The sequence below is a fragment of the Ochotona curzoniae genome, unplaced genomic scaffold (assembly GCF_017591425.1).
Source record: "Ochotona curzoniae isolate NIBS_2020 unplaced genomic scaffold, NIBS_Ocur_1.0 contig_1014, whole genome shotgun sequence".
Lineage (NCBI taxonomy): Eukaryota > Metazoa > Chordata > Mammalia > Lagomorpha > Ochotonidae > Ochotona > Ochotona curzoniae.
In genome coordinates, this window is record NW_024464920.1 from 12,011,554 (window position 1) to 12,134,608 (window position 123,055).

The 123,055-nt window shown below is 37.1% G+C and overlaps 1 protein-coding gene across 1 annotated transcript; it reads left to right on the forward strand.

The window, feature by feature from the left end:
* The first annotated feature begins 9,869 nt into the window (after nt 1-9,869).
* On the forward strand, nt 9,870-120,908 carry EEA1 (early endosome antigen 1). The gene is made up of 29 exons (XM_040980883.1): nt 9,870-10,032; nt 35,913-36,005; nt 48,330-48,457; nt 54,362-54,416; nt 54,526-54,591; nt 58,487-58,526; nt 59,408-59,521; nt 60,145-60,266; nt 61,832-61,987; nt 68,161-68,277; nt 71,255-71,593; nt 73,962-74,111; nt 75,085-75,204; nt 79,988-80,191; nt 82,941-83,141; nt 88,528-88,641; nt 91,983-92,138; nt 94,965-95,104; nt 96,682-97,012; nt 98,115-98,216; nt 100,608-100,817; nt 105,295-105,477; nt 108,173-108,358; nt 110,165-110,296; nt 113,928-114,113; nt 115,324-115,562; nt 116,055-116,175; nt 116,773-116,871; nt 117,433-120,908. The coding sequence occupies exons 1-29, from the start codon at nt 10,009-10,011 to the stop codon at nt 117,553-117,555; spliced, it is 4,251 nt and encodes a 1,416-aa protein (XP_040836817.1). The 5' UTR covers nt 9,870-10,008; the 3' UTR covers nt 117,556-120,908.
* The last annotated feature ends 2,147 nt before the right edge of the window (nt 120,909-123,055 follow it).

The window sequence follows — 123,055 nt, forward strand, 5'->3', positions numbered from 1 at the left end:
TCTTGTTTTATTCTCTTTGTCAGTCTTAATTGCATGATTTCAGACAATAAAAAGTAACGGAAAAAATTTATTTGTCCTCTACTCACTCCACTGCTTTCCCAGTCTCATAAGCAGAGAGCTAGATCAGAAATGGAGCAAGCAGCTGGGATTAGAACCAGTGCCCTTAAGCTATGCAGGTAACATAAGTGTTAGGTTTTGTCTGTAATAGTTTTTTTTAAAGATCTATTATTATTTTATGGGCCCGGCGCGGTGGTGCAAGTGGTTAAGGTCCTTGCCTTGCACGCCCGGGATCCCATATGGGCGCCGGTTCTAATCCCGGCAGCCCCGCTTCCCTTCCAGCTCCCTGCCTGTGGCCTGGGAAAGCAGCAGAGGACGGCCCAAAGCTTTGGGACCCTGCACCCGCGTGGGAGACCCGGAAGAGGCTCCTGGCTTCGGATCGGCATAGTATCGGCCCGTTGCGCTCACTTGGGGAGTGAATCATTGGATGGAAGATCTTCGTCTCTGTCTCTCCTCTCTGTATATCTGCCTTTCCAATGAAAAAATAATAAAAATAAATCTTTAAAATATCTATTATTATTTTAAAGGCAAAATTACAGAGGGAGGGAGAGAGGGAGAGTGAGAGAGACAGAGAGGTCTCTTCCTAAGTTGCAGCAGCCATGCATGGCTAGGGCATACAAAGGCCAGCAGCCAGGACCTCCCTCTGGATCTCTAATGTGGGTGATAGGAACCCAAATCCTGGGTCATATTCCACTGCTTTCCCGGGCACATTAACAGAGAGCTGGAATGAAAGTGGAGTAACTGGGACAGGAATTAGTGCTTTGATATGTGATGCTAGTGTTGCAGCCAGTGGTTTAAGCCACTGCAGCACAATGCTGGCCCATCAGTTTACTTTGTCCTGGCCTTTCTGATCCTTTATTTATCTGTTTTGAGAGTCATGGTTGTTAACTTCTTAAACATTTACACATCCAAGTAATAAGTTTTTGGTATAGAGATTATTATACCATCCGGAATGCCCACATCCCATACTGGAAGGGCTAGTTTGAATCCCAGCTCTGCTTCTGACTACAGCTTCCTGCTAACTTATACCCTGAAAGGCAACAGATGATGACCCAAGTACTTGGGTCCCCACCCAAGTGAGAAAATGGGCATAGAGTTCTCTAAGAACCTGGAATCAAGCTGGCCCAGTCCTGGATGTTGTGAACTGATGGGGAGTGAACTGATGAGGAGCTCTCCCTCTGTGTGTGTGTGTGTCTGTCTCTGTGGCTTTCACCTAAGTGAATATTGATATAGAATATTCTTTAGAAAAATCACACATTGGGGCCAGTGTTGTGGCACAATGGATTAAGCTGTCACCTATAAAGTTAGCATCGCATATAGGAGTACTAGTTTGAATCCTAGACACTCGACTTCTGATCAGCTCTCTGCCAGTGTACCTGAGAAAGCAGTGAAAGATGGTGCATTTTATTCCTAGAATAGTACCATCTCCTTACTAATGTAATCCGTGTACTTGGAATGCAAACACTTGAAATCATTAGCAGTAAAGCTCTGGAATCAAACTCTGGTTTACTCTTAGTTCAGTGACTTCTTACTTGGACAAGTTATTTCATATCTCTAAACCTCAGTAGTTTCTATCTGACAGGATTGTTGTGAGAAATAAATGCACTAATACTACTATAAGAATATTAGAATAGTGCTACAAAGTGCATAATAACTTTTGGCTACAGATTTTCCATTTAGTTATTTTTAAAATGGAAAGTTATGATCTAAAATGTAATTTAAAGCAAATAACCATAGAAGCTTCTCATCATTATGTAAGTTACTTTAAGAATTATACAGTGTTGAAGCGTTCAATAGAATAATGTTTCTCAATAATGTTTCATCTTACCAAGGCTTCTTTTGAAATACAATGAATTACTCTCTATCCACCAAGATATCACTAGAACTTACCTTTAGGACTGAACAAGTTACAGTACAAAGAAAAGCTGTGACAAGCATTTCTTTAAAGGATTTTCACTTATCCAAACCTTTAGTAGTTACTAATTTTCTAGACAATACAAAGAAGATAGAACTGTTCAAAAATACACTACAATAAAATAGAACTAACACACATATGGTTCCTTTTAAGCTGTTGGGTCCAAATGCTTGGGCTGTCTTCTGCAGCATTGCCCAGGCCATTAGCAGGGAGCTGGATTGGAAGTGGAGCAGCTAGGACGTGAATCAGCACCCACATGGTATGCCTCTATAACAGGAAGTGGCTTTACCCACTCACTGTGCTACAATGCTGGCTCCATATTTTTGGATCTCACTTTCAGCTAATGTGCCTGTGATATGTCTTGAAAAGTTTAAAATGACATATAAAATATTAATTTTATGCTCTCTTCTAAATGTTAATGCACATTTCTTGAAATGTTATTTACAAATGATGATATAAATGAAGGAAGATTGACCTGAGTTATCAAGTGAGTTTTTCCTATTGTACCAAAAACCAAAAATGAACCAAATAACCCCACTCAGTGCAAATAGATATAAGTAAAAGTAAAAGGGAGGAGAGGAGATATGAAGGGGAGGAAAGATAGATTGATTCACCTAGAATGTTTTGTAGTGAAATGATACTTTACCTATCAATGATAATTACATGAAGTGAAATAACTTTATCATATAGATTTGTCACTCATGCAACTATCTGTGTATCCTATACTGAAAAAATATTGTCAATTTAATGTTTCACAAAGGACCACTTATTTGACTCCTGACTTCAGCACATTGCTTTACAATTCCGTACTATTCTAAGTACCTCATGGGCTTAAGCAATGTACCATTTGAATTAGATGACCTTTGGAATATTCTACTCCTGATTTTCCAGCATATCATAAAGAAGAAACGCAGAGCTATATGTCTGATTTCTGTATAGTTTATTTTAATTATGTCACTTATGGAGATCAGCTGGCTAGCTGTCGAGCCCTCAGGGAGCTCATTTACATTGATGAATTCACTGTGGAATAGTTTATGAATCTTTCCTTTGCAGTCTCCAAAGCTTGAATTTTTGTTAGCACCTTGAAGCAAGGTTCTCTTTGGGTAGATTCATATTATCCAAGCCTACAGAGACTGGAATGTCATTTTATTAATTTGCAGAGGACAATGAAATTTTCATGTGAGTTTTATATTTGCATCAATGGGATGTACTCTCTAATGACAATATTTCATGGGAAGCCAATTATAATAGAAAACTGGGAATGTACAAACCAAACAGGAGGAGGCAACTGAACAATGCACATTAGGGAGAAACTTACGTGGTCTGGGGGTGTTTTGGATCTGTGACCCCATGTCTCTTCCTTTCTAATGGGCTTGAGTGCAATCTATAGGTACGCATAGTAGCTTAGTTTGAGGATGGGAAGAGATCTGCATCTGAGCAGGGATTGTGCATGTAGAGGGAAGATGGTTGTATAAAATATTCCACGTGTATGTAAAAGCATATATGAAGGTACATGAAATGAGTTTTTGGAAAACATGAAATTAAAATCCAACAACAAAATGTTGAAATCCATAAATATTATAGGATTTTGACAGTTTTTTGAAAAAAAAATCAGTATTACAAAAAAACAGTGTGTTGATCTCAGAATTTTCTTGGCACCAAAATTAACTTTTAGTTCCATTTTCCAAGGGCCTTTAAGAAGTATTCTTGTTCAGTGAATCAGAAGTAAATGAGAGACAGTGGTGAGTCCAAAAACTGCAGTAGTTCATTATGTGTAATGTATCCAGAGTGAGGAAAATAATGTCAGTTGTTTGGGTGGGAGCTGGCATTGTGGCATAGTAGGTATGGCTGCCTTTGGTAATACTGGCATCTCATGGGTGCTGGATTGTGACCCAGCTGCTGTCGTTCTGATCAATTTCTTTACCAATGCTCTAAGAGGGCCTGGCACGATAGCGTAATGGTTAAGGTCCTCACCTTGAACACACCACGATCCCAAATGGGTGCCGGTTCTAATCCTGGCAATTCCACTTCCCATCCCGGCAGCATCCACCTCCCTGCCTGTGGCCTGGGAAAGCAGTGGAGGACGGCCCAAAGGTTTGGGACCCTGCACCCACGTGTGAGACCCGGAAAGAAGTTCCTGGCTCCTGGCTTTGGATCAGTGCAGCACCGGCCATTGTGGTCACTTGGGGAGTGAGTCATGGGACGGACAGAATATCTTCCTCTCTTTCTCTCCTCCTCTCTGTACATCTGCCTTTCCAATAAAATAAATAAATCTTAAATAAAGAAAGAAAATAATGGTCAAAGAAAAGCAGAAGATGTTTCAGATTTTTGGGTCTCTGCCAGTTATATGTGAGACTGATGAAGGCCCTGGATCCTTGTTTCATGCTGGTTTCACGTTAGTGTTATGGCCATTTTTGGAGGGAACCAGCAGACTGAACTCTTTTTCTGGCTCTCCCTCACTCTCTGTAACTCTAAATAAATAAATAAATAAATAAATAAATAAATAAATAAATGGTGAAGGTAGCATGATAGCTAAAGCAAGGACACACAATGGCCTTGAAAGACCGAAAAAAAAAAAAAAAGAGTTTACTGTTTATCCTTAAAACAGTTTGGAACTAGTGAGGAATTTTAAGCAGGGTAGAACCAATGGTCATATTTGTGCTTTAGAAAGATCGTTCTGGCTGTAATGAAGATAATAAATTGTGGGACAGCAAGATTCACAGCATAGAGATGAGTTAGCATCATTGATTAGAATGAAGTGGCTGAGACTATGGAGTGAAAGAGATACATTATACAGGACTGGGTCATTAACTGGATATTGGTGGAAATGAAAAGGGAACAAGCAAAGCTGGCATGTGGACTTGTAGCTGGAGGGAGGTAGTGCCAAGTCCTGATGGAGGAACCCAGGATCATGGAGAATTGAGGAAAAGGTGGGCAGAAGGAGATAGTCAATTCAATTTAGAGTTTGAACATTTCAAATTGACCTTAAGGAATCTGTGAGATACTTAAATGGATTTGTTTGATAAGCTGTTGGATATTTGTGTTTCATAGTTAGCTGAGTCTGGACAAGAAATTTTCGGGGCTCAACACCAGTTAAACAGTAATGTAATAGAAACCACAAAATGGTTTTAGGCCATTGAAAATGTATGGAATGGGTGATAATGATCTTGTTGTCGTAGTTGTCAGCCTGGATGTAGCTCGCTTTGCTTAACTAAAATGATAACATTTACATGACAAATAATAATACCCCTCTTGTTTCTGCGTGCATTCTGGCAAAATGTATAGAAAGCTGATCAGTCCTCATATAACTGGCAGCTCCACAAGGGAAATAGTGTATATTTTAGTTCTCACTGTTGTACTGTTGTAATTGTCATTGCTGGACTTATGCCAACTAGCCTTCCTGTTGTTTTGATAGATTGATTACAGTTGAGTAAATTATTGAATATATCATGGATATAAATTGCTGTCATGGATTCAACACTAGGGAAATTGTCCATGTAACACGTGACATAATCTGGGGTTGGACCCCGTGATTATGGATGTGTTTTGCTATATTGTGTTGAAAACAAGACAGGAGTGAAATACTTAGATGTTTGGGAAAAGTAGTGCTGTTTGTCTCCTTAATAACTATTCAAGAAGAGGATGAAGGGACTTTTATATATTTAAAAATTGGGCGTCTCTATTTATATTCACAGCAAAGAGCTAATTAAATTTATTTATTATATGTTATTTTCCAAATGGCAACTTCTTGGAAGACACATTGAGTTAACAATCACATATTTAAATAAGCTTTTCATCTTAGTTAAAAAGATCAAAAAGTTACATTTAGTTTCATTAGGCTTAAATTTAGATCTTCCTTTGGAGACTCCAGGGAAGAATCTGTTTGCCTTTTCGAGCTTCTGGAAGATGCCTGCATGACTTGGCTCATGAGCCCTTTGCATCATTCTAATCCCTTGCTTCCATTGTTGAGTTTATCACTTCTTGCTCTGTGTCAAAGCTCTCTTTGTTTCGTTAGTTTGTAAAAACTGTGACAAAATATACCATTTTACATAATTGTGCAACCACCATCATCCCCATCGTTTTTAACTGAAAACAATTTTGACATGTAATCATGTCAGAATGGATTTAAAAATCCATTTCACCTTTTCCTTTCTGTATGACATATCAAAGGAATCACAGCTTTGTAGTTATGGAGAAGTTTTAATTTTCTATGATCTTCACTTATATATGATATTTAGCATCCATATTTCACATATCATATATGAAGGTTAGCATATGGTCAGGTTTTTTTGCATATAACAGCTTAGTAGCTTACATATATATGAACATAAAAAATTCTCTTATGTTTCTCTAGGAGGTGGCTCTCTAATTCCAGTTAGCTGTATCTCTTAACTGCTACCTATATTGCTGAACTTGACCTACATTTTGTTTTCATATGCTAACTTGTCCTTTGACTTTTCACTAGTTCTGGCAAGAAATAAAGAAGGAAGGGTGATAGACAAAGATATATATATTTAATCAATACTTATCCTACTATTGATGACAATTAAAAGAATTAGTTAAGAGGCAAAGTGAGAAGCAGAGTGTGAGAGTGAGGAGAGACAGAGAGAGGGACACACAGAGAGAGACATGTAAATGGAGAGACAAAGAAAGGTCATGTTTGCTGATTCATTCCCCCAAATAGCCCACAAAAGCTTTAGCCAAAACTCAAAACTGGTTGGGTGGCAGTCAATTTCCTGAGCCATCACTGTTGCTTGCCAGAGTTTGCATCAGCAGGAAGCTGGAATCAGGTGTTAAAGTGGAAATCAAGCCCAAGCATTCTGATATGGGAGACTAGTGTCTTAACCAAACCTTGAGGCTAAACACCCACTTCTTGTGAAGTGATTTTTAAATGCTCCTCTGCTGAAGATAACACCTCGCGTCCTGCAGGTCTGTCATAGTCCTGGCAACTCTTCCCTCTCCCCTGCCTTTCAGGTGATAGTCCAGCTAGATGTATTGTGGCAGCTCCTACTGTTGCTAAACAGAGTGTACTTTACCATTTCTTACTGCTTTTCATAACCAACTGACTGTATTCATTTCCAAAGTCCTCTCCTTTAAAAGATCTTCCATTATGTCTTTTATTTCCCTTTATGTTCCAACTGAGATGTTCTTTTTGTTTTGAAATGAATCTCAGTCAGAACTCACTATGTAAAAGGTTTCTCCTACCCCAACCCTAAATCCCCTCCCACCCACTGAGTTCCCCAGTAATATGACTATAGTATAGTTCTTCATAAACAGTTATATATCCATCATTGCAGGCATGGACAATGGCTGAGTCCCATTGTCAAGATATAGTTAACTTTTATTGATAGTCCATCTTTGCTCTGGAGGTAGAGATGCCCACTGCAATGTATTCTTACATCTGGACATGATAGTCTCTATTAAACAGTTACTATACATCCCCTGAAATGAAAAACCACAATACAAAATCAACAACAGGAAGAAAAAATATGTCATGAAATTCTCAAGAGGTTTTAATAGTCCAATAGTCTTGACTTGCTGTCCATCCCGTCACTCCAATTGCGATGAAATCTCTCCAGAATCCACTGGCTGACAGTCCACCTTAGAGCTCTGTTTGTCCAGATATTCACTGTCAACCCTTGATTGGAGTAGTTGATAAATTTGTTCTGTTCTCCGTCCTCTGCCATGGTACAGATGTCCTCTGAAGGCTGAGGTTTTTAAGACTTGGAGGAACTCACTTTTTAAAATACTAGACCAGCCAAATCCAACAAAATGCAAGCCTTGAACACTGTTGAGATGTCATCTCTAACCACACTTACTCAATAATATCACTTGACTATGCAAACAGATTTCACAGGCAAGTGAAAACATAGCTTCAGAAGGCAGCTCCATTTCTAGAATTCATTCACGCCGCCTATTGTAGTAAACCATATGTTGCATTGTGTTTGCTTGATTGCTTTGAGGATCCACAGGCTGGGCTCACTCAGAATATCGGCAAGATTGAGGACTTCAGATTTGATCTGAGATCATTTCAGTCTGGTTTACTACTGAACCAGTCAATAGGCAGTGCAAAGAATACGATAAAAAAAAAAATTGTGTTGTCCTAGCTCTATGTTGTTCCCTAGTTCCCAAAATGTGTGGTTGAAGAAAATCCACACTTCAGAATGAGACATCTACCAAGTCAGGGAATTCCAACCATGAATTTTCTTGGTGTGACTGGAGGAATCTCTTGGCACGCCAAAGTCCCAACTTGTTATTATAAATGGGAATGTTGTTTGCATCATTTGTATATTGTTTTGGAATCTACCAGATGGAGGTTTAAGTGTAATCGACTTGGCCATGCTCTATCACATTTACTAATGTCATTATTTTTAGATCTGAAAACAGCAATTATTTAAAATTCTCTATTACACAGAAATTCAGAGCAGATACGACATATTTCTAGTGCTTAGGATAAAAGTTAGCTAGAATCTAGAGAAAACCAGCTGGAAATATCAGAGAATTCATGGGTCTCTTATACCCTTTTGAAGTTCTCACCCTCACAGTTCTGTTAATATTGCCCTCAAGGGCTAAAAGAAGATTGTATTTATTCATAAACAGTCAGTGGCAGAGAGTCCAGCATCCTACTGTCAAGATATATTTAACAGTTTTATTGGGAGTCCATCTTTGATCTTGAAGTAGATATGAATGCTGCACTATATCCTCATATGTGGATATGATAGTCTCCATTACAATAACTATACATTACATAGTTACTATATACATTCCTGTAAACAAAGAGCCATAAAACAAAATCAACAAGAAGAAAAAAAGAAATTGAAAATGTCATGAAGTTAAATAATGTTACTGAATGACTAATGTGTTGCTGAAGAAATAAAAAAGAATGAAGAATCTTCTTGAAGAAAGTTTTATCTATGAGTCAGTGAATAATGGGAAAGTGTTTGAAGAGATGAAACTAAAAAAAAAAAATCCATGAGGTATACTTTCCAATGATCTTTGTTAGTGAGATTTGTCTCCTGTAGGCAATAAGTGGATGGGTTTTGTTTTCTTAATCTAGTCTACTTATCTGTGACACTTCATTGATGAGTTTAAGCCATTTACATTCATTCAGGGTTAATATGAATGGGTTGTAATTTGGTCCTGTCATTTTAGCAACGGGTTGTTCATTGATTTAGTCTTCTGTTGTTATTTTACTGGGATGTTCTTCCCATTTGCCTTTGGTTTTGGTAGGTGCTATTCCTCTTCTCTGACAAGAGAACATCTTTACGTATCCTTTGTAGGGCAGGTTTGGAAGGGACATATTCTTTTAAATTTTCTTTACTGTGGAGCAACTTAATTTCATTTTCAAAGACAAAAGTAAGTTTTGCTGGATATGTTATCCTAGGCCAATAATTTTTTTCTTTTAGAATCTGGAATTTGTCACCCCATCCAGGGCCAGATCCGGGAGCCTTCACATTTTTTACAAAGCAGCCTAGGCACTAACGCTGGTAGCCAGCCGGGGCCAGGGACTCTCCGCGCCAAGCCTCTTGGGGTCCCCATCCTGGCAGGCATGCGGGTATGGCCTCCTGAGGCAGCTGGCGGGGCGCGCAGTGGACCACCGCATCCTCAGGCCTGTTTGAGGGAGTGGGGTGCCAGCGTCCTGCCGGCTGTCCATCACGCAGCCGCCCATGCTGCTGCCAACTGCGATTGGTCCGAGGCTCAGGCCGGCCCCTCCCACCTCACCCCGCCCCGCGGATGGACAGGCCGGAGGGCGGGGCCTGACGTTGGAGGGAGGCCCGGGCAGCTGTCAGTTACGGGGCTGGCCCGGGGGCGGGCGCTCTCTGGCTGCCTGGTTGCTGGCTCGCTGGCTCTCTTGCTCACTAGCTCACTCTTTCGCGCTGCCTCTCGCCGCCAGTGGGGAAGTCGGGGCCTGCCACCACCACCTCATTTGGATCTCCTCCCCCAGGACCTCCTGGCCCGTGCGCCCCCGAAGTGAGCCACCGGTCCCGGATAGGCTCCTGAGAGTCACCGTGGCAGCACCGGGACCTGTTTAAACCATGTTTAGGAGGATTTTGCAGAGGGTAAGAGAGGGAAACTGTCCTTCCGGGAGCACGTGAACGGGAGAGCCGGGGGGCTGTGGGGTCGTGGGCGCGGCGTGGCGCGGTGGCACGGGACCTCTCCTCGGCGCGGGCCCGTTCCTTCTCTAGGCCCCGCCGTAGGCAGACGTTGGGGCCTGCTCGTCCGGCCCGGGAGTGGGCCGCGGGAGCCGGGAGGACGGCTGGGGCGCATTGGGGCAGCAGGCCGGAGCCCACGGGGATGTCAGGCGAGCTCGCTACGAGCTGGAGGGTGTGGCGCTGCTGCGGAGTCCCACCAGGGATTCCAGCATGGGGATGGAAAGGGGAAGAGTTGGTGCTTACTGGACGCCTGGCCAGCTGGCCGGCTGCCTACTTGCAGGGCTTGGAGTCCGGCCCCTGGGAGATCGCGGGCGGCCATCTAGCTCTGCTCTAGGCTCCCAGCACCCCGGGCTGGACCTGACAGGACACGCACCTGCCCCACATGGCGTCTCCTTCCCCTTGTGGACAGCGCTGGAAGGCGGTGTGACGAGACCCGGCCTAGTGTGGGCCCAGTCGTGGGACTGGCAGTTAAAAGCAAAATCAGCTCTGAGGGAAGATATTACTCACTGTCGGAAACTTTTTTTTTTGTTGTTATTTAAAAATGCGTTTTCCCTCCCAAGCTTGAATACTTTATTTTTTCTGTCTGAGAAGATATCTTGTTAAGCGTCATCAGATGATGCATATTTCTTCCATGTCTGTCAGTGCGTCTCTGTGTGAAATATGGAAAGCCTTGAAGATTTCAAGACTAGGACATCCTAGGTGTATTGGGTAGCAGTCACTTCCTAAAATCACATAATTAAACTCTGCCTTGTGGAGTGACTAAACTCAAGTTTTTGTTTTGTGCAGCTTGCTTTCTTTACTTGTCTTGAGACAAGCAGGGGGATAACAAAATGTAAATGATGGAAAAATAGGTACCAAATCAATGAGTTCATTTCCTAGGGAGTAAGATAACTAACTATTTCAAAACAAAAAAGAGTGAACTTGGAGATTTCAGTCACAGGATGAGGCAGAGTTGAGTCATCCAGCTGTATGGGAAGGAGGTGTTCTTGCTTTGCACAGCTTTCCTGAAATGTTGGAGTCATGTAAAGTTTGCATGCATGTGAAGGGGAGTGGCGGTTGACTTCGGTATTTGGCACTGTGGATTGACATATTGATTTTATTTTATTATTTTTTTTTTGCAGTGATTTTGTTTGAGGTTTTTGGACTCTCGATTATTAGTGAATTTGGCAGTAGTGAGGGCATGCCCTTTACTCTCTTCTGTCAGTTCCTGTGGGCAACTGCCAGGACATCTGTCCATGGCTTACTTGCAGGACTTAAGAGATTTTCCTTTTATCAGACCTAGAGAAGCTGATGACCTCATGCTTCAGATTGCGTTTCTGTCATAAGTTCCACAAGGGAAAATCAGTTTACCCGAGGTTTGCTGTGAGGTAGATGAAGTGTTTCCTGATTTCAGACTAGCTTGTGATAGGTTGGCGTTAGTTTTCTGAAAGATGAGGGGCTTAACAGTGTTTTTGGTCTAATGCTGCTAAGCATTGAGATTATATAAAGATCATTTTTTTTTTAGTGTTGGCATGTGCGCTTAGACTGTTCTGGAAGTTTCCCTCAGAAATACAAGACTGGAATTTATTGAGCATACTGCTGGGATGTGTTAGTGAACCATCATATTTGATGAAGTCGAGTGACACCTGAGTTTCGTATTCTCATCACCACTAACGACACTGACCAGGATAATTCTTTGTGATGGAGGGCTGTCATGTGCATTGTAGGATGCTTAGCAGTGTCTCTTCCATCTCTTACCCTCTAAGTGCCAGTAACATTCCCCCAATGAGTATCTCCAGACTTTTACAAATGTTCCCTAGGGGCAACATTAGCTTTGACTGATGTTAAATGTGTTACCTCTGTGTTAAAGTGGATGCACTTTTCTTTTTTTAAAGTTTTATTTATTTCAAAGGCAAAAGTACATAAAGAGAGTTACAGAAAGAAATCTTCATCTGCTGGTTCACTCCTCAGAAAGCCACAATTGCCAGAGCTGGATCTTTCTGAAACCAGCAGCCAAGAGCTTCCTCCAGATCTTCCACATGGGTGTGGGGCCCTAAGCGTTTGGGTCATCCCCTGGTGCTTTCCCAGGTCCTTTAGCAGGGAGCGGGATCGGAAATGCAGCAGTCTCCATGGGATGCCAGGTGCCTATGGCCTTATCTGCAGGTGTGCTACAGTGCTGACCCCAAATGTATGCATTTTAAAAACAGTTTGTTTTTTTTTTTTTTTTAATTTATTTGAGAAGCAGAAAGAGAGCAACCTATCTACTGGCTCACATCTGAAATGCCTGCAATCCTTTATCCAGAGCCAGGAATTCAATCCAGGGTTCTCACGTGCATGGCAAGGACCTGGCTAGTGGAACGAGCACCTCCACCTCCCTGAGTCTACACTGGTAGGAAGCTGGCTCAGGAGCTGGAACCAGAGCCAGAGCTAGGAGTAGAACTCTGTGTGGGATGTGTGTCTCCTAACTGCCAGCTTACCTACCAAACCAAACATCTGTCCTCATGGAAGCACCCTTTAATATGAAGACTCATTATTTAATCTGCTTTTATTCAGTGTACTTAAGTTGCAGTAAAGGCCAGGCATTACAGCAGTGGTTGGGAACGAGTTTATCAAGATACAGACCATCCTTTAGTCATGGAGTTGGACTAGTCATGGAGTTGGACACTTAAATGTCATTTGCACTGCTACGTAATAGTACACCTAATAGTACACCGGGAGCCATTTTGTGAGATGGAATTAGAGACTATCAGAAAATGCTTTAGGGCAGAGGCATGTTTACAAGTCACAAGACAGAAGGGTGGGTCAGGCTCAGAGAACGGCAAATGCAAAGGCATGGGGTCATAGAAGGAGCAACTAACTCTGGAGAGATGGAGTGAACAGTTCTATTTAGGGAGTGACAGGTTAGGGCATGAGGCAACCCAGGTAGATGGCCACAAATTGAGAAAATCTAGAGTTCCTTTGAAGAAATTAGCTTTCATGTTGGAGATGGGTCAGAATTTAATAATAGTAGCATTTTGATAAAGGTCTTAGTTACATGTCGAACTTTGTGTTGCTAATTTAGAACCTGGAATATGTGTTTTGTGAACTCCACAGATGATATTGAATCTTTTAAAAAATATTTCAGTTTTTAAAGGTCATGTGAAATGAGTAGATTTCACATTTTTCATGATACATATTTGGAAGCATGGGGGTTTCTCTCTCTCCCCTTACTCTCATCCCTCCCTATTCCCCTACCCCCCCCCACTAATTTTTAAAAAATTTTGTAATGTGGCAGCCATTTTATTATACTCCATCCTAATAATGTTATTTCACAGCATAGCTATTAGGATAATAAGATTAAAACTGTAGTTGCTGGCTGAAAGAGTTCTTCAAAAATATCTCCATGCTATGAAATTATTTTGTATTTCTGTAACTTTCTGTATTTAGATGATCTTTTCATTTTAACTATTATGATTTTCTTCTGAATAATGCAATTTAAGTAACACTTTTTAAAAAAGAAAGGAAGAATTCAGTTATGGTCAGTTGATGGTCTTTGAGCATTACAAATGAAGTCCCAAGTTACTTTAAGAAAGTTGCTGATCCTTCTTTGCTTTTTCCTCCTTTTTCATTCACTTATTGTTTAAAAAAGATTTGTTTTTTGAGAGACAGATTTACAGAGAGGAGACAGATTCTATGGTGCGCTCCCCAAATAACCTTTCTGCTCACTGACTGTTCTAGTTCAAAGCCAGGAGCCTCGGAGCTTCCTCTGGGTCTCCCAAATGGGCAGAAGGGCCCAAGGCTTTAATGTGCTTTCTCAGACACATTAGCAGAGCTGGATTGGAGGTAGAGCAGTCTGGATTTGAATCAGATGTTGACACTGCTGGTGGAGGCCTAACTTACTATGTCACACCCCCCCACCCACACCTTCATTTACTTATTTAAAAAACAAAAACATTCCTGGATGTTTGAAAGTGCTTGGAGGGGGAAAAAGAAACCCCAGTAGCTCCAATATGTGTGTCATTTTGCCTAATAGTCCTGTGAAGAAAACATGTATTCTAAGGGCTTGATGGCCATAAGGTTGAACATTTTAGTAGCTTTAGTAGTTTGTAAACTTTGCTGCTGTTTCTTCATTAGGAACTCACTGTGATGTTCACTGTGATGTAACAGTAGTAGGTTAGATTTCAGTTCACTGATAAAGTTAAATAGTACTGCCAAAGAAAAAAATGAATTTATTTCAGAATTGAAGGAATGGAAGGACTTCCTTTATGTCATCAGGCTGCGTACTTTTAAGACTGAGGAAGTAGAAACAGAGTAAGAAGTGATTTTTCTAAATTTTCTAAGGCAATAGCTAGCTAAAAGCAGAGATTGCTGGAGGCTCCAGCTGCATTTTTACAATTCCCCATCCATTTCATAGCTTGTAGTGCCATGTCCCATTTCCTTACATCCTGTCACTCTTGTTCCTCATTGATCAGCTGATATGGTTGTCCCTATGCCGTCCCTGTGCTGTCCCTGTGCTGTCCCTGTGGAGGAAGTTCTGCTTTGGTTTCATGATTAAATGTCAAAGTAAATGACAGAACAGTCCGTGGTAGTGCATAGGAGGAAGGATCAAAACAGGTAGTCAACTTGGAGAAAATGGGTCTGAGATGGGATTTTGGGAAATTTGTATGATTAAGAGAAGAGAGAGGCTGGTGCCATGGCATTGTGGGCTGGGTTTCTGCCAGTAGCACTGGCATCCTGTTTGGGTACCAGTTCATTGTCTTGGCTATTCCACCTTTAATTAGCTCCACCTTCCAGAGAAGAAACACAGAGAAAAAAGTTATCTTCTACTTGTTGGTTCACTCCCCAAATGGCCAGGTGCTGAGGTTGAGCTGGTCCATAGCCAGGAGCCAGGATCTTCTGGGTCACTCACGTAGACTTGGGCCATCATTTGCTCAGGCCAGAAGCAGAAAGCTCATCATTTCCCCAGGCCAGAAGCAGGAATTTGGACTGAAAGTGGAGTAGCTGACATTAGAACCAGCACTTGCTGCACCACAGCATTGGCCCCCAAGCTAAATGACTTTTAGAGATCTATTTAGAGAAGAAAGAAATGAGAAATTTGCCCTCCGAATGTGCTTGCTTAGATTTTGCTAAATGCTTGATTGTCAAGTTCAGCTGTATCCAAAACAAATGTGAGTTACACATGTCAGCTTCTCTCCCAACCCTGCTTCTCCCAGAGCACCCTATTCTAATCGAGGATAGGCTTCAATTAGATCATTGTTTAACCCCTGAGTTTCTCTACTCATGAGGGTAAAATCTTGTTCGTAGTCTCAAGTTTTCTGAGTCCCATTTTATCCATGATATAAATGACATGCTCACTTCATAGTGTTAATGAAAGATTCAGTGAAATAATATTCACAAAGCACTCACCACAGTGGTCAGCATTGAATAAAGACTTACTCTGGGTTAGCCATATACTATCTTTGGCAAATTTATTGCATTGCTTTTGTCATTTTGTCAACATTTCCCTCCCTATTTTGTGAGCTCCCTGAGAGTGGAGATATTGTTTTCTGTTTTAGTATGACTATAGTCTAACATAGTGCTTGATGGTTAATAGCTTTCAAAAATGTGTGTTGATTACTTGGTGGCTGTGTAGAGAAGATGGAAACATTTCAGTTAATGGAAACATTAATGGAAACACTATCAAGAAAGTTATAGTTCCTGAAAATATTATGTGTTACAATAGTTTGAAATCCTTAAAAATTCTGGGTCCATCCCTTGGCACAAGATTTATACACTTGTGTCTGAGGACCTAGGGAATGATGAAAACTTGTGTTAATAATGGCTTTGGAGATAGATTAGATTGATTTCTAAACACTGGAAGAAAATTCATAGGGCTCCTTGACTTGTGAATAATTTGGATGGCTAATGAAATGGACTAAGGGTAATGATAGAAAAGAAGAAACAGTTTTTGGGAGGAGCATGAGTGTGACCTGGAAATCTAGACCAATAGTGGAGATGTTCAGTGGATAGGTAGAAATACAGGTCCAGCATTCATGAGACAAGTAGAGGCAAGTATTAGGTATGTGGCTGTGTTGAAGAGAAGTCAAGTTAAATAAGAACTGAGACGTGTCCACTGAATAGACAATTAGGACATACCCAGTTCTGTTTTAAGAGTCATATGGAAAATTGAATAATTGAGAATATGGGAAACAGAAGCTGGGAGCACAGACTACTCATCTAGAACTGTGGAGGAAAGATGAAATGCACGAATATAATATTATTCTTGGAACCGTTCTGACAACTTCTTATTTTCATGATTACAAGCTGCTTCAAATCAGTTTAACTTGGAATGGGGAGTTATTGGAAAATTTCACAATGACCTAAGAACACAAGTGGCTGTGTAGTTAGACAGGTCTCCCAATAATAGGACCTAGAATGGTGTCAGGGCCACAGACAGTTCTGCTGTCTCATGCCCTGCTGATGTTTTGCCTTTTTTGTCCCTTCCCCATATTGCTGCTTCCTCAGGGCCCCAGATACCCATCTCACATGTGATTCTACTTGCCTTTCATCTGATCTTTCGTAGCCAACCTTCCCATTGTCCCAAATTCCAAGACAAGAATCGAAATCCAAATAAATGTCCTCATCTTTCTTGTTGGAGCATGCAGAGATCTCTGGCATGCCAGTAAGGTTGTCTCCCTGGATCAGGTGTCCATACCTAGTGTGGTCAAGTGAAGTCTGGGGTGCAATGGGGAGTTGTGACAGCATGGAATACATTTCTAATAGATCATTCCTCTACAAGTCAAGTTTTCTGTGGCTCTAACTCAGAGATATGGTTCTTTAGGTTTATTTGATTCTAGAATTCATTGGGTTAACTGAAATAAAAGGATAGTGGTAGAAACAAGAGTGAAAAAAAAATCAATTTCTTAGATATCAAAACCAACATTGTAATATTGGTCTGAGTGTCAGAGACAATTTTACAAGAAAACTGTAGGATCCAGGACAGTGCTATTTGGGATCTCTATGATATGCTCTTACAGATTTTCACTATCTGGTTCATCTGTTCAGAGACTCAGTGGCTTTTATAATTTTTTGTCATTGTATCTGTGTACTTTCATTTCTATTGAGAACCAAATTTCCGACTATAACTCTTCTATATATTCGGAGTCCATTATCCTTTGAAATGTTGGCTGAATTGTAACCGTAACCATGTCCCTTGTATACTCTTACTTTTAAACATTTTTATTTATGTATTTATGTATTTACTTACTTATTTTTGGGAGAGGCAGATTTATAGAGAGAAGGACAGACAGAGAGAAAGATCTTCCATCTGCTGGTTCACTTCCCAAGTGGCCACAATGGCCTGAGCTCGGCTGAACTGAAGCCAGGAGCCAGGAGCTTCTTCCAGGTCTCACATGTGGGTACAGGATTGCAAGGTTTTGGGCCATTCTCCACTGCTTTCCCAGGTCACAACCCAGGAGCTGGAAGGGAAGTGGAGAGTAGCTGGGACACGAACCAGTGCCCATAAGGGATCCTGGCACATGCAAGGTGAGGATTTAGCCACTAGGCTATTGTGCTGTATTCTCTTACTTTATCTCATGACTTCACTCTATCAATTTAGTTTCAGTTTGTGCAGTTAATAGTTTGTAATCTAAAGGCCTATGCATTGGCCTCAGCTATTATTTATTCTTGTGTTGGAACAAATTTAAATTTTTCTGTGTGGCCTTGGGGGCATTTTGCTGGCTGCTGGCTGGTTTGTGAATGACTGCTGTTGAGCCCAGGGATCATGTTTGATTACTGAACAATAGTCATATTAGCCTGGTTGTTTTAGGCTATGTTCTCAGATTGGAGCATAGTAAGACCACTTGATTTAGGATGGATCATCCTGTACAATTGACTGAACTGTTAACACAATAGCAAGAATAGTCACACAGACATGTATTTGTTATGGCAGCCAAAGCTGTACATCAGTTTATTAAAAATCACATTGTTTTCATAACCTCAATTTTTACTATCAGGCTATAGTTAAGTTTTATATAGAGCATCAATAAAAATTTCCCAGTGCTTGGGAAATGTTTTAAAGGTTGCTCTGAGATGAATCAATAGGTAGATCAGGTTAAGCTAGACTTTTGTTAAGAAAGTATTTATTTGATTTGTTCTGTAAACTTTTAGTTTTCAGATATAACCTCAGGTCTCGCTTATAACTACCTAAGTAAATAGTGATTTGGGCTTAAACAATAGAAAAACTTAAAGTAACAAAAGTGTATTTCTGATCATGAATATAAATTGTGTATGTTGTGTAAATTTGGAATGTCAGAAAATTAAAATTGAGAAGGAACGTAGGGCTGAACTCAGTAGATAGTTTAATATTAAAAACATAAGCCTAGAAACCAGTTAGAATTCCAGCTCTTTCCATTATTACATTTTTTATCTTAGTTAACAACTGCTAGTGTCTTTATTCTTGTTATTACTTTGTATTAGGGGAGAGAGAGAAAAGAAAAGTGGGGTGTGTGTTGGGGAGAAGCCAGGCCGAGCACACTCCCATCTAATTGTTCATCCATCTGATTGTTCCTAAATGCCCACAGTGGCTAGGGCTGGGTCTTAGCTGGAGCCAAGAGCTGGGGACATAATCCAGGACTCTAGCTGAAACTGAACCAGGCGTTTTGGTATGAGATGTGGACAGCAGCGTGGTGAAATTCCTGTTCTCTCAGTGTCTTTCACATCTTTTTTCTTTTTGCTAAATGGGAACAATCTTGTTTTTACTCTCAAGTCTGTTGTGGAGATTGAATAATTCAAAGCAAATAAAGTTCTCAGAGTCCCGGCGTAGAGTTTACGTATTAGCTATTATTGTTAATAAAAATACAAAATATTTCACCCAGTAGACATTGACATTTCTTTAATTGACATAAAATTTCTCAGGGGGATGCAGAAATTGATCAAGGGGGAAATTGTTATTGTGAGAATTAGAGTGAGGTTTATACCTCAGAGTTGTTTTGGTTTTGTTAAGCTTTGATTACAGAACCCAGCACAAGTGAAGAAGTCACTAAATTTGAAATTAAAAAGCCTGAGTTCAGGTTCTCCCTCTTTTACCTTTGCGGTTTAAGGCAAATCATTGCACTTCTCTGGATTTAATTATTCTTGCCTGTCCAGTGAGGGTGCCGCCTACGTGTTCTTTATGGTGCTTTTCAGAATGGAATTTTTAGTTGAAGATCAAGGAAGATTCAGGATTTTAAGTGTGCAGTTCATTTATATATTCAAAGTAGAATTTTAGGTGTACTGTGTAATTGATACTTTCTACCTTTTTCTCTAGCAACTTTGTTGAGGAAAATAAAAAAAAAAAAGAAAGCAAGGATTCCATGATGAAATTTGATAACCCACAAAAGATAAATGTTACAACATTTGCCATTCTGTAGGTTCCAGAAGATTTTAGGTTTTACTTACTGAGATATCTTCTTCCTTACTCCTACTAAGCAATGGTTCTTTATGATATCCTAAGTTTAAGTAATGTCTATTATTGTGGTAACCATCTAGGGGGGAAACAAATTTCCCTAGATGTGGAACTGTGCCTGCTCATGGTTCATGGTTGTATGTTTTTTCTTTTCTGGAAATTGCCCTTTCAAAAGGATGCTGTCTCATACGTAAGAACCCTTTTCCTTGGCTAGGAACTTTTTCCTAGGACCCCTCCTGCTTCAGGAGTAATTTAGGCTGCTCCTGCAGCGGTGTTACCATTCAGCACTGCCTAACTTCTCCCTCTAACCAATCATGCTTTCCCTGTGCCCACACAGGTGTTGTTTTATAAACCTGCTGTTTGTAGATTTCAGATTGAATGTCTGTTTCCTTGGGAACCTGAGTTATGACAGTAATCTGTTTAGATGTCTTTGGAACTTTTGTACCATGAAAAATTATTCAGAATGGATTTTACGTTTATAACTTTTGTGTTTTACTTCTTTGAGACGGATATTCAACATAGTTTTATAACAGGCTTCACAACTAGTAGATTAGAATTTTTGTTAGATTATGAAGTGCTGTGTAGTAAGTTTTCAGTTCCATTTTCTGGGAATGTTAGCATGAGCAATAAATGCTCTGCTTAGGAGATTTTATTGTTAGTGTCTTTCCTTGTTCTCTTAACTAATGAGAGTTTTTCAAAACTGGACAGTTAGCCCTTATTTTGATAGGTTTTCATATCTGTCCGTATTTGATAAATCGAGCATTCTATATTGTAAACTTGCCTAAAATATGTAGATCAATTTGGATTATATGTTAGATATTTTAGACACTTTTATTCTTAATTGTGTAATGTCTATATGCCCAATTTAATTCCTAGTAACTCACCTCCCTGAATTAGATGTAATGTTCTCTTTTGTTACTGACTGAGCTGATTTTTTACTCTTTATTAGACTTGGCTGCTATTGAGAGGTAAATCACTTTCATGTAATTATTAATAACTGGTGAGTCATGTTTTAGAGTTTTGGAAATAACCGTAAGAGAACTAAGAATATGTAGAAATTGGATATATACTTTTTAGTTATCCGATTTAAGGCCCAACTGAATCATGGAATGAGAATTAAGTTGAAAGGACTGATGATGCCCTGTTCTTACAGTTTATCAATGAAGAAGACAAAGTTAGAAAATTAAATGTATTGGACGAAATCAGAGAGGTGAATGACAAACGTTTTGAGAACATAGAAAGATTATTGCAGTGCTTGGGTTTAGTTTCTTCATCTGGGATGTGATGTAGTTGGAGCAGATGCTCAGTTTCTCAGTGCATTCTGGCCTTTAATTTTTCCCTGGGAGAGGTGTATACTTAATACTATTACAACAGCTACTACTGCTATTAATGTGTTTAGTATTTACATTATGTCTTCTATAATGCCAGGACCTGAAATACATATTCTGCATTTCTTATAGTTTAATCTTCACCACACATTATTAGTTCAACTTTACAAGTGTCAATTTCAGGCTTAGAAAAGTTAAGTCAATTTGCAAAACGTCTAAATGGTGAAAATGATAGTTGAAAATAGATCTGTGTGACCCCGTCTCTTTTCTCAGAATCATTAGACTAATGTTTAGGTAGGCTTTTAGTTTTGGAGTATTTGATGAAAATAATATACAATTGCTTTTTGATACGTATATGCTTCTCTTTTTTTCTTGTTATATAATGTAAACTGTTGGACTGGCTGAGCTAGCAGTTTTTAAAATTTTTAAAAAAGATTTATTTTTATTACAAAGTCAGATACACAGAGAGGAGGACAGACAGAGAGGAAGATCTTCCATGCAATGATTCACTCCCCAAGAGACCACAATGGCCAGTGCTGTACTGATCCAAAGCCAGGAGCCAGGAACCTCTTCCGGGTCTCCCACGTGGGTGAAGCATCCTAAGGTCTTGAGCTGTCCTCAACTGCTTTCCCAGGCCACAAGCAGGGAGCTGGATGGGAAGCGGGGCTGCCGGGATTAGAACCGGCGCCCATATGGGATCCTAGTGCGTTCAAGGCGAGGACTTTAGCCGCTAGACCATGCAGCCAGGGCCTAAACATTTTTTTTAATTTGAAATACTGAGTGAAAGATTTTATTGTCTAATTTGGTGGAATAATTGATTCAGTCAGTGTTTGGAAAACAGTGATTTTTAACTGAAATGTTTATGTAAAGAATTTTCAACATCAATCAGGACTGTTTGATTACCAGATAGTTCTTTTTGTTTTTTAAAGGCTTATTTTTTATTTATTTGACAAGCAGGGTTAGAAAGAGAGGAAGAGGGGAAGGAGAGAGTGAGAGGGAATGGATCTTCTGCTCACCCCCCAAATGGCCACAACAGCCCTGGCCAAAGCCAGCAGTCAGGAGCTTCTCTCAGGTCTTCCATGTGGGTGCAGGGCCCAAGACCTGGACCATTCCCTTCGTGTTTCTCAGGCATATTCGCAGGGAGCTGTATCAGAATTGGAGCCACCATGTCATCAATAGACACTCCTATGCATGCCTGCACTGTATATAAGCAGTGGCTTCACTTGCTACACCTCAGTGTCAGCCCCTTACCTAAGGTTTTCAATGTGTGAGGATGTTATGAATTAAGCTGGAGATCATATTGGAGAGGGCAAACTCTTTCCTTTGTGTGGTAAATGGTTGAGATGGATAAGTGATTCTGTTTTGGTGTAGTGCTATGGGAAGTCCATCTCTTGATGTTTTAGCAAGCTTGAAGTGTGAGTGGAGGGCTACTTAGTACTGAATTAGACTTGTTTCTTTGATAATCCAGGTAAGGAAAAATGGTATATTGAAAAAAGATAGTGGCCAAAAATATGGAGAAAGGAGTATAAATTGTAAATTTATGTAGATAATTGGTGATTGAATGTGAAGGTTCAGGAAAGGAGAGAAATTGAAGGGTGATGTTTTGGATAAGTGTATGAAGCTTTTGTAATCTGAAGTAGGAGATACAGATGGGTGGACAAGTTTATGAAAAAAGGATAATTTTGTTTTGAATAAACTCACTTTGTAATGCTGTTAAGTCATTAAGGTAAAAACATGTGGTTGAACATGGAAATATGAATTTCAGGATCAGTGGAGGTCTAGATTAGTTTTCAAATCAACAGTGATAATTAAAATTAAGATAGTAAATGCAATTACTTGGAGAACATATGGAAAGATAAAAGGTCAAATGTCTAGTATTTTCTGTGAAATAGTTACTATTTAATTTGGATATAATAGTATACTTAGATGATTATTGCACAGATTATGTTCAACAAATAAATAATATGAAATAGATTATTTGCATATTTCAATGAAATTTTAGATTGTTACAACATCTGTGACAGTTATTTCCTTTTTAAGTGATTACATGCAATAAGCCGCAGGGATGTATGGGATTTTTTTTTTTTGCCCACATAGTTCTATTCTTTCTCAAACTTGGGTTCGAATTCTTTGAGAATAGTTTTTTTTTTTTGCAGAGATTAGTGCAACTCTGTATTGCTTTTGTAACTGTTGGTAGTATCGATCACTTTTGTATTATCAAGACAGAATAATATATATATGATAGGCATTGGTTTTTTGGTGACATATATACTTTTAATATCATCCTTTTTTCATAATTTCACATAATGTGATATAGTTAAAATAAGAAATATGTGTGATATTTTTAAAAGATTTATTTTTATTACAAAGTCAGATATACAGAGAGGAGGAGAAACAGAGAGAAATACCCAATGATTCACTCCCCAAGTGACCGCAGTGTCCAGGGATGAGCCGATCCTAAGCCAAGATCCCATATCCTCTTCCAAGTCTGCCACGCAGGTGCAAGGTCTCAAGGCTTTGGGCCATCCTTGACTGCTTTCTCAGGTCACAAGCAGGGAGTAGGATGGGAAGTGGGGCTACTGGCATTAGAACCGGTGCCCATATAGGATCCCAGCACTTGTTTCAAGGTGAGGACTTTAGCAAGTAGGCCACGGCACTGGGCCCGTGTTTAGTATTCTTAATATTGGGTATAGAACTTCAAAAACTCTGGAATTTCCTGAGTTTTAGGGGAGATAGGAGCTTCTTTTGTTAATAATATTTCAATTATACCTCAATTAATGATTTTTTAAAAGTAATTTAGAGGTTTTTAGCTGATTCATAAAATCGTTCCTGCTATGGGGTGTCATATTTTCTTGTTTATGTGGGTACATAGTATAATGACCAAAGTAATGTCTCTGTCTCCTCTAACATTTATCATTTCTTTATGGTAAACATGTCAATATCTTCTCTTTTTAAAAGGCATATGCTCAGTACACTCTCAACATTCATTTTGCCATCCTTTCCTGTTCTCTGCTTTCCCAAGCTGCTTCTTCTGGAAGTTAGAATTATATATTCAACTTCTGTGAGATCAGAGACTTTTTTTTTTTTGCTTTGAATTCACATGAATGAAGCCATTTGCTATTTGTCTTTGCTTGGCTTAGCAAGTTCTGTCCATGTTGCAAACAACAAGATTTCATCTCTTTTTATGACATAGTAATTATTCCATTGCTTGTAACTAATTTTTAAATTATTTTTCATTGATGTTCACTTAGGTTGTATCCATTCCTTACTATTATAAATAGAGCTACAATAAAATACACATGGAAGGATAGATGTCTCTTCAACAGGCTGATTTCATTTCCCTTGGCATATATTTAGTAGTGAAATGGCTACCTCTGATGGTACTTTCTTATTTGTTTTTTTTGTGGAGCCTTTATACTGTTTTCTATTGATGATCATTTTTGAAGATTGATTTTTGTTTTTATTGGAAAGGCAGATTTACAGACAGAAAGAGAAACAGTGAGAAAGATCTTCCTTCCTGTGGTTCACTCCCCAGATAGCTGCAACAGCCAGAGCTGAGCTGACCCAAAGTTAGGAGCCAGGAGCTTCTTCTGAATCTCCCACATGGATGCACTTTCTTAAGGGTTTGGGCCATTTTCCATTGGTTTCCCAAACCACAAGGAAGCTAGGAAATGAAGTGGCACCCATATAGGATCCTGGCACCTGGAGTTGGAGGACTTGCCAATCAAGCCATTGCACCAGGCTCCATTGATGATTCACTTTTTATAAGATTTGTTTATTATTATTATTTTGGAAAGGTAGATTTACAGAGAGAAGGAGAGACAGAGATAAAGATCTTGCATCTGCCAGTTTGGTCCCCAAGTGGCCACAATAATTGGAGCTGAGCCAACCTGAAGCCAGGAGCTTCTTTGCAGGTCTTCCACATGGATGCAGGGTCCCAAGGCATTGGACCATCCTCTACTGCTTTCCCAGATCACAAGCAGTGAGCTGGATATGAGATAGAGCAGCAAGAACACAAACAGGCACCAATATGGGATCCTGGAGCATGCAAGGCAAGGGTTTAGCCAGCAGGCCACCCCACTGGACCTCCATTGATGATTCTTGATGGACTCCTACATGAGTTCATACTGAGGATTGCTTTCCAGAGGAACTAACTAATGATTCCATATTTGGACCTGTATGACCTACTGTGCAACCTCTACAAAAGAAATGGGACTGGAGGCTGAACCAATCACCACAGGTCTAAGTTTTAATCAATTGTGCCTCCAAATGGAACTTTCATCCAATGCTTGAGCCATGGCATTTGGAGAGCTTCTGGGTTGCTGAATTTATCCTTGTGCTTGGAGGGTGTTGCACTCTGAACTCTATAAGAACAGAAATCCCTGCACTCCAGACTCAGACCTCAGCCTGTACATCTCTTTTCATTTGCATCATTTGGTATCCTTTGTGTAAACCTCTCTGAATTGTTTTTCTGAGTTCCTTGAGTCATTATCAAATTATTGAACCTCAGAAGAGGGTTGTGGGAACCCTTAATTTGTAGTCAGGTTGGAAAGAAATGTGGGTAATCTGAGGAAGCATTACTTGCTATGGGCATCTGAAGTGGAGAGGATAGTCTGTGGGAATGAACCTTTAACCTGTGGGGTTTGCACTACATTCATTGTGGTCAGAATTGAATTAAATTACAGGACATGAAGTTGATGTCTGCAGAGAACTGAATTGCTTGGTGTGGGGAACTCTTTCATTAGAGTCAAAAGTGCAGTGAACAAAAAAACAAAAAACAAAGCAAAACAGAACAAAAGTTTATTTTATTCGGCTTTCGTTTACCTGGTTTCTTAATTGTAACCATATGTATTAAATGATAGGGTTTGATAATTGCAGTCCTCTGAATCTTTGTTGAGCCCAAATATGTTTTCAAATTTTAATTTTTCAAGATTTAAAAGTTTAAAAAATATGGCAACAGTAATAGAAACACTTTATTTTATGGGGGAAGTAGGTTGATGGTTAATATATTTTTATGTAATTGAAGTAAAAATGTAAATAAGCTTTATACCTCCCCCTCTTTTAGATTTGAGATTGTGTCATATGCATTCTCATTTTTCTATGTAACTTTCACACTTACCATTTTTAGTTGTCGCATGTTGATTGATTATACAATTCAGTTATTTCTTCATTTTGAACATGTAAGCTTGTTTGTACGTTTTCACTTGTAATACTTTGTTTGGAATGCTCTTTTCATCTGGGTCTGGAAAGTTTTTGGTCAAAATTCAAATACAAATGGTGCTGGTGGGATTTATAGTTTTTAGAAAGGTGTTTTTGTAAAAGCCTTACCCACTTTCTGAGTTCCTATAGTATGGCTTGTTTACACATTAGTTCTTTTATTCTCTGTTAGCGAACTTGTTGAGTATATTCTTGCTTATTTGTTTTAGCATTGATCTGGGGGTATTTGCTTTTGAGCTGGGTTTTACCTCTTTAGTATCTCCGCATGCTTTTTCTCTTGTTGATATATGATTGAAGCAGAGGCAGCTGGTTTCTGTGTGACTCCTGAGTGCTATCTGGACTAGTTTTGGAATGTTATTTTTTCCGTGGCATATTTGTTTTGTATCTCCTATTCCATTACATGATCATCTTTTTAAAAAGTTATTTATTTATTTATTTTGAAAGGTAGAATTACAGAGGGGGAGAGAGAGAATGAGAGAAGGAAGGAGAGAGAATCTTCCATCCACTGGTTCACTCTTCAGGTGGCTATAATCGCCAGAGTTAGGCCAGGCAAGAGGTAGGAGCCAGTGCAGTAGCTTGGAGCTTCTTTTGTGTCTCTCACGTGGGATGCAGGGGTCCAAACACTTAGCCCGTCTCTGCTACTTTTCCAGTCATTAGCGAGGAGCTGAATTGGAAGCAGAGCCACTGGGACATGAACTGTCATTACTCACATGGGATCCTGGAAGTGTTAACCTGTAATACTGTAATGCTAACCTCCATTTGATCGGTTTAGCCTGTATGTGTGTGTATGTATATATTTCTCTGATAATTTTCTGTCAAACATACTTGCTTACCTTTAAATATGGTGTTATTTATGCATATCTGCCTTTGCATTTTTATCTTGTTGAAATTATTGCTATTATATTTATTATTTATAAATACTACTTATATTTATAAATTATTATTATACTTCATTAAATTTATTATTTACTTCAAGGAATAATATTCAACATTTACTTCAACATTTAATATTTATTTCAAGGAATATTATTTACTTCAAGGAGTATTCAAGGAATAATTTTTGTTCCAGTCTGCTGATCTCTGTTTAATTGATAATTTAAACCATTTACATTCATGGTTAATTTAGATAGGTGCTAATTTGGTCCTGTCATTTTAGCAATGGATTGCTTATTGATTTATGTCTTCTGTCGTTATTTTACTGGGATGTTCTTCACATTTAACCTTTGGTTTTGGTGGGTGCTATTCATTTTCTCTGTCAAGAGGATGTTTTTAAGTATCATTTATAGGACAGTTTTGGAAAAGGCATGTTCTTTGAGCTTTTCATTACTGTGGAAGAATTTTATTTCATTTTCAAAGACAAAGGAAAACTTTGCTGGGTACATTATTCTGCGCTAACAATTTTTCCCTTTTAGAATCTGGAATGTATTGCTCCATTCTCTTCTGACTGGTAGAGTTTCCTCAGAGAAGTTGGCTATGAGTCTGATTGGGGTTCCTCTATGTCAGTTGATTATCTTCCCTCTGTGCACATTTAAGAAACTTTTCCTTATGTTTGACCGAAGAGAGCTAGATTATCATGTGTCATGGTGAAGATCGCTTTTGGTCAATCCTAGTGGGAATTCTGTGCCCCTCCTGTGTTTATGTTGTTTCCCAATTCTTTCTCCATATCAGGGTAGTTTTCTTTTGAGTTGTCATTGAGTACATCTTTACACCCAGCTTGTTTTTCTGTCACTTCTGGAACTCCCATAACTCTTATATTTTACTAGTTATCTTAATTCTTAAATAATTTTTATGGCTTGACCCAACTCCACTTCTAACATTCTGATTGTTTCCTCATTGTGGCAAGAAATATCTTCCAATTCTATTGTTCTGCCTCATTCATTCTATTGTTGAGGCTTTCTGCTGAATTTTCAATTTGCTCCATTGCTCATTTCTAATAATTATGCTTGATTTTGTTTTGGTGTTGCTATTTCCTTTGTGACATCACTTAAATCCTTGAATGTGTTTCTTCTTGTTTATAAGAAGCTTTAAAACAAATGTTTTAAAAGTTCTTTATCCCCCATTTCCTCAATGTATTTCTCAGTTAACTCTGAGACTGGCAAAGACATTTGCTCTTTTGGAGGGGAGTCTTCAGCAATATTCACTGTGCTTCTGTCTCTTGTTTTTCTTTTGGCCATTGTACTTCTACTTAGCAGATTCTTCTCCTTGGGGCAGGTCTCTAGGCTGTATCACTCGCAGGTCTACAGTTTGATTTCATTGATTGTGTTTGGTATCCAGTTCTTCATTTGTAGTCACTTGTGCCACTCCCTGCAGTGAGTTTCAGACCTGGATTCTTTTGTTAGGCTTCCATCAAGTTGTCATAACCCCAACACCTCGGTCACCATTCTCTACCTTCTGTGATCCCATGCTGAGGCTGTACTGTTGCCTGGGCAACCTTTCTCCCTCTTCTGGTATGAGCAGTTATCAGGATTAGGAAAATACCAGATGTCCTAAATAACTAGGTTGTTGGTGATACTGATCTTGCCAGAACCTACTGGCTATTAGGTCTGAGTGTCACGTGGTTGGGTGTGACACATAGGATGCCAAAGTTGGTACTATTTTGCCTGTGGGACCAGTGCAGCATGCTGAGCTGGAATTCAGTTTACTCCTAGTTTTGCATCTGTACCACTCATTGTTGTCCCTCCAGTCTTAAAGCCTTTGTCATAGTGGACAAAATGGTGCCTAACATAGCCCTGGTGGAGTTCTGGACCTCCTGGTCATATGAAGTTTGGGGGCTTCCCCAGAAATGAGTTCATTCTTGCGTTAGTACTTGTACAACTTGCTGTTGTCCTTCCAGTCCCGTAGCCTTTGCTCACTTCACAAAATGGTGCCAAATGTGGCACTGCTGGGTTTCTGGGCTGTGAAATTCACCCTGTTCCTGCATTGCCTGCTTGGAGTCTGCTGCTCTGTTTCTGCTTCTGGTTGGATCAAACAAGTCAGCAGGACAGGCAGTTTTTTTTGCCTGTGTTTACCTCCTTAGCTTCTAGTGAACTTCCCTTCCTACCCGGCTGCTGGTGGAGCCCACCATTAGAGCTCAGTTAATTGCTTGCTAACTGCTATTGGGGTATCTGGTCACTTCAACACTACTTTGTTGTCTTAACTGTTTCCCTGTGTCTGTCAGTCCCCAGGTTCCCCTCTGCTATTGGCCTGTCCTTTCCTATTTCCTGGAATCTGCTCTCTCTGCTTCACCCTGGCTAATGATTCTCTGTCTGTTTAAATGTGTCCTTGCCCTATTCCACCTACTTGATTCCATTGGCCACACATTCTTATCTCATTGCTTTTGTTAAGTAAAATTTAAAGATTTATTTGAAAAATCAGAAAGAAGGAGGGAAGCAGAGGAAAAGAAAGTGAAAGACATATAGCCACTCTTTTTGCATCCACTGGTTCACTCCCCAAATGGCCACAGTGAACCAGGCTAAACTGGGATCCTGAAACTCAGGGTTTCCTGCACTGATGGGGATGGGGTTGGCCGAAGCACTAGGGCTGTCATCTTCTGCCCTTCAAGGTGTGTAGGTGGGAAGGTGAATTGAAAAGTTCAGTGGCCAGGACTTGAGCCAGTGTACCAATATGGAATGCTGATATAGCAAGCAGCAGCTTAACATGTTACATCACAATTGCCAGATCTCAGAATAAACTTTTATAAATGGGAAAATAAATGTATTTGAGTGTTGTTCCTTCAGTGTTATTGTATTTGGACTTCTTATTGAAATATTGGGATTTTTTTAGTAGCTAGAATACAGAGTCAAGAAGCTCTTTTGACAGTTTAGCAACAATCAAGAGTAAGTTAAAAAAATGTACCTCAAAACCACCATTTCATGACTATTTTCCTTTTTCCTCTTGTTACTCCTCATGTTTCCTGGGCTTGTTTAAATCAAGTAGGATTATTACTAATTTTTTTCTTAAAGATTTACTTATTTTACTTGGAATTCAGAGTTACAGAAAGAATGGAAAAGACAAAGATAGAGATCTTCCATCTGCTGATTTATTCTTCAGATAATCAGAACAGCCAGAGCTGAGCTAGTCTGAAACTGGGAGCTTCTTCTGAGTCTCCCACTACAATTCAGAGGCATGAGGCCTTGGCCAATTCTCTGCAGCTTTCTGAGGTCATTAGCAGGCAGATGGATTGAAAGTGGATCAGCCTGGACTTGAATTAACATCCATGTGGCTGGCAGGCGAAGGATTAGCTAGCTATGCACCATGCCAGCCCTGAATTATGACCTAGTTTTAAAAAATATTTATTTTATTTATATTTGAAGTTAGTTTATTTATTTGAAAGGCAGAACTACAGAGAAAAAGGAGATATACCTACATATTAATGAACACATGCACACATGCAAACACACACACACACAAACACACATGTACACAGACGACTTCCATCTACTGATTCACTCCTCAAATGGTTGCAATAGCCAGGACTGGATCAAGCTTGGAGCACCATCCAGGTCTCCTATTTGGTAGGTACAGAGGCCCACATATTTGGACCATTTAATGCTGCTTTCCTAGGTGTGTTAGTAGGGAGCTACATCAGAAGTGAAACAGCCATGTCTTGAACTGTTGCACTCATATGGGAAGCTTAATCTACTGTTTCTTGATACAGCCCCAACTAAGATTTTGTTAAGCAAATGTAAGAATGGGTATTTTTGGTATTGGCAATATGGTTATGTAGAAAGTACAATGTTTCTTTGAATTGCTTATTTCCTCTGAGGCAAGGTAAATTTCAATGAAAAGTCACATAGAACATGTTGAATAGAGTACAGATACAGTACAAATGGGGTTCTTTGGAGGGGCGGCTTTCAAGTCCACTCCCCTTAGGGGTGGTGTTACTCATTTTAAGATCCATCATAGCATAAAGCTATCAAAAGATTAAAGAATCAAAAATGAATTTTTAGTTTATACAGTAACTCTTTGTACTAACTATATCATTTAAATGTTTTTGTTTAACTTTTTAAAATTGTTCACTCTTTTCCAAGTCCATGAATGTACGTTCAAATTCAGAATTAACTTTTATTTGTACATTTTTGTCTCAGATGAAAATAACTTCACAGTGGTTTCTGGAGGAGTATTGCTGTTATAATAGCTGGAGTGTGAACATTTTGTGAACAGCAAATGAACACAACAAAGACTTAACTCTGGATGTGTTTACAGAGTTTTGACAAAGTTGGCTTTTGGGAAATTTTAAAGGGAGTGTTGAAAACAGGAGCTCCTGCTATACCAAGAAATCTGAGATACCCTAGGCCAAGAACAACAACTTGAAGGCTTTCTGAAGGGCAAGGAGAAATCTGAGATCAGTATACTTGCATCCACTTGACAGCTACATAATTTCAGAGTCAGGATATTAACTATTTCCTTTACCATATGATTCCTGGTCCCTATGTTATTTTTCTACAAAACTGTGAATCCAACACACTGTAAAGCTCCAAGTGACAGAAGCCATGACTCTTTTTTTAAAGATTTATTTTATTTTTACTGGAAAGTCAGATATACAGAGAAGAGGAGAGGCAGAGAGGAAGATCTTGTATCCGTTGGTTCACTCACCAAGCGGCCACCAGATCACAAGTTGGGAAAGCAGTCAAGGACAGCCCAATGCCTTGGGACCCTGCAGAACTCCCAGATTACAAATTGGGAGCTGGATGGGAAGCGGGACTGCCAGGATTAGAACCGGCGTCCATATGTGATCACAGCTTGTACAGGTGAGGAGGACTTTAGCTGCTATGGTGCTGTACCAGACCCGAGGCTGGGAATCTTAAATATTTGTCCTCACATGTCATCCAAGTCTTTGATCTTTATCAAAACACTTAAGATAAATTTCGCCTTTGGAAAATGTCCTCTTAAGAAGAGTTTGGACTCATCAGGACCATGGGCATGGACACCTGTGAGTCCTGTGGTTGAGGTTTCACAAGATTTTGCCATACCTTCAGTGCTGAGGAGAAAATTATACCCACTCGGGAAAAAATAAATAAAAGATCAGGCATCCTAAAGACGGTCACAGAACAGATAGAATGACAAAGAGCAAGGGGAACGAGGAAATAGAAACGCATTGCCTCACCGTTTCTAACATCTTTGTGGTGAAAAAGATTGACACTGTTGATAAAAAGCTGACCTTACTTATTGCCAAGGAAGATGATCCTAACTGTCCCAGTAAAGACAGATGGCAGAGTCAGCAGGCTGGGCTGCTGCCGTTGTGATCATCAGGAGTGTCACATCAGTCCCGTGAGCCACTGTGGCCCATGAGCTCAAGTGTCTCTGCAGAAACATCCACCACTCCGCTTTGTCTCCTCTCAGGAGTGGAAAGCACAGCCCTCCCAGCAGAAAGGATATTAGCCGAACTGAGGGTGAAATGTGGTGTTGAGACTCGGGGCCTGTTGAGGGATCTGTGTAAAACCAAAGTGCAACATCACCAAAGCCTAGAGCAAGCTGATGTGCAAACGTAACTGCCCTTGTATTTGCTTCTTATGGTTTTTTTCTAGATGCCATTATTTCCATTAACTGAGTTCTTACATGTCAAAAAGAAACTTACTTTGATGGTGAGTTCTTGAGTCTTAAAGAAGAAGCGAAAGTGTAGTAATTTGTATTCAGTAGCGGGATGGCTTCATACCTCCTTCCCACTGGACTGATGTGGAATCTGTTCCGGATAGGTGATTCCCAACATTTGTGAGTACTTTACTCTTGTGTGAGCGTTAGATTGACTTGATTGTCTGTCTGAGAATGGAAGCCATACACTTTTATTATTTTGAGTTGTGTCTTCCAATACTAACTGAATGGAGACTCCTCTCTTATTGTCTGTTGCTTCTGGCTGGAGATTTACTTTTAAAATTCTTTTTTAAGGATTTATACACTGATACAATTGTGATTCCTTATGAAGGACTACACTATTGTAACAAAATGAGAGAAAATCTGATGGGGTAGGAGTTTGGGGGGGGGATACCAGCCTATACAAAAATGTACCACATAATTCAAAATTCAAAATAAAAATATTTTTTTAAATAAAAAATTAGAAAATAAAGATTTATTTATTGGAAAGGCAGATTTACAGAGAGGAGAAACAGAAAAAGGTTTTCTATCTACTGATTCACTCCCCAAATGACCACGATTTAGTTGAGCTGAGCCAGTCTGAAGCCAAGAGCCCGGAGCTTCCTTCTGGTCTCCCATGTGGGTGCAGGGTCCCAAGGCTTTGGGCCATCCTCCACTGCCTTCCCATGCTGCAAGCAGGGAGCTGAGTGGGAAATGGAGCAGCTGGGACACAAGCCAGAACCCATATAGGAACCCAGATGTGCAAGATGAGGGTTTAGCCTTTAGGCTATTGCACCAGGCTCCAGTTTTTGGATATTTTAGTACTTTGTGGAAATTCTACCAACTCCTATATGGCCACAGTTGCACCAATCTGAAGCTGGGAGCCAGGAGCCTCTTCTGGGTCTCTCATGAGAGTGCAGGGTCTCAAGGCTTTGGGCTATGCTCTCCTGCTTTCCCAGGCTGCAGGCAGGGAGTTGGATGGGAGGTAAGACTGCTGGGATTAAAACCAGTGCCCAAATGTGACCCTGGCTCGTGCAAGCCCCAGACTTTAGCTGTTAGGCAAGTGCGCTGGACCCTTTTTCACTTTTCTAAAAGATCTGTCTGTTCCTTTGAAATCAGTGATGATGATGAAGTGAGCTCTCTGTATTGCAAACATAGTCACACAAAGTGCTGTTCCTTTCTTGTCGTTCTTCAGTCAGGCTCACAGAACCTTGAGTTCTGAGAAGCCTAAATAAGTTAAGTACAAGATAAGTATCCCTTCTCTGAAGTAGTTGAGTCCAAAATGTTTTGGATTTCTGATTATTTTTTACATCTTGGAATGTTTGTTTTTAGGTAGAGATGTCTGGAGATGGGATCCGAGTCTTAGCAACAATTCATTTATGTTTCTTATAAGTCTAATACAAAATTTAAATAACTGTTCATGAAATATTTAATTCCTGCTGTGCAATTTTCCATTAGTGATGTCATGTTCATGCTCAGACATGCTCAGTTTTGGAGCATTTTAGGTTTTTGAATTGGGGCTGCTCAAAGAGTGTTTTAAAAAATGTTCTAGGTCATTTTATTTTCCCTTCACTGTCTTGGCGTGACAGGCCCAACTTCTTGCTAGAGCATAAAATAGGAGATTAAATCAATATTTATACCATCTTTGACGGGAGTATGTTTAAGAAAAATTCTACACTTTCTTTGTAACTTGTCCCAGTTTCCCAATTTATTTAAATGATAATATAAAATATAATTAAACATGAAAAACATCTGCGTAGGAAGAAAAATAGAAGAAATATGGACTATTCAATTTGTTTATCTTTAATATTTTTCAATATATAGCCAACTTATATGTATCACAATTATGAAAAAATTATCAAAAACAAAATGTGAAAAACAGAAAACCTTTTATAGTCCTGGTTTTGCTATATAAATTGTTTGCATTTTAGAATATTTCCTTTTAATTTTTTTTTGTGTAATTTTTAACATGGAGTTACAATCATAGTATGCCTATTTTTTATTTTCTATGCATTTTTTAATATTTTTAATGAATTAATTCATCCATATTTGGCATTTATGTTGAATACTTCGTGGTGTTATACAGGATGTTATTGTGTTGAAGCAAAGTGTAGTGAGTTATCAGTTTGGGTGCAGGAGGTACATTTCAGTGGATGTGTCTAGCAGGGAAGCAGTATGGGTTTTTGATTAAGAACGGCTCAGGGGCCCATGTTTTGGTGTTGCAGGGCTGCCCCTTCCAATGCTAGCTTCCTCTAAAGACATTAGCTTGAGACTTGGCTATGCCACTTGTCCTATAGCTTTCTGCTCACTCACCTGGGAAAGCAATAGAGAATGGCCCAAGTGCTTGGATCCTACACTCACGTGGGAAAATGCGATGAAATTCTCCCTACTTGGACTTGGTCCCCCCTGGCCGTTGCGGGCATTTGGGAAAGTGAACCTGCAGAGGAAAGAGCCCGCTGTCTCTGTCCCTCTGTCTCTGTCTCTCTCTGTATAACTCTGGTTTTGGGTAAATAAATAAATCTTTTTTTTTAAAGGGTTAAAATGCTGTCTTCTATTTATTCAACATGTGCTTTTGAGCAAATTCCTTTTTGTCCTTGCTTTGTTTCTTGTACAAAGTGAACATCATGCTTGCATGTACCACATACGCATCTTTAATGAGAACTGAGCCAGACCTGTGATCTGAATCTGTTTTTAATCCAACAAATTTCAGATTCATTTAATGCAACTCCCACATGTTAATGAATGATAATAGATGATATGTAATCCAAATGTGGTGGGGAAAAAAAACTTGTAATTCTCCAGAATGTACCTTTGGTGGGGTCCTTTTAAGTCCTGGAGATAGCTGATGGTAATGATTGATCTGAAAGTTTGTTCTAGCACCCCTCAAGTTCTTGTAGTTTTAGTTCTTGTATTAAAGAGCACTGCTAGGAGAATTAGATCAACATTTTGTTTTGGCTTCCTTCTGTTAGTTTGGTTGTTAATAGTGTGATCGTAAGCAAGCACTAAGCTGCTCTAAATTTGTTTCTTTTCCATAGCAATAATATTTGCTTTATCTTTCTCAGAGATATTACTATGATTAAGTGTTCTATAAAAATATATTGAAGAATATGATGAATTATATTAAAAATAAGTGTTATTAATTAAAAACAAAGTAAAAATGGGAGAATGCATACTGAGATCTTGATACAATATTAGCCACAGTACTATTTGCCATCATGAAAACGTTAATTTCTTTAAAAAGTTTGTTATTAAATGGGTTATGAATATATTGTTAATATCTGCTTTGATTTTTCCTTCCTTTTGTGTTTCAGACTCCTGGGAGAGTTGGCTCTCAAGGTTCTGATTTAGATTCATCAGCAACTCCCATAAATGCAGTGGATGTCAATAATGAAAGCTCTTCAGAGGTATGGAAATAGCAGCTTGGCAACAAAATTCATTATTATTTTAGGGAAAATTAATATATATTTGGAAGTAATGATCTATAATTTAATTATATCCTCTATAGGAAAAGTTTGTGTAAGTCACAAAAAACCGGAATGCAACGTTTGAGTCCTACTTGTGGATATTTAACTGCTTATTTGTGAGACGAAGAAAATGTATACTAATAGTGACAGATATGTTGCTAATTTGTCTTCACCGCTACTCTTATTATGATTTAAGAATGGCTTTTTTAGTTTGCTTATAAGAATCAGCAATTCATTCTGTGTGAGTGTATATACTGTCATGAAATGTAGGTTAATGGACCAATTATCTATAAGATTTGTATATTTTCTATTTTCTTTCATGATTTTGTAAGACTTTATATTATGTCTTTGGCAGTTTATTATGAAACTTAGTGGAAAAGGTAACTATTTGGGGGAAAATTGGCCTTAACATTTATATTATTTTTGCTTTTAATAAACATTTAATATTTATCCATCATAGAAAAGGAGGTAAGAAGATATATTCACATCCATATTGCCCCTGATAATACATATATTTTTTGTTATTATTTATCTTTATTTGAAAGGTAGATTTACAGAGAGAAGGAGAAATGGAAAAGTCTTCCATCTGGTGGTTCACTCCTCAAGTGAGCACAATGGTCAGAGCTGAGCCGATCTGAACTCAGGAGCATCTTCCCAGTGTTTTATGGGTGCAGGCTTTGGGCCATCCTCCACTGCTTTCTCCAGGCAGGGAGCTTGATGGGAATTGGAGTAACCAGGACAAGAATGGGCGCTCATATGGAATGCTGGCGCTGGCAGGGAGAGGATTAGCTGGTGCCAGCATCTCACAGTGTTTGTCAGTTGAACCTTTCTAGAGTTAGTTATACCCTTTACCCAGTACCCTCCATTCTCTTTCACCTTTTGTTTAATGAGTATGTCTGTCTCACATACATTTTGAAGTCTGCTTCTCTTTCTACCTGGTCATCTGTTAACCATGATAGGATTTTATGATTGTGAGAATGAGAAAAGTATCAACTGAACTTTACCAAGTTTAAAGCACATGTCTTTAAGAAAAAGTTCCAAACTGCAATCATGAGAACACATGCTGAACATACTCAACTGTAACCTAGCAAAAGAATGTGGTACCCTGTGTTGATGTCAGAACAAAAACTAAACACCAAAGAACAGCAGCAACTCCAGTGAACATTAATATTGAGCAGTACTTGTAGGAGTTGCTTCACTTTCTTGTTTTTTACAGTTATCATTATTATCATTTTATTATACAATTCCCTTCCTGGAATGTGTCCTCTCTGTTTCATCCTGATTAAATGTTTCTCCGTCCATTTAAATGTATCCTTACCCTATTCCACCATCTTGATTCTTTATTTTTCTAAGTAGGCCATTTTCCCTTCCTTGGATGGCTATTTGTACTTTGGTTATCCTTTTTGTCACCATGCTTCTTATCCTCTTGTTTCCTCAGTCACCTTCATGGAGGAAATGGGAACCATCAAATAAACGTCCTTTTTTTTTATCATCACAAAAATATACATAAGTTGAATGGAAACTAATATATCCAGATGTGAGGATATAATGTAGTATGCATTTCTACTTCCAGACAAAGATAAACTTATAATGAAACTATTTACTATATCTTGACAATAGGATGCTGGACTCTCTGCCATTGTCCATGCCCGCAGTGATAGACATATGGCCATGTATGAAGAACTGTACTTTAGTAATGATATAGAGGAACTAGATGTGACGGGGGTGGGGGGAATGGGGAGGGGATAGGGGAAATCCTAGAAACCTATGGACCTGTATCATAAAATGATAATAATAATACTTAAAAAAACTGAAAAAAACCCAAGAAAATAAAGCAACACCTACAAGTGGCAGCCCCATTTCCCATCCAGCTACCTGTTTGTGGCCTGGGAAAGCAGTCGAGGACGGCCCAAAGCATTGGGACCCTGCACCAGCATGGGAGACCCAAAAGAGGCTCCTGGCTTCTGGCTTCAATCAGCTCAGCTTTGGCTATTGTGGCCACTTGGGGTGTGAATCAAAGGACAGAAAATTTTTCTCTCTGTCTCTCCTCTTTGTAAATCTGATTATCCAATAAAAAAAAGTAAATAAATCTTTAAAAAGAAGTACTATTTCTTTGGAGACTTATTTTCTTTCACACCTCTGTGATGTTTACCTCAGTGGTCTTACTGGGTCATGTTGTTGCTGTTGAGGAAGCAGTATGCTTTCTGTTTAATTGATGCTGTTTGCAGTAATCTTCATGTGTTCTTTTCGTTGTGTTTATAATTTTAGTCAGTGTAAACTTGCATTTATCTCTCGCTCATTTTATTGCTATGATTTTTTTATCTTGTTTATATCTCACTGAATTCCTTGTACACAAGGATGGTTTCTTGAAATGTTCTGGAAAAGTCTACATTATTGCTTCCATATTTGTTATTGACCTTGAAACCAGGATTAGATACATGTGAAAATTATCACTATCACTTCATTATATTATTTTAGTATTTTATATATTCCTTTTGAACTGTTTTCCATTGTATACAATTTTTAAAAATCTGTTACGCAAATAAATTAAATCTTTGCTTTGCTGTAGAGAGCATCTGTTGTTTAGTAAACTCATAAATTTGAAATGCCCTATTTTTCATTTCTAGAAGCTCTGCTTTTTCAAATCTGATCTTTTTGTTTCCACTAATTTCTTGTTATTTGCTCATATTCTCAAGTTTTCATCTAAATATAACAGAAGTGGGTATAATTTCTGTCTGGTAATGTTTTATAGTTATTTTTATGGTGTTGAACCCTTGTAGGATTCACTATTGATTCACTTTTCCTGCCTTATATTCTTGTGTGTTTCAAGCTTTTTTGTTTGTTTGTTTTGACTGTGAACTGTGTCTCTTGGGATTTTTCTCATGGGAGTTCTTTCTAGATGTGTTGACATATTTTCAGAGCAAATTTTTACTTTCTTTTGTTGGCTGCTGGATATACCACTAACTGAGACTGCCTTCAATGGAGTTCTTTGCTTGAAATGTTTCATGCTACACAGTAGCATGATCTAGTTGTGGGTTGATGGTGGTTATAACTGCTTCACTTTCCAAGGTCTCATTCAGTCCCGCTTTCTCTCTCTGCCTCTCCAAGGTTTGGTCCCTTTTACTTTTATTGTACCTTTTCTTCTCTGCTTAGAGTAGTTCTAGATTTTTCACATTGTGAATTTAGCAGCTATTTAAGTGGATTTTTTTGTATATTATGACCTCCAAGACACTCAGGAAATATTAAAGATGGAAGCTTCCTTTATGTTTATATGACAATTCATACTTTATCTTGTGTAATTTAGGACGTATATAATAAATAACATAAGAGGTGATATATCATTTAAATGTTAACAGGAAGTTCTCGGACTGTTAGTATATTGTCAAATGTATTATCTTTGTTCATCATTTAAAGATTATTTATTTGTCTTGGTTTGTAATACTATAATGAAATGTCATAATCTGGAGGTGGCCATTTGTCATATTAGTCTTTGGGTGCTGCCATACATATGGGACTTAAAAATTAAGTTCCTTGCTCCTAACTTCCCCAGTCCTGGCTATGGCTGGCATTGGAGGAGTGAATGAGTGGATGGTAGATCTCTGTCTATCTTTCACATAAAATAAATATTAAATTATAAACCTCACATAAGATTTTCAACAGATCTGGGCAATCTCATGCCTTTTGGTAATTATTTTCATCCAGGGATTCATTTACTTATTGATTTGGTTGCTGGAGATATAGAAGTGGATTAAATAATTGAGAAAAATCTATATCCTGGCAGAGCTTATGTTCAAGAAAGAGAGTTAAAAAGTAAACACACTAAAAGGTGTACTGAAAGGAGTTGTGAAAAAAGTTGCAATTTTAAGTGATTATGGGAAAATTTCTGGAAAGGGGTTAGCTCAGAAAGAACTGAATGAAGTGAGGAAGTGAGGAAATGAATCATGTGAATTTCTGGGGCAAAAATTTTGTAGGCATGTGAAGAAAGTGTCAAGTCACTGGGGTGGAATGCTTGGCATGTTGAAAAAAAGCAGCCAGCAGACCAGGAAGGCTGTAGCACAGTGAGAAAGAAGAGACTAAGGCAGTGATAATCAGACATCCCTGTTACTAGGGCCTTAAAAAGATTTTCTTTAAAGATTTGTTTTTTTTGCTTATTTAGTTTATAGGCAGAGCAAGAGTGAGAGCAAGAAAGAGGCCCTCTTCCATGCACTGGTTTACTTCTCAGCTGTCCACAGCAACCAATTCTGGGCCAGTCTAAAAAGCCAAGAACTGCGTCCTGCTCTCTTGCATGGTCAGCAGCGGCTTGTGTGTTTGGACCACAGACCATATTCTCATGACTAAACTTTTTTTTTTTCTTGACTTAATGAGCTATTCCAGATTTTTAATTGTTATCTTTCTTCTAGTCTAAATGTTTTTTTTTTTTTGGCTTTCTTTCTTTGTATCTTTAAGCATATATTTAATGACAGTATTTGTTGAGTATTTACACTATATCAGGCACTTTAATAAGCATTTTGTATATACAGAATTTAGTGCTACTATTGACCCTAATTTATAGATGAGGAAACTGACAGCTAAATAAAGTGGTTTCCTTAAGGTCTTATAGTCCGCATTGATAGATACTCGATCCACATCTATTTTAGCAAAACTTGTGAAATTATAACCTCTATCTTTTTTTTCACAACTGTCTTCACTTTACTTTGTTCTTACCGTCAGCCCCCTTATTTCTCATATTCCTCTGCTATTTAAAAACAATAGATTATTTGAAAGGTAGAAAATGAAAGAGAGATTCTTACCTTCTGATTAGTTCCCCAAATACCTGCAACCTGATACTGGAGCAAGTTGAAACCATGAGATGGGTATTCTATCTGGGTATTCCACCTGACTGACAGGGACCCAAGTGCTTGATCTGTCATCACTACTGCTATCCAAGGTGCACCTTAGCAGGAAGCGAGACTCAGAACCAGAGCAGTGCTTAAATCCAGCCTAAGCACTCTGACATGGGATGTGGACATTCCAAGAAGCATTTTAATGCTATGCTAAACACCTCATCCATTGCTAGTTTTATCTTACAAAATCTCAACTCATGAGTTAGTTTAACAATAACTTTTCAAAGCATACTGTTACAAATGGAGAATTGGAGAGATGCTTTGAAAATAGTTTTTATTCAGTTCAGAAAATTCAAAGGAAATTTCCTCTAGGAATGGATGTGGGTTAGAGTGAAAACTTAAGCTGGTGCAACATGGTAAAAACTAAAAATTGCTTTAATTCACAAAACCTCTTTATTGACAACTTTAGTTAACTTTCCACTAGTAGGTCTAAAATAAGTAGGAGCAAAGTGTTATAAGTAGAAATATTTTTACAATAGTATTTTGGACAAAAGAATATTCCAACAAAAGTACTAGGCACCTTAAAAAAAACAGTGCTAATTTATAGCATAAGATGGGAACTACTTTTAGAAGCCATATTTTGACAAAATTTTCTTGCATAGTTACTGTTTAAAAATTTCTCCTATCTACTAGAACAAGATGTGCTAATTATTTTTCTGTTAACATCTATTGGTGTTGTCTGTATTTTGTTTTATAGAAGTCTTTGTGTGTACCTCTAAAAGTTGTCATTTTACAGGGTTTCATCTGTCCATTATGTATGAAAAGATGTATAACTGCTATTGATTTGTCGGAGCATTACCAGGAAGTACACGGTGAAAATGAAAGAAGACAGGAACTTCTTAATGACTCCAGTGTTACTGTGGGTCCTGTATAATTTGTTCTAGCAGCTTGGTTATGGGTTGCTCAAAATAGCTTTGTTTTTCCTTGCTTTGGTGTTGCTTCACTTTTTATGGCATAAGGGAATATGGATTGTTTTAATTATGCATGCTTAATGGAAGGTTCAATAAGGACAAGGGGCTCTTGGGAAGTCTGCTTGGTGTCTCCTGTTTTTCTTTCTGTGGATTTGTAAATAAATTGTAAAAATTTAAGTTAAAATTTTTGCCTTATAAAATTTGCCATGGAATTTTTGAAATACAACGTGAATGACATTACTTCAACATGTATACATTAATATTTTGTTAATGCTGCATCGATAAATGTATTAAAAGTTTATGTTTGGGTGCTCTGATCTTCCATGGAGAGAGGACTGTATATGAACAGTTACTGTCCTTACTTGGGAAAATCTACAGCATTAGAACACGAAACTATGATTTTTTTTGAACCTGTGATTTTTTTTTAAAGTCCTTTAGACTTGAGGGTGATGACAGAATGACATACTCTAATCAGGAACAGTGAGCTCATCCCCCAAGTCTTTCCTGGCATTGTGAGACTGTTGCATATGTAAGGCTGTGAGTGAGTGTGTGTCACGGGAAGTCTTGCTGACTTTCAGCTGGAAACAATTTCTCAGATGATCCTGTTAAACATGTTGCTTCCTTGGAAAAGTACTATGACAGTCTTAAAATGACAAGAAATGTGTATTTTACTCAAGTCTTGTAGCAGAATGAAGCATTTTGTATCATGAAGACTAAAAAATAAGGCCCCTTTTTTTTTTTCCTGTGAGGTTATCATAACAGTCTTGTAAATCCCCACTTATTTAACACATTAGTGGGTACCTGTTATGAGGCAAGTGAAGGTAAGTGAAGGTGATAACAGAATCTCTATCCTCAGAAGTTTCTATGGTAGTTATTTGCAAAAAGAGTGCAAGGATTAATTCAATTTGATGGGTACATCAGGAAAAGCTTCACAGAGGAACAGTTAAAGCAGACATCCTCTAGGGTACAGGGGGAAATGGATGCATATAGGACTGTATCAGTTAAACTAGCTGGAGCAGTAAAACCAAAGATAGAGATATAGAAGATAATTGGAAATCTGCTTGACATTCTACCATTTCCAGAACTTGAGGACAAACAATCTCTGTTCTTCAAAGACTGTTCTTCTGAAAGGAACAGTCTACCTACTTGACACTTAAATTAGTTTCCATTTACCTAAAGAACACTTGGTGCAACATGAATACTCTGTCAAGTTGAGTTTGGGGATTCACTGGAAGAGGTGAATAATTACAGATATGCGAACCTTAAGAATAAGAAATGGATTGTTTTTTAATTTTAAGTAAACTATGTTTTGGAAGTTGATGACACAGTTAGGATGCTTAAGGGAAATGAGAATAGCTGGCTACTTCTGTTATTTTACTGTGATTTTATTATCTCTACTGGCAACCTCCATCTTCTTGGAGATGGTTTAGAAAATGTAGAGAAATCATCTGATATATCCACAGTGATATCACAAAGGTCATGAATTAAAGATCATGCACTCTGTTCATGGGTTCTCTCAAGCATTCATTCAAAGTTTATTTTACTTTTATTTTAAATCAGTGGTGTGACTTTAATGACTTATTTTTAAAATCTGTCATTTCCATCCCAAGCAGGATAGCAGTTCTTAGAAATATAATGCTATAGCTTCTTAGAAATAGCTAAAATATAAATTAAAATATAAAACAGGATATAGAAAAACTGTAACATATGATTATAAGAGTTAAAGAAACCTGCCAGAAGACACATATTCAGTGATTTATATCTATGGCCATGAGAAAACAAGCAAAGGTTTAATATCTATTTAAGAGGGTGAAGAAATATATGAATTTTAAAAGGATTTGCTTTTATCAAAATGTGATTATGGGAGATAATTTTTATAGCAAGATATGTATTATTGGCCTCTAAATTTCTCTTTAACAGATGGGCATTTGGCCAGGCTGTTAAGATGCCTGCATCCCATATCAGAGTGCTCTATGTTTGAGTCCCATCTCTGCTTCCAGTCACAGTTTCCTGTTGATGTACTCCTAAGTCTCAGTAGCACTTGCTGCTTCTGTGAGAGACCAGCATAATTCCAGGCTCCTGTTTTGGACATTTGGGGGCAGATGATCTCTGTCTCTATCTGCTTCTCTCTCTCTCTTAAATAACCATACAATGTAGAAAGTACTTGTTATGTCCAAAGTAATATATATTTTTTTAAAGATTTATTTTTATTATTTTTTCATTGGAAAGGCGGATATACAGAGAGGAGAGACAGAGAGGAAGATCTTCCGTCCGATGATTCACTCCCCAAGTGAGCGCAACGGGCCGATACTATGCCGATCCGAAGCCAGGAGCCTCTTCCGAGTCTCCCACGCGGGTGCAGGTTCCCAAAGCTTTGGGCCGTCCTCTGCTGCTTTCCCAGGCCACAGGCAGGGAGCTGGAAGGGAAGCGGGGCTGCCGGGATTAGAACCGGCGCCCATATGAGATCCCAGGCGTGCAAGGCGAGGACCTTTAACCACTTGCGCCACCGCGCCAGGCCCCAAAGTAATATTTTAACCAGTAAGGAAGCACAGATGTAAAAGATCCAGTGTGTTGTATAGTGTAGTGAATGCAGGAACTTGACAGGCCAGTGGGAGTGCTCTGGAGGGTGAAGGAATGCATGTAAGAGCACAATAATTTGAGAAACCATGATGTGCTCATAGTAGCATAGATTCTTCAGTGTAATTGATGTATGTTGTATAAAGTGAGGTGTCTGAAGATCATATGATGGGGCATTAGAGTGGGCACCGATGTTTAGCATTCATCCTAGGTGAGTTACTAGATTGGTCATGTGGGACATTGAACACCATGTTGATGATAAAGGTTAGAGTGAAATATTGAGTAATCTATTTTTACAAGGATTTCTGTAGTATCTTTATGTAGTGCAACATTTGTTAATGAGGGTGGGTGGAGCCTGGTTTGAGAAACACCATTTGGGATCCTGTTGTGGTTGATCTTGCCAAGAGTTTTCTGAGTGAACAGAGACATCTGCAGTGAGGATAGAAATAAGGAAGGAGACACATGTTGTATTGGAAGTGAGCAGGAAGAAGAGTTTAGTAAAACTTTAGACATCTAGTTCACATGAAAGGTAAATGTTGATGGGGAGAAGCAATTGGATAAAACGGTTGAGTTTGGATTTGTTGTGTTTGAGATGTCTGTGGGGTATAGGCAAAGAAGTGTTTGTCTGACTTACAGATCCAGAAAAATGCTGTAGAGTTTTGGCTAGATGTGTGGATTAGGGAGTCATTAGCACATAGGTGATAGTTGAATAAAAGCTGTCTGTGCTCAGAACCTTCAAAGTTAAGATGTAGTTACTTGTTGCTTAAGCTGCGGAAGTATGTTGAAGTTTCATTCTCGTACATATTCCATTTGTTTTTGCACCTGCAATGAGCATTTTAGAATTATAGTATACTTGAGGAAAGCAAATCAGTGTCAATTTTTTTATTTAATAAATAAATGTATGAAATGCCCCTGAATAAATTGTGTGAGGATGTGTTTTGGAGTTAAGATGACAGATAAGATGATAATATTTTTAATATTTAATTTGTTTTATTACAATTTCATAAGCTCTGGGATTTTCCTTTTCCCCTTCCCAAAATTCCACACCTCACTCATTTCCCCAATATCATTACAATAGTATAGCCCTTCATAATCAGTCATAAGTTCATGTGATTCTGTTGTCAAAGTGTATCCTGACATTGTAGGTATGAAGAGTGGCAGAGTCCAGCATCCTAGTGTCAAGATATATTTATCATATATTTTTTAAAGATTTATTTATTTATTGTAAAGTCGGATATACAGAGAGGCGGAGAGACAGAGAGGAAGATCTTCCGTCCGATGATTCACTCCCCAAGTGAGCGCAATGGCCGATGCTGTGCCAATCCAAAGTCAGGATCCAGGAACTTCTTCCGGGTCTCCCACATGGGTGCAGAGTCCCAAGGCTTTGGGCCGTCCTCGACTGCTCTCCCAGGCCACAAGCAGGGAGCTGGATGGGAAGTGGTGCTGCCGGGATTAGAACCAGCGCCCATATGGGATCCCTGGCGCGTTCAAGGCGAGGACTTTAGCCTCTAGGCCATGTTGCCAGGCCCTATTTATCATATTTTTTTCTTCCTGCTGTTGATTTTGTTTTATGGCTTTTTATTTATGAGGATGTATAGTAACTGTGTAATAGAGACTATCACGTCCAGATGTGAAGATAAAATGCAGTATGCATCTCTACTTTCAAATCAAAGGTGGATGATAGTATTTTTAAAGTTGAAATCTGGTAACATACTTTGAACATAAGCTTTGGAGTAAGAGCTCCTTAAAATTCTATGTTTGTGTGTATTTATGTGTGTGTATGCTTGAAGTGTGAGGAACAACTTTTGCATTATTTATATAAGCTTTGAGTACAATTTAGAGAGCAATTTAAAGGTGAAAAAGATTCGTTTGTAAGTTGAGTTAGCAATTCTGAAATAATGTATAATAATATTTTGATTACTATTGATGATTTGAAGGATACTGAAATGAAGTAAGGAATTTTCTGTTGGACCAACAGACAAATGAAACCAAAAATATTTTAGTCTTTGATTTGCTAATTCATTTTACAATCAGGTATTCTGATAATGTATTTTTCAGTGTCATCACTTATTCTCAAGAGAATATTTCACCAAGTTTGTAGTAAATGGATTTAAAATGTAAGTTTACTTAGGCATATTTTTGAAATCCATGCATATTTCATGTCTTAATGTAAAATTCATCTTATGAAAAAGTAATGTGTGGATTTAAAAAATACATTTTTGCATCAAAATAGCATCTTTTAATTCTCTTTTTCTGTATTTTTAAAATACCCTCATATTCTGCCTTTTCAGTTCCTTGAAGGCTGAAGCTGTGTCTTATCATTTGTGTCTTCTGTAGAACTTTTAAACATTTGAAATTATGGTCAATAAGTATTAATAAATTACTACAAGTTTAGCACATAAGAGGATTTATTTTAAGGAAGTCATTTTTAAGTGCAAGTAAAAAAGTACAAGAGACAGTAACATTCTGGAAAGAGCACAGGATTTGCTGAGCAGACTGTGCGTATCCTAGTGTAGTCAAGCTTGTGATGTTTATGGAGTTAATTAGCTTCTCTGAGATTTGTTTTTTTCTATATGGTGGAGATAGTAATACTTATTAATGATTTGTGAGATGTAAATGCAATTACATAAGGAAATGCCTCACAAATTTTAAGAACCGAATAAAGTGATCACAATCATCACTTGTTTATCTTACATCAAACTTTCATCTACAGCGGTTCCTTTTAAGTATTTTTTTAATGGCAAACACTATAAAAAGATATTGACTTTTCTGACTTCACCATGAAACTTAAAACATTGTCTTTACTATATATGATTAACTGCATTATATTGTAGAGTGTTTCACAAAAACTTGCAAGAGCGTGTTGATCCTGTTGTTTATTGATAAACACAACTCAAAATTTGTAAAACATCAGTATCAGCATTTTATCGCAGTATTCTTGTTGGGGGAAAGTTTTTGACGAGATGTATGTATTGGAGAGGCATCTTTAAAATCAATTAATTAGTTAAATTTATCTGAAAAATTGCAGAGAGAATGTGAGAGAGAGAAATCGTCCATTTTCTGGTTCACTCCCCACATGACTGTAATAGTGAGACCTGGGCCAGGCAGAAAGCAGGAGTCTGCAGCTCCATCCTGCTAGGCTCCTTATGGATGGTAGAGTGCTCAGCTTGGCCAGCTTCTGTTCCTTTCCTGTTCGTATTAGCAAGACACTGGATTGGAAGGCGTAGCCAGAGAGTCCGATCTAACAGACATTGGCTTAACCTAATGCACTGTAACACTGGCCCTTGGTTGGTAGTCCTCACCAGATAATATTTCTGTTTCTTATGTTTAGCAGGATTATACATTATTTTTAAGCTTTTATTATGTTAAATCTAGGTTAATAAATATGCTTACTGATTAAAATACTACTTTATACTTGTAGATAACTGGATTCTGTGGTATGAATAATTTAATGTATTACATTTTCCCTCTCACCAGAGAGCTTCTTTATGATTTTTTTTTTTAAGTTTTTACTTTTTTGGTTCTGGAGGAGTAGATTGGCCAGACAATATTTTATTAATGGGGATTTCTAAAGATAGGAAGAATATGATATCCTATCTTCTCAACTAATCTTGGTTAGAACTAACTTCTTAGTTAAGAATTTGATCTTGTGTTTAATTTATTCAGCCTAAAAGATAGTTAACAAAGATTTTCATTGTGTTTTGTGAAGTTTTATCAGAGCTGACATGATACCCATATATATCAGATTTTTAGCTTATCAGCATAAATGATAATTTATGTAATGACACCATTGATCTAAATAAAACATTCAGCTATATTTCAAAATATGCAAATAATTGTTTTTTTATAATGCGAACTGCTATTTTTGAACTTGTTTCTGCTTCTTCCTGTAGGGCTTCATCTGTCCGCAGTGTATGAAATCTCTTGGCTCTGCTGACGAGCTTTTCAAACATTACGAGGTAGTTCATGATGCTGGCAATGATTCAAGCCATGGAGGAGAGGCTCATCTCACTTTGAAGCGGTACAGTATAATACTTTGTGAACTGTGATGCGAGCTTTGTTAATCATGATCAGACTATGAAAACAATATTTCCATGTTGTTTAATTCTGTCCTTGTTTAGTGTGGCTGTTCTCCCTTATTGTTACAACCTGTTCAATCTTTCATCTGTGGTATCTGTACTACTCTCTTCAATATAATGTAAAGGTTTTGTTTCTAAGAAAGATGTGAGGTAACAAAAAAAGTTTAACTTAAAGTTAGCATTTATTTTAGTCTGTTAAAAAAAATTATGTACTTGATTTACTTGTTTTTATAGTAAGCTGTTACAATAGTGAACTTATCCGGGAATTAAAATGTTAATTCTTAATTTAAAAATGTTAGAAGTTCACTTTGTAATTATCAGCTTAATAAAGTCAAGTACACATTGTGCTTCTGGAAAACTTAGCCTGTTTTGAAAACTCAAACTAAATGAAAATATAGTTCCTTATAATAGCATTTAGCCATATGACTTGACTTTTCTTCTACTGGTGAGACTTCATGTCTTTAAACCCTCACTGAGGAAGACAGATTCGTTTAGAAAAGTTTTTTTTGCTTTTCTTTTTATAAGGTTTTTCTTGCTTTACTTATTTGAAAGGCAGAATTATAGAGAAGAGAGACAGAGAATCTTCCATTTGCTGGTTCACTCCACAAGTGGCCACACTGGCCAGAGCTGAGCCAATCTGAAGCTAGGATACAGGAACTTCTGAGTCTACTACATGTGTGCAGGGGCCCAAGGACTTCTTTCTCAGGCCACTAGCAGGGAGAGGGATTGGAAATAGAGCAGCCAGGCCATGCACTGGGATGCATGTGGGATGTTGGCGCTGCCGGCAAAAGTTTAGCACCATGGCACCTGCTCCTTCAAGCTTTTCTTTCTTTCTTTTTTTTTTTTTTGTAAGATTTATTTATTTATTGGAAAGTCAGATATACAGAGAGGAGGAGAGACAGAGAGGAAGATCCCCAGTCCAATGATTCACTCCCCAAGTGAGTGCAACGGCCGGTGCTACGCCGATCTGAAGCCGGGAACCAGGAACCTCTTCCAGGTCTCCCAGAGTCCCAAAGTTTTGGACCATCCTCGACTGCTTTCCCAGGCCACAAGCAGGGAGCTGGAGGGGAAGTGGAGCTGCCAGGATTAGAACCGGCGCCCATATGGGATCCCTGGCGCGTTCAAGGCGAGGACTTTAGCCTCTAGGCCATGGTGCCGGGCCCATGCTTTTCTTAACAGACATGTTCTCTGTTTCTCTGTAATTCTGACTTTCAAGAGAAACAAGCATGTCTTGAAAAAAAAAAAGAAATATTTTTTTGTTAAAATGCTATAATACAGGAGGTTTTCAATAAAAGAAAAGTATCACTGCCCAACTTTGTGATTAATAGGTAGTATAGAGCTACAAAATGTGATTTTTGATTTATTAAAATGTTTGGGAAAATGTGATTTGGGAGGAATAGGTGTTTATTTTTCATGAATGTTAGCATTCCTTGGTATTTTTATGCATAGGTGAATTTTGGCAACTGTTCTTTGGTCTTTTGTTAGAAAATAGATAAAATATGTAGTTATGTTAAATCACATTATAAATATTTTTTGTTTATTTTAATAAGATTTATTTGTTTATTTGAAATCATAGTTAGAGGGAGGTAGGGAATGATAAAAATAGAAGAAACTCCATCTGCTTGTTTACTCCCCAAATTTCTACAACAAGTGTTGTGGGACCAGGCCAAAGTCAGCAGCCCGGAGCTTCATCTGGGTCTTCCACACAGATGTAGGGGCCCAAGCACTTTGCTCATTTTCTGCTGCTTTGCTAGGTGCATTAGAAGAGAGCTGGAATGCAAGTGGAGTGGACAGTCTCCCACTGGCATGCGTGTGGGTGTTGTCATCAGAGGTGATAGCCGAATGTGCTGTGCCATAATACTGACTCCAGTATTTTTATGTTTAATATAAATTTGGTATAGCTAACATTTTGAGGTGTCAATTAGATCATTTTCAATAAGTGAACTTTCAACATAAAGGCATTCATAGTCTACACTTGTTCTTTTTTTTTTTATTACTCTACTGAATTAGTCTTATCTTCTCTGAAGCCTGGCTTTTGACCTTCTATCCTCCTGGAATTTGTTCCTCAAGGGTCAGCAGTAACCTAAATTATCTTCATTATTGTTTTACTTAGCCTCTATTTTAGTTATGTATTGCTGTATAACAACCTGCCCAGTGCTTGGTGATTTAAAACTATAGCACCCATCTTTAGTTGCCATAGAATTTCTAATTGCTAGGAAGGTCAGGAGATCCCAGCTGGCCTTCCATTCATGACTGGCAGTTGCTCGTGGATGCTTGCTGAGAGCTCAGCTGCGCTGTGTGCTGAAGTCCTCAGTTCTCCATTCTGTGGCCTCTGACTGTTTGAACTTGGAAACCAGGAATCGGGTTCCAAGAAGGAGCTTCCTATGAGGAGAAGCGGATGACGCCCATTTCCTTTAGGTCTGGTTCAAAATTGTTGGAGCCCTGCCTCTTCCACATTGTATGAGTTAAAGTAGTCACAGAACCGGCTCAGATTTAAGAAATCAAGAAATAAACTCTATCTTTTGCATTTAGTATGTAGCAAAGGGAGAAATTTGATGGCGGTCATCTTTGCAGATCACCAGAACTCTGCAAAATTTGACCCTGCTTTCTGCCCTTCTCCTTAGTCTTCTGATGTATCATGCCATTGTGATCTTTATCTGTTTTCTGTTTCACTCTTGTGCCATATCATCTTCCTGGGGATAATGTCTACCTTCACAGCTTCTTGTTAAACTACATCTTCAACCCCAAATTATCTCCCAAATGCTGAAGAGATGTTTTCACTAAGATGTTTCAAAGGCATCTTACTGTTGGCCTTTTGAAAGAAATCATATTTCCTTCGTAACCTAATCCTTGTCTTCTGTTACATCTTCCGGTGAACAACAGCAGTATGCATCTACCTGGCTACTAAAGCCAGGAAAGTAGGCACGTCCTTACTGACACATCTCATCTGTCACCTAGTTCAGATGCTTCTATTTCCTTAACAGTTCTTATGAATTATGTATTTAAAATGAGAATTTAATTGCTGTTCTAAACAGAATTTTGCTGGTTTTTGCTTGCTTATTAGACAGTAATTGTGTGTTTTTTTCTTTTTTTGCGTTTCATTGTCTGTTTTTTTTCCTTCTCCCTGAACCACTGCACTTACTAATAGTTTTATAACGCTGTAGAGAATATGTGACTATTGGTAGGAAATATATTTTAGATCAAAAGTGAAAATGACTGGGGCTCAAAATTTAAGTGATTCAAGAAGTTACATGGTAAAAATTGAGTTCTTTTCATCCCTTTTCCTTGGCTCTCTCTTCATTGGTTTCTTGTGTGTTCTTCAGAGTTAATTTATGCATACAAATGTAGATTTTATTTGTGTATAAAAATACATCGGTGTGTAAGCAGCTTACATAAAAGGCGCTAGTTCTACATTGTTCTATATGTTTTTATCTGTATCATATAGGTTTTTTTAAAAGCAATGCAAACAGAACTGTTTTATTTTTTATTAATATTTTTCTCCTCTTGAGTGTTCAGGGTATTTTTAGTACTTTGCAGCTAACATGTAATGCTGTGGCATGTGTCCTTATGGTGATATTGTATCTACATATTGGACTGTATCAAGTGTCTGGAGATAGTTTTAAAAGTTTCCCACAGTCTTTTGTCAATATCTGTTATTTGTTTTCATAAGTTACACATTTCAGAAGATTGTCTTTTGTGGCAAATTGCTTTTACAAATTTGTTGAAATAGTGCTTTTTAAGATTAAATTGAACAATTGTGATCACTGAATTAGAAGTTGAGTTGCAATTCTTTTCATAATTTCCTTATATTTTAACATGAGGCATTTAGGTATATTAATTTCTGTATCAATCATTTCAGTTTTCATGTAGAATTGGAAGGTTAATACATAATAGGGAAAAACCAGTAACAATTCCACACATTTGCGTTTACACATGAATATATAAGTGTCCTGTAGTTGATTTACAGTTTCTATAATCAGTTAAGTTCATAGAGCAACATTGTGGAAAGGCTGTGATGGTGGCACACACATGCATCATAACAAAGAAAGGAAAACTAAAGAAAACATTACAGAAAGATGTACTTTGAGAGTCAAAAAAACTTTCACAATCTAATTTTATTTTGATATGCAGAAAATTAAAGCCTAGTCCTCAACAATTACTTTCATCATAAGGCCCATTCCAGTCTTCTAGATAGCACTGACCGCTTTCTTTAAGCTTCTGTTTTTGTTTCTATCATAAAACTGGTCATGGATTTTTATACTTATTTGCATGTTTGTTTCCCTCATTAACCTGAACAACTTGAAAGTCCAACACAGACAGTATATGCCTGTTGAATAATGAGTGAATGAATGCATTAAGATAATTTTTTTGTTTTCAATATTGTTTACATAACTGAGGGGGATGCACACTCATGTAGGCCTCCAATTAGGGTGCAGAAGGTTGACTTATGGAGAAAGGTGGGTAGAACAAATGTTGCAATTTTTTTCTTCTGCTTTGTGTGTCAGTGGTGTGGGGAATGAGCTTGACCTGGCCAGCACCCCTTTATGGTTCTTTGTGTACCAACGGGTGCTGTGGCCTTGCCCAGTCCAGCTTGCCCCTGGATCTGGCCCACATTTATGTGGACGGGTGCTGGCCTGACCTGCCCTCAGCCCCAGTTCTCACACACACCAGTGTGAGCTGGAGCCTCACTAGGAAAGTTTCGCACTTCCCTACTAGCCCTGGATATTGGTGCATGCCAACTTTGCTTGCCAGCAGGTGCTACAGCCCAGCCTGACAAAACCTGCCCTCAGTTCTGGCACTTACTGGTGGGTGATTCTGCCTAACCCAATTCTGCATCCATTCCAGCTCTCGCTGGCAGATGCTACACCTTGCCCACTCCCTGACCCAGGTCTCATGTAAACTGGTGGATGCCATTGAATGAATAAATTATTTACTGACTGTAAAGGTATAGGACTAATTTCTTCTCCAGTATATTTGTTTTTGTTGGCAATTTCTTCCTTTTTTGTGATTTTATTCTCACCTCCATCAAGAACAAATTCCAGTCTCGTTTTCTTTAACTTCAGCTTGTATCTTTTACTTGTGCTGGAGTGGACTTAGAACTGATCCTATTACTTCCTTTAGAAGAGGACCACTCAACTTGAGTATTCTTAATCAACTTCCATTCCATTTTCGTTTTTGTCTGTGTTCTATCATGGCTGTTATTGATAGTGGCAGGGAACAAGGGAATATCTTTCTGCTGTTAACAGTCCAACAAATGAATACATGTTCTTTCCATCCACAATCTTATGAGCTCCCTCCTGCATTAGGGCCTAGAGTGGTCTACTCATTATTCTTTGTCAGTATGAATCTTGGGCGAGAATAGAATAGAATATGAATATATTCTCAAACAGGACAGAGTATGTCATACAGACGAAATGAAGCATTGTGTGGAAGATAAGTCAAAGGAGTGGAGAGTGATAGGACAGGGACTAGATTAGGCAGATTCTGTAGTCTTTGTAATTATGAGTTTACATTTTATGCTAACTGCCATATGTAGCTGTTGATACTGATTGTTGATAAATATGTGGAAGATAATTTGTTTTTGGCTCAGACACTTAAATCTCAGTAAATGATTATTTCTAAGAGAGATTTTTTTCCTTTTAATAGTAGTGAGGTTTAGGAATAATGCTGTTGTTAAGGTTTTATGTATATTTCACCATGCATGAAATCTGTAGAGGTTTTTAAAAAATAATCAAGAAAACTATAATAATAATCACATGTAGTTGCTAGCTATCATTTAACAAATGATTACATTGTTAATTAAAGAACATTAATTATGAATTCCTTTTTTTTCTATCTGTGTTTAGTGATGACATAACACTACTCAGACAAGAAGTCCAGGACCTACAGACTTCACTTAAGGTTTGTACAAAAATTATTATACTTGTTTATTATATTTGTTTATTATACTTGTCAGTATTTCAGGTAATAAATATTTTAAAATTTATTAATTAAAAATCTTCTTCACTAGGAAGAAAAATGGTACTCAGAAGAATTAAAGAAAGAATTAGAAAAATATCAAGGGCTGCAACAGCAAGTAACTGCTTTTAAATATTTGAAGCATGCTTATTATTTATTTTCATTTCACTTACGCATAATACTTTTTATAAGCAAATGGTCTGTATGAACAACATTTTAATTTATTTTCCTGTGTTTAATAGTGTGTGAAGTATTTTTTTTTCAATTTATGGGAAAGCAAATAAATACCTGGCAAGTAGAGATGTAACATCTTAAAGGTCTTCCATCAGTAATCAGGCTGGCTGTGGATCTTTTATTTTTTTTCAATACTGGCATTATTCTGTTTTATGTCAATAAACATAAATGATTAAAAATTATAGGTTCAAACAGTAATGAATCTGCTCAAAAAATTTATGTTTGTGACAAATTAGAAGACAGCTTGGGAATGACTAAAATGTCTGCTGTTAGGTAAAAAAAAATCCTGTTGGCTGTTTATATACATTATATGTAAACAATATTAGTTTTGTTTATTTTTTTAACTATTCAATAGGCTGGGATGCAGGAAGGGAGAAAGTGGGTGCAGGAGCAAAAGGGAGCAAACAGGGCTCCCTCCCCAGATGGATGTAACAGCCAGATCCGGGCCAAGCCAAAGCCAAGAGCCAGAAGCTCTCTCCTGATCTCCCACAGGTTTGATGGGGGCTCAAGTACCTGAGCCATCTTTGGTGCTTCCCCAGGCACAGTAGCAGGGAGCTAAGTCAGAAGCAGAGCAGCCAGCCAATAATCCTCCAATTCGAGATGTCAGTGTTGAGTGGCAGCTTAACCTTTCACAGGGGGTATCATTGACCCCTTTATGTATTATTTTTATGTTACTAAATTCATACAATGTATATACAGTCATGTACCACATACCAATGAATTGATCAACAATTGACCACATATCCAACAGTGGTCCCATAAGATTATGATCGAGTTGAAAACTTCTTATTCTCTGTTGGTGTAATAGACATTATAATATTATAGGACAACGTACTGTTTGTGCTCATGTTAATGCTAATGTAAAGAAATCTGTGCTGCTTGTCATAGAAAAATATACAGATTTTAATTATGTATATTATATAATACTTGATAATAGTAATAAGTAACTATGTTCTTTTTTATGTATTTACTATAGTGAAATTATCATTTTAGAATGTATTCCTTCTACCTATTAAAAAAGAAAGCTAATATTCTAGCAAGAAGGAATTCAGCAAGAAGGCATTGTTATTCTAGAATGTGACAGTGCATGTTGCTGCTGCTGAAGACTTCCCAGTGCCAGGTTTAGGAACATTTATTCTGCCAAAGACCATTTAGATATTTATAAAATCATTTGTGGGCCACAAAATATTATCAGCTTAAAAATTAGCCTGCTGTAAATTTACTTCTTTGTCTTGGCTCAGCTGCAGCCACTGTGACCATCTGGGCATTGCACAAGTAGATAGAAGAATTCTTACCTTCTGCTTCTCTGTGTCTCTGTCACTTGGCCTTTTAAAACAGACAAAACATTCTTTAAAAATAGTAACACATTGAAAAAAGCAGAAGAAACAGTGGTGTCAAAAGTGATTTTTCTCTGAGTTGACTTCTTTTGATGGCTTAGATTCTTTATAGTGTATATTCTAAATAAATATGATGTTCATTTATTAGTTTTATGTCAAAATTATATTGGCTGTATGCTAAAGTAAAGCAAGAATCAAAGACAATAAATCTGACCAAGTCCTTAGTCTTAATTTGTTAAAATAGATACCCTTCAACAGTAGTTTTAATATTTTTGTGAAGTATTTGTAATCCCTTGGCACATTGCCTTTCATTTGGTAATCTAAAAAGAATTGGAGAAGGAAAAAGTGAATAGTAAGATATCAGTCTTACTGCTATTCAACTTCTTTAATCAGAAATTCAGCTTAACATAAAAAAATTTAGTAACCTAAAATCCATATAGATCATCTATTTGTGATTCATATAGGAAGGCACTTAAAAAGTTTGTAAACAGAGCCCAGTGTGGTAGCCTAGCAGCCAAAGTCCTTGCCTTGCATGCTGTGGTTCTAATCCTGGAAGTCCCGCTTCCCACCCAAGTGCCTGCTTGTAACCTGGGCAAGCAGTTGAGGATGGGCCAAAGCCTTGGGACACTGCATTCGTGTGGGAGACCTGGAAGAGGCTCCTGGCTCCTGGCTCCTGGCTCCTGGGCTCCTGGCTTCGGATTGGCTTGGCTCCAGCTGTAGTAGCCATTTGGGGAGAGAATCATTGGATGGAAGATCTTCCTCTCTGTAAATCTGACTTTCCAATAAAAGTAAATACATTTCTAAAAAAATAAGTTTATGAAGTAATGAAATTCAAACATAAGCCTATTTTGGTCCACAAAAATGGAAATCCATGCATACTTTCATCATATCATATATTTTCCATGGATTCTTTGATGATCTCTGGTAGCTGCTGCTAATTGTCCTTCAGATTCTCCTAGGGTTATATTATTTTACATGGCTGAAAACACAGAGTAAATTGTATACCATATTAGAGATGATTATTTCACATTTAAGAAATTTAAGTAATTCAAGGTGTAAACTACCTTGGCAAAAAAAATTATCCTTAAGGGAAAGTGTATTTAAATATTGGTTATGCATAAGAATTAAGATTTCTAAAACTAATTTATAAGGAAATTAAAATGTTCACCAGAAATATCTTACTGTGTAAGATTTTTTGAAACATGAGAATAATGACACAGTAGGATATTATTTTGTTCCTAATGCATGTGATAAGTTAAAACTTAAAGGAATATGTTCCTCATTTCTGGTTCTTTTAAAGATGATTTATGATCCTGAATAACAAGTTTATACTTTTTAATAGTAGATGCATTAATGGTGATAGTTCAATGTCATATTTTAGTTTATCCAGATTTTCAAAATAGATGCTTTACATTATTGCAAGAAGTTTGTCAAAGTTTGGTTTCATAAAGCACATGGTTTCTGACCAAGGAGAAAATTTTGTTAGGTTTAGTGGCTTCAGATGTAGTAGAATTGTGTGAACACATCTCACAAAAACATGGCAATAGATGAGCAATGTTAATCACATATTAAATTAGTTCCAAAATTATAGACAGGTCTCTGTGGGACGTGAAGTCTAATTAAAGTTTGAGGCATACCTTTCTTTTTTTAATGAGTTGTTTCTTTGGAGTGATGGTGTTCAGGGCTGATGTGGCCCGGTGTCAGAGAGGCGGAAGCTGTTGATCTTGGAGAATCGGCAGGCACAGCACAGCTTGCCAGAACACATGCTCTGAGTGTCAGAGATGCGTGCAGTAAAGTGTCCTTTGCCACAGTTCTCCGTGTGCCTGTCGGGGTCTTCAGAGTATATGTTTTGAAATCCAAAAGATGAGATCAGTGTTTCACGTTTGAGAACCTTAAGATCTTAAGTTGCGTTTTTCAGTAATGATGGAGTTCTCCACAGGTCATTACATATGGGATCTGTTAGAAGCTCAAGGAGAAAGAGGGATATACTTTAAATTCTTATTATAACAAACATGTATCATTCACATAGCGAACTGCATTTAGAATGATTTCAGAGCTACATAGTAGGACCGAATCTTACCAGCTGACTTAAATGCATGTGTGTGTTTTAGCACCTATGTTTATACTGATAATAATCTACATTATTTATAATCATTTACTATTTATTATTACTAAATTCATGGATGTTAAGGTCCTGTCTACTGTAAGACTCACAGCAACTTTTTAAAAAAAGATTTATTGAATTTTATTTGAAAGGCAGAATTACAAAGAGGGGAGACAGACAGATCTTCCTCATCTGGAAGAACGGCCACTTTTGCTTTGAGCAAAATCTTGCTAGTTACCCAACAGAATATGGTTTTCAGAGATTTTTAACATTGTCAGTTGTAATTGTATTTTTTATTTTCCTTTTAATACATATTTATGTCTTTTGTTTTCGTTGAGGAGGCTAAACCTGATGGGCTGGTTGCACATTCATCAGCAGGTAACCTCACTTAAAGCAGAATTTTTTTGTTTTTCTTCTTTGCCATCTCTCCTTTTTTCCCTCCTTTTTCCTACATATCTGGAAAATGAATTTTGTTTTGGGTTTTACTTAATGGCTCTGAAACACTGAAGATATGATTATATTTTAGGTTTAGAAAGCAAGCCATGAGCTTTATTGTTGAATTAATAAGTAAATACTATTTGGGGTTCATTATATAAGCTAGAGATAAGTCTGTGGAATGTTACATTAATTTTACTGAAATATGAAATAAAGTTCAATATGAAAATATGAAAATTTAGGTTTATGTTAAAGAGTTAATACAGTTTATCCCTTAGTAAAATGTTGATACTACCACCTGTCTGTAGCTGACGACTTTTTAGTGTATAATGTAATTTTAGGGATTCTCTTTCTTAAAGAATGAAGTAGTATATACAGTGATTACATATATAAGTTGATTGATTTTTCAGTTTTTGATTGTTCTTAACTGCTTGAAAACTAACTTTAACCAAAAAAAAAAAGGTATTTTTCTATGGTTGGTGTATTGCTATGAAGTAAGTAACTTGTGAATTGTGAAATCATGAGAACTTTGAAACAAGCATTTGTAGACTAAAAAAAAAAAAAAAAAGAAAACCTAAAAAAACACAAGTATTCGCACATTGTTTTGAGGTGATTCTCAGTATTGTTTTATGCTTAAACTATTATTTGTACCTTAGTCATAACGGACATGTTGAATTTCTAATAAAAATACTTTTTGTAATTGGCTATTAAACTTAATGTTGAATGTCTTAGCTAAAATGCATACAGTACAATGATGATAAATAATACAAATTTATCATGTATAAGTAGCATTATATTTAAATAACTGATATATGTTTTTGTAGAAATACAGTCTTTAGAACAACAATTAGAAGAAGCCCAAACAGAAAATTTTAATATTAAGCAAATGAAAGACTTATTCGAGCAGAAAGCAGCCCAACTTGCGACTGAAATTGCAGGTAATTTGAATCAGAGCTTTTTAGCCATTAAGTCCGTCTTTACCTTTTTACCATGATAAGTCTCAGAAATAAACATAGTGGGTTGGTGTGTTAAGCCTTTGTTCCAGACTGCTGTCATGCTGAGTGCGGTTTGACCTCCAAGATACTATGCAGGTCGTTTTGTCCTCCCGTTGCCTCCCTTTAAAGCATTGAAATTTCCCTTGTAGAGTCTTCCTAAAATTTGTAAATCTTTTGTGGTATGTTTGAGGATTAAACAGTAGCATTTAAGTGCAATTTATTAAATATTATATGTGTGTAAACCTTAGTTATGCTATCAGTCATGTATCTTGTTTTATAAAGTACGATCTGTTAGAAAAGGTACTACTGTTATTAAACCTGGAATTAAATACTAATTAGTAACAGGGTTGTTAGAATTTATGAAGTCAGAAACCTTTGTGTATTTTTAGGCTTATTATTTAATGCAATCAGAAGTATAGTTTTACTGTATTTATAGTTATCTAAGGAATCTGAATTTGAATTAGAGTGATATATGGGTATACAGAGAAGTATATAGGAATTCACAAATTATGCTCCCCCAGAATTGGTATTATGAAACTAGTACTTATACAACTATCTTTACATAGATGTTAAATCAAAATATGATGAGGAAAGGAGTCTTCGAGAAGCCGCTGAACAAAAAGTGACACATCTGACAGAAGAGTTAGACAAAGGGACAGCTCTCATTCAAGATCTGAAGACTGAGCTGGTAATTAGGAACTGTGTGTTAGGATGTACTTTCATTCTTTTCTAAATAAAAACTGAAATATGTGTTCTGAAGAAGTATTTAAAATGTAGTTTAAATAAAAATGAGGAATTAGAAAACTCCCTATATGTTGCCACTTACATTTGTGTATATTGTATGTATGATTTTTAAATAAAAATGGAATATTGTATAATATTGCCAAAACATTTTCATTGTTTCTACACACACACACACACACACACACACACACACACACACTTATATATTGTTTCCAAATCTATTTCTTCAAAGATTTACTTTATATATATTTGAAAGACAGTTACAGGCACCCAGCGCGGTAGCCTAAGCGGCTAAAGTCCTCACCTGGCATGCATCAGGATCCCATATGGATGCAGTTCTAATCACAGCAGCCCCACTTCCCATCCAGCTTCCTGCTTGTGACCTGGGAAAGTGGTCAAAGACAGCCCAGTGCCTTGGGACCCTGCACCTGCGTAGGAGACCTGGAAGAGGCTCCTGGCTCCTGGCTTTGAATCGACTCAGTACTGGTTATTGTGGTCACTTGGGGAGTGAATCAATGGATGAAAGATGTTTGTCTGTGTCTCTCCTTCTCTCTGTGTATCTGATCTTGCAATAAAAATAAATGAATCTTTAAAAAAAAGACAGTTACAGAGCAAAGGAGAGATACAGAGAGAATTTTCATCTGCTGATTCCCTCTCTAAATGGTCTCAGTGGCCAAAACTGAGCTCATCTGAGGCCGACAGCAGCCAGGAGCTTCCTCTGTGTCTCCCATGTGGGTGGAGGGGCTTGAGGACTGAAGCCACAAACAGGAAGCTGGATAGGAAGTGAAGCAGCTGGAACTCGAGCCTGTAGTCATACGGATGCCAGGTGAGCCCACTACACCATGGTGCTGGCTCCATCCCATTATATGGATCTTTGATTTTCACATTACTTAGCTTTTTAATTTTATAAATGCATTAGGATTTGAATTTTTCTGGCTGAGTGCCTAGCTTTCCTTCCAAGTTGAAGAGGCGTAAAACCAGTCACTATATTCCCTCTGTAACTGTTTTCATTGCTACCATATCTCTTCAACAGTTTCCCCCAGTCATAACAACTTTAATCTGTCCTTGAGTTCTTTCCTTTGCGTAGGACTCAACAAAAATTTGAACAAATGAATTAACTGCCTCTAATCTGCAGCGAAAATTAATTATGCTTTTATGCTGCTGCTTTATTTCCATTACTAGTTTCCTGTGATAGAAAAGAAAGGAGTCTTATTTGTAACGTTAGTGTTTTGGCCCATGTATGTAGTTTGTGAAGGACAGGAAAGCAAACAAAGCGGAAGTGATAATTGTGGATTTGCTAAATTGTACCTTGAATGGTAACACTAGTACACAGAAGACGGAATGGGAAGGGGAGGTGGCCCATTGGAGGAAAGATAGCAGTGTCAGATGCTTAATCCAAAAACTCATAATAAGGATTGTCTTCATTTTGGTTTCTTTTTACGGAAGCAGGCCTATGATGGTTATTATTTTATTTTTTTGCTGCGCTAATTAAAATGTGTTGCATCCCAGCTTCAGAGACCTGGCATAGAAGATGTTGCTGTGCTGAAGAAAGAACTAGTACAAGTTCAAACACTAATGGATAATATGACCTTGGAACGTGAGAGAGAATCTGAAAAACTGAAAGATGAATGCAAGAAATTACAAGCAGAATACGCCAACTCAGAGGTAATACAATTTGCTGAGCCTGTACTCATATAGTGTACATAGTGGGTTTAGTCAAGGTTTGAAATTTGTCTGAGCTTCCCCCTTGCCCAGAGGTTAACGGTTGCGGACATTTCGGGCATGGAGCCAGTGGTTGATAGAGATAGGAGCTCTGTTTCTGCCTCTATCTCTTTCTGCATACCTGTTCTGTACTGCTCAAAAAAGTAAATAAATACATATTTTTTAAAAATGGTAATTTTTTGAGTAATACATGTGTTTGTGAAGCAAATGGAATACTAAGGGAACTAATGTGTTTACTAGCATTTAAAATATGTTTTATATATATTAAATATGGAACATATTATAGCTTGGTAATGGGAAGATATTTCTGAGTAATGTTAATGAATTGCTGATGGATTTCACCGTTCTTATAATGTGGGAGAAAACAGCGGTGAGGGAGAAGGGGGAGGAAGGGGGGTTGTGTAGGGAAATCCTTATGCCTACAAAATTGTATCAGGGATAACAATAATAATTAAAACATTTAAAAAGTGAAAAAGGAATGAATACAAATTTAACTTGGATTATTTTATGAATTAAAAAATTAATGTATATTAATACAAAGGGGTCAGTTAAGATAAAGCATTTCTAGCTAGAATTGTAAGATTTAAGGTGAAACAGTTTAATTTTCTGTATCTTTGTCTCTCTGTATACAAGTCTAACGGTAGGAAACAATGATTTCTTCTCCCAAGAAACACGTGTGCTTCTAGAAAAGAGGGAAGGTGACTTAGAAGTTAGTTTTCCACATCTTAAATTTTAATGAAGATTTGTCATTTAAGGCATTTTGAAATAAATTTTAAAAGGAGTTTATCTTATTAATGAATTACATAGGGATTCAATATCTCCTATTTTTTTTAAAACAAAGATATCTCTTCTTCACTTCATTAAAAAATAAATAGGTAATGATGAATGCAATCCTATGCTGTTAAATTATTGATAACTTTGGCCGATGATAGCATAAGAGTCAGACTAATTTTTAAACATGGAACTCTTGTTTTATAAATACCACTAAGTTTTGGATATTATGCTGTTCACTGTAAATATGTGGTTTCATTTGTTTCTTATAACCCTGCAAGTTACATATGAGGTCTGTTTAACATGAGGCAGCCTGGTTCCTTGAGGTAAAGTAATTTGTTTAAAGTCATGAGCCTAGCAGGAGAATGCTAAAGTTCTAATCTAGATCAAAGTCTATGTTTATACTTCCATATTATGTCACCATTTCATGTGGTCTGATGGTTGCTTTCTAAGGAAATTTATAAGTAAATCTTTTCCTAATGTCTTATTATGTTTTTATTTTTCCATAATGTAATTTGTGGCACCTGTACTGCATAATAGCCTGAAATATTTTGTGTTGCTTCTTATTACCATATCCATATGAAAGAATTACTTCTTAATTACTTTATGTCATGTGTTCGTTTATAACTACATTAATTTTGTAGCTTTTGTTTATTCTAATTGTATGGCATGTATTTTATGATAGTACTCCAAACGTTTTTGGAAGAGTAGAATTAAAAGTATAATTAATTTTGGTATAAAATTTTGAAAGTCATGTAGTTTTTTCTTAACACCCATTTTCTACATTATAAGGAAAAGGCATTTTTGAACCAAAATTAAATCATTTTAAATCAATTTTCACATTATTTAAATTCAGTTATATTTGCTTTCAATTAGTTAAGTTGATAAAATTATGGCAAATAAATTAATAGAAAAACTTTTTATTATGTATGTGGCTTTTCCTGAACCTAAATATTGGACTCAAAAGGAAAGCACTTTAAAATGAATAAAGAAGCTTAAAAAATGCAATTTTGGACTATCTCTAGGCTGAAGGTAAAGATCTGTCATACACTGTGAAGTGCTTATGTTTGCTACTTTCATTGAGTGTACACCTTATGAGTGTACAGACTTTGTCTATGCATGTTTTAATGAGTAAGGATGATAACTCTTTTTAATTGGACTGTTTAGATTTAGTTTTTTTTTTTTTTTTTTTTTTTTTTTGGTTTTTTTTTTTTTGTTTGTTTGTTATTGGAAAGACGGATATACAGAGAGGAGAGACAGAGAGGAAGATCTTCCGTCCGATGATTCACTCCCCAAGTGAGCGCAACGGTCGATGCTATGCCGATCCGAAGCCAGGAGCCTCTTCCGGGCCTCCCACGCGGGTGCAGGGTCCCAAAGCCTTGGGCCGTCCTCAACTGCTTTCCCGGGCCACAGGCAGGGAGCTGGAAGGGAAGCAGGGCTGCCGGGATTAGAACCGGCGCCCATATGGGATCCCGGGCGTGCAAGGCGAGGACTTTAACCACTTGCGCCACCGCGCCGGGCCCTAGATTTAGTTTTAAGGTTAAAAAGAATTATTTCTATAAGTTCTCATGATTGAAAATATTGATGCTATGATGAACTTGTGATTTCCAGTGGGAATGATTTTAGATAATTTAATTTGCATTCCGATTAAAGTCATTTGAATTCCAGTTTTGAGCGCAATGGTGTTACTACAAATGTGAAATAACTATAATTATACTCATGTATTATAAATAGAATACTTAACTGTTTTTTGAAAGGATCCCAGTTTGAAAAACCAGATCTGTAGGTATGTGTGGACATTTTCATTATGTGCTCAGTGTATAATTTGTCATTCTTGTCTTTCACCTTTCATCCATCATTTTGTTGTTTTTCTGCTTTCAAATGGAGATGCTTAAACTTGAGGTAATGTGTTTCTGGAAGATTTTTTAGTATTAATAGTATCCTTAATATGCCACCTCCTATCGTCATATGGAATTTTGTTTAAAATAATCTTGTAATTTCAAAGGCGTGCTTGTTTTTGTTCTTCAAATCATACTTTGAATCATCTTTAAATGATTATTTACTAGCAACAGCAAAACCTTAAAACAGTTATTTTAAAGCCCCCTAGGGATGTATGTTTGAAACATGGTTTCTCGTTTGTTATGTAGTTGCAGGGTTTCTTTAGTTAAAAATTCAGTGTTGAATTTAATAATGTAATGCATTTAATAATAGCATCAAGGAAATGCTAATCTAGCAAGATAAGATGATAATATACATGGGAATAAATGAATATTAACGTCTTGATGAGAGAACAACTCATTCTTTCAGCTAGTGTTTTCTGAGGCCTGCTAAGTAGCAGAACTACCGTAGAAATGGGGAATATAATACAGAACGAAACAGTTCATGATCAGGTAAGGCTTGTATTCCTTTCAGGAAACCAAGCAAAATGTGATAAACCTAATTATGATGGAAGAATCAGTTAATAGTAAATACCGTGAAGAAGAAAAAGAAAACACCTTTTTTTGGGCTGTGTGAGGCTAGGAGTCATGTGAGGCAGTTTTAAATAGAATAGTCGGGGAAGACCACCTCCAGAATGATAGCAGTGAGGAGAATGAAGTTAGCCAAAGCTGGGGTTGGTGTTGGGAGGAAGGATTCCCAGGCAGATGCTGGAGCAAGTGTTCGTCCAAGGCATCGATGAGCGAGAAGTAATCAATGTGGCTGGAGCACAGAGCTCTTGCTTTGGGTTTTGCTGATTGTGAGCAATGTCAGAAGAGGGAATGTACTTTTGTTTTCTGGAAGCTTATTTTTCCTGAAGTCTAAGCACATGATTCTTGTGAAAGATTATAGTGATTCATAATATGCAATAGAAAAGAGTCTTCTTTAACTCGGTCTTCTCCCCTTCTTTATAACTAGCCTAGTTTTGATGACAGGTTTCTTAGGTGTTTCTTTTTGTCTCTGAATATTTGAAAAATTTTAATGTTTACATTTACACTTAGAAACATTTTAGTTTTTGAAGATACCTGAATTACTTTACAAAAGCTAACTGAGACACATACTGTTCGGTTCTCTGGTGTTAATCTTATAAAAGCATAAGGGCATGTGTAAATGCTATAAAACTTAAAATGATGTATTTTTAGTATATTTGTTCTATATTTGCTTATTTAATTTTTTCCTCCATTTTGTAATTTGCCAGCAAGCTAGACTTAATGTTACATTTGGCTTACTACATTTTATTATTTATTTATTTATTTATTATTTATTTAAAGAATCATTTTATTTGAAAGGAGAGAGAGAGAGAGGACAGACAGACACACAGACAGATGCTAATATCTTCACTCCCTGGTTTGTTTCTTAAATACCTGTGGCAGCCAGCGCTAAGCCAGTCCTGGTCTACCGCATGGACTGTAGGGAGCCCAGCACTGGAGCTTCCCGGGGTGAGGGTGCATGTTGGTAAGAAGCTGAGTCAGAAGAGCTGATTCTCAGTCCTGAGCCCCTGCCACATGGGGCACGGGCATCCCACGTGCCATCTTAGCTGCTGTGCTGCGTACTTCCCCAAAGCACAAAACGTTGTCATCTTCAGCCTGAAATAAGGTATTGTAATGTAGAAGGCAGTTTCTTTTTTTTTTTTAATCAAAAAACCTATGCAAAATCCTTTAAAAGTAAGGATTTAAATGAGTTAATTTTCTTTTGTGATCAGTTGATTTTTGTGCTGTATGATTAAAACATGAAGAACAACTTAAAAAGCCATTCTGTTTCTATTGTTTCTGTTCTGTTAACATCCATCATTTTACTAACAAAATGATTCTGAGATTTTATGTTGTTAAAAAATAGTAATTTGAAGTGAGCTCTCCAGTATTTGTAACTGTGTCAAAAATAGGTGATCAATTTAAAATGGATGGTATGCCTTTAATTTGAATATAGTTGAAAATACATAAATATTTAAACATTTTCTTCTTTGAAGTATATGAAACTGTCAGTTTAACAACTCTTATATATATATATATATATATATATACATATATATATATAATCTTGAAGCACCTTGAATGAAGTATAACCATAAAATACTGTGAGAAAATGCCTTTTGACATTTAAATGAACGGTTAGACAGGCACCTGTTCATACATCTTGCCATTCCTAAGAGCATTGTTTTGAACTTTCTTTTAATTTAATCTAAACTAATTTAGAAAACACTCAAAACTAGTTTCATTAATTTACGGTTAGTATTAAGCTCAGATTTTTCATCATTCAGTCTAGTCATTTACCTTGTTTACTATGAGGTATTTAAAACCAAGGCCAGCATCAGTAAATAATGATATACTACACTGAGAAACCTTAGAAGAAAATGTGTGGCATACTTTGGGAGGATTTCCAAAAGCGGAGTCATGGAAGAGCTCTAAAGCAAAGGTGCTACTCTCGCAACGAATTCTTTTCTTTCCAAGGTCTCTTCCTAGAAGATCAAAGTGTTTATTTGTACTGTGTAATAATGTAAAGCTATTGGCATGTTTAATAAATGAACATTTTCAAATGCATGTCCTATTCATAATATAGAGTTTATTCAGAAACTTAGACAATAATTGAAACGTTAGAAATAATTGTAAATTTTAGAAATGTAGAAAGTGAAGCCAGTAAGCATGTTAGAGTAAGAAGTTCTAAAGAAGGTGGAGGGGAGAATCCTATACCTGCAGACCTGGATCATGGAAAATTATGATAAAAATGTTTTAGATTAAATTAAAGTTCTTTGTTAATGCTGTTAGTAAGAAACTGTATTTCTAAGGCAATAGTCTTTTTCCCTAGTGGTTGAGCTTCATAGGAAGCTTGTGTTTCCAAGATCATTGCTTGTCTGTCATTTCTATTTTTTTAATGTGTAAATGATCATTTTAATGTGAAACATTACTTTCATGTTCTTAAAAGTTTTTTTGAATGCACAAATACAAATTTTTGTTTAGCTTTAAGCTCTGACTTTAAAACAATTAAGTGATTTCCCCACAATGAAATATATATATATGTATCTTAAAAGAGAGTTTATGCTGTAGAAGTTGGGAGAAATGGGCGTAACTTGAATATCCCCTTTAAATTCAGAAGGAATAAAGTATACTGTTGCAAGGCCATTAATTAAAATTGCAGTTCACTGTTTACTTCAGGCACATTAAATGTCAGTGTTTAAGTTCAGGTTTGCTAAATAAATGAAATTGTACATCTTGAATACATTTTAAAAACTAGTTTTAACGCCTTTCCCTCACCTCCCCCGACAAAGTGTGAAGTACCAGCAAGAGTGATAGTATGAGAGACAGTTAAAATTCTCAATTTACAACGGCAGCACATGGCTATGTAACTTCAATGTAGTTCTTTCTTTGTGTTTTTAGACCACAATAAACCAGCTAAGAAGTGAACTTGCCAAGGGCCCCCAAGAAGTTGCTGTGTATGTTCAGGAACTACAGAAGCTGAAGGATTCAGTTAAAGAATTAACTCAAAAAAATCAGGTAATGATTTTAAAGCCATTTGTTGTCGTGAATTGATTTTATATGCCTTGAATTTAATCTTCCATATTTTATCTGTATCGTAGTTCAATACTGTTACTTATTTCTGCATATATTTTAGCATATTTTTATTCACATTGTTGTACAAAACAGTTTCCAGGACTGTTTTTATCTTGGGAAACTGAAGCTGTTGATTAAACATTAAAGTCAAGGGGGTTGTATCTGTGGATGCAGAGTCCAGTTTAGGAAGTATAGGCATCACAAGGTGAGAACTGGGAATACACAGTCTGTGGCCTCTGTCTGTCCCTTGTGAAGGAAATGCCATTCAATCCTTGGAGCTCCACTCTGATAGCCTTATGTGATCTTGTTCACCTCTCAAGCCTCTTGGCCAACACCACGGGTTCTATCCTCTAGGTGTGTCGCAGTGGGAGAGACAGACTGGGAGAGAAGCTTAGGAAGAAGAGCAACCAGGAGTTGGCAGCAAAATTAGCCAAGAGACATGTACCTTGGCCAGTCAACAAAAACAGAAAAAAGAGGCGGTCACCTTTTGATGAGAAACCACACTCCTCATGATTCAACTATATGCTAGAAAATTATCTTTCCATAAACATTTCTATTACTAGTTAGTAAACTTGAATCTTTCCTGACAGCATTTTACGTTTATTATCTGGAAAAACACTGAGTTTAAAACATACTAAATAAAGTCTATTCTTATATCTTTGCTTGTATCTCCCACAATCAGAGTCTTGAAAGGTTCATGGAAATATGTATTCTGAAAGCATGATGCGTGGATTTTACTTCTTTTGCACCAAAATCCTTATTCTTTTTTTTAAGTTTTATTTATTTGTTTTAATTGTTATTAAGATTGTATTATGTGATACAGTTTTATAGGCACTGGGATTCTCCCCACCCCTCCCACAACCCTCCCCCCATAGTGGATTCCTCCACCTTGCTGCATAACCACAGTTCAAGTTCAGTTGAGATTCCTTCATTGCAAGCATATACCTAGCATAAATTCCAGCATCTTATTGTCCAGATAAGTTCAGTGGCTTCTTGGGGAGACCTTTTCTGGTATGAAGGTAGAGCTAACAGAGTAAAGTTCCGGTCAGTTAAAAGCCCCAACAAAACATCAGCATCAATATACAATGTTATGGAATTAATTGACATAGTATTGAGTAAACAATGTGTTAAAAATAATGCAAGTTCAATTCTTCAAAACACCTGGGTTGAGACAGTATTAATGACAGGTTCAAAAAGTAACAAACAACCAAACAAAAATTACAGGTTAAATCAAGGCAAACAGTGGTATCTAACCTTTTGGGATTCGCTCATTTCCCTTTGCATTATAGTTTCCAGTTGGGCCCATTTAGCCACAAAGAACTGCATTTTGGTTTTTTTTTTAATAGCTGAGTAGTATTCCATTGAGTAGATGAACCAAAGCTTTCTTATCCAATCTTCTGCTGATGGGCATTTCGGTTGCTTCCATGTTTTTGCAATTACTGATTGTGCTGCTATGAACATAGGGGTGCATGTTGGTTTGTCGTGAAACAGGCGTTTTGGATATATTCCCAGGAGTGCTATTGCTGGGTCATATGGTATGCAGATTTTGAGTTGTTTGAGTGTTCTCCAGACTGATTTTCATAAAGGCTGTACCAACTTGCAAAGTCCTTATTCTTTAAATTCCTTTTTCCCATGTTTTTTGAAGTATTGATATCATCTTTCTGGATACTGCTTTTCTATAGTATATTCTTACCTAATGATTTATAGTAACTCACTTATTCTCAAATGTTCAAGAACCTTTATTGCTGTTTTTGCCAGATTATTACCTCGACTTATTATGCCCCGTGTGGCAAAAGGATTGCTATTTTCGCAACTATAATTTGTGTATACTTTTTATAGAACACGTTGCATGAATCATAAATATATATATGTACTAGTTAATTCTTCTCACTACTTGTAAAATCAAGCTCAAACTTCCTTATTTTCAGGTGCTTTGACTTTTACTTAATTGTACACTTAAGAAATTTCACACAACAATTTCATTTCTTGGGCCTTAGTTTTTAATACTTTGGAAAGACTTTTTAAATGTCTGTTTTTTTTGCGTAGGTGGTAGTCTGTTCATGGTACAAAGGCTTTGATGGTTCTCTACCGTGTATTACCACTCTCTACCACCAGGCATGTAATAACCCATCTACTGATCGACTCCATCTCATGCTTACAGTGACTTCTCCTGGCTGCTTATATCACAGAATTAGGTTAAAAATTCTGATCTACATTTTATGTGTAAATATAGTGCCTTAAAATGTTCAGTATTGATTGTAACCATTTTACTGAGATTGGATTTTGACATCTGATTAGGCTGCTTGATTCAGATTTTTGATTTGAGGTATAGTTTTTATATTGTTGAGTAGAGCAATAAAATATAAAGCGAGAAAATGATATTTAGGTCATTTACATGATTAAAAAGAAATTTGAATTAGTTTAAACTTGCAATTCATAAAGAATGTTCTGTCTGAAAAAAAGGAGGGAAATGCAAGCGGTAGGTATTAATAGGTATACTGTGACGGTGGATGGTATTATTATATTAAAGCTGTTGCTGTAAAATTGCAAGGCCAGAATTTAAAATTGTTATGGCATATTACTAATAAAAACAATTCTGTTTGTAGAAAGTAGCTTCAATTTTAAATTAAATGAAGATGCGAATATGTTGAATACCGCTGAAGAATATAGGAAACTTTTTCATTTTATACTTGCATTTTTTCCAGCTATTACATTCTATCAATAAAATTTATTTAAGTGGACTAATGATAAAGTCCTATTGGTCTGAGATAATGTAATTCTTTTTGACTAGAATATTTATTTTCACTATTGTAATGTTGATTAGAACACTTCTCAGGAGATGGCACTACTCTAAAAATTGCTTGAATAATTGGAGTAATTAAAAATGGGAAGGAAGTAAATTGTTGAACTGATATTTCAGAACTTGACAGAAAAATTGCTCAAGAAAGAACTGGACCATACCCAGTTAGAAGAGAAATATAATGAAGAGTCTGTGAGTAAAAAGAATTTACAAGCATCGCTTCATCAGAAAGACCTGGATTGTCAACAGCTTCAGTCAAGGTTGTCTGCATCTGAAGCTTCGTTGCAGAGAACACAGGCAGAACTGAGTGAAAAAGGAGAAGCTGCACAGAGGATCAAAGAAGAACTATCTGAAGTAGAGACCAAATACCAGCACCTTAAAGCAGAGTTTAAACAGCTACAGCAGCAGAGAGAAGAAAAGGAACAGCATGGGTTACAACTCCAAGGTGAAATTAACCAAGTAAGAAACATTCATTCATTCTATTATAATTCTATGGTTTTATCTTAGTGTGCTTGATGATTATTTGATCATAAAGCAGTATGTATTAAAAATGTCACCTAAAAATGTACTTTTATTTTTTTTATTCCAAAGTGTTCTTGCATCTCATTTCTTTTTATTTCACTTTTCTCTAAGAAAAACAGTGACAATATCTTCATTATGAAGTGTTTATAAAGTAAAACATATTTATTGTGAAACCAGTAGTGGGGCTGATGTTGTGGCACAGTGCGTTAAACCACCACATGTGGTAGCAACATCTCATGTAAGAGTGTTGAATTGAGGCCTGGCGATCCCGCTTCTGATCCCACACCCTGCCAATGCACCTCTGAAAGCCACAGGAAATATGCAAGCACTTGGATCCTGCCTCCTATGTGGAAAACCAGGATTTAGCTCATAGCTCCTGGCTTTGATCTGGTCCAGAATTGTCTTTGGCAACCATTTGTGCAAGTTCTTATTCTCTGTCTCTATTTTTCTGTCTCTCCTGATTATCTTGCATTTAAAATAAAGTACATAGTGTTTTAATAATAAAAAAGCATAGTATAAAGCTGGATGTTTAAGAAGCAGAAAACAAATTAATCCTAATACAGTTACTCTAAGTAAAATCCTAATACAGTTAATCAGCTGATGTTTGATGCTTGTTTTTGCTTTGCCACCAACTTAAATTTTTAATACTTACATTCTAGTTATTGCTTATACAAACATTGAAAATTGGTTGAAAAAATGAATGTTGGAGGAACATTAAATCCATCAGCCACATTTTCCAACTGTTCTTACTTCAGTGGCAGTAAAGTGCTACTTTATTGCAATTACTTGGTGGCTTTCTACTTCTCTAGGTTTAGTGATGTTAATACTTCGGCTTTACTCACTAATTTGTTGAACTTCGGTCATATTTCAGGAGTTAAAGTACTTCCTATGTGCTCTCACTGATACAGTGGATCTGAAGTGCTAGCACAGTGTGTTTAGTTTGTCTTGCTCCCTGTGTCCCCTGCCCTGCCTCTCATCTTAACTTGAACCCACTCTGTCAGCCGCCGGCTGAGCTCTGTGCTTTCAGCCTTGTGCCTGTCCGGAGGACACTCCATGTGCCGGCCAGAGGAGTTGACTTCACCAAAGATCTCTCCAGGTTCCAGCCACACCTCAAACCCTGTAGTAACTAGAGTTCAGTGGGTTCAGTTCAGGTACCTTGTTAGGACATCCAAGTGTCTCCAGTGATCTTATTATCCTGCCTCCATTACAGAAATGAAGGCGTGTACTTGATGTTTTCCACATTATGTCTTGCTTTTGTTCCAGTATTTAGTGTGTCTTCTTAAGACATTCTTATTCCTTTTCAGCTTCTTAAAAACTGCTTTCCTCAGCTTCAGGATGGCTTAAGTATGCATATATAATGAATTCTTACTTACCACAGTTTGGTAGGTTAACATGATTCATGACTATCTTCCGTGGATGCCAAAACTGTGTCTTAACTCATTTTTCATACTCAGTACCTAGTATCTGTTTTTCTGGTTATGTTAGAGAAAATAATTTAAGAAATTTATGGTGATTATCTCCAGAAAATCTCTCCTTTTGTTTTAATTGGATGGCGTTTTAGTTACTTAAAATAATTATTTCTTCCATTTTACATAGAATTTATGTACCAATTTGAAGACACAGGACTGCGTTGAGTTCTTTTAAATTACCCAGCTGTAGTGAGTCAGCTCTCCTGGCTATTAAAGCCAGCAGTATGAAAACCAACAAATATCATTGTGGAATTTTAAAAAACAATGTGTAACAGGTGCCTGGAGTGTCTTAATTTTTAATTTTTGCTTATTGTATATTCCTTGAATGATTCTAATACTGACATCTAAATGACCTGGTCCCATCTATTTTTATCTTGTTTGTTTTTAAAGAACCATAAATAAAAACCATAAAAGTGGTCATTTCAAAATTCTATATAAGCTGTTAGAGTTGATGTGATTAAAACTTAATTTCCAGTGGGCATTTGGATTGGTGGTTAAGCAACCAATTAGGACATGCACATCACACATTGGCTGCTGGCTCTGGCCTCTGCTGGCTTCCTACCAGTGCAGACCTCGGGATGCAGTGGTGATGGGTCAGCTAGCTGGTTTTGTCCTGGATTTAGTTACTGGCTCCTAGCTTCATCCTTGACCACTGCAGCCATCTGTGGAGCAAGATAATACATCACAGCTGTCTTTCTATTTCTCTGCTTGTGTTCTGTGTATCTCAAATCAATGTTTTCTGAAATGTGTTATTAAAATGAGGTGCTTTTGCAAAACATTGGAAAGTACGTGGTGTGTGTGTATACATATGTATGCACTTTTTTTTTTCCTTCAAGTTACACAGCAAACTTCTGGAGACAGAGCGCCAACTAGGGGAAGCACATGGTAGGCTGAAGGAGCAGAGACAACTTTCCAGTGAAAAGCTGAAGGATAAAGAACAGCAGGTGGCTGATTTACAACTCAAACTTTCCCGTTTAGAAGAACAGGTAGGCTGACATTTCAGAAGATCTTAAAATAGCAAATTAGTTGATAGACTTGGAGCATTTTAGATCCTGTTGTGTTTCATCAAACATTTACAATTGTCAAGAGCCATGACTGAACTTAAAAAAAAAGAAACTTTGAATTGCAGCATGTCTTTTTCTCCATTAGAAGCATGTTGCTTGTTAACTACATTCAATCATTTGATTATAAGCGTATTCCTTAGCAGAGGTGGGCGTAGGGGGCTACGTAAAGCAAGATTTCTGAGGATGAACCTCGTCTTCGAGGACGCTCCATTCAGTAATGGGATCTTGAAACAAATGCCATAAAATTATTTTTTTTCCTTTGAAATTCCAACTTGTTAATGAATAGTTGGTAAAGATAATTAATGACATATATTTGGTACATATTAACTTTGAATTGCATTTGAGGATTTCCACTTCTGAAAATGAAGAATATAATTGAATGTTCTATCCTAATTAAATACATGTTATTCTAATTAAAGATGCAGTTGCTAAAAATGTTGCATTTTTATGACTAGAGTAAATTTTATTTAATTATCTCTTATTGAAATTGAACAAATATGCAAGTTAAAAGCTATAGCTTTAACAACAGCTTGTTTTCTAGACTTACAATCTTAGGTATAGTAGATAATCCTTTTCCAGTGAGGAGAAAAAAAAGAAACACTTATATGCTTATAAATCATTTAGATTCAATTCATTCCTTGAACATGTTTGCATATAAAAAAAAATAATAAAATAGATACTGTACTGAGAAAGGCTTGTGTTCTTTTTAGAATGAGAGTATTTCTAAGAGACTAGTTTATTAATCATGAGTTGAAGTTTCTGTAAAGTTGATGTTATATATTTACAAGATACATTTTTCTGCACATACTTGAGAATTGAAGTATTGTGCGATATTTATGAATGATAGCATTACACTTGGAAGTTCTCAGTGACAGTATCTCTGTTTTTTTTAAAGTTAAAGGAAGAAGTAACAAATTTCACAGAGTTGCAGCACCAGTTAGATAAAACAAAGCAACAGCATCAGGAACAGCAAGCTCTTCAGCAAAGCACTACAGCAAAACTCCGAGAAGCTCAGGTAAATATCATTTGAATTCTTAACCTTTTAAACAAAAATTTAGCGACATCCTTCTTTTGTTGTGTAAGCCTAGGCAAAATGCTTGATTCTGAGAAGCTTTGGTAAATTTTCGTAGTTACAAGTTTTTTTTCTAAGATGGTTTGAAATGATTTTAAACTTTTAGTATTACATTTATGAATAAATTTTTATTAAATTTAAGTTATTTTCTTAATAGATCTGCTAGATGTAATTAGCTAAATCAATTATAAGTAATCATTAGTTTAGTTCCTAATTTGTAAAAAAAAAGTTCAAATAATATTTTTTGTTGTAGTTAACCCATTACAAAAAAAAAGATATTTTGTATTTCCTACAGTAAAATTTGATATTTGTCATGTCTTTTCCTGCTTCATAACCATCATGAGAAGATTGAAATTGTAGGTATAGAAAATATTGCTGAGTGAGGTAAATTCATACAGATTTTTCAGCATAGCTGAGAAGATTGAAGAAAGTTTTAGTTTTATTATGGCAAAGCGGGGCTATCCTAATGTTTGAAATGAGTTTGATAGTCATTCCTCAATTCCTTGATTAATTCACTTAATAATATTGAATGCTGTATGTTAGGAGCCATCTTCAGCAGTGAAAGTACAGACATAGTACCTGCCCTTTGACATGGCAGCTTATTGATAGGTGTATAAACACAGTGTTGGAGTCTGAGGGAGACAGGAGTTAAGGCAGCATGGAAATCAGATGGTTAATTCAAAGTACTGGATTCTTTTTTTTTTTTTTTAAGTTAGCAGGCAGCAGGTCTACTTTCTTAGAACTTAATGAGGGAGGCAAACAACAAACCAGGTAAATAGATGGAATGTGCAATGTGTGAGGTGATGAGGAGTGCTATGGAGTTGACAAAAGGAGGCGTGGGGGAGTTGGGAGGTATCTGCAGAGCTGAAAATGGGACTGCAGTGGTAAGCATTTTCAGAAGGATGAGAGAGTGTGAGCCATGCAAATATCACAGAGAAATATGCTGATAGTACATGAAGAGATCCTGAGGCAGGAACTTGCTTCAGGAGCAACAGGAAGTCAGTGACTGGAGTAGTGTGAGTGGCTCAAATGAAGGCCACAGATCACAGGTTATCAGAACCTGCAGAGAGGCTCATTGGTAATTTAAGGACTTTGTTTTACTCAGGTTAGAGTAGAAATCAATTAGAGGGTTCTTAGGATAGGCGTGATGTGATCTTATTTTGTCTGCTCTGATGGCAGTGGACTTGAGAGGTACCTAAGTAGATACTGAGAGACAACTACAATATTCCAGGCAAGAAGCTACGTGGCTTAGACCAGAGTAGAAGCAGTACAGGAAGTGAGAAGTGGATATATTGTAGTTGTGTTTTACAGGGAGTTTGGCAAAGGGCATGAGTTGAGTGGGTTTTCTTATTAATGTGCCCCAACTTCTTGTAGGCAGACTGTTTTTCAAACAGCCAGGCTGAAGCCAAGAAGCCTCAAGCTTCTGGGTCTCACACATGGGTGCAGGGGTCCAAACACTTGGGCCATCTACTGCTAATATCCCATGTGCCTAAGCAGAGAATTGGATCAGAAGTGTAACATCCATGTCTCAATCCAACACCCATATGGGATGCTGGTATGGAAGACAGTGACACCCACTGCACCACAATTCTGGCTCCAGTAGACTTCTTACAAGTGAAAGTATAAGTCATGAAGAATAGTTATTTGTGGGTGCAGAGATAACATTAGGTGAGTAATTCAAGCAGAAGCTACAAGAAACAAGGATTCTGAGGCTAGTATAAGCTATTGGATTTTGGTGGAACATGAAGTGTGAGATAGGAAGCAGAGAAAATGCTAAAACATATGATAAGGGAAAGTTTTGGAGGACCTTATGTGATATTCATAATTAAAGATCTGAAGGTATTAAAAGCCTTAGAAATGTAGTAGATTTGCTTTTAAAAAGATTATTTTTGCAGCTGTATAAAGTTGGGTTTAGAAGGAAATATTCTTCAACAGAACAACTAAGATATTGATTTACTTAGCAGTCCATTCCTCTCACCCCAACTGAATAGTACCCTGTTTCAAGCAGTTGTTAAAATCTTAGGGACAGATGTCAGATGTTCTTGAAAAGTAAAATCAATAAGACTTGTTAATAGATGCAGAATATGAGGGACAAAGGGGGTGACATTGACAGCTTAGTAAAGCAGTGGTATCAACCCTGTTAGTAAGCATGAAAGAAATGACCATTACATTTGAAGTTTGAGTGTGAATGTGAATTGGAAGCAACTAGAGGGAAGTTTGAGGGGGTGAAAGAAGCTTGAACGTGTTTATAGTTTAGGACCAAGGGGTTCATAGTCAGGAGTTACTGAAGAAGAGGTGACTGCTTGGTAGGATACCAAGAGCCTATGTTGTTGCTGGTGCTATGGAATGGAGTGTGAATTTGAATTTACCCATGGATTTTTGAGGGAACATGTATAAATATATACACACACTTATACACACATGTGGAGATGGAGAAATCAAGGATTGTTCTTGAAAATCAATGTTGGAGATACCATACCTGAATATTAGAGAAGTGAGAATTAGGTAAGTTAAAATAAATATTGATGCTGTTAAGTGGCTAGTAAGGGGGATATTTGAGAGTAAGGACCTCATTCAAATGCAAGGCTTAAAAAAAGTAATTCCAAGTATGTAGCACGGATTGGGACTCAGAAATTTGTAGTGGCACAGTTTTGTGGAGGTTGTGTTTTTGCTCTAACAGTGTGAAAAAATCAGATTATAAGAGATTCAGGGTTAGACTTTTGGAGGGTAACTTTCTTGGAAATTAATGTAGTTGAAAGTATAGTTTATTTCATTTTCATATGTTAGACTTGAAAAGTAAGTGTAAGAATGTGCTGAATAAGCTAGAAGAAAATTGAGGTCTCTGACACTGAAGAGCCAGAATGAGGTCATGAAATTGAATGATTGTCAGGAAGATGTGGTCATGCAGTAAGAAGGTTGGAATTTTTAGTTGGAATAATCTGAGGTGATTAAAAGATCCAATATGTGAACAATTGAAATGTGGGATGGGTAAAGATCTAGGAATTAAGATGCTATATGTGTTGAGGCTATGCTCTTAATTTAGTATGTATTTTGTGTTTCCCAGGAAGTTGGTGGAAATTGGGATTGAAAGAAAGACTAAATCAGGTTCTCAAGTCTTCTTTGAGGGTTTTGTAGGTAGAAGTGAGAATTAAATACTCACTCATAAGCAGCCTGAGCTTTTTCTTGAGAGAGATTGGTGACAGTGAAAAACCTGAAAAGGTCAATCTCCTCTGCCTGCTCAGGGTGGCAGGTGTCACTGTCAGAGAGGGTGATGGGGGATTGGGCATCTGTAGAGAAGTGCTTTTTAGTGTAGACTTAGAAATAACATGGCTTTTATGGGGGTGGGGGGTAGGAAACCCGTTAGAATTGAAGCTGCAGGTTCCAGAAGATGAATGGGATTTGAAGAGATGTCACAGAGCACAAATTTTATTTCTTCATGTCACAACCAGAGCGTAGAGCAGTGAGAAGCATCCTCAGAAATGATGATCACAAATGTTTTAATATTGGCATGAATCATTGAGTGTTACTGACTCTGTCTCAGCATGATGAGGTAGGTTACAATAAGGCTTACAGAAAGACTGATGAAGGCTGGCTCAGGGTAGCAGTTCTCAGGCTTCTCTTCAAAGGTGGTGGCTCAGGGAGCTGGAGAAGGTTACCGGGTGTGGTTCTGTATATGAGCTGTTACATTGTGCTCTGTGTAATAATAGAGTCCTTGGTAAAGTAGAAGAGAAAAGATCCTACAAGGGTACTGAGTGAAGAGTGCTTTTGCGCTAGAGCTCAGGCGTTTATTTTGTTTGTTTGTTTGGTGAGTATTTTGCAACAGGAGTCTCAGATATCTTGGATACTTCAATGAATTAGGCATACAACATCCATACGTTTGTGGAACTTACGAGGTACATCCCATTATGGTGGGGAAAGTCAGATAAATATTAAAAATACGCAAACATTGTGGTTATTAAAAAATACATGCTACCAAAATAAAAAGAATTAACCAGGCTAGAAAGGATTGGGGAAGGCTGCAATTGATGACAAAAGAGCAAAGGGTTTGAAGGGAGAGAGAGTTTGTTCATGTGAACATGTAGTGCGGCAGCGTTCTAGGGCCAAGCAGCATTAGTGCATGGACCCCCGGGTGGGAGTAAACCCAGAGAAGATAAACAGTAATGAATCCTGTGTGTCTGAAGTGGATCAGAAGAGAAATAAGGGATTAGGTGATGGTGTCGGAATGTGTTTAGCTGGAATTTTTTGTTTAATTTTATTTTATTGTCAGTAATATAAGGTTTATGAGGTGAGTTTGCGGTAAAAAAATATTACAGGCATTTAGCCTAATGATTAGAACACCAGTTAGCACAACCAAACTCATATTGGGTATCTGATTTCTGTTCCTGGCTCCAGTTGAATTCTCAGCTCCCCGTTTCAGCCTCCTGCTGTTCCAGCTCAGCAGAGTAAACCAGCAGAGAGAAGCTTGCTCTTCTCCATCTTCCTCCTTTTTTCCCTCTCTAATAAAAAATAGATAATGCTACTTTTCTTTGAACTTTTGAAACCCTCTTGTATATTATTAAATATATAGTTCTAATTATATAACAATTAAATATGCCATGTTACAATGTGACAGTATTAAATAAGACCAAGAATTGAGAGAAAAAAAAACCTTATTCTCAAGCATTTTTTTGAGTGACAACTTTGTAAATTCTCTGTCTTTAAAGTAGAAATTTTTAATTTTTTACAGAATGATTTGGAACAAGTACTGCGCCAAATTGGTGACAAAGATCAAAAGATTCAGAACCTTGAAGCCTTATTACAGAAGAGTAAAGAGAATGTTTCATTACTAGAAAAGGAAAGAGAAGATCTTTATGCAAAAATTCAGGCTGGTGAAGGAGAGACTGCTGTTCTTAATCAGTTACAAGAAAAAAACCATACATTACAGGAGCAAGTATGCTTTTAAAACATGTTTCTAAAATGTGCTTCTTACGTAATATGGCATCTAAATAATTATTTATGGTTCTTGTTTAGTACTTTAAAAAGTGTTGTTTATTTTTGACAGATGCATCTAATTTACCCTAGAAATGGGTCTCTATTGCAATTATGAACATAATTTCACAAAGGAAATCTCAGTGCATGTTCTAGAATGTAACTTATTGCCTACATGACAGTAGATAAGTCATATTGGCTCTTTGGAAAATTAGAAATGCTTTTAATTATGTATGTTTACTTCATGTAATTTTGTGATTTTTAAAAAATAGAATAAACAATATATTCATATACTCAAGGTATAGATAAGTATTAAATATATTGTGTATTGGTTAATGTGCAGAGTTATTACTCATATTTTGATAATGTATATATCTGGACAATTTATACCTAATAACTGATACGGTATGTTATTGTTCCAATGTTAATATATAGTTAATATTTAGCTGCTATTATTTAGTTGTTAATATTTAGCTGCTTATATTTTTAAGCAAAAAAAATTTTATAGTTGATTTTTTGAAGAATTGTTGAATAAAATAATTATTGTTACCTAAATGAGAACGTATTTAAAACAGTATTAAAGTCAGTAGATCATATCACTTTTCAAATTTAAGAATAAACATAGACTTCCCCCCCCTCAATAATTTCAAAGTTAGCTTGAATAATTGTTATGAGCATTTCTTATGAGGATTTCTTTAGGGTAGTTTTAATTCTGTACAACTTGACATTGCTTATTATGCCAATATAATTGGGAAAAATATGGATTTTGTATTGAGAGATAGAGATATGGAGAGCAAGAGACAGAATGCCTTCACCTGCTGATTCACACTCCATAGTGACCAGAGCTGGGCCAGGGCCTACAGGTGGGAACTGGAAACGCAAAGCAGCTACAGTTCAGGTCTTCCACTTGGTGGCAGGAACCCAGTAACTGAGTCACTCACTGCTGCCTCTCAGGCAGGAAGCTAGGAATCAGACCCAGACATAATCAAATCAAACATTCCCATGTGGCATCTAACATGGAAATCTGCCAGAGGAAACACCTGCACTCCATTGGTTACTCCAAACAGTAAATTTAAAATAATCTGCATACTTCTGCTTTTGGTTATCTTGGAATAACTGGTATCTATTTACCACTCTTACCATAAACAATAGAAAGTTGGTGAAAATGCCTAACACCATTGTCTTCAGACATTAGACGGTAGACAGTAGGCAGTAGTGGGTTGGAATACATGTGAAAAGAGAAATAAGTGAAATGTGCCTCTTAATTCCTCTAATTTGTGACCTGAAACATTTTCCAGACTGTGGTGTAGGTTTGGGGAATCCAAGGCACAGTGGTCTCTTTGAACTTGTGAGTGATTGATTGAGTTAAATAGACTGAAGTTCAAGGAGGTGAAGGTTACAGGGCAGCATACCAAGGAAGGACCAACAGGGAACAGAAGCTTCAGAAATTTTCCTTAGAATCCACTTGAATCTTTGTTTGAATGTTAGTAAGTTTTGTGTTAATAAGTCAGTGAACATTAATCAGTGAATTTCAGGTTGAAACATTACCAGAAACTCATGCACGGCTAGAAAAAAGCTATTTTAGTAGAGATAGAGGTGGAAACTATTAAAAGACCCAAACAGGGCTTCTAGAAAGAAACAAATAAATAAATACACACACACACACATATATGAAGTGATAATTCTTATCAACAAAGCAGACAATGAGACTGTTCAAAATGAAACAGAAAAAGAGTAGGGGAAAGAGAGAAGTGCTTTAGTGACCTGAGTGACAGGATCGGGTAGGCTAGTGTGCATATAATTATTGTCACAAATGGGTGAGGAGGAGGAAAATGTTTGTAGAAGTAATTGCTGAAATAGTTTAATTAAAAATACCAACTCAGATTCAGAAAGCTTAATGGACACACAGAATACATCAAAGAAGTATCCGTTCAATTGAGTTCCAACAAAATTTTAAAATTATGTTCTTTAAAAGATAATATTTTTTGACTATAAAGCCACAGCACAGGCTGCATTTATGATACATGTAGGTGACAGGTCAGAAATGCCTATAATATAGAAAGAATTTATGTTCTTCAGTCAGATTGTGATTGTCTAGGGCTCGACGCTGGGAGGCTGTAAATATCTGCAGAGCAGCGTGGGGATGTGCTAGACAATGCGAACGTGCTGTACCTCGACCGTGGTGAGGCTTAGCTGAACACCGCAAAATGCGCACTTAAATTGGGAAAGTTTTGTTTCACAGAAATTATAGGTCAGTGGAGATAATTTTAAAATAATATACCTTGGATTTGAGTTTTTTATGATTAGGAATTTTTCACTTATTTTTGAAGGCTGTAAATACAGTCATGAATCACTTAACAATGGGGATGCATTCTGAGAAAAATGTAATTAAGTGATGTCATTGTTATGCAAATTTCCTAGCATATATTTACACGAGCTAGACCATGTGAACTTGTAGAACCACTGTGTGTGTGCTTATGTGTATATATTTAGTTATATGTACATATACATATATGTGTATGTATATATATGAATATATAGTTATTCATTAATCACAACACTGGTACACAGAGCTTGGCTGTAATATTTCTTCAAAACATTGAAGTAACCTATTAAAGAGCAGTGTAAGAGTTTTATGGCACTTAAATTTGGGTTTCTTAATTTTGATTTCATTTGCGAACTTCATAATTGAAGTGTTGCTTTTATAACAGGTTACTCAGTTAACAGAGAAGCTGAAGAATCAGTCAGAAAGTCACAGACAAGCCCAGGAGGATTTGCATGACCAGGTACAAGAGCAAAAGGCACATCTTCGAGCTGCCCAAGACCGTGTCCTCTCCTTGGAAACAAGTGTCAACGAATTAAATAGTCAATTAAATGAAAGCAAAGAGAAGGTCTCTCAGCTTGACATACAGGTAATGTTGAGCCACGCTGCTTAATAAGTTTGTATACATAAACCATGGATCTTAGGATGTCAAATATTTTAAATTACATTTTTTCTATATTTTGCCATATGGAAAAAATAGGAAAAGAAATTAGATAATGATTGTGTCTAAGTTGCTGAATTTACTTGCTTATTCTCATTTCCCCTGCTGCCTCAGCAAATTATACATCCTAAAATCGCTGAATTGTTTAGATTTTCTTTGTTTTGATTAAGTTCTTATTATTGTTTTGATATTATAGCATAAAATTTATATATTAAAATATATTTATCTATGTATTACTGTGCCACTTTATCCATAGGAGTTTGAGGATCTAAATCTACTCTTAAAATTATTTTAAACCTTATTTTGGGGCCCGGCACCATGGTCTGGCAGCTAAGGTCATCATTTTGAACGTGCTGGGATCCCATATGGGTGCTCTTTCTAGTCCTGGAGGCCCCACTTCCCACCCAGCTCCCTGCTTGTGGCCTGGGAAAGCAGTCAGAGACAACCCAAAGCCTTGGGACTCTGCACCCGCGTGGGGGACCCGGAAGAGGTTCTGGACTCCTGGCTTCGGATCGGCTCATCTCTGGCCATTGCAGTCACTTGGGGAGTGAAACATCGGATGGAAGATCTTCTTCTCTGTCTCTCCTCCTCTCTGTATGTCTGACTTTGCGATAAAAATAAATAAATCTTTTAAAAATTTATTTTTACTTTATATATGGCATTTTTATGGAGTATAGTACTATATTTCAACACATAAACAGTAAAAAAAATGAAACAAAAATCAAAAAACAAAACAAAACTGGAACCAGGGAGTTAGCCTTACCATTTTCTTGTTTTTGTGTTTGGAACAATATCAGGTGCTGGTTTTTAGTTCCTCTGCAGAATATAAAGGGTTTTTATGAACTGTAGTCATCCACTATGTTACAAACACTAGAATGTGTTACCTCTGTCAGATTACCTCACTGCTCACCCTCACATGAGACCTTCCCAGCTTTTAATAACTAATCTAAGTCCAGACTGACTTTTTTTTTTCTTTTTTTGACTTTCACATATGAGAATATCTGCTATTTGTCTTTCTGTGTCTGGCTTATCTCACTTAACATAATGATCTCCAGTTCCATCACCATAATACAGATCTGAAGATTTTGTTCTTTTCGCAGATGGATAATATTTCTCTTAACACACATCGCACTCACTCAGTGATAGAATCTTGGTTGATTCTGTTCTTGTCTATTATGAATAGCTCTGCCATGAATATGTGCAGAGCTATTTATATCTATTTATATCTCTTTCAGTTGCTCGTTTACTTCACTTCTCTGTCTGTGCTCAGAAATAGAATAGCTAAGTTATATGGCAGTTCTGTTTTCATTTTTCTCAGGAATTTCTGTACTATTCTCCATAAAGTGTGTCCAGTAGTTTCCATTCTCACTGACAGAGTATGCACATTCTCTTTGTTTCCACATTCTAGCCAGCCTTTGCTGTGTTTTCTCCTGTCAGATATAGTCCTTCTAATTAATGAGATGACACATTTGTGGATTTGACTTGCACTTACCCAATGGCTAGAGATTGAGCGGGTTTTTTTTTTCATACATTTGTTACCCATTGCATTTCTTATTCAGCTGTGTCTATTTAAATCCTTATCCATTGCTTACCTAGATTATTTGCTTTTGTTTTATTGAGCCTTAACAGTTACCTATATATTCTGTTGTATTAACCCTTTGTCAGGTGAATGGACTACTGGTATTTTCTCCTAGTCTCTTAGCTGGTGTTATTCTGTTCATTCTTTTTGTGCTCTATAGAACCTTAGCTTGATATAATCCCATTTGTCTGTTTTGTTTGTGTTGCCGGTGCTTTTGGAGTCTTCCGTAAAAAAAATGATTGTGTCTGCAAATGTCTCGAAGTTATTTCCCTAGATAATTTTCTATTAGTTCTATAGTTTCAGGTCTTAGTGATTCATTTTGAGAGAAATAGATGACATCTTTGTAGGAGGAAAGGTTGGCAGGGGTGGGAGGCAGATTGGGGTGTGTATGTCATGATTCAGTCTTATGTAAATATATATCTGTATCTATCTATCTATCTATATATGGGACCATTTATTCAGGTGACTGTCCTTTCTTAGACCATATTTTTGGTCCTTTGTCAGTAGAAGTTGCCTATAGAGGCATGAGGTTTTTTTTTTTTTTTAAACCTTTCTTTAAAGATTTGATTTTTTTTTCCGTTATATATTTCAATGTAAATACTTTCAGAAGTCTATGTAAGTAGTCTTCCTCAGCATGTCAGTCATGGGATGAGGGGTGTTTTTTTGCTGGTAATCAGTTTTTTCTGTACTGAGAAAGGGAAATTTGTAGAAACATTTCTAAGCCTTGATCTTATGTTAGGACAAATAATCTAGTAGAAATTCAATATAGTAAAATAATATAATTGATATACTTATTAGAGCTATGAGTATATATTCTCTGATTTTAATTGCTTGATGAGTTATAGGATTGTCTGATATGTAATGGTACAGTTTAGCAGAGGAAAAGGAAAGCTATGAGAGTGGAAGTCTTTGATTCTGACTTTTTTTGAATTGCAGAATGCTTCCTTTTACAAAAGAGTTCAACTTTTATTAATTTCAGAACTAATTTTTATAATGATCAATTTTTCATATTATCATTGTTGTCCTCTTCACCTTTAAAATAACTTCATCCTTGCCATTGTTCTTTGAATAGTGTCACCTCTTCGTATTTTCTAGTTTCTGAAGTTTTTGTTGAATCACTTTAAGTTTCTCCGAAGTAGAGTATGGCGGCATGGTTTTACTAGATTTAGGATTCTGTTACAAAAACCAATGCTGGGCCTCGCACAGTAGCCTGGCAGCTAAAGTCCTTATCTTACACTCACTGAGATCCCATATGGGCATCGATTCTAATCCCGGTAGCCCTCATTCCCATCCGACTACCTGCTTGTGGCCTGGGGAAACAGTCTAGGATGGCCCAATAGCTTGGGACCCTGCACCCACGTGGGAGACTGGAAAAGGTTACAGGTTCCTAGCTTCAGATTGGCATAGCTCCGGCCATTGCAGCCGCTTGGGGAGAGAATCAATGGATGAAAAATCTTCTTCCTCTCTTTATATCTTACTTTCCAATGAAAATAAAATAAATCCTGGGCCCGGCGCGGTGGCGCAAGTGGTTAAAGGTCCTCACCTTGCACACCCGGGATCCCATATGGGCGCCGGTTCTAATCCCGGCAGCCCCGCTTCCCTTCCAGCTCCCTGCCTGTGGCCTGGGAAAGCAGCAGAGGACGGCCCAAAGCTTTGGGAACCTGCACCCACGTGGGAGACCCGGAAGAGGCTCCTGGCTTCGGATCGGTGTAGTATCGACCCGTTGCGCTCACTTGGGGAGTGAATCATCGGATGGAAGATCTTCCTCTCTGTCTCTCCTCTCTGTATATCCGCCTTTCCAATGAAAAAATAATAAAAATAAATCTTTAAAAAAAAAAAAAAAAAAAGAAAAGAAAAGAAAATAAATCCTAAAAAAAAAAAACCCCAATACTTTAAGCAATGTTGTTAGCATAAGAATAGTAACCTGAAATGCTTAACCAGAGGGTAGTTTACTTTGACTTTCTTTACATATAGCAAGCAAAGAGAGTTAAGGTAAGGTTTTTGCTGGAGTGTTCCTTTAACTGATTACATACTTTTCAGTCTGTGCTTCCTCTAGTGTACATGGTCAAGCTGGGTTATTAAGTGCAAGTGTGGTAGCACATCATGAAAAGCATCTTCATTGCCTTCACAATTGCTTTCATGTAGAAGGTTCAATAATTGTTGCATCATAGTGCTTGGTGCATGCATAGAAAAGACCTGCAGAAGAGTCAGCCATTTAAAAAAAATTGTATGTTTTTATCAGAAAGGCAGATATACAGAGAGAAGGAGAGACCGAGAGAAAGATCTTCCAACTGTTGGTTCACTCTTCAAGTGAAGCTGAGCCAACCAGGTGGAGCCTGGAGCTTCCTCAGGGTCTCGCATGTGAATGCAGGGTCCCAAGGCTTTGGGCCATTCTCCACTGCTTTCCCAGGCCACAAGCAGGGAACTGGATGGGAAGTGGAGCTGCCAAGATACAAACTGGTGCCCACAAGGGATCCCAGCACTTGCAAATAAAGGACATTATCTACTAGGCAACCATGCAAGGCCCGGGTCAGCCATTTGAAGGGCCACATTTTTCTCACATCAACTTTTTCTGAAATAGCATGAAGTAGTCGAACTGTTTATTACCTAATCTTCTCAACCTCCAACTTTATGTGTTATGTGACTTTGGAAAAAAAAATCACATTAGTTAAATCATGAGCAGTTAGGATCTATTGAAATATTTCATGAGTTTTTATCTCCATAGCTAAATGAAATGCTATATGTGTATGAATCTGACTTCTGCAAAATAATGTGTTCTTCATAGCCTGTGTAATATTTTCATCAGTTAGTGAAAATTTACTCTGAGTTGCTTGAAGTATAGATTTTTTGTTGTTGTTGTTTTTCATTTTGAAGTGTGTATATACCCAGATGTAACCTCTTATGAAAATTTAAGTATTTAGTTATTGAGAAAGAATTACTGCTATTTTTCCCTTCTGTTTAAAATTACATTTATGATACAAGTCTTACATTTCTGAAGTTTATTGATCATTCCTTCAACCAGTTAAAAAGTATATTCCTAATTATTTTTAACCTTTTCTCATAGTATTTTAAGTTCAAATATGAGTTTACAGTTTTCCTACTTTTGACTTTCCTGTTAGAGATAATTGCAATGAAGTTATTCAGACAATGAACTGAGTTGCTTTTAATAATAAGACATTTTAGTTTGATTTTGTCTAAAGCCTGCTGTAGAAATCCAAATTTTTATTAATGTGAAATTTCTGACTTTTTATATGTATTGAAAGGGAAACCCTTTACATGAGAAAATATCAGAGAATGTTGAATTTCACAGAATAGTACTAGTTTTTCTTACTGTTTTGAGTTTTTGATTCTGGAATTATTGAATTTCCTTGGAGTCATCATTTTTGTTGACAGTCATTTAGAGTGACATTGGTGAACTTGACTTCTGAAAATATAGTCATGCTTCTCAGTTTAAGAAGTATTTCCTTTTCTTTGTGGAAGTGGGGTACAATTATGTGTTGATGTCACATAGAGATAGCTTCTCTTTGTTATTCAATATTATTAGAAATCATCTTCTCTACCTCCCATTATTATTTTTTGGATTTTGATATTATTTCTCTAGTTCTAAATCCTTAAGTTTTTTGTGAAATATTTTTATGTTTTAGTCTAATGACAAAGTCAGTGTGCATTCAAATAAGGAGAAATTAGGATCTACATGTGAATTAAATAACATCTAAATTTTTTTTTTTTTTGCAGATTAAGGCCAAAACTGAATTATTGCTGTCAGCAGAAGCAGCAAAAACTGCACAAAGAGCCGACCTTCAGAATCATTTGGATACAGCTCAGAATGCTTTACAAGACAAACAGCAGGTAGGTCAACAGCATGGTGCAGTTTCCCACCACAACCTGGGGCTTCACATTTAAACTGTAATCCAGTTATACATAATCTTGTAATAGACTTGTTTATTCTGCTTATTTCCTCGCTTAGAAGACTTGAATAAGAGCAAGTCAGACAGATGGAGATAAAAATATCTTGATTTGTTTTCGATAAAGCTCAATTGGTATGCAACTGTGGTTGGGCTTTCTAATGTTGTATTTCTCCCTTGAATAGCCCTTGGTGTGAAGTTGAAAACATTTCACTGCTAACAGATGAATTGTTACCTTATGCCATGATGTTTAACATTGACAGGGAGACAAACCTCTTTACTTGTGTTTTGTAGGTAGACTGAACTGTGCCAAGGATGTACTTACTACTTGGAAGAAGGGAAAGAACATTATTATGTATTTCATGTCAATTGTGAAGGTTATTCCTCTTGTTGGAGATGGAAGGAATAGAGGGAATAAAAAAGACAGTTTTCCAAATACTTCTATAGGAGTTTCCAGTTTTAGGGCCAAGGTCCAAGGGTTGGTACATTTCCATTACTTTTTACGTTGGAGCTTTTAAATTTTTTCATATTATTCGAGGAGAAATACTGATAATTGGCCCATTTAAAATACAGAAGAATATCAAGCTGAAGACAAAACAAAACAAAGCAAAGCAGGTTTATATATTCATTAGCTATTTTCCTCTTTAGATGAAATGTGTGTGATTGAATTTGGTGTATGTCTTTGAGACCTCTATAAAGGTTGAACAAATATGTGTCCCTTGACACTCAAGGAGTTCATTCCAGAAAGCCTTTCAGATACCAAAATTTGGGGCCCGGCGCCATGGCCTAGAGGCTAAAGTCCTTGCCTTGAACGCCCCAGGATCCCATATGGGAGCTGGTTCTAATCCTGGCAGCTCCACTTCCCATCCAGCTCCCTGCTTGTGGCCAGGGAAAGCAGTTGAGGATGGCCCAAAGCTTTGGGACCCTTCACCCGTGTGGGATACCCGGAAGAAGTTCCTGGATCTTGGCTTCGGTTCGGCATAGCATCTGCTGTTGCAGTCACTTGGGGAGTGAAACATCGGATGGAAGATCTTCCTCTCTCTCTCTCCTCCTCTCTGTATATCTGACTTTCCAATAAATAAATAAATCTTTAAAAAAAAAAAAAAAGATACCAAAATCTGAAGACACTCAGATCACTTATGTAAAATGTCATGCTGTTTGCTTGTAGTTTGTATAAATTTTTCCCTTTATAATGTGAACCATATTTAAATGGTTGTTTCTAGTATGTGATTATTAACATTTTTCATATGTGATTGGTCCAGTCAGTGTGTTTGGATTCTACATAGAACCAACTATATATTTATGTCTTTGTACACACATATAAGCATGCACACACACATTTTTAACAAAGGTTTATTTTTACTTGAAATGCAGATTTATGGAGAGAAGGAGAGACAGATATCCTCTGGTTTACTTCCCAAATGCTGCAGTGGTCAGAGCTGAGCCAGTCTGAAACCAGGAGCCAGGAACTTCTTCCAAGTCTCCCATGCAGATACAGGGTCCCAAGGCTTTGGGCCGTCCTGAACTGCTTTCCCAGGCCACAGGCAGGGAGCTGGATGGGAAGTAGAACATCTGGGACATGAACCAGTGCCCATATGGGATGCTGGCCCTTGAAGATGTTGAGCTATGGTGCCAGTCCCAACTGACATTTTTATACTTGTGGACTTTATACATGTAACTCTGCAACTTGTTTTTTGCTCATAGTATAGTTGAACACATCTGGAAACTGTTTTATTTATTTTCATATTGTTTGAAAGACAAAGAAGCAGAGTCCGTCCGTCTACTAACCAGATGTGCACAGGAGCTGAGACTGGGCCAGAGCAGAGTTAGAGACTTCATCTGGGTCTCCCATGTAGGAAGCAGGGATTCAAGTACTGGAGCTTTCGTTGTTACTTCAAAGAATGTGCATTAGCAGCAAGCTCGGTCAAAAGTAGAATAGTGGCACTCCGATGTAGAATGTGGGTTTCCCACGTGGCAATTTAACTGCTGCCGTATGCCTTTCACACTGGGACGTGTTTTCTAAATACAATATCAGTCATTAACTATAATGGAGATATACTTATAAAATGCATTACATTTTCAAATTTACATGTCAAAACTACTAGCAAATTTATAAAACTAAAGGCAAAAGGACAAGGCATCTTCTGGAATGTATCTTGATGAAGTTAATATTCTTGATGTTCACAGCTTTTATACAAGAAGAAGTGAACCTAAAAAAAGTGAATAAGACTGCATTAGGAGTTTCTAAGCTCATTAGAACTATGTTTCAAATAAGACAGAAATCGGATACATTTGCCATGGTGGAGGAAAAAGTGTGTGTGGGGGGGGGGAGGAAGCAGAAATTACTAATGGAGAGATTGGGAGAGGGTGAGGAAGAAAACAATCGCTGATGCATTGCTGGTGATAGGATATGTCAGGTCACTATTTGGGCTGCAGGGCGGCACTGTTTGGCAATACTTTTCAGGAACGTTAGAATCTTTTGTATGTTTTTAGCTTATTTGTGTATATTATCCTAAGAAAGTTATTGTAGCTTTAAATGTTCTATGTATATCTTCATTTATAAATGCACAGAAGTTAGCAGCGATGTAAGAATGTAAAACAGGACACCTGGGTAAGGAGCGGATTATATCACAATGAAACTTTATGTAATTCAATATAATATTTTAGAAAATAATAGTAGAAAGTTAAATGATGCATTATGTTAAAAAGGCATTGCAATAAGATAGCATGTAAAGCATACTATTGTTTATATTTTAAATGTACAAAAATAATGTACAGAAAAGACTGGAAGAAATTAAGAAAACATTGATAGTGATTTTGTTGTTGGTAGCTTTATTAGTATTTAAATTTTTTTCTGTGCAACTGGTATTCCAAACAAATGAATAAGTGTCACAGATACAATCTCCATATTATTTCAAAGTATTTTAAAAATGGTGTTTTGAACATTGAGATATTAATTATAGCATTCGTATATTGTATGATCTGCCTAATTAGTATTCTTTTGTGTTCTTGGCTCCTAAATTCAAAACTCTCCCTATAAAAATCTTGAAAAAATTATTTGATTTTTAAGCATGTACTGTTAAACCTCGTGTCTCAGTCCGTGCAAACTTTGGGCTATATTGGTGAGTGAATATGGCATCTGATCCATCATTAGATTTGTCTGAAGCCTTGCTCCAAATCATTTCTTAAGTAGAACTGATGGTTTAAATTTTACCTTGACTAAATTTTGGGGAAAAATATATAGTAAACTTTACCAAAGTTGTCTTCAATTGCACTTTTGTACAGGAGTTAAATAAGATCACTGCCCAATTGGATCTGGTTACTACAAAGTTACAAGACAAACAAGAATATTGCAGTCAGCTGGAAAGTCATCTGAAGGAATATAAAGAGAAACACCTCTCTTTAGAGCAGAAAACTGAAGAACTAGAAGATCAGATTAAGGTTTGTGCGGAACACATTGAATGTACTCCATTGTTTATTAGAGAAGCAATAGAATTTGATGATCTACATAGAAGCAAAGAATCAAGTAATGAAAGAATGGGTAGCTGTGATATGCAATTTTGAAAAAATAAGTTTTCCTAAGTTTTAATTTCATGTTTATTTTTATTTCCTAATTAATGGATGGATTTTATAAATGACATTATAGTTATTGATTGCATTTTCTAAAGTATAACCAATCGGTAATCTAATTACAAAGAATTTATTATTTTTTTGATTGTGAAGAATATAGTTACTTTATTCCTCTCTTTACTTCTTTATTTCAGTATAGTATTTCTTCAAAATTTTACTTTTCTATGCTTTATGAATTTTGCTTCTAATTAATGATATGTTTGTCCACAGCAAGTGGTCTATCTTACTTTAACAGTTCCAAGTGAAAATGTTGATACATTAAAGGCAATAAATTATTAATCATCAGGGGAACATTTGACATGCATCTTTGTCTTATAAATCAGGCTTTTAGTTAAAAACATTGAAGTTACCATATACACAGTGTATCAACAGAATCAAAAGATGTGTGCCTCTATATAGGCAGTCCCCAATATGTAATAAATAAACAGAATGATGATATGTATGCTGTATGAATTCAGTTGAAATCATAGTTGGAATTTTTTATCTTCTCCTGGGCCAGTAATGTGATACTCTTGTGATGATGAGCCAGGGCTGTGAGCCACAACCCTCAACCACATACACATTCATGCAATAAAGCAACCTAACCTCTAAAATCTGTGGTGTTGCAAGGCTGTGAGGTTGGCTAGGTTGGGCGCATTAAATGCATTTTTCCTTAGAATATTTTTAAACTTCAATGCATTTATTGGGATGAAACTCCATTGTAAGTCAAGGAGCATTTGATGTACATCTGGACCAGTACACTACAGAAGAATTTCATTTACAGATTTGTTTATGGTACCCTTTTTTTCTTAATGGCAATGATAAATTACAAGTTACTTTATGTGTGTTTGAAAAGAAGACAAGTGTTTAAGTGAGAATTCTATTTGAGTGCTTTTTCAAAATAATTGTACTTTATTATTGAGAGACTGATTATCCAGCTGGAATGGGGGGGGGGTGGGCTGGGCTTGACCATGCGACACTTGGCCATAGTAGCTTCCAGCATACATGAGATCCCGGAGGACGAGTGAGAGCCTGGTAGGGTGGCTGCAGGGGGTTCTCCTGTTCCCCACTGCAGGGGGCTGCTGTTTCCACTGTTCAGCGTGAGTACTGGAACTGGGTGCAGATCACACCTGGTAGCGCTACAACACATGTTGGCCTGCATTTGAGCTGGTTAGAGGGAGAGCCAGAGTTGGCAAACCAACTGCATCCACTGGTGCGTGCATGAGCCAGAGTAGGTTCAGGCTGTTGGAATTGCTGCAGCATCAGCTGGCAAATACTGGGACAGAGGGGCAAGTCCTATCAGGCAAGACTGCAGAACCACCTGATGTGTGCAAGATCTGGGAGTGGGCCCAGTATGGAAATGGTGGGCACGTCTCTGATGGGCTGCAACTTCCACTGGTGAACATGAGAATCTGTGCTAGTGGCAGGCCTGGCTAGATAGGCTGTGGCTTTGTGGCATCCTCTGGAATCGGTGTGGGCCAGTTGGGTTGAGTTAAGTTTCAATGCCCATTGATATAAATATGTGGGACGTGGATGGGATGTAGGACAGATTGGACCAGTCTACTGCATGTACTGGTAAACACAGGAACCAGGGCTAGGACCAGGCCTGGAGAGTGTTACTGGGGGTTATTCCAACTAAGCCACAGGTCCCACTGGTAAGCATGAGGGCCTGGCATTCACATGCAAGTGTCAGGTCAATGATCACCTCAGGAGAGGTTTCTGTGGTGATCCTCCCAACTGAACTGCTGGACTCAGAACTCCAACTGTGGGGAGAATCTCAGGATCTGTGTCTGACTGTGGAGTGCATGTGTCAGAACTGGACCTCCTAAGTGGCTTAGATGGAGCAGTAAACAGCATTCCCAGATGCACATGGAGGATATGGTAATCCATTGGGGCCTGCGGAGGACATCTCGCATCATAGCAGAAGCAGGAGAGCAGAACACGTTGTTCAACTTCCCCTGCCTAGTGTTGACAGCAAATATCTGGACAAATAGAGACTCTGGGGTGGACTATGTCAACAGATGTACCTTGGAAGGATTTCCTCATCCTTGGATTGGTGAAATTAACAGCATTTAGAACTATCGAAACTACTCAGGCAGAACCCTCAGAGCAGGCTCCACACAGGAGACCCTGGGATGACATTGGGTGGCCATTCCCCATCCTTGAGAAATGGGGATATGAAGGCTGAATGTGGCTTCTCCCCTAATTTTCCTCATTCTAACAGGAGAAAGGGGTTGAAGATTTGGAAAAATTAATCTCACCCTGGTCAACTATGTAAACATCAAGAAAAATAAAATTTAAAAAGAGAGAAGAAAAAAGAATACTATATTTTTGGGAGTACATGAGTGAATCTTTTTTTTTTTTTTGCTGATGAGCTACTAACTTTTGTTTTAGTAATATTTTTCTTTAAGTTAATTCTTCTATCCAAAATAATTTAAAAATTAAAGAATTCATTAATTATAATGTATAAAGTCTGTTGGATCCTCTAAAAGATTTCAAAATAAGTAACGCAGTAATGATTTCAGAGTGTGTTTGTTACTATGTTACTCTAGTTATTTCTGTGTATATCAACACCAATTTGAATATAAATAGAATGTTTTATTTAATAATCCATTGGTTGTTATGTAAAATGCTTCCCATACTATTTTTTTTTTGTAGAAACTGGAGGCTGATGCTCTTGAAGTTAAAACAAGCAAGGAGCAAACTTTTCAGACTCTGCAGCAACAGAGGCAGCTGAGTACAGAGTTAGAGCTGAGAGTAACAGAGCTAGGTAAACAGCTTGAAATGGAGAAAGAAAGGTAAGCTAAACTACTTCACTTATACATTAAGGGAGAAGAGTATAAACTAGCACTAAAATATCAGATTTGCTGTCACAGTGCTTAAACAATTGTTAATCATTTCTGTTGATTTTATAAAGTATTGTTAAGTTAAATGAAAACTAATTCTGTCATGAAATGGTTAAAGGTAATTTCATCGTAGAAATCTTATTTTCCTCTAATCTCTTTCAACAAAAATATGATACCAATGTAAAATTTAAAAATAGTGAGGGTGTATGTTATCCAGGAGCAATCAGATTTCTGCTTCGAGTGTAGTACCTAGTGAGGAATGCATATTTCCAGGACTAAAAGTTGGAGAATCTCAAAGCATAAAAATAGTTCTGATATCTTACTGATATCCAAGTTCATGTGATTGTCACCGCTTTTAGTAGCTTTCCTTTAACACATTATTGAATTTATATTTGTTGTAAATTTCTACTAATTACATTGGAAAGTAGTATGCATTCTAGAAGTATTAATGTTTCATATTTGTTGTTTTGACTTTGAAAAATGGTCAATTTTAAGGGATATATGGTCTTTTTCCTGCTACGCCTTATGCATAAATATTTCTTTTTAGAAAAAAGTATATAGTTTAACTTTCTAAAGCTGTGTCTTCATTATCCCATTCTGTTATTTTATTCATTAAGGTGTAAAAATCCTGTGTAAGGAACAAATAACAGACACCTTGTATAATCTGCTAAAATTGAGGATTAAAATATGTCATTTGTTTTCATTTTTAAAATGAGAATTAAATTTTTTGATGTATTTATTTATTTGAAAAAAGGAGGGGAAGAAAGAATGAGAAAAATTGAGAGAGAGAGAGAGAGAGAGAGAGAGAGAGAGAGAGAGAGGAATTCCATTCTTTGGTTTGCTTTCCGAGTGCTGTAACAGCCAGGAGTAAGCCAGGCCAGAGCCAGGAGCCAGGAATTCCCACTGTCTCTCACTTGTGCAGCAGAGGCTCAACACGCGGGCCATCTTCTGCTTATTTTCCTAGGCCAATATCAGGGAGCTGACTCAGAAAATGGAACAACTGGGACACGAACCAATACCCATTTGGAATGCTGATGTTACAGGTAGCAGCTTTAGCCACTGCACCATAACACTGGCCTCTGTATTTTTACCTTATTTAGTTTTTTTAAGGAAACCTTAAGTGTTAGTGTAAGTACGTTCAAATTCATAATGTGTTTCACTTTTCAAGATAAGCAGCTAGATTCTCTAGGTACTTGGAACTAACAATGAATAGCTTCATGAGGGTACATGGAAAAGCTTTTCTGGCAGTTCCATGACATGCAGTTTTCTTTTAGAATTGTTGTGATAGACAAGACTGGATTATGTTAAAAGATGCAGGATTAACTTAAAGCACTGATTTATTCAACTTGCAAACATCTACATCTGTTAAGATCAGATGTTCTAGAGCATTTTTCAGTCATATGATTTTATGTAATTATTATTTTTACTTCTGAATCCTACTAAAACGTCTTAATGATTGTGCTTAAATTTGAATTATAAATTACAGAAAGTTGTGTGCTATTTTTGAAAATTGTTTCTAAAATATTTAGAACCTCCAGTACAAAATTGGATCTAGAGAAAAAATCCGAGGCCCTTGAAAATATGAAACAAAGGTTTACTAAGCAAGAGGAAGAAAAAATTTCTCTGAAACAAGAAATTGAAAATATAAATCAGGATGCAAAGATGCAACACCAAGAACTGAATAGCAGAATACACGCAGCAGAAGCAGAACTACAAGCAGCAAGCGCAGAGAAGGAAGCTCTGGTGACAGAGCTGTCTGCAACCAAGGAGAAATTATCAGAAGTCTCCAATGCTTTGAAAAACTGCAAAGATGAATTTGAAAAGGACAACCAGAAAGGAAAATCTACTATATTAGATTTGGTTAGTTGTTTACATTTGCTTTATTAAAAGTGATTCCTATATTTAAAATGTACTGATTTTTCTATTTAATCCTTTTTAGACTTTTTATCCTACTTTTAGATGACAAAGTGCATCTATAGTAGGTGAACAACATGAATTAGACTGAGAAAAAGGCCTAGATAATGGTGTGTGTGTGTAAGACGGGGGGGTGGGGAGGGAGGAAAGTATTATTTTCTAGAGGCTGAGAATGTTTCCACTGGAATATAACAATTTTTCCTTGCTGGGAAGTTGCTATATTTGGTAGAAGCTGCAGTATATATTCTGAGCCATTTCTACAGAGAAAGCAGCTACCAGCTGAAACATTAATCACTTGCATAAAAGGAACAAAAGAGAATGAAGTATATAAATGAGTATTTTAAATCTACTATCAAGTTCTTGATTTGTCATTATAAATTCTAGACTTCAGTTAATGTCATGTTTAGAGATACAATAAAACATTTAAATTTTTGAAAAATAGGGTTTTATGAAATGGTTAAAGAGGAATATTTTTACAAAAATATTTTATTCAGAAAAACAAAATAATAGCAAAAGTAAAACTCATGTTACCAACATGAAAGTCAGTGAAAATGTATAGTAGTATTAAAAATATACAACAATAGTATGTTTACCTTCCACCTATATTTGGAGAAAATATTTTTCTTTTTATGCCTTCCCTGTTGAGCTATAAGAGGACAGTTCAAATAGTTCTTGTTTTGACATGGAAATTTTGGAAATCCATAAATATTATAGATCTTCAAAAGTTCACAAAATGCATATTATTGAAAAGATTATACATTATGAGAGATTAATTGTAAGTGATTCTCTGGCATAAAAATGTAACTTTGTTAAATCTCTGAAATACCTTATTGTTGCTATTGGCTGGTGACAGAAACAGTTGAGGTTTGCTGCGCCTCCTCTTACATTGTAAAAGGGTCTGCCCCATCAGCGCTTGATTCTATAACATCTAGCTCACCAGTGGTTATGGTTTGCTTCTTTGTGTGTTTGCTTTCTTACTGATTTATATACCAGTCTTCAGTTAACTACAAATACTTTCTGTATGATATAATTTCCATTTTTTTTTTAGCAAAAAACTTGCAAAGAATTGAAGCATCAGCTTCAAATACAGACGGATAGCACACGTAAGGAACAGAATGAGCTGAAAAAGTCACTTGAAAAAGAGAAAGAGGTAAGATTTTCTTTTTTTTTTCTGTAGCATAAAATACGTAAAGGCCAATAAATCTTATATTCAGTGAAAATATTTTCACACTGATCCTTAGATCAAAGGAAGGGTTTTTTTTTTCTGGGAAATATGATGGTTTAAGATATAAGCTAAATTGTTGTAAAAGGCCAAAATAAAAGAATATAATAAAAAAGGGTTGAAAATTGAGTTAACTAATTGTAGAGTTATAAATACAATCTAGGTTAAAAAACATTATTTTGATTGAAAAAAATCATAATATGCTTTTTATAAAAATGGCCTTTAAGGACTATTTCATAGATCTACTAATAGTGTAATTGATAATATAATTGATTATAAAGTATCTAGATGACTTTTTTCTATAGAGTCTCTGTTTCTCTCTAGAAAAAAACAGTCATACAGGCATGAAACTTTCTAGAAAATCTGACTTGACAAAGCAACAAAACATAGTCTTTTTAAAAGATTTATTTATTTATTTATTTATTGGAAAGTCAGATATACAGAGAGGAGGAGAGACAGAGAGGGAGATCTTTCGTCCAATGATTCACTCCCCAAGTGACTGCAACGGCAGATGCTATGCCGTTCCAAAGCAAGGATCCAGGAAGTTCTTTCTGGGTATCCCACACGGGTGCAGGGTCCCAAGGCTTTGGGCCGTCCTCGACTGCTTTCCCAGGCCACGGGTAGGGAGCTGGATGGGAAGTGGAGCAGCCGGGATTAGAACCTGCGCCCATATGGGATCCTGGGGTGTTCAAGGGGAGGACTTTAACCGCTAGGCCACGCCACCGGGCCCAATAAAATATAGCCTTGACGAATGTTTGATTATAATCAAATTCTAGCTGTGATGGAAAGAAACCTGCATGCGGAAGATGTCAGCCATTGTAACTAGGCCAAGTGTAATGGCTAAGTGCCCACGTTATGAATCAAAGTTGGTCAAATTTATATTTCAGTGCTGTAATTTGTTAGCTATGTCATTTTGCCATGTTTTAAATAGGTTGTGTAATCCCTTGAGCTCCAGGGATAAAATTGGGCTAATAATATAATCTGGGTCATAGATTTAGGGTGAGAAATAATTGGGTTAATATATTTGAAGTATACAGAACAGTGAATTACAAGGTACTTGCTCATGTATTAGCTGATATTCTATCATTGGTTACTATAACATACTCATTAATATTGTTAGATTACCTAATTCCTCTTTTATATAAAAATATTTTACTGTGCATTGAAGATAAATTGAGGCATATATCTATAGTAATAGGACTTTTCTTCTTAATTCTTTTTATTATTGTCTGTGATATAGTTCCACAGATATAGGGATCCCTTCGTGTTTCTCCCTCTCTGTTTTTTTCTTTCACCATTTCCCCCAATATTATTACAGTAGTATAGTCCTCTAGCAGCGCTTGCAAGTTTACCATTCTGCTATTTAAGTGCATCACAGAACTGTAGGTATAGACAAAGATAGAAAACCTAGTATCAAGATATATTTATCATCAAGGTCTATTTAGCTATTTCTCTTGGAGCCATCCCTTTATTTGGGAGTAGAGATGCCTACTCTGACAATAGTTCACTTCCCAGTATGCTAATCTCCTATATGAAATTCATCTATGAGAATATATGTATATATTTGTTCACCTACTTATTTGTTCTATATTTTGTGTGAATGTTGCCTCATATCAGAGGGAACATATAATATATGTCCTTTTGTGATTGACTTATTTCACTGAGCATAAGGTAATTGGATATGGTTCAACACTGAAATGCAGCACTGGATTCTTAAAGAAATATGCATAGGACATGAAAGCGTGACTTTAGGTAGAGAGATGGGAGATTACTATTGCTTTTCACCTTGGCCAATGTGGCTTCTATGTGAAGTCTTATTTTGAACAGAAACATAAGCCAGTGAGGAATGAAAACGGTAGTAACTAAGTGTGGTAACTGCTGAGTATTATATCTAAGTGTGGTAACTGCTGAGTGTTATCGTCTAGTGTCCTCAGATACCAACCATGTTTTCTACAAATGAACTCATTGTGAATACAAGCATATAACTATTCTTTCTGATTAACAATGGTCAATAGGCCGTATTCTTGAAAGACAATAGGTACTGATGTTGTCATTCTTGCTTTCTGTAATAAAAGAGAATACTAACTTCATTTACTTGGTGTACTGACATATAAATTATATGATAAAAGCAGTTGGGAGTCAACAAATAATGAGGGTTAATCCAGCATATCATCTGCTACTGAGTGATGTCAGTCATGAAAATAACATGAGAAAAGGGACCAGCCAGTAGGCTTAATGGTTTCTGTATTTAGTGGTATCTGATGTGTGGTAGATAATCAATGAATAATGATTTGGGATGAATAAATGAATTCTAAACAGTTTATTTTCATTTGGACTTCTTTTCAGTTGAAACTAGAACTGACTTCAATGCAAGAACAAGTTTTACAGACCCAGAACACTTTAAAACAAAAAGAAAAAGAACAACAACAACTTCAAGGGACTATAAGTGAGCTGAAGCAATCAACTGAAAAAAGGAAAAAGAAAATTGAAGCACTCCAAGGAGAAGTTAAAATTGCTATTTCTCAGAAGGTATACATGTGATGTTTGTTTATTTTTAATGAGGAGAACAAAAAAATTGGCAATTAGAGTAAGAATATTAACAGAAGAGTTGCGACATAGGAAATGTTTTATGTGATCCATTTTTCTAAATTGGTTATCTATACATTTGAGGGAGTGGGCATGTATCCTGCTAGTTAGAACACCCACAATAAAAATTACTAATGGGATATGTTAAAATTCATTAGTGTCAGATTTCATAACTATTTGATAGTTTATTTATATCATAATGGTTCCCATTTCCAGTCCTTTTCTAATTTATTATTTAGTATCTATTTTCCATTCTATTGAGTAGATGTTTTTAAAAGTTCTTCAGGCCAAGAGTTGATACTGGAGTATTTTTGTTTTGCTTTGTTTTGATACTGGATTGTTTTTAAGACAGAACAACTTAAGCTTTTCTCCGTTGTTGGCATGTGTATGTTAATTGGTCAGTGAAGAAGAGAGAGATGGAATTTCTAGTATGAAAGATAAACTAGATATGTCGAACTAAGTATGTTAAGGGTTGATTGTCGTACTACTAGAGTAAAACAAATTTAAAAACTTGCAAATATACATTTTGTGCTGGCTAGTGTTTCTGTAATGATTATTAAACTACCTTACAAGAGTAGTTTTGTAATAAGCAAAGTAAGAGTAGACAGATTTTTTATGCTGTTTGTATTATGTATAATCAAAAGTCAGAATGTTATTATCACGGTACATATTTTGTTGTATTCTTTAATATTTTGAACTCGTTTTAAAAAATTTATGTAAGTCTCAGATTCAAGTATTTCTGAGATCTTCATTTTATATTTCCGTGACTTAATGAGTTGTAAAAAATCTTTCAAAATTAAATTATTAGCTACAATAATATTTATGTAAAATTTACAATTAATATATATTATCTATTCTTTTCACAGCTTTAATAGCCAATACCTGAGAATTTTGAGATTGAAAAAAATTGTTCTTGTTAGTTTTTCATTTTTATTTTAGCATGTAAATGCTAGAATAATGAGCATAACTTCTTAACAACAACAACAAAAAAATGCTTTATCGGGTGTGGCGTGATGGCTCAACAGCTAAATCCTCACCTTTCAAGCGCCAGGATCGCATATGGATGCCAACTCATATCCCGGCTGCTCCACTTCCCATTCTGCTCCCTTTTTTTGGCCTGGGAAGGTAGTGGAGGATGCTTGGGACCCTGCACCCCGATGGGAGACCCAAAAGAAACTCCTGGCTTCTGGCTCCTGGCTTTGGACCAGCTCAGCTCCAGCTCAACTCTGGCCATTTGGGGAGTCAACCAGCAGATGAAAATCTTTCTCACTGTCTCTTTTCTCCATAAATCTAATCTGTCTTTCCAATAAAGAGAAATATATCCTTTTGAAAAATGATTTATATATAATTATTATGTATTTATATATATTACATATATTTACATATTATATATTATTTTTATATTATTGTATATTATGTATATATTATTTGAAAGATGAGTAACAGGAAGAAGTCTTCCATCTGCTGGTCCACACCCCCTGATGGTCACAGTGGCCTGTGCTGGGCCCAGCTGAAACCAGGAGCCAAGAACTCCATCTCCTCTCTCCATCTGGAACTCCAATTTAATATACAGGCAGCTGTTTAATGTGCTGTGCCACAGTGCCAACTCCAGAAGCACTTAACCTTGCAGGAGGGTAGTACTCGGGAAGTGTTGAGTGCATGTTTGTTTACCTTTGTAACTTAGAGTTTACAGTAACAAAGTCATTGCAAGAATAGCTTGATTTTGTGGAGGAATAGGGTAACGTCATGGGAAGAAAACGCATTTTAAAGCCAGGGATATCTGAGTTTTAAGTTTGCAGGACATGCATTAGCTTCATGTCATAGGGAACCAATTTCTATTTCAGAGACCAGTAAAATGGGATTGTGGTATTTTAAAGATTCAGATAATGTAGTTAACATAATTAGTTCTGTGACCATTGCCTTATAATATTATATGAAAGTATGACAAACTACAATAAATACACACAGAATTATATTATTTGAGAACCATTGATTAAGCACATAGCAATTACACTGCAAATCAGTAGGCCCTGTACCAACTTTATTCAAAACCTAATGTACAACTTTGAATGAGTAGGCCATGGCTCTCTAGCATTTATAATTTAAAGAGGAAGCAAGTGTTGAAAAGAAAATTTTAATAAGTAGAAGTGAGTGAAAGCAGAACTTAAGTATAACTATAAAAAAATAATAAGTTACTGGAAATTTTGACTGGGCTTAGAAAAAAAGCTAGCGTTTAAACTGGCATTTCAAAATGATTATAATTTTAAAAGGTCAAAAAAAATAAAGATATTAGATATTTCTAGGACAGAAAACACTTGGTCAAATTTGTAAGTGTTGGAAAATATCATTCCAGAAATTAATTATTTATGTGTGTGATAGAGAGGTGAGAAGAGAAAGACAAATAACTTAATAAGGCTAAATCACAGTGAACATTTTATAATTCTTTGTATTTAAAATGTCAGGCATTAGAGCACCAAATTTTTTAAGTATAAAAATATAATCACACTATTCTGAAGCCAAAATTGCAGATGACCTGCCCTCGTAAATTCTTTGCAACTTGGGGTTTGCTTTTGTCAACACAGTTGTCAGACTGTTGCACTTACCTGGTTTTTTAATACTGACTTGATGTCCTGGAAGTCAGAGAACTTTTTCTTTTTAGCATATGAGCTCTCAATTTTTTAAGTGTGTGAATGTTTTTGGTGTCTGAAGGTAAAAATAATGAAAAACCAAACATTTGCTCACAGAAACTTTGTAGTCGTTACTAAGACTGAAGAAATCTTTGAAGAAGGTTTTGTTAGGAGTCATAGTATTAATTAAAGAGAAAGAAAACTAGATTTGTGGGTGGAAAAATTAATTTGAATTTCTTGTTATTTGTACTGTATCTCAGTAAAATGTTTTTTTAAAAAACAAAAAAACTGTAGAACAGGCTTGTTATTTTCTAAAAGTAGAAGGCCAGTGTTGGTTAAAGAAGTGAGAAATAAGAAGAGTAATAGGTTTTCAGAGAAGCAGATGGAAGGTAGGTCATTTTTAATGAAATTTTTGGATTATGTGATAACAGTGAATGCTATATTATATTCTAAGAACAATGAACATTTGCTAGAGAATTTTTTAAAGCAGGGGATGATGGAATTTAACTGCAGGAGAATAAAGAAGATAACAGGGAATTGAAAAAGTATTGGCAGTGATTCAGACCATGCATGTTGATGGCACAAACTAACGTTAGAAGTGAGTTACTTAGGAATATGTGTTGTTAAGTTGAGCATTAGAATTATTGTGAGAAGTAATAAAAGAGGCAACCCTCTAGATTTGAATTTTGCTCATGGTGGTTGGTAATGACATTGAAATGGCAGAAGTGCCCACGTTCTAATGCAGAGTTACTCTCAGGAGCCAAGAATTCTGCTTGAGCTAAGTGTGTGTTCTTATTCAAGGAGAGGTGTCAGGAAGGTATTGAATGGAAGCACCAGAATTCAAATATCTAGGTAGCCAATGTAAATAGAAGATATTCAAAACTATGGGTTTAGTTGAAATCTTCTAAGGAGAGGGTGCTATGGAATAAAGGAGGAACAATGACAGAATTTTGGGAGTCCTGTAACTTTGAGAGGTGTGGGAAAATAAAGAGAACTAGCAGAAGATTTTGTGAAGGAATGACCATTGAGATGGGAAGAAAACCTAAAACATGAACTTAGAAAGCAGAGTGAAGAATATGTTTTAGAAGGGAATATAATGAAATAGGTCAATCATTGCTGAGAGTCCGAGTAAGATGTAGTCAAAAATAATGGGTTTGAAGTGTGACCTCAACAATGGTTTTACCAGAGCAATGCATTTATTTTAAAAGCCAGTGCTTAGTTTTTATTCTGTGCATGTTATTTTAGTTATGGCATATCTATGCTTATTTTCTGGATATTCCTAAAGACCAAAAGCAAGTTTACAGGAGCTGGACCTTTGTGAGATCTTCTCTTTTCTGCTTTGATATTAATAAAGATACCCTGTAGAACTCTATTGCTGTTGGATTTCCAAGAGAGGAACTACATATATCAACAAAGTAGTGGCTTGTTAGTTTCTTTCATGTGCAAGTTTCCCTTAGTTCAACCTTAATTTATAGCGTCTTGAGATATCCAGCACTGCATCTTCCTTCAGAAGCAAACTATCATTCTGTCTCCTAGGACCTGGTTCTTGGTGATTCCCAGTGAAATCATGTTTTTCATAATGTAATTGCTTTTATAATGGTCTTTAAATTGGGACCAGTTGGATTTAGTAACTCTTTTACTTAGGTGTACAGTAGGTAAGTTACAGTTTGTCATAGTAGAATTTGAAGGCAAAAATACAGTTCATCTTGTTTTCAGAAATTTTCTTCGTTGTGTGGCTTTCATTATATTGATTTGGTGTGTATGTTATTTTATGTCACTATTGTGTGTTTCAGATGGAACTTGAGAATAAACTGCAGCAGCAGTCCGCAGAGGCAGCCCAGGAACTGGCAGCAGAGAGAGAAAAAATGTCACTGTTACAGAGCACCTATGAAAAAAGTCAGGAAAATCTGAAACAGCTTCAGTCTGATTTCTATGGAAAGGAGTCTGAACTTCTAGCCACAAGGCAAGACCTTAAGGTATGGTAAGCTGTTTGATATCATAAACACTGGGTAAATTGTTTATAGATGTTTGTTAAATGACTTATTTGAATTCAGATGGTAAAAAGAATGTTAATATTTATAGATTATTATGCTTTCTATTAAATTACTGCTGGCTTAACATAATTTTAAAAATCAAGTTTTGTAAAAATGTGGTATACATAAATGTGACATTGTAAATTGGCATCTGTATTAATAAAATTAATTTAGGTATATGTTAATTGCTACACTGCTAGTTTTTCTAAGGATTTGCTGTCTTTATGTGAAAATAGCTTCAAAGGTGGACTTCTGTTAGAAAACTCAAAGAGTTTTAAATTTAAATACAAACTAAAGTCAGGCATTGGGTGCAGCAGGCATTGGGTACAGTTTCTGCTTAGGGACCTCACATTCCGTTTTGGAGTGCTTAGTTCAGTTCCTGGCTACTTTTCCATATTGCCTTAATGTACATCCTGGGGGTTGGCAGATCTTGCCTCGGGTACCTCAGGCTATAACACATTTGTTGGAGTCCCAGGTGGAGCTCTAGGCTCCTAATGTCAATTTGATGCAATTCTGGCTATTGCAGGCATTTGGGGGATGAATGAGTAGATGGGATATCTTTCACCTTTCTGTCTCTCTCCCTCTATTTCAAATAGAAATGAAAGTAGGGGCAGGTGTTGTGGGATATTGGAGTTTGTTACCGCTTAGGGAACCAACAGCAGAGTAGGGTTTCAGTTCCTGGCTACTTAACATTTCTGATCCATCTTCCTGCTAATGTGCCTGGAAAGCAGTAGATGTGACTCAGTTACTTTATTCACTAGAAAGGAGACATGGCAGGATTTGGAGTGCGAGACAGTGGTAGCTTGTGTTCATAATAGCTGTTAAAACAAAGTAAATGAAAATGAACAATATTTAAGTGGTAAGTGGAAATGAAACTTTGTGATTTATGGCAAAAATCATCTTTCCATATTGGTTGTGTCATTTACCGAGATTAACCTAGTAACAGGCTTTTATCTCTGAAATCATTATTCTTTGATTAAGCCAAGAACAATTTTATATGTCCAAAATTATGTCAGTAAATAGCTTAATACGTGAAAGAATAATTCCACTGTAAATATGGGCAAAAAGAAAAGACAGAGTGAAGCTGCCACGGTTTGAAAGCTGTTGATGAGACCCTGGATAGAATCTTTACTTCAACACTTTCTTATGCAGATGAGGGCAGGCTCAGTGCTCTTAAGGAGAGTGTGAATCCAGTGCTATGCAGTGGCAGAGTCATGACTAGTTCCCTGTTTTCATTTAGAATTTTAAAACAAAATTGAATATTAATAAATTCTATCCTAACGCTTTTAAAATGAGAACCATCTGAGCTACAAAGAAAGTGGATTTTAAACTGCAGAAATTACTAGGGATACTCAAGCAATACTTTTGGTAAACCAGAATAATAGATGATTGTCAAGCATTGTTTTTCTTTCTTCACTAATGCAATAGAATCTTGTGTGTAGCAGAGGAGAGAGACTCAGGACCTTGTCACATGACACTTACCTAAGTCAAGGCTATCACCATAGTTGGACTGGCAAGAGCACACCATGGGCTAGCAAGAGACACCTGCACACCAAGAGACTGACAGCCTGACCTAATCTATGCCTTTAGCCCCATCTGCTGGAATATGTATGAAATACTCAAGTTTGTTGATTGGATATTTCAAATTGCTGCTATATGCTGGGTTTTTTGTTGTTGTTGCTCTGGAAAGGGAGAAGTGGAATTTAAGGTAAATTTTATACCCTGAGTGAAGTGAAAATTTTACATACCATGTGTTTCTTTTCAAAGGGACTGTGCCTCCAGAAGAAGTGATGACAAATTCTTAATAGATTTTGTGGAGGAAATCTTAGATTGTTTCCTGTTCCCTGTTATTTCTCAGCAAAAGTAGCGGAATGTTGGAAGGTTCCTACCATTCCCATTCTGTATCTACTTAAGCCTGATGGGTCAAAAATACTTACCCATTCTTCAATGTTGGCTTTTCAAAATATTTGGCCCTAACAACAGTCGGTGTCTACGAGCTGTGCTAACTGACAGCCGGTAGTTGTACCACACAAGTGGGAAGTCAAGGGTGTGGGGTGGTCTGCTCCAGATACAGCCCCAGAGGCTTGGCGGAATGTGCTCTTCCGGGGCCCTTGGCAGCTACCAACGACTGGTCCTGCATTAAAAAAGCAAGATAAGGGACGTCAGAGATCTGAAACTAAATAAGTGTATACAAACATTACCATTTAGCTGTGTCTTTTAAAGGTGTTTTCTCTCGTCTTATGTCTTGTCTCTAACCGTATGTATGGTTTCTGAGTGTATTTGATATGGTACCTACTTATTGACAGTGCTTCGTATCACCTAGCCAATGTTGAAGACATGATAAACAGTGAATCTTTTAAAATTATTTTGAGAACTATTAAAATTGTTTTTATAAATGTTTTATATTGTTTTTAATATATACATTGTTTTTTAAATGTTATAAACGCTATAAATGTTTTTTTCAAAAACACAAGAGTTGATATTCTAGAATTATTTGTGTTAAATTATCTTAATGAAGAGAGTGCCATGTCCCCTTTCACAGTATATTGGCTTCTACACCGCCTATATTAACTTTAGATTTCTGTTGCAATTTGTTAAAGGAAATGACATACTAATTTGAGGGAATTATTTTTTTAAGTCTGTAGAAGAGAAGCTTTCTCTAGCACAGGAGGACTTGATTTCAAACAGGAATCAAATTGGAAATCAAAATAAATTAATCCAAGAGCTAAAAGCTGCCAAGGCTACGTTGGAGCAGGATTCGGCAAAGAAGGAGCAGCAACTAAAGGAGCAGAGTAAAGCACTACAAGACATTCAAAAAGAAAAGGTATTTCAGGATTTTAACTTAAAGCTGCCTTCTGAGAACTCCTTTAGAAACCGTCCATGCCGACCTCTGATCCTCTTACTGTCATCACCTGTATTTTCAACAGTCTTTGTGGGAGATCTCTAGTTTCTGATAAAACAGATCATTAGAATTTTAGTATTAGCAAGTACTTCTTAATAGTCCTTTTATATTTCTACCCATTTTTCTTATAATTTTTCTTAGTTTTACAAATAAGTCTACTTTTCACACCATAGATTCTTGGTTGAGAACATTTATAATAGGCCTTCAGCTAGTTCTCATAGAGCATCTTATCCTCTAGATGGGCTATTTGGGCAGTGAAAAGTCCAAAAACAATTTTAACAACCACCTTCCTGTAAGGGTAAGAAAGGTGTATTTTATATGAATGATGCTGTTATAAAGTTGAAAACATTGGTAAATATGACCAGTGCAGTTTAAAAATTTCTTTAAGTCTGTGTGAAGAGAAATCTTTTAATGTTTGAAATAATATATCCTATGTGTAATAGGGTAATATTCTGAAGTGAATAATTACTGAACTTCTTAGTCTATTTTAAACTATCCAATCCATGGGCCCAATAAAATAAACTAACAGCTAAAGTCCTCGCCTTGCAAATGCTGGGATCCCATATGGGCACCAGTTCTAATCCTGATGGCCCCGCTTCTCATCCAGCTCCCTGTTAGTGGCCTGGGAAAGCAGTCAGAGACGGCCCAAAGCCTTGGGACCCTGCACTCAAATGGGAGACCTGAAAGAGACTGGGTTCCTGGCTTCAGGTTGGTTCAGCTTTGGCCGTTGCAGCTGCTTGAAACAGTGGACAGAATATCTTCCTCTCTGTCTCTCCTCCTCTCTGTATATTTGCCTTTCAAAAAAAAATTAAAAAAAAAAAACTGTGTGATTCATTAAATCTTAAAGAATGGGGGATATTTTTGGTGATTCAGGAGGGTGAGCCGGAATGAAGTTCGTAATTGATAACTCATGTTTATATATATATGTTTAGTGCTGGGGCTTTAGAGCAGTCAGATTTTATTTTAGTTTTAGTTAGCTCTACCTGTAATAAGATTACTTACTTATCTTAAATCTTTGTTTCTTTACTTATAAAATAAAAATTTTAAAACTCGACTGTTCATATTATAGAATGCTTTGTAAAAGATTTATTTGAAAGTGTAGTTACATAGACAAGAAGAGACTGAGATCTTTAATCTACTGGTTCACTCCCCAAATGGCCACAACTGCCAGGGCTGTGCCAGATGGAATCCAGGAGCCAGGAGCTTCTTCAGAGTCTCCCACATGGATGGGAGGAATCCGAGCACTTGGCCTGCCTTCCACAGCTTTTCCCAGGCCATTAGTAAGGAGCTGGATCAGCAGCGGAGCAGTGAGCCCTTATGGGATGCTGGCATCTCAGGCGGCTTTCCTTGCTGCCCCACAGCGCTGGCCCCACATCATAGAAGTTGAATGTAATAATATGTGATGCCTCTGGCAAGGTTACTTGCACAAAGATAGTGACAGAGCAAAGAAATTATGAGTAAAAGAATACCATTATTTTAGTTCAGGATAAATTTTATGGTGTTTTTACTCTGACAAACATTTTTCACTTCACAGGATTTTGTTATGACTGCTAATCCTCATAGTGACATTGTTCCTGCCCTATGTATACACTAATGAGACAGGCAGAGGATACAAAACTTGCCGAAATTCACTTAAGCGGAAAGGATCATAAATATAATGCTTTTTATTACACTACCTTCCAGCCATGTATTTGCTTCAAACTTTCTTTTGGTTATTTTTTTTTACAGTCACTGAAAGAAAAAGAATTAGCAAATGAACAATCTAAATTGGCAGAGCTAGAAGAAATTAAGGGTAGACAAGAAAAAGAAATCACTAAATTAACAGAAGAACTCAAGTCCCACAAACAGGAAAGCATGAAGGTATGTTGAGATCAACCTTTTCTCCCCTTCCTTCTGCAGTTATTGTCTCAAATGAAACTTACATGTATTTGCTTTGGAGTACCTGCTGTGGCTGGGAAATTTATTTTGCTTTTGCCCTAGTGCTTTTGCATTGACTATCTATACATATAGTTTGAAATTAATTTTCAGATTTCTGAATAAACAATTATATTCTTTTTAAAAGAAATAATACATTCATTTTCTTTTTGATGATGTTACATTGTTGAAAGGGATACATGCTCGTGTGCACCACCAGTTAGGGTGAGGAGGGTCAAGGAATGGGAGAAAGTTGATGAGACAACTGCTTCCAATCTACCTTTTCCATCTGGCATCTGCGGAAGGTGGAGAAAGAAGGGGAGAGGGCCGCTCCCAGCAGCCCAACTGCATCAGGCTGCAGGAGTGTGGGAAGGCCACGCAATGTCAGGATCTCCAGTGTGGAGCATGTTCTGAGGATACTGCTTGAGTGGTTTTGATAGTTCTGAGATGCTGTTGTTCTTGTTGCTTCAAGGTTGAAGAAATTCTTTCAAGGTCCATTGGCTGACAGTCCACCTTAGAGTCTCAGTTCTCCCAGACACTTGTCCCTGAGAGCTGTCCAATATGTTCTGCCCTCCATGGTACTAGATGTTTTCTACAGGCCTCAATGAACTGGCTAGCATGTCCCCCATGCGCATCTGGGCATGCTGTCCACTATACAGGCCTCAGCAGCTGTGAAGACCCAGTTCTGACACATATATTCCATGGTCAGACTACAGATCCTGTCATTTTCACCGTGGTTGGAAGTTCTGAGTCCAGTAGTCAAGTTGAGGGGTCCCAGCTCTTAGTGTTGTGTGTCACAACCCAGCCACTCCTTGTCTCTTCCACCCCCCGACCCAGCTCTTGTGGGTACCGAGTTCTAGTTCAGCCTGTCCTATCCTACCCTAGCTCTCGTGTGCATCAGTGAGTGCTGAAGTTTAGCCCAGTCTGACACTCCCCAGACCCAGTCCACATCCATGCCCTGTGATGCTGTAGCCATGTCTAGCCCGATTGGTCACCCGCATTCTAGCTGTCATACACACTAGTGGGAACCACAACCTAGCAGGAGTGTCTTCTTAGCTCTCTGACCAAGATCACACTCAGCCACATATCTTGGCACATGCCAGTGGTTATCTGACCTAGCCTGGCATAACTTATCACCCAGCTTGGCCTTTGCCATCACATGCTGTAGCCTGTCCTGGCCTGGCCCGGCCCTCCCCAAGTCCCAGCTTTCGCTAGTGGGTGCTACAGCCTAGCCATGCCCAGCCTGCCCTTGCCCCTGGCTTTCATGCAAACCAGTAGGTTTGATAACCTAGCCTAACTCCATATGGTCTGCACACCAGCCTGGCTCCCACACATGTCAGTGTGCTGTGGTTTGGCCTGGCCCTGCCCGGTCCCTCCCCTACAGAGCCAGGACACACACATGCCAATAAGTGAAGTAGCCCCGCTTGACCTGAACAGCACTCAACCCTAAGTCATGTGCTCACCAACAGGAGCTATGGCTCATCAGGGGAGTTCCCCAAGTTCCCCCACTGGATCCACTCCCAGACCAGATCTCACACATGCTGGCAATTGCTAGGTCCTTATCCAGCACAGTCTCTGCCCCTTCCTCCCCGCCATCTCAGCTTTTATGTGTATTGGTGGATGTTGTAGTCGAGTCCTCTGCACATATAGTTCTTGGGTATGCCTGCTGGTGCTACAACCTAAACTAACCCGACCTGTTCCCAACCCCAGTATCTAAGAGTGTTGTTGAGTTCCATGGTCATGCCTAGCTCAGTCTGTCACCACTCCAGCCCTCGAGCAAATTAATTGGCAAGGCATTCCCACAGGGCAGAACCCACAATCACCCACAGAATCTACTCTCAGATCCAGTTCTCTCATATGCTGGTTAGTGTCATGCCCCAGCCTTAAATGATCCACCCCTTCCCCAACAGTCACTGGCAGATACTGTGGTTGAGCATTGTCAGGCAGGCCCCCAGCCATGGCTTTAATGTGCACTGGTAGGTGGTATTGATACCAACAATCCCAGTTTAGGTCTCCCACATGGGCAGGTATATTAGTTTGACCTCCTCTAAACCACCCAGTCTCAGGTCTCACTTCCCTCATTCACCTTCAAGTACGGTAGCCAGGTTTGTGGAAGTTCCTCAGAAGGCATTCCTCACCTCTCACGTTCTCCAGTAGTGCTCCCTCCCACACATCTCCACACCCTCTTCCCTGATCAATCCACAGTCCCGTGTGCTTACAAATCCCCAAGCCCAGTGTCTGGTGGTGTGCTGTGCCAGCCTGGGGCTCTGCTTGCCTACCCAGGGCCCATAGACACTTGTGTGTGGGTCTCAGGCCCTGTCTGTTGGCATGCCCATATCTGCCTCCTCCCCTTACTTATCTTAAAAAAAATAGAATAAGTGACTATGCTGGCACACTGGTATAGTTAACACAAATTTGGCATTAACTGGCCCAGGATGCCTACTGTATTAAATACTTGTTTTCGGGGCATCAGGTTTACCTACTACGCCACAGTGCTGGCCCCTAAATAATTCTGAGTTTCATATTTTGTTGAAATGATGATCAAGAGAGACATTAACTTAGAAAATTATGGTTGTAGATTGGGCCTGGTATGGTAGCTGAACAGCTAAAGTCCTCACCTTGCGTGCACTAGGATCCCATATGGGTGCTGGTTCTAATTCCAGTGGCCCCACTTCCCATCCAGCTCCCTGCATGTGGCCTGAGAAAGCAGTTGAGGACAGCCCAAAGCCTTGGGAGCCTGCATCCGTGTGGGAGACCCGAAAGAGGCTCCTGGTTCTTGGTTTTGGATCAGCTCATCTCCTGGCTGTTGTGGCCGCTTCGGGAGTGAATAATCAAACAGAAGCTCTTCCTATCTCTGTTCCTCTCTGTATATCTGCCTTTCCAATAAAAATAAGTAAATCTTAAAGAAAAAAGAAAATTATGGCTGTAGATAGTAACCTCCAAAGTATGTAAATTAAGAATTAAAATTTTAATACATTGTGCTTTCAATTACTTCTAAAATCCTTGGATTTAATATTTAGCCTGTTTTAAAGCATCAGTACAGTGTTCATTAAGGGAAGGAATTACTTATACTGACCCTTGGGAGGTTATATTCTCTCTTGAGAGTCAAATAGTATCCTTTTTTTTTTTCAGTACAGTTGCTGCTTTCTTTAATTAATTATAGTTATGTCCTTCTGTTTTTTTAGAATCTGACTTCCTTAAGGCAGGGAACATACAGCACTTACTTTTATGTTATAGCCCTAGAACCTAATATAATATGTGGTAAATAAATGATGACCAATAAATCTTTGATAAGTGAGAAAAAGGAGACCTAAGAGGAGGAATATCTTTCATATTACCCAAATATATGCATGTCAAGTACCACCTAAATTTAAATGATTGCATAACAAGAAGCAAATAATCTTGCATCTTTAAATCAATTTTTTTGAATACTGAACTTTGAGAATCTTACAAGACAAATGGAAAAACTCATTGCATCTATTGTGAAAATTTGCATAAATTTCTACTGTAGTTAAAATGCTGACTTTATTGAGGATGCTTTATTTTTTAACTTATTTTTTTAACTTATTTTTGATAGGAGTTAACAGATCTCAAGGATGCCAAACAACTTTTAATTCAGCAGAAATTGGAACTTCAGGGCAAAGTAGATGCCCTGAAGACAACTCTGGAACAGGAGAAGAAAAACCAACAGGTGCTCAAGGAGCAGATGAAAAAGGAAGAGGAAGAGATGAAGAAAGAATTTGTCGAAAAAGAAGCTAAATTGGTCAGTGAATCAGAGGTGTTAGCCTAACATTTTGCTTTTTTAAGAAAGAAAAGCTAATTTGCTTAAATGCTTGATAATGTAACTGGAGATTTTTTTTTTTTCTGTAATCGTACTTTGGCTTTTGTATGTGAAAATCTAATTAAAATATAGCTTAAAAATAATTATACTGTCAGAAAGAAATAAACCCACACTGTATAGATGGAAGTAGATACTACCGATGTGAGCCGAGGCGGACTCGTTTGTCTGGTCAGAGTCAGTGTTGGTAAGGGGGAGTGGGAACTTCAGCTGAAACCATGGTGACCAGTCTGTTTCCCCATGCCCGAGCTGCACAGGTCAGATAGGAAGCACCTGCTTTTCCTCTATTGAATTGAGTGCAAGTATCCCTGAGATAACTTTATGTTAAATGTTTTAGTTGATGATCTGCAACCTAAAATTCAAATACTGATTAGAGGGGGTTGTGTATTTTGGAGGGACAGGTATAAATAAAGGGCAGTTTAAACAGAATAGAATTGGGAGACTCAGGAAATGACAGCTTTGTCTCTGGCATCTAGATATCTTGTAAATTAGTGCTTTTTTCCTGCGTTGGTGGAAAAGACAGCAATCTTTTTTTTTATATATAAGATTTATTTTTATTTTTTTTTTATTGGAAAGTCGGATATACAGAGAGGAGAGACAGAGAGGAAGATCTTCTGTCCGATGATTCATTCCCCAAGTGAGCGCAATGGCCGATGCTATGCCGATCCGAAGCCAGGAGCCTCCTCCGGGTCTCCCACGCGGGTGCAGAGTCCCAAAGCCTTGGGCCGTCCTCGATTGCTTTCCCAGGCCACAGGCAGGGAGCTGGAAGGAAAGCGGGGCTGCTGGGATAGAACAGGCGCCCATATGGGATCCCAGGCATGCAAGGCGAGGACCTTAGCCACTATGCCACCACGCCGGGCCCAAGACAGCAATCTTGTTTGGGTCACCTTACCTTGATCTCAGGAGAGGCTTGTTAACTGTCTTCTTGGCATTACATATCTCAGTTGAGACAGTTGAAATATCACAGTGCTTGTGGAATCAGTTTTATTAAGGTACAGCACAACAGTCTGCTGCTTTTCTTCCTAAAGATACAGTACCGTTTCTATTGCCAATATTTTAAATTCAATAAGTAGCTTAAATTTATTCTCATCATCTTTGTAATAGGGTCTTTTCTTCCCCTTCTCCTTTTCCTCAGAATTCCGAAATAAAAGAAAAAGAAATGGGAATGAAAAAGCATGAAGAAAATGAGGCGAAACTTAGCATGCAGATTACAGCTTTAAATGAAAACTTGGGCACCGTGAAGAAAGAATGGCAGTGTAGCCAACGGAGAGTGAGTGAGCTGGAGAAACAAACAGATGACCTACGCGGTGAAATCGCGGTGTTAGAAGCCACGGTTCAGAATAATCTAGATGAAAGGAGAGCACTGCTGGAAAGGTGACAAACCTAATCAAATTTACTGTATTTCCTTTGTAAGTGATTTTAAAAAACACTGTCATAGTTTTTAAAATAGGAGAATGTTGTGTAGCTCTTACAGATAATTAAATATTTGAACATTCATTATTAAAGCTACTGGGTTGTTGAGATTACTCTATTAAATTTAAAATTAGTAAAGGAGTTTATTGTCTTTAGAAAGGTTTTAGTGACTTTTTAAAAAGAAAATTATTTTTGCTTGAAAGACAGAGATGTCCTATTTTGCTCATTCTCCAAGTAGCCACAGTAGCCTGAGTTGGAGCTCCTTCCAGGTTTCCATCTTTGATTACTTTTCTAGACATGTTAGCACGGACCTGGATGAGAAGTTGAGCAGCCAGGGACACAAACTGGCAACCATATGGGATGCCAGCTCTGCAGGCACCAGCTTTGTCTCATATAACACTGCTGTAGGCCCCTTGAATGAATTTTTACAGAACTGTCTCTAATTTATTCCAGATGTCTTAAAGGCGAAGGTGAAATAGAAAAGCTTCAAACCAAAGTACTAGAATTGCAAAGAAAGCTGGACAATACCACGGCAGCAGTGCAGGAGCTAGGCAGGGAAAACCAGTCTCTTCAGGTAAGTGACTTGGTCATGTGAGGCAGTGTCTCAATCAAGAACGGGCTTTTGATGGAAAGCATTTTCAGTTGCATGCACTCAATAAATACTTTGGGGATAGTTCCTGTGTGTGCAGCAATATTGTATATTTTATGGATAATTAAAAATGGGAGATAAAGAACTTGTTTCAGGGACCATAGGAATTCTTTAGACAACAATGTCCTTTGTGAATTGTCAGTAAAGGGAACCAATTACAAGAATTAAAACACCAAGGAATGGACAGGATGGTGTTCATGAAAGAAGGGACCTGCGTGTGTTCTCAGAGTCCCGGGGAAGGGCGGCGCTCAGGCGGTAGGAGGGGCCAAAGACCAGAGGTTAGCAATGAACTCTGAGGAATGCAATTTGATTTACTTCAACTATACTTTGTCATTCAGTTTTATGAATGTTGCTGCTTTTGAAAATGGAAGTTGACCAAAGTATTTCTGATTTTTGAAGCTGTACGTTATGGATCATGTAGTGAACATTTTATAAAACTCTGGCCCCAAGTTAGAAATAATACAGCATTCTTTAAGATACTAAATATTACAATGTATTGAAACTCTCTTTTTCTTTAAATAGATCAAACACACACAAGCGTTGAATAGAAAGTGGGCTGAAGACAACGAAGTGCAAAACTGCATGTCCTGTGGGAAAGGCTTTTCAGTCACAGTGAGGCGGGTAAGCGGCTTTTATTCATACAGCTTTTTTCTTCTCTAGATTTCTTCTTTAGAGACAGTGAAGGTTTTAACTATCAAATCAGCCATGCACTAAACAGATTTAAAAGGTATTCTACTTGTTGACAAACTTTAATTTATACTATGTGGAATAATTGGATTTCGTGTGGTCTTATTTCTGGTTGGCATATGCATTTGAGTTTTAAGTTTGTTCTTTTCCCTCCTGTTGAATTACTCTACGGGACATACCAATGAACCATTATTAAACTCATTCTTTAGTTATCACTGGGTTCTTTTCAAGAAAGAAAAGCAGAGATTTTTTAAAAAGTATTCTTAATAGTGACATGAGCAGACCTGTTTCCTGCTGAAACATTTGGAAAATGGGAATCATTTTCTATTTGATAGGAGTATTGTTTAAACATATTGAAATATTATGCCACTCAATAATACATTGGTCACTTGAAGTTGGTACACTGCAATTAGTGTAGTTTACTAAATTCATGTCATTTCCTGTGCTTTGGATATAATTTGATGCCTGACCTGGTTTACTGTTTGCCTTTTACAGCATCATTGCCGACAGTGTGGGAATATTTTCTGTGCTGAATGTTCAGCCAAAAATGCCTTAACCCCTTCCTCCAAGAAGCCTGTCCGTGTCTGTGATGCATGTTTCAACGACTTGCAAGGATAGTGGATTGTCACCACTTTCAGTATATTACACTAACAACAGATTTCTAATAAATGTACTGAATAGAAATCTTGGACTGCTGTTTGGTTCGGACACTGGCTACAACACTAGACCAAATTAGAATTCGTATATTTTGCAATGTTATCAAGTAAAAGTCTTCTATTTTTGTGAGACTTGGGTTCATCTTTCTTTTTTTTTTTTTCAATTATCCCCTGGAACGGCTCCCATGCCAACTTTAAAATCAGCCAATGAAATGTAAATAAACTTTGGAGAGAAAATAGCGATGTATTTTTTTAAATATAATTTCATTGTTCATAAATGAGAAATTCCGTAGCTTCTTTTCCTAGATTTAATGCACAGAAATGTACATGAATGATGGTATCTTTATTGTTGTTTTCTTGCACAATACTTTAATTATATTAAATATTATATTTGTGGAGTCATGCACAAAACTCTTAGTGCTTCCTGGCTACCTGTTCCTCTTACATGTAAGTTTCTAACTCAGTCATGTTATAAATGCGCCACTCGAGTGTTCTGCGGATAGTTTATGTCAAAATCGTAGCATCAATGAATTAAAAACTTTAAATGATATTGATTAAATTCTTGGGTAGATTTTATGAAAAACTCTGTGAAATTAATTTGCATACCTTATGGTTATCCTGGCATTATAGTTTGAAGATTAAATGTCTTCTTATATTTTCCTATACCATTTCTGAGTTCCAACGTATTTTCCATTACAAATACCACAAAATTTCTTGTCCTTACCCTTAATTGCAGGATAACTAGATACTGTGTAGCAGCCCTGTTCTTGTTTGCTTGGGAATGAGGAGGTTTCCGAGGTCAGCCTTCCTATCACTCCCTTCTATCTCTGCAGCATCTTTAGGAAAGCGAGTTTGCTTTTTTTTAAATCAAACTTCCCCTGCCCTTATGTTTAACTTGTCCCAGAAGAGCTCCTAAAGCTAGTAATTGATATTGCTATAACTGTGTCTAGGAAAACAAAATAGGAGATGATAAGAAAACATAAAATACTATGCTTTATTTTTTCTTCTCACTTTTAAAAATTATGAAATTGACTTAAGCTTAAAATGGTTTTGGGTTGGATTCCATATCAACTGGGAAATGTTTTATAAATAATGCTGTGAAATCACCTTGAAGTTACAGCTGGAGAATAGATTATCATTCCTAAAATTTACATTTAGGAATATCAAAGTTGAAATGAATGAAATAGAATTGCTGAACCTTAACAATAATTCAGAAGTATCAAACTTGAAGACTAAACAATGAAAATGAATATTAATTTATCAGCCTTATTAATTTGAAAAATTATAAAACATCTGGAGAAGTCATTAATATTTATTAATCTTCCTGGAAAAGATATATAAAATTATACATTGATTCAGTGCAATCACTTAATAACAACAGCCAAAGATGGGGGTTAATATTTCATTTACAATAAATATGTGCACTTTCAAATATCATGCTGAAATGAAGTTACAGTGTTTATTCTTATACATATTATATAAACAAAAAGAGATTGCTACATACTTATTTCATTATTTCAGAAAGCATTTAAGTAAGCCCTGTTGTCAATACCTGTTGATACCAATTAAGTCCCAGGATCTGGATAAACATATATCCTTGAGTATGTATCAATGAGGAAATACACTGGCTTTTAATTAAAAATCATAGTTGGATTATAGAACCTGAGCTGTTTTATGCTTTTTATACTTATAGGTCCCTTCAAATAGTCTTAATTCTGTACTTTTATATATAAATAATTTAATAAATTTATTAGAAAATTGCAGATAACTCCCAGCACCACTGTTTTGGAGATAAAACTTAACGAAAATTCTGAATTGGAAAAATCTGTTCTATCCATCTCCTAATTGGATGCACTACTCTACATGCCTATTAATCCCCATCCTCCATTTTCACACACTCTTGAAAATCGTGGACCCAACAAATAAAGCCATATCTGCTTGAATGACTTTAATTTTTTCATCCAAGTAATCTCAATCCATAAGTTCTGAATAATTTATATATCTTAGGCAACTATACTGATTATTCAAATCAAACCTAACATCTTTGCTACTAACTTTCATTCAGTTAATAAATTTTGGAAACTAAAATTGAATTCTCCCTCTGCCCCATTTTAAATAAGTTGTCCTTTTCTGAGTTACTCTTAGCTACATGTGTTAGGTGTTTGTTGGTACTGTTCTTCTGTCAGTGAGTTTGAGCTGGCATGTACGAAGTCACAGTTCTTGACTCCAAAACATTTTGACATCACATGTTAGTACAGAAAAGTGACCTACACCGAGTCTTGCTGACTAGTCATAGTAAGCTAACCCTACCGAATTTTTTAATAGAAAGAAGACAAAGCTGCTAATATAGGACGTGCTTATTTTGAAGAAAAGAGAGAAACACAAAAACCTCAATGATGTATACAAATAACATTTTGTTCAACTACCTCTTAATGTGGGATTAGCCAGTTTAATAGTTTCCTTAGAGTAATGTTGAATAGTAACTGCCAAATTTGTTATTTTCCCATCCCTCTTGAAAAGTCTTTGATTGTTTTATATAGCTCCGAGAACTTCAAAGCCACTTTTTTAAACCTCGCATTTGCATAAAAATGTTTAGCTTTTAAGTAGAGAGCAAATTATAATCATATATTTTGATATTCATGACCTGTTTGACTATAGTGGTTTTTTTTGCTTTTGTTTTTGTTTCTAAGAATTGCACTTTGGCTACAAAATCATGGACGATTTGATCCATAAGACTTAAATGTGCCATCAGTTTAGTATTCCTGGACATGAGCTTGATGAATAGTTCTGTAATTACAATGTGCCACACATTATCATGTCTTAATTGCCCTTTGCCTGAATTTTAATGATCAATTTGTTATTGCAGATGTGAATATTATGCATAAGCTTACTAAATTCATGTAAAATTGTATAAAATAGAGTTGGAAATCCTTAGGTCCTTTTTGTGTAGAAGTATAGAATTACTGTAACATGATACAGTTATGTATATGATGTCCTCTGCTTCCTTGAACTGGATCATATATTCAGAGCTTCTGTATATACTTTTGCATGACTGTTTTCTCACTTGATTTTTAGGTTCATTATTTGTATTGTGCTTACTTCCTGTGATCATGTAGTTGTGCCTTATATTGTGAGAGTTTAGGTCAGTAAATACTGTAATTTCTAAACTCAGAGATTGGACGGTTATTGATTATAAATGAAACTGATAAATTACATGATGAGTCTGTACAAAGAGCAATGGAAGGATCCTTACTGAATTGTTGCTTTTGTCTTTTTAATATGTGAAAGATAACATTAAAAGATTTTTCTTTCTAATAAATACCGTGTGTGACTAAATTATTTTATCCAATCACTTCTCAGCCTTTTGGCTAAGATCAAGTGTAAATTATTTTGTCCATTTAAAAAGGGAACAAGACACTAACCATTTTGCATTGATTTTTCACCTAGTATTAGGACTTGTACTTACACAACAGCTTTATTTTAATAGTGTTTGATCCAGGATAGTAATTAAGTTCCTTATCACAAATGAAATTACTAATGTCATTTTGCTTGAGCCTCTTCCTTTTCATATCTTTCAATTTTATGAAGATTAACAAAACCTAAAAAGATATACAAAATATACCTCATTTCATTGTATAGCCAAGCTTAATAATCAGGCAACCATTAAAGATGCTTTTTGGCAGGAGGGGGGGGGGGTCAGAAGAAACCAAAATTCTAGAATGCCCCTTCCCTGCTTTCCTTGAAGAATTAATGCACATATTTTCAAGCTTGGGATATATTGCATATTAGGTCCTTTATTTTGAGAGGTTTATAGAATTTCAACCATCTCAGGCTGCTTTGTTTATTCTTTATGTTCATTTAATAACTCCCTTTAATTGACTCAAAGGGAGAAAACTAACCCTTTAAAATCATACAAATATTATAGTTCCTGGACTTGTGGGGGAAAAGGAATTTGGACAGATCACATATTTCCAGTGCATTGCCTCCTCCAAGGTGGGTTTATAGTTGAAGCGCCCTAAAAGGCTTATGTTTTTCAGGACACATTTATTTTGGCCAGAAATTTCTTCATAAATCTGGCATAAATGTCTGCTGTGTTCTCCTAGACATTGTTGCTTTCAGTCCTGTCTCCCCGTCTTAGGCTACCTTGCTTCAATAATTAGTTTTCCAAATTGCCCTGTTTCGAGCTTCTCCTACTAAGCACCTGACATTCTGTACAGACCGTGACCCTGCTCAGGCTTGGCCCCGCAGTCTCGCTGCTGCACTTGTACGCACTTGGAAGCTTCAAGTCTTCCTCAGAGAACGACTGTGCCGCGACTTCCCCAGCTGTCATCCTCTCTTATCTTCTTCAGCTCAAAGAAACCAGATCAGATCTCAGTTGTCTTGTAGCCAATTATGATCAATGTATTGCTTCCACTTTGGAAATTGCAAGAGGTACCATTCTTGAAACTGAAGTTTGTGAACTTCCGTTTCATAGAAGCCTGACCCTAAGAAATAGTCCTTTAAATGCTCTTTATAGTATTTGCTGCCTTACTACAATAAATCAAGCTGCCTTTCTTGATGAAAATAACAATGCAGTTTTAAGTCTTGCCAAATAAAACTGAATATGCTGTCCTAACACACACACACACACTCAAAAGTCGAAAGTATTTTTTCTTCACAGACACCATTGTTCTTTGGAAAACAAAGCTAAGATGTATTACTCTTTGAAAATTCCCCATGTAAAATTGTTAACTGATCCAAGTGGAATACATTTTTTTCTTAAAATAGATTCAGACCTTGGAGATTTCTACTTTCAAGTGAGAGCATTATACAGTATGCCACAGTCAATCATCTGTTGCAGAATAGGAATTTTAAAACTACTGACAAAATGGAGAATGTAATATGTTAAAAGAATAAACATATTTGGTATCAAAAAGAATTGTTGCTGTGATTGAGGTAGGACTGTCAAGCAGTAAAACAGGCAAGTCATGTAAGAAAACTGGTTTGGAAGCTAGAGTTGCTACTGGACTAAGCAATGGATTGTTCTTTCCTTCTGACGCTCATTTATATGACCATTCAGCCTTTACATATTGAAATAGCACCATTCTTCCCTTGCACCTCATATAACACTGAAATGTTAGAAGGTTCTCCAATATATCAGTGTAGTCATATCTCAGTATCCAGAACTCACTGGATTAATTATGGAGTAAGGAATAGGAGAAAGTGCAGGAAGCTTAATGTTTCCATATAATCCATGCACATCCTCCAGGATACTCTAATCCAGATGACTTACTATGACTAACTAATACACCATAAATACTATGTAAATTTTTGTTACACTGTGTTGTTAGGAAGTGACGTAAGGAAAATAAGTTTCTACATGGTCATCATGGTCAGATAAGATCAGGCATGTTCAGGGTGGTATAGCCACAGATCGGACATGTTGCATTCAGATGCAATTTATTATCATTTTCCTTCCATAA

Coding starts and splice junctions, on each gene's coding strand:
- EEA1 (XM_040980883.1), top strand. CDS start 10,009: ATGTTTAGGAGGATTTTGCAGAGG. Junction 95,105..96,681: donor CTTGAAATGGAGAAAGAAAG/GTAAGCTAAACT, acceptor TAAAATATTTAG/AACCTCCAGTACAAAATTGG. Junction 108,359..110,164: donor AAGACATTCAAAAAGAAAAG/GTATTTCAGGAT, acceptor TTTTTTTTACAG/TCACTGAAAGAAAAAGAATT.